Source organism: Alligator mississippiensis, chromosome 2, assembly GCF_030867095.1.
Source record: "Alligator mississippiensis isolate rAllMis1 chromosome 2, rAllMis1, whole genome shotgun sequence".
Lineage (NCBI taxonomy): Eukaryota > Metazoa > Chordata > Crocodylia > Alligatoridae > Alligator > Alligator mississippiensis.
In genome coordinates, this window is record NC_081825.1 from 168,193,335 (window position 1) to 168,300,420 (window position 107,086).

The window sequence follows — 107,086 nt, forward strand, 5'->3', positions numbered from 1 at the left end:
ATGGACACCCCCCTTCCAGCTCTGAAAAAAGCCAACCCACCACAAAGATAGTGCTAAAACTGTGCAGTAACGCCATAGCTGGTTTCTTTCCAGCTTTGATTTGAGGTAGGGCAGGGCCTTTAGAAAGCCCAAACGAGTCTTCCCCCAGCCACAACCAAGGGGCAGTGTGGCACCAAGTCGCTCTGTCTGTCTGTCCAGGAGGCTGGAAATCCTGCAATCCTCACCTACGCATAGTAGGAACAGTAAGGTACTGTGCTGCTTGTTGCTAGAGCTTCCAACTGCACCAGTCATGCCAACTTGGCTGTCTCCCAACTTTTAGGCTGTGGAGACTAACTCCCCAGAACCAGGATAGTCTGCTGATGGATGGCATGTGTTCATGGGTCAGGCTGTCTGCAAAAGCCTTGCATTTAAGAAGACAAGGTTCCGTGGGTGAATTTGATATCTTTTATTAGACCAACCCAAATGGTTGGAGAATAGTTATTAAGCAAGCTTTAGAACACACACCAACTGCTGAAACTTCCTTAGCCTGATGAAGGGTTTTTGAACCCGAAAGCTTGCTTAATAACTATTCTCCAACCATTTGGGTTGGTCTAATAAAAGATATCAAATTCACCCAAGGAACCTTGTCTGCCTATGTCCTTAGACCAACATGGCTACAACCTAAACCCTTGCATTTAAGAATGAGGACATGATTTGGAGTTGGATTCAGGTTATCAGCAAGCCTCACTTCTCCATACAGAGTCCATTCATCGTGAGGGGGCTGACTGGATCACGTGGCAGTCCTGAACACGTACTTGAAATGTCCCCTGTTGCGGCTAGGCTCCCAGTACCGTCAGAGCATTTTCGAGTTCTCTTCTGCGTCCTTCTGGGATAGCTGGTACATCTCTCCAGTATTTGCCTTTCCTTTTCCTTCAGTAACTCTGTGCTCCAATTCTCAACCCTGTCTGTGTTGGCAAGGACAGGTGGTTTAGGTTCCTAATTAGCATCCCCCTGGAAAAAAGAGTCTGGGATTGCTTCCTGGCTATGTTTTCCCATTGCACAGCTACACCTTCTCTCCTTCCTGGATGGGCACTTCATTCTCTTTTTTTTCCTGGTATGTTTGTTTCTGGCTCCACTTTTCTGAATGGTAACCAAGGTAAGTGATTCTCAGCCTGGGTCCCACAAGATGCTTTGGTGTAATGCAGTATTAATACTGTTGCATGTGCAAACACCTACACTTGTTTCACAGGATAAACCCAGATATTTCAAATAGAAATACATAGTGCCAAAAACACCCTGACCTCTTGAGGTCTTTCTGAGTTCTTTGCAACAGAATCACAGAAAATTAGGGTTAGAAGGGACCTCTGGAGATCATCTAATTTAGCTCTATCCTCTTTGGAACCCACCTTCAAGTAGTTGAAGGCTGCTGTTAAATCCCCCTCAGTCTTCTGTTCCAGAGATTAAATAAGCCCAGTTTCCCCAGCCTCTCCTCAGAAGTCATGTGCCCTAGCCCCCAAAGCATTTTTGTTGCTGGACTCTCTAAATTGCTTTTTTTTTTCCTGGACTACAGAACAATAAGATAGCATTTTCTGAGGAATACCTTGAGTCTAAAGAAGTTGAGAACCACTGCCATAGGTTACTGATACAGAGTTGGCCTTAGGGAATATGGCACTCTGGGCAAACTTGTATTTTGGTGTCCTTCCCACCAGTCAGAGGAAGGCAAGCAGGAACATTGGGCACAGTCCAACAGGGAGGTGGAGCAGCATGTTGCAACAGGCAGGTGGGCAGGCACTGATGCTGCTGTGCAGAGCAAGGTGGACAGACGAGCAGACACCCCAATTTGCACATGCCAGGCCTGGCTCCTCCTAAGCTGCGGCTAGAGGCAGTGGGGTGGGCTGGATGGGGCACTGCTCCTCCTGGCTAGGGTGGGGATTGGCTGGGGCAGGGTGGGCTGGGGAAGAACACTGCTCTGAACCTGGGGCTGTTCACATATGTGCATGTCTGGTGCCCCACTGACCACAACACCTTGGGTAGTTACCCATGTTGCCCACCCCTAAAGACAACTCTAGATACAAGATTTCCTTACGGTGTAGGTGCAAGGGCCTTGCTTGGGCTATCTGCCTGAATATAGTCACAAAGGAACAATGATTTGGAGATTCCACACACCACACAATTTCACTAGCAGTAACATAAGTTCCAGGTGTCATTACATGCAGAGAAAAAGTTTTCATGTTCTTGTCTTCTTGCTCTTCACTCTTCATTCTCAAGCTGGGCAACATAGGCCTTGTCTTGGTTATTTAGAGATCTCAGCAAACCTCATGTAAGAGCCATAATTCAGATTCCTTCTGGTCGCTGGTTGAATGTCTTGAATGTTATGTTGCTGTGCTGAACTGCAATACGCTGGGCTCCATCTAAGCATCTGTAATTACACCTCACTCCCTTTACCTTTCAGTGGCTATGCCTCCACATACTTTGATAAGGTGTTTCAAACTCCCAGCAAATGCTGATGTCCAGCTGGTGTGACATCTGAGAGTGCCCATTGCAACACTATCTTCAGAAGATTCAGTGAAGCTTCTCTGTCCTGGTCTCTAGGTGAGATATTTTGAGGTCTAGCTCAACTTCTACCCAGACTTCTTTATCAAACTGGACAGAAAAGACAGTAGTTCAGTTTCATTAATAGGTTACATGATTGACCTCAGCATGTTGCAAATGGTAAATTAAAAGAATGTAGCTAAATATTCAGGGACCATTTTTTAAACAGATGGAACTCAATTGAATTTTCTTGCAGTTAGTGCTTATGGTGTATGTCAACACCCAAAACAAATTGCAATTTGGTGTGCAAAATTATGTAAAGCAGGGTCCTGACAGTGGCCTCCTGCTCATTTCCTCATGGGCACACGACATCCCAGTGGGGAGGCTGAGAAACACATCATAGGGGTGCACAGCCTTTATTCACATGCCTACCTAACCCAGAGTAGGGTACTGTGTGCAGAAGTCCCCTAGATATGTGGCTAAATGGGCATTTGTTCCCCTTCCTGTGTCTTCTGTAAGTAATTTGCACAGCTAAAGCAACTAATAGAATGCCATCCTTCGGTCTAAATTTAAGGCACATATAAAGGCTCATCTCTGTGGTATTTAATAGGACACTCTAATCACATTCATAGAACTTTAACTGAACAATCAAGTAGGATGATTAAATCACGAAACAATTGTAAAAGACTAGAAAAGATTTCTTTCAAGTTGTCAAAATCAATTTTACAATGGATTATCACTGTAAATTCATTGGGATTTGGAAATTGCCAAATATGCAGAAAAGACAGCAATCAGCCATATTAAAATTACAGTATACAGCAGGCCTGCTTCTTTGGTTCTGACTACTGCAAATAGACTCCAGTTCTAAAATTTGGCATTTTGGAGTATCTCATCTACTTAATAGTGATATACTTAAACTGTACAACTTGTGTGTGGACAAGGCCTGAAGGAGCAGTACAGCTAATGAAAACGAAACATAAAGGGTATGCACTCAAGTTGCTTTTTTCATCATTTAAAGTACTTTATTGCTGTTATTTAACAAGAGTGCATGGCTTTACAGCGCTTTAAAAATGGGTACATCTCTTTAAATTAACCATTGTTAAATAAGGTATTAAATTTGAAGCATGAATGTCATGTGCTTCCTGAGGCTGGGGGTGCACGGCGACTGCCCACAGGCAGTGGCAGCGAGCAGAGAGCTCCCACAGGCGGCCTAAGCAGTGTCAGCGGCGAAGGGGAGTGCGGGGCAAGCGCCGACTGGCGATTGGCAACCACCCACAGGCGCCACCAGCAGCAGCCACTCTCAAGTGGTACAATCTCAGGGGGTGCACGTGCACCTGCATGCACCTCCTACGCATGACCAATGATTTGAAGCACTGTATTTTGCAGCACTTTGGCAACTTACAGTGCTTTAAATAATTTCTGTATGCTGATCAAATTTCTGACCAGTGGAGAAGCCCCAGGAGGCTGCAGAGCTCCCCGACACCTAGCCTGGAAAGTGCAGGGAGACTCGGAGGCCTCCCCCACTAAAACACTGCACTTCTGTCATGTCACTGTAACTTTATAGTGCTATAAAAATGCTCTAAATTATAGTGCTGTAAAGCCTGCACGAAGCACTTCTGTAGACACCCAAGTTCCACATCTAGCATTGTTGGATTTTAACAAAGCGTAAATACCAGGGCTGCATTCTCTACCTAGGACAGCTGCTAAGGGACACTGTTTACTTCTCACAAGACTTCAGTTACTCAAACCACAGCAAATAAAACTCGTATGCAATTGGAAGATAAAATCAAATGTTGCTATGGCAGACATGGTAATCCACTGTCCAGACTAGCAGCTAGGCAACCAGTCAATCGGAGAACTAACAGCTGGCAGTCAGTTCAGTCGTAAAACCTGCAGAAGCATCACAGTTATGTATTGGTGAAACCGACTGTCAAGGATGATGGAAAAATAATCAAGATTTACTTACAATACAGGAGTCATCCCAGATAACTATCAATGCAACAGAAAAAAAATAAAATCTCAATTCCTCAAAGAATGCCAAGGAAGTAAAAGAATCCAATTGAATAATTACACAACTATCAGATATGCCAGATACCCAAAGCTCTATTTGGCTGAAATCAGTCAGAACATAATCAGCTTGGAATGTCTCAGGTTAGCAGCTGCTGTCCCCTGGAAAAAAAGAAAAAGGCTTAATTCTTAGTGACCTGTTTTCACCAGTTAAATATGTAGAAGTGCAATTCCCATTGGAAATTAGTGGCACTTCATCTTTTAAATCCTTTTCGAGAAAGGTACTTGGGAATTTGCAGATTATACCAAATTATTCCAGAAGTCAAGTCCCAAGATGATGGAGAGGAGCTGCAGCAAGATCTCACCGATCTGAGTGAGTGGGCAAAAAAAAGGCAGATGAACTTCTATGTCAACAAGCGCAAGGTAATGGTAATTACAACAAGTGTAATGGTAATGCACCCAGGGAAAAATAACCTCAACTATATGTACACAATGCTGGGTTCAAACTAACTCTTGTGACTCAGGAAAGAGACCCTGGAGTCATTGTAGATCTTGAAAAACATCAGTTCAGTGTGCAGCAGCAATCAAAAAGCCAATAAAATGTTGGATATTGTTAAGAAGAAAATTGCAAACAAAACAGAACATCATCATGCCATTATACAAATCTATGGTGTGCCCACAATCTTGAATACTGTGTTCAGTTCCGGCCCTCACATCTCAAAAAGGAGGTAGCAGAATTTGAAAAGGTATAGAGAAAGGCAACCAAAATGATCAGGGGCCTGGAGCAGTTGCCTTACTAGGAGAGACAAAGACTAGGACTCCAGTTTGGAAAGAAGAATGCTGGGAGGGGGGAGGAAGGCAGGGAAGATGATAGGTGAAATTGTGAAGGGTGTGGATCAAATGAACAGGGAAATGTTGACCCAAGTCCTAGAATACTAGAACTACAGAGCACCTGCTGAAATTAGGAGGAGACCAGTTCAAAACTAATAAGAGGAGAAACTTTTTTTTTTTTTACATAACATAGTTAACTTGTAGAATTCATTACCACGGGCAGTAGTGGAGGCAGATAGCATAGCCAGATTTAAAAAAGGACTGGATACATTTATGAATGATAGGTCTATTAATAGGTATTGAACAGAATCCTTGCAGATGTTTCCTTTGGTATCTCTAACCCAATAAATGGCAGATGTCAGGAAGGGTACTGAATAGGGGACAGAAAATTCTAGAAATATCTGGTTCAATGGTTTCCCTAACATCCACTTCTTTCACTGTCAGAGACAGGTTACTGGGCTGCTAGATGGGCCATTGATCTGACACAGTATGGCCCTTATGTTCTTATTTTTGAAAAAAAATACTTTAAAAAATACAAATTAATGTATACTATTTCAATGCTTTATGTTGCCTTAGCGCAGGGCTATGCAACTGGTGCCACATACAGGCCCCTGGGCTCCCACCTAGCTGCTACAGCTGCTGGGATTCTGGGCTCCCACTTCCTGTCTCCAACTTGTAGGCAGTGCAACACAGTCAAGTGCCAGAGGTGCCTGTGGCTCAGTAAATCGGGGCAAGAGGTCCCACATCCAGGGGAGAAGGTGCTTGTACGGTAGTGGGAAGAAGGGCCCTGCATACACAATGGCGCAAGTAGGGTGGGAATGCAGCCCAGGGGCCTGTGGCCTCCACTGATGCAGCCTCAGGCTGCTTATAAGTTGGACAACCCTATAGAGGCAGCCCCCGCTTCACACAGTTTCACTTAGCGCTATTTTGCTATAGGTATGAATTTTAAATGAGTGCTTTTTCACTTAGTGCTGAGCCAGTTTCGTTATAGTGCTCAGCAAAGCAGCAGCAGCAGCAAGAAGCGGTGAATGGCAGCGAGTGGGCCACAGGGCGGGCATGAACTTGGGGCCTGCACTGGTGCCACAGGGCCAGGGCCAGCAGGGGCCCAGTGTGGGGCAGCAGGAGCAGGGGGGCCTGGGCTGGCATATGGTGCCAGAGCAGCTGGAAGGCAGGGGGGTTGGGGGAAGTGGCAGCAGGGAGAAGCATGAGTGCAGGGCCCTGTGGTACCAGAGCCAGCAGAAGGGGGCGTGGGCTGTCGTGGGGCTGGAGTGGCCGGCAGGCAGGCAGAGGGGTGGGGAGAGGTAGTGGCAATAGTGAGAAGCTATGGCAAGAAGCAGAAGTAACAAATTATTTCTGTTTACATTAAATCCTATGGGGAAATGGGTTTTGCTTAACGCTCGGTTTTCCTGGAACCAATTAAGAGCATTAAGCAGGAGTTGCCTATATTAAAGAATGGAGTTAGGACAGTTCCAAAAGAAGGGGAAGTGTAAGAACTACAATACAACATAGTTCTCAACTTCTAGCCACATTGGCAGGGGTAGGCAGTTATTTGGGATGGAAGGCCACTTAAGAAATTTTGGTGAGCTGTTGTGGGCTTGGGGGGCAGAGGGGGGAAAAAAGAGTGGGGTGCTAACCCAGCCTAACCAGGGAGGGCAACTGATCCCATCTGGCCCCAAACCCATCTGCCTACCCACTGCCAGGGGCACTGGATGAAGCCGAAAGGCAGAGTCTCAATGGAAACCAGCCCAGGACCCCCATAGGCAGGGCACACTTGGCTGGGTGGATAGAATAGGGCTGCAGGTAGGTGTAGGGTTTCCAACTCTGACTGAAGCTGCTCCAGGAGATTCCCCTTGCCCCTGCAACATGACATAATATAATATCGTATTAAAATCTCCTGGATTGCTTTCAGTATTCACCAGGAGATTGATGCTGATTCTGATAGACCCCCAGCCAATCAGGTTGGCAACCCTAGGTGGGTGGGCAGTGGCATTTGAAAGCAGAACAGGTAGACAGGGCCAAGACTGGAGGAGGGGTCCGGGGGGGGGTGGGGGGGTGGAACACAGTGACAGCATGGGGCCAGGGCCTGGGGCAGAGCCATGATCTACTCCCTGCACTTCTCTGTGATGGGTGCTGGCACCGTGCTCTCACCACCCCATAATCCCGGCCCTGGCCTGTCCATTCCACTCCCAAATGCCACTCTCCACCCACCGGCAGCCCCATTCCATCTACCTGGCTGAGCATGCCTTGCCCGTGTGGGTCCTAGGCCAGTCTCCACAAAGGCCCAGGGCCCCTGGGCCAGTGAAGGCTCGGTCTGTCTGGCGTCCTTGGCTGTGGGACAGATGGGGCGGTGGTGGCGGCTGCTGAAAGTCCAGTCCAGCAGCCATGCTGTTCCTGCCCTGCCATGCACTTGGAGGTGTTGGAGATGGCCACATGCACCACAGCCCAGGCAGCCTCCTGGGCCTAGGCTAGGCAGGGCCAAGGTACCTGCTGCAGGCCACATATAATCCCTTGGGCCAGATATGGCCTACAGGTTGTATTTTGCCCACCCCTGCAGTATGGCAGTGCAAATAATAATTTACTTATAGCTGTGTTAAATTTGTGAGCATGTCCAGCATGAACTAAACTTTCCAGAAGCCTAAACAAGGTAAGAGATGACCAAGTGCTCACACAAATAACACACTTACGCGGTCTTCCTACGTAACTTGGCTCCCAAATACTTATCAACTTATTACAGATACTGACCAAGTTCATTTGCAAAACTTTTTTTTTGAATATGCTTTAATGAAACGGGTCCATTTCAATGCCCATTTATATCTAGGAAAAGGATTTAATTCACATAATCTGCATCAAGGGACTGCTCTCCAATTTCAAAGGATTTCTTTCCCAGACAAAATGTGCCAGGTCCCCCCCTCCTTCCTTTTCTTTTTAATGATGCAGTAAGTCTGGCTTTCAAGATAAGATATCATTCTTGAGCATTTAGAAGATGGTAAATCTTGAGTGCTTAGGCTTCAACAGGATCTAAATTACTTCACTTCATTTAATCCCCCTGGATTGGTATCCCAATATGATCCTTAAAATGCACATGTGATTTGTTTTTAAATAAAGCTAATATGTTAAAGTATTGTTGGCAAGTCCTTTGATTTCTACCAAAAAAACAATTCAAATTTCACATCAAAACTTCAGATAAACACTATCCTTTAATTTGGTTACATCAACATGAAGATGGAACATTTACAAAGGGAATAAAATACTTGGCCTACTGTAGTTGCAGTTTTTCAGCAAGGCATTTATTTCTGGTGTGTTTTGTTTTGACCCTAATAGTAGGATTTGTTGAGAGATGTATCCAGATGCTGAAGTCTACAAATTAAATGCTAAAAGCTTACGTGCATATAGGTTCCTGCAACAGGAAGTTTTACTGAAGGGATTACAAAAGCACAGATGGATTAAAATAGCATTATGGTTTTAAGTAGCTCTCTTAAAAAGCATAGTTCTCATCAAAGCTGTTTAAACTGTTGCATATTAGGTTCCCTTGTAAAGCTTCACATAGCCATTATTTTAAAAGTTTATAGTCTTTAAGTGTATGCAAGAATTTAAATTCAGCACCTTTCTAAAAGGTAATGGAACCAAGGTGTGATTTGATCTTGAACAAAATGGGATTAAGTGAGCTTGTTTGAATGTAATTGCAGAATATATTAATATCCCTAAAAATCCAAAACCAACTCCCTAAACTATATATATCTCCCATTCATTAGCATAAAAGATCAGAAGTGATGTCCCTGATGGGCAGTCATGTAGTTACAACACAAAAGTTCATCAAAACACATCTCCCTATCTATGAATTAAGTGTAGGTGGCACCAGTCTCTACAAACCAGTACATCTTTTCTGAAAACCTAACATTTGAGATTAAGTTGGATTTTTAAATTATGGAAGCTGAGGCCTGCAGCAGGACCTATAAGGCAACATTTTTTTTACTAGATACTCAACACAATCTGAAGGCACCCAGCCAACTGTTTCATATAATACCCATATCAGATATTGCAATATGGGCTATATTTGCCATTTTTCTTTTTCAACATCTGAGATTCATTTTTCTTTTCTTGATTTTTTTTTTTTTTTTAGGTGACCCTAATCTGACCAAATATCTATTATTGGCTGAATAGTAGCGCCTAGAAGTCCCCTCCCAAGATTGCTACTCACTATTCATAAACTTAGAGTTGTTCCTATCTTAATGAGTTTACAATCCAAATAGAGGATTGGAGGAGTAAGTGTATAAGGGAAGGTGGTTTGGGGACTGGAGCACTTACCTGTAGAGGTGAAGACCACACAAGGCCAAGAGACATTTCTTTTATTGTGTGGATGGAAAGAAGAGGGTGGGTGGCTTCCATGGAGTTCCATATGTTACAAAAAGAAACTTCAATCCCAGATAGACAAATGCATTCAATTTGTGCATTAAGACAAGGATATGATTTATAACAAATTACATAAGGAAGCCTCTGTTACAAATCCTTCAAGCTGATCCAAAAATAGATGCTGAAACTTCAGTTCATGGACCAGTAATCTCTTTATCAAGCTGTACAGTGTTGGGCCCCAGTAATTTAGGTTCTTTCACCTGTTCTAAATTAATACTTCAGGTTATAAAATAAGGATATCAGGTTGTTTTATTGCTATTAAGTCTGCCTGTAATACAAAAATTCACAATTTAAGATGAGGCAATTACAAAATCTAATTTGTAGGTGGAATGTTCATATGTACACAATATACAGACGTAACCAAGTTCTATCTATAAGTAAAAAATAAGTTAAAACAAGTCTGGGAAGAAAAAAAAAAGACAATCATGGTCAAACATAGCTATTTATTTTTTCTTATAAACAGCATTCAGTTTCTTACTGAAAAAACCTAGAATTTAAATATTTTTTCCTCCCATCACATACAACAATCTGTATACATTATTTACATCTCTCAAATAAACATGTTGCAGATTCAGACATTCAACCTTCTCTTTTTAATCAAAAGCGGTTCCGATTTAAAATTAATATATCAATCAATAATGACTACAAACTGAAGCAATATTGGCACAGTTAGCTTACAGTACAGGTTCTCATCTGGCATTTCATATTTTACAACATTTTTTCCTCCAGCTGCTTTAAGATGTTTAAAGATGTGAATATGAAGGTTATAGTGTTGCTTTTGCAATATCTCTTTTGCCTCCAGCAACAAAGTTTTCCTCAAATCTCATTCACTTATTGCATTCTTTGTTGTCTCCATTGCACATCGAGGTATTGCTTCTAGTGGTCTTTAGCAACACAACTTAAGCACATAGGACATAGTAAAAAGAGCAAAGAATTAAGTGTTCCCTCCAAGACTTGTGTCCCAAAATGTCCTAGTTGCACATGTACAAAAATAATGAGTACAGTTTAGTGGCTATAAAAATTAATTTCCCCTAAAAATACATTAATCTATGAATAATTTAGGGAGCATATTCTAAAACAGAAACACATTTTTGAAATTCAGTTTTTCTGAAATCTTAAATTAAAAAGAAATTATGTTTTAGGAAAAGGAAGAAAATAAAAAGATGCTTTGTACTCAGAATGATCAATGTTAGTTATCTACTTAAAAGGATTAGACATCAACAAAACCTTTTATACAGTTTTAAAACCTCATCATTAATGGTTCCAGCAATGCAGTTTGGAAAAAAAACAAACAAAAACAAAACCTGTAACAACTGAAGTTACCAATCAAGAAAACAAGGTTCTAAATAACGGCAAGAGTTCTTTTCAGTGGAAGAAACAGGCAGTCCACATTCAAGCTGCAGCTTTAAAACAGTCCAAATGAAAACTGGTGTTTTACATACAGTAATATAGCACTCCAGGGGACAAGGGAAAAATAAACACCAGTATTGGCTGGGATAAAACATTCCAAAACAAAATGTTTTTCATTAAAATGATAAATGGTGATGCAGGGCAAGAGGGAAGATAAAGAAGAGAAAGGAGAAAACTGGATGGTGAGTAAAGTCAATAGCAGCAAATAGGTATCTTACCTGTGAAGTGAGAGGGAGTGCTCAGTTTCAAAATACTAAATAAAAACAGTGCCTTTGTTCTCTATCTTAAGGTAAATGAAAAAGTTCAAATTCTACATTGCATAGTAAGCAGTAAAAGAAACTTTGACACTTGCAGACAGGCTTTTTGTCCTTTTATAAATTGTTCTCTCTCCTCATCTATCATGTTAAGCATCAATTCAGCTACCAGCAACATCAGAATGTGGCACAATTTCTCTGTTTGCACAGTTAACTTGGATCCCTGACTCAAATATGAAAGATCTTTAAAGTTACAATTTCTGTGATCAGAATTTAACTACCAATGAATACTCCTTGGACCAAATTCACCGCTAGCGTAAGATACAGAACACAGCTGTCTTCAAAGTGTCACACCTGTTTATAAAGCTGTGAGTTTTGGCCTGTCTCATCTCAAGGTAGATGACTCCTGAAGTTACAACCCAAATCATTAAAATGGTCCAATATAGGCTGGTAGCTAAGATACAGAAAAACCTGTTAAGAGCCTTATTATTTTGCAAGGTCTTAGCCCACACTGGAGGCATGTGGGTAATACTTTTCTACTCCTAATATCAACAGGGTCTAAAGCTCCATTGTTTCAATATCAAAAGCAATGAAATACCAAAGGGAGCATCCCTTAACAAGCATGCTAGAATAGCATGCTTCCCCCCCGCCCTCCCCACCCCAAAAAAAGATACCCTTGTGCTAACAAGTTCACTAGATCTCAGTTCAGGTTAAAAAACAAGATGATTTTCACTTAGTATTCTGATGTGCCCATGCTCTATAAGTGTAAACACACTTGAGTTTCTGGTCCCAAGTCGTTTGCAAAAAACATTAAAAAATTAAAAGCTGCAACCATAACAGTGTAACAGTGTAAGGATACTCTATCTTATGCCCTGCATCAGTATGTTCAATGCTGTTATTTTCAAGTGTAGTAGAATTATTAAAGTGTATTCAAACAGCTTTCTGTCAGACAGTGATCTCCAGACTTTTATTACATATCTAGAAATTAGTGTAAAAAAATAAGTTTCTACCAAGTACCAAACATTCCAGAAAAATAAACTGCCTGTGTAAGACTAATACTCTACATATTACATTCTAAAATTTAAGAGTATCTGAATTGCAGATGTCCCTGAATTTTCACACACAGCTGTTTGGAAAAGATCACATTTCCAGAATGAGTGAACTCTAAAAATGAAAACTGCTGCTGCTTTGCTACTGTTGCAAATTGCTACTTTTGACATTTTAGATTATAGATTATATTTAAAACTTTCTAATCTATTTCTTTTTGGGTTCTATAAAGAACACATTTTACATGCAACACTCTTTAAAAAGTTCGATCATACCTGCAAGAAAATAGTTTGCCCCCCCCCCTTTTTATCTTTGTTTAAACACCTTTTGTACATAATGTCAAACCCATCCTTTCACTTTATATTGAAGGTGCTTTCTCTGCCTAACGCTTTTTAGATGATCTGCAGCACAGCACTGGGGTTAAGTCTAGTGGCTTCTAGAGATGCAAGATTTATGCTGTCAATGGTAAAAAAAAAAAAAAATGTCTCTAGCAAAAACTGAACACCCACATAGGTCTGTCAACCAGTACTGATTAGATTAAACCCAGCAAAGCAGTTTTCAGTTAAAATTAAAATTAACAATGCACATGCAGCTAGCTATTGACAGCTATATTATTTATGCCTTCAGTTAAAAGCTTGTCAGTATTTCTATTACTACCTCCCAATTTTCAGATCTAAAGTGTTCTTCAAATTAAAGCAAAAAGGCCCAGGATCCAAAACCAAATATTCTTCAATTAAAAATGGAACATTTTAGGAATAATCATGTGGATGTCTTTATGTGCTTCTTTAAGTCCAAATAAAAGTTCTAAAGAGCCATGGAGTCTATGGAGTTAATGATCCATGACCTAGAAAGGGCTCAAACTGTAGCAGATCTACAGATAAAAGTCCAGAGTTTCAAAACTCTAGCTATACAGTATCTGGATCAGCTAAATCAACCACTTTGCATGTTTTAAGACCCCTAAGGAACCCACACAAGCAATGAAGTAATACCAAGCAATATGTTATGCTGCTGTGCCTAGGTGAGTATTACCAGGTTTCCCAGGGTCTTGCCGGACATAATAAGTTCTACCCTTTTTATGGTATGAGGAAGATGGGAACTGGGATGCTGATGCCCCTCTTTCCCAAACACTTGAGTGGGAGGCAGGTGGATTGGCACTTGCCCACAGTGACATAGAACAAGCCCATTGTGGGCTGCAGTAACAGGGAGTAAGAGGACCCCACTAGGGATTCCAAGGGGGGCCACCCACATAATGTACAGCCCACACAGTATGCAACCCCAACCACACCAAACTTGGACAGCCCTGTTCTAATGCAACAGAAAAGCAGTTTTTCTCCCCCGCGTTTTTAAAAACATCTTACAGGCCTCGATAGATCATGAAAGGGAAAGAAATAGACACGCCCCCCCCCCCCCCTTCGTTCATATTTATGACCAGTCAGATACTGGGCTTTCATTAGACCTAGAAATTCATAAATCAGCCCAGATACACTCTAGGATTGTATATACCTTAGCAGGCCTTTGGATAAAGTGAAGGAACAATGACCAAATATAACAATATTATTAAAAGCTTCTGTTTTGTTTTGTGGTGTTTTTTTGTTTGGTTTTTGGGGGTTTGGGGGGCGGGGAGGTTGGCTAAAAACCACTCTGCCACATTAACAAAATCAGTGTTGAGAGGCACTATGAACATTGGTAACCTAAGCTTCTCTTGCCACTTTATAACATCTAACAGGAAACCTGGAGTTTTCCCATGATTGAAAAGCAATTAAGTATGTGACTTTTCTAGTGCATAGCTGGACTCTCAAAAGCCATCTTCAATTATAAGACCACATACTGGTAATCAGAGGAGGAAGATGTAGTTAATATCCACGTTTGCTGAATTAGAAACTTTTCACCCAGTTGGTGGACATTTATTTAGAACGAGAAAAAGAAAGATTTTGTTTTTAGACTCTGGATTTTACAAAGAAGAGCAATATTAAGTACAGGTCAGTCACATCATATGTGCATTTAACTTGCACAAATTCAACTATACATGGGGTGGAGGGGGGCAGGGCTTGAGCTTGCACGCGGCGCTGCCGCTTACCTGGAGGCCCATTATGGCGGTGACAGCCACTGCCTCCAAAACCTCCCGCTGTCGCCATGGAGCCATGCCTGGAGCTGTGTGGCCAACCGCTGAGCAGCAGCGGCAGCATGGTGGTGGCCAGGCGGCACGCAGCCATCCCTACCACCACCACGCACTGCTGCAGGCCGCACAGCTCTAAGCACAGAACCGCATGCAAACTCAAGCCCCGCCCCCCCTCCCACCCTATGTATAGTCACCAATTTTCGCCTTACGCGCTGACTTCAGCACCTAACCCCCGCGTAAGATGCGACTGACCTGTAGTGGAATTTTCCCATCTCAGTTTTGGAAAACACAGCCACAGTCTAAGAGTTTTATTATTTTTATATGCAAACTAAGGTGTCAGTTATAAGTTTTGCTGACTACTTTCATGTGTAATTGTGTCTTTTCCTAACCAAAGTCAAGACTGTATGTCAAAGAACTATGTAGAATATCTATATGATAACTTAAAGACATGTACTACTGGTGCCCTCCATCACAAACTAAACTCAGGCTCAGCTAAAGATCACCAAGAGTTCTCGTGTATGTGGGTCAATGTATGTCTTTGTACTAAAACTGTAATAAATTTGTGGTCTTGCAAATCTCAGGTTTCATCTGCTGCTACACCATGACCACTTTAAGGCAATTATATTAATGATACTGGGGAGGGCTGGGGGGAAGGGACAGATAGCAGTGCTTAAATATTTATTTGAACCCAAAGGCTAGTATAAATCTTGACAGAATGGAAGATGCACAAATTAAAAACAAAGAAAAGTTAAATTTTTGTGAGGAGGGGGAAACTCCAGAGTTTCACATAAATATGACAGAGATTTCCATGCAACACTCTGTTGACCATCATGGAAACCGGTGAGTCATGCAGTACTGGCTCTCCTTATTTCCACTTTGAGAGACATGAGGCCAGAGAGGGAGGGAAAGGCAATAGCAAGGGAGAAATAAAGCAGAGTGGGGCATGCAGGGGGAAAGAAAGGGAGATGCTGTGATTAAGATTTTTCAGAAAGACTAAAGACTGATAAAAGTACACCAATGCACTGCAACCATTACTTTCCCCATGTAAACAAGTGATGTAGTTTCCAGAAAGTAGTCATGCAATAATGAAAGGGAGGAAATGTGTGTGATTATAAATGGGACATAGTTCACAAGACATTTTTTCTATTAATGTATATGTTTTTCATTGTGAAAAACCCTGAGAACTTGAGGTCTACCATCAAGTTGTCTTTTTATTTTTAATTTTGTGTTTCATTACTCCAGTGGATTTCAGACAATACCTTTCTTAGTATTACCAAATTGTCATTTTTGATGGTGAAGAAGTGTATTTTCGTTTCTCACTGAAAATATTTGTGCAAACTCATGGCCCATCTGACAAATGCTATGAAGCTTTATAAAGGGAAGTGTTTAACCTTATAAAAATGACTGACCTGAATTGATATTTACAGTAACAGAATAAATATATACCTCAGAGAAGAAAAATAGTAGGATAGATAGCTGGTCTTCTGTCATCCTGGGTTCCCTATAGTTTTGAAACCTTTATCACTTCAGCTAGATTATTAGGACATGATCTACTTAGTTTTAAGTAGCTGCATATTCATCTCTTAAAATAAAAAAAGAATACTTTGTATTAAAAGCTGGAGATCACCTGTGTATGTTATGGCTTTTTTAGTTTAAGGATATAGATATATATAAATTCTAAAACAAGCATCAGTAAGTGTCCTGGGTATTAGTTCATATATTCTGTTTCCAGCAACGTTCAGTACGGTATGTGCTTTGCACCTCAGAAGTGAGTCTGCCAAGGCACTTAGAGAATGTAAGTCTTCTAGGGACTTCATGAGAATGGGCTACAATTGACACAACACAGACCTATCCACCAGCAGTGTCAATTTCCCCACCAAATAATATTTCCTTTATAAAACACTCAACATGTGTTAAAAATCCAAAATGAACAAAAAAAAAGCCATTTGCTGTGTGTCACTAAAAGACAAAAAGATTTCCCCCAATAAAAGCACAGAGAATGGATCTTGGCTGCCTGTAAGAACAGAACAAAGTTTGTTTTGTTTAAAATAAAAAAAAAAAGACCCCAAAACATATCACATGCTTGCTTAAAGAAACAAGTGGTTTACACAAATCCACCTCCTTTTATCTATCTTTAGAGGTGAGTTTTTCAATCAATTCTTGAAGTGGAGCAAGTTCTCTTCTGTCAATAAGGTTGAATTCCTAAAGGTTTAAAAAAAAACAAAAACAAAAAAACCCCCACAAATTTTACTTCCATTTTAATGTAGCATTAATAACATTTCACATATACTTCACACTTATAGTAGAAGCTTTATTTAGATAAAGCTACTCTGCAGTTTGAGGCCTTCAAATCTAGGCTTGCCTGTTAATGATTCTCAACTAACAAATTGAATCCATAAAGGTAAGGTAAAACACAGCCAACGTTTTACTTCTAGAGCATTAGTTCAGATCCAATCTAGGTCACCGTGACTAAATGTTATTACCATCCGAGTGCTGTTTACTAGCCTGTGTAAAAAGAATTGGTATCTGTACTCAAGTGCCTCATGGACAAGCACCCATATTACAAAATCTAGAATATTTTACTTCACAACCAAAAAGCATACTGATATTTTTTTCAGGGTTCAGGATTGTATTCTGCATAAAAATCTCACCCCGCTGCAACTCAAGACAAAGTTTTCCCCCCTAAAGAGGTTGTTCTTTCTTTCAATAGCATTTGAATAAATACATTATTTGCTGCCTGGTTTCAATTTCCCCTCTTCTACTGGCTACAAGTTAAGTTTTTATTTGATTAAAAAAACCCCAACCAAATAAAAAACATATAGTAATAACTTTTTGTAAGAATGGATAAGAATACCAATAAGGTATTTTAATATCAGTTGCTAAAAAGCTTAGAAGAACAAATTTTATAAATCACCATTTCTAATATATCCTTTCCTCAAAGTAGAAGGCAATCTTGACTCAGCTGACCATGTGCTAACTTACCTGAACAAAAAATATAAAGTGCTTGAAGGATGTGTTAAGATGTGCCTCTTCTTGCAGTTGGATCACAGGATCAAAGTGCTGGTGGTAAATGTGAGCATAGACTCTAAAGAGGCGCTTTAGAATGGTCTTTGCTACAGACATGAAGTTCTTTGGGAAAGGAACACCTAGAAATAACAAAACAGTGAACTTACATAGAAAATTTTCTGAGACAAAGATCACATCTTCATGGCTTCAGAAGCTATGATACATTAGTCTGACCTCCCTGCATATCATAGGTAATGAACTTTATTTAATGATTCCACATTAAGCATGTAACATCCAGCTGAGCCCAAATATATTTTAGACAGGCATCCATTCTCAATTTAAAGATGTCTAGTGATAATGACTCTCCCCTTCTCTTGGTGGGTTGTTCCATTGGTTAAGCTACCCTTATTATTAAAGAAAACAAAAGCACTTTATTTCTAGTCTAAATTTGTATAACTTCATCTTCCAGTTACTGGATTTTTTATGCTTTAGTCCAGCGGTTTTCAACCTTTTTTGGTTGGTGTATCCCTGGTGGCATGTCAAGAAACACGGAGAACCCTGGCCAGTCGACGAGCAGGGGAGGGAAGGCGGGGAGGAATCCCCTGCACACAGTGATGAAACCAGAAGCGCAGGTGACAAAACCAGAAGTGCCCCTGCTTCTCCGTGCCACTGCTGCACCTTCCCAAGTATGCCCAGGGATACAACCACAGCTTTAGTCTGCTCCGCTAAAGAACTCTCAACTCAGAAATCTTCTAATCATGGTCTGTAAGAGCATTTTTACATGTGCTCTGGGGGTGGGGAGGGGTGCTTTAATTAGAGCGGCTCCAAGAGCTGCTCTAGCTCTAATTAAAGTGCCTGAAGCGTCTCGTGTATCAGTGTCCCCATGCTTCAAAATAGTGGCAGAGACACTATCTAAAGCTTGTGGAACAAGCTTTAGATAAAGCTTGATCTTCCAAGGTCCCTTCCAGCCCTAATGTCTATGAAATCTATGAAAGCACCCCCCCCCCCCCCCCACTGCCATTTTGAAGCAGGGGGATGCTGATACACAAGACAGACACTGGCTGGAATGCGCCAATTAGCATGCTCCAGCAGACTCAATTAACCAAGTTTGCTCCAACTCACAGTAATTACAGCATGTCAGAGCAGCCTCCTAGCACATGTACAGGCACCCTGAGTGCCTACATGAGCATTTAACCATCTCTTGGACAAACTAAATAGATGAAGGTTCATTAGTCTCTCATTTCACAGCAGGCTCCCCAGACTTTCAATCATTTGGACAACTCTTTTCTCAACCTTACCAATTTGTGCAAATTTTTTTTGAAATACGGATACCAGAATTGGACTCAAGATGCAAGTAACAGACTCACTAACACCTAATACTGTGGTAATAAAACACGCCTATTTCAACTCAATATATTTCTAATTCAAGCAATGCAATATCACATTTGCTTTCTTAGCAACTCCATCATACTGGGAACTCAGGTTCAGTTGCTTATGTCACTATGATCCTTAAGGTCTTTCACAATTTTCAAAATACAATCTAGCATCCTATAAAAAAAAAAGAGAGATTATAAATGTGTCAGGATCCTGAAAAACAGAGTCACAGTTTCAGTTGAGGCCTCTGAGTCCTACCATAATATAAAATACCTAATAATCACTTGTACTAACGTTACTATGAATAATAAAAAAATGTTTCTCCTTCCTATTTACTGAACAGATACAATAATGAAAATTTCATATTGTAATCTAGTCTTATGTCTCCACCTGCTGGGGATAGTTGAGAAGAAAGTGTTCTTACACAAAAATACACAAGCCAGATTCATTGCGTAAGTCTGAAACAATGTACAAGCAAGTGCAAAAAGCTTTGTTCCGAACATATTGTCTGTTTCTCCATTGTTACAGGTTTATCACGTCTTTCTGAAACAACTCACAAAAACTCTGGCTTCTTTACTATATCCAGGAAGAGCACACACCAACTGCAGATGCTTCCTTAGCCTGTTGAAGGATATTTAAACCCGAAAGCCTGCTAAGAAGAACTTTCCCAACTATTTGAGTTGGTCTAATAAAAGATATCAGATTTACCCAAAGACCCTAGTCACAAAAACAAAGGCAACTAAGATATTTCCCTTCTGTTTCCACAACTGGCTTTCATATACAGTTGAGTGGGAGATACAAGCCTTTCCTGCAAATTTTGAGCTTCAGAACAAGCAGCATGCATTAGCCTTCTGGAAAGCAAAAATTTAAAGTTTATTCTTTTTACTTAAGCATAGCAAAACATACTAGTCAGGGCACATTTTAAATTTTTTTTTAAGCAGCTGAGTTGTGCCATGAATTTCAAGTAATTCCCTTAATCCACAAACACTGCCACTTTCTCTTGAAATCACCAAGTTCTACCTATAGTCATGCTCAAGCCACAAATCAGACTTTGGGAGTGCGCATCTTTTCTGAATAGTGACTATAGTCTTCCCAAAGACACCAAGATCACTGTTCCTTTTTTCTTTTTTGGTTAGGAAAAGTCCTCCCCCCCTTTTGAAATAAGAAAGCTTTAAAAAACAAAACCAAACCCAACAGTCACTTGTTAAACAAAAATGACCTTTTCTATATCCTAAATCATAGCAGGTTTTTGTTAACGATTTCTCAGTTGTGTATCATGTCTCATATTTGGCACCCAAATTATATCTAAACCCAATAAAAGCATCTTTCAGCACACTAGTAAGTTATTCCAACAGTCCTACTTTAACTAACAATTTTTTAAAAAATAAACTTATATCAGCCATTTACAACTGTTTGACTATTCAACTTTGGGAGGCAGAAGTAAGATTTGTTCCTTCTTATAAGTTCACATACCAACTAAAAAGCTTTACAACACTAGTGATATTAATATTTCTTTACAGCAGTTTGCCAGTTGTACTGTTTGCCTTTACCTATTTTAGATGGAAAAAGAGTTTCGTCATCCAGCTGATCCTGGACCCAAGTCATCAGGTAATCAATGTACTTTGGTGCAGAGCACTTGATTGGTTTCTTTATGTTTGTCCCATCTGCCCAGTGGTATTCATATCTGGACAGGAACAAAAAGGAAGGGTCTCTCTTAAAAACTGCAAAATCATTCATGTAAAAGCCTATAGGGATACTTAAAACCATACTAAACTAAGGAATTAATTTGGTTCTCATAATGCTTCCAGAGCTCTTATTCTGACAGAGTTCTATTTTCCAGGCATCTATTTTCCTCTCCATGCCCCTACTGTAACTGGCCTTTCTTGTAGTGTTTTTAAATAACTTGCATATATCATGCAAGGCCTATTCACATCCAGAACCAATCCAGCAAACAAAATCCATGCGTGCATTCCCTACAACAGTCGAAATGCTTACATAATTAAAAGGTAGCATAAGATTAGGTCTCTAAGCCTTACTGAGGTAGCAATTTCACTTACTGTAGTAAATTAACGTATTTTAAATACAACGATAAGGGGAAATACAAAAAATGTTACACAAATCCCTTGCATGTCAATAAAAATTAAGCCCCACAAATAACGTAGGTATCTAACTCCCCTTTAGGCCTCTAATTCCCATTGGAATCCATGTACATGCCTTTGCAGATATACGCCTAAATTCTTTACGTACATACCAACTGCAATGTTATCCGCAGCAAAGAGGCTTTCCTTCAATTCTATTTCTGTGAAACAAAAGTGTCTCCTCCCCTTCAGACTACCAAGTACAGTGTGAATAGTAAATACCAGTTAGAATCATCAGGGTGAGACTTTCCGTCCAATTCAAGTATGTTAGGTCCAACATATTTATGAAACTGCTTTACCCCGCAAGAGGTTTTTCAAATGTTATAGACAGAACCAATATGGCTATTCTCTACCTAATAATCCCAAATTAGAACTCATTTGAAATTCGGGAATATCATAATTAATATATCTATAGTAAAGCCTATTAGCAAGCTTCATTAAATTCCGTATTATGTACAAACATTAATTATTAAAAAACTAGAAATCCTCCCTACTCCCAAACACAGCATTTTGGCACATGGATCTGAAGGAATTCCATCATTTGGGAAAAATACATTTCAGTTAGTATTTAAAAGGAAAATGTTCAGGCTCCACGCTCCCCTTTAAAGAAGTGTACATGATTAGTGTGGTCTAGTGTACAAAGCACTGGGTTGAGGCTAGGGCGATCTGTATTCTATTCTTAGCTCAGGTCTGCTGCCAGCCTGCTATGCGAGTCTGGACAAATCACTTCCCCTGTTTGTAAAGGAAGTAATGATCTTTTCTTGGTATAATGCCAAGATCTACTGTGAAAAGTGCTCTATATAAAAACTTCATATTATTGTTATTAACATCTTAAGGCAAAGAGCACAAATGCATTATACAGCTGTACACCTTTATATGAAGGTTTTAGCCACATTTTTTAAAATCAAAATAATCAGAGGTCAAGAAAACACAACATACTTGAAAAGCTGAAAGAATAGTGAATATTTAGTCGGGAGAGCAAAAATTGGAGGCAGTAATAACAGTTTTCAAAGACAAAAAGAGGTGATAAACTGTTCTGCGTCCAGGGGACCAGGCAAGGAACAATGGGCTTCAATTGCAACAAGGGGAGGCCGCTTTTTAGGAAGCCCTTCCTAACTCTGAGGATTAAGCACTGGAACAGATTACCTAGAGAACTGTGGAATCTCCATCACTGGCAGCTTTTAAGTGCAGGTTAGACAAACACCTGTCTGGGATGGCTTAGACAGGGATGATCCTGCCTTGAACAGGGATTGGACTATATGACCTCCTGAGACCCCCTCTGTTCCATTTTTCTATGATTCTGTACACAGTTAGTTTTAAACCTCATGTCTACATAATGTATATCACAGAAGAGAGTACAAAAGCAAGTCACCCCTCTGCCCCCCATAATGGCAGAAGCAAGTCTTGAAGGATTTTAAAAAAGATAAGGTACTGGCTTTATTGATCTGTTTCAGGACAGTGTTCCATACATTCTGGTCCAAATAATTCTGTCATCATCTGTCCAGAACAGTCTCTAGGAGTAAAAAGGACTGCTGAGCTTTACAGTTGTAAAATCCTCCTGAAGAAACCAATGAACCATATAAAAAGGTAGTACCAATGATCTTCTAGATAAATGTTCGAAGCACACAGTTAGGTTAAAATCATATGCTTTTAGAAAACATCCTGGTTAGCCTGCATACTTGGTCTAAATTATTAAAACTGACAGAATTTGAAGTTTTAACAACCACATACAATCTCTCTGTTACACTCAGCTTTGATAACAAAAATAGCATACTTTGTTTCATTTTCCATTATTAGTAGAATAACAGAATGCCATGATGTTTGGATTGCCAAGTGCAGGGGAACATTTGTTAAAAAAATATTCACTTTGGAATTAAAATTATGAGAACATTTTCAAACACATTACAAAGAACTATGAAATGAAATATATTGAATGAATTGAATATATATGACGAAATATATTTTTACAAGAGGCCTACATTTTGGGCCAAATTTAAGTCAAGGATGGCCTGTTCCGAGGTGTTTTCCGTTAAATCAGTAACAGGTAAACCTTTTCACTACACAGTTTCAGAAGAGATATCAACTTGTGTTCTCACCAAGATTATAAATATAATAATTCTATAGAGATACCAAATCAAAGGATAGCTTATATAAAAACTATACCCAAATATCCTATGCACTATTAGTGAAATTCCTCCCATTATTATAGCAAAATTATAGCCAAGACAACCGAGTTGAGCTTGAGCAGAATTAACAGTTGACAATTACCAGGGATAGAATTTAGTTAAGGAATAGGATTACCAATCCGACTACCGTAAAAGCTGTCATGGGAACTTTAGGCATACATGCAGCAAGCAGCAGCTCTGCATTAAGACAATTATGTATGTAGACTCTCTATTAAGACTTTGCATTAAATTAGGGTTACCATATTTCCAGTTCCAAGAAAGAGGACATGTGTCGCAAGGGGGTGGAAGGAATATATGATTGTGGGGGCAGCGATACACCGGCACCCTGCACCTGCCCATTCTGTTGCACCTCCCTCCCAAGCCACAGCCGCCCCAGCCCTGCTGCTGTCCCTCACTCCCAACCCGCAGACCATTGGCCCTATTGATGCCCCTCACTCCCAACCCATAGTGTCCTGCCTCCCTGGCCCCTCCCCTGCTGTCCACCCAGAGATGCATGTGCAGCTGCCGCCAGCAACAAGTCGGGCCAGGGCTCGGCCGACCTCAGCGCAGCTGTTTGCAGCCTCCCTCCTGCAAGCAGCCCAGATTCCATAGAGGGTGGCAGAGGCCTGCCCAGAGTCCAGGCCAGCTGTGGCAGGCAGCTGGGACGCTGCAAGCCACTGCACCGAGGTCTGCAGAGCACCTACCCAGCTCGTTGCTGGCAGGGGAGGGGCCAGGGTTGCATTCCCTAGGCCCCTTCCCCACCCACGCACACTGAGGCGCACATGCAGCTGCCACTAGCCATGGAACAGGACTAGGGCTCTGAAACCCAGTGCAGCTATTTGCAGTCCGTCTGCTGCCTGCTGTGAGCCCAGGGTCCAGTAGCCAGCAGCGGCTGCATGTGCACCTCAGGGCATGCGATGAAGAAAGGGCTGGGGCAACACAACTCCAGCCCCTTCCCCACCATCCACCTGGATGTGTCCAAGCACCTGCTGCCAGCAATGAGGATCAGACCCCTCATAGCTCCCTCACTCCACCCTATTCCCCTCCCAGTCTGCCCCTGGCATGCCAAATCCAGGCATGAGTTCAGTTTGGGGTGTTTTTGGCACTCCGGCCAAAAACATTGCCAACCCCTGGTTCAGATGATGGTGTTTCATACACATTCATGGATTTTCAGGGCCTCTCAGATAGGTGAACAGAAAATCGCCCTTAGGCAGCCAAGTGAATCTGACCTGACTGCCTACACCTCTCCACCAAAGTCAGGCAGCTCCAGGAGTAGCCTGGAGCTGCTCAGAAAAGCTTCTGGAGAAAGCAGCCAGTGGTCCTGAGGAGCCCAGGCCTGCTGGGAGCTCATGTGGGAAGAGGAAAGAAGAGCTGCCTAGAACACTGGTTCTCAACGTTTTTAGACTCCTGGCACAGGTGTAAAAGGGCCAGCTCTTAGTTTCCACTCCTTTTTTTCGTCAAACTCCTGGAACAGAACAAAGCAATTCATGTCTTTCAAACAGACTCAGAAGGACCACAGTAGGTCAGAAGGTTTTTAACACCTGTGGATTCCTATCTGACATTTCTGGGTTCATCTTGTGAGTTGTGTTTGCACCCCCAACAGGGCTAGCACCTCACAGCACCCTGGAAAGGCTCTTGAGGCACCCAGGGTCCCCACGCTGCTGTATGCCTGCTTCAAACTTTTCTGGTGCAGCGCCCTTCTCTCACCCCTCGCAGCCCAGCCCAACTCAGTGGACACATGACTACTGATGTCCACAAGGTCCTGGCTGAGTGTGCAAGCCATAGCACCGGGCAAGAGCCACAGCAGCTGCCTGTTTCCCCACCGCAGCGGCAGCAATCCCAAACAAAAGAGAAAGAGAAGGCAAAGGTGCCACAGCGGTCACCACGACAATGCCCCAGTGAGTGGTAACCGTCCGCTGCCAGCCCCAGTGTCACAGCAGGGCCCCATTGTTGTGCTCCCTCCCCTCCCCCACCAAAGAGTTAGTGCAATCAGGAGGGTGGAACCCCGCTCTGTACAGCTGGGAGGGAGTGACAGGAAGGGGCTGGGGGCAGACTGAGCAAGCAGCTGTTATCTGCACCAGGTAGCAAAACCAAGCATCTCACCTGCAGCTGGCATGCATGGGGAGGGCAGGAATACAGAGACAGAGCATAATCCCGGGTATTTGCTGATATTTAAAAAAAAAAAAAAACACTTGGACAGAGATGGGAGAACCCAAAAAGAGGACATGTCTGGGAAAACCCAGACGTATGTAGAGGTGCACCAATACATCGGTCCCATATCAGATTGGCACTGATATAGGGAAAACTGATAGTATTGGAAATTGGCTTTTTTTGCTAGATGTGGCTGATAAATGCCTCATGCATGCGCACGGCTGCAGCATGCACATGGCCAGGAGCACAGCCCAGCAGCTTAGAAAGCAGTATCTGGCTGGTAAGTCTGTTGTGGGGGAAGGGTAGGGGGAGATTGAGGTCCCCGCGATGAGGGAGGGAGGGGGGAAGGAGCAGCTCAGCCAGGGCGGGGCAGGGCATGGGACGGAGCCACGAGAGGCTTGTCCGGGGGATGGCTCCCACTGCTGTACGTATCCCGAGGAGGCATGGGGGCATGTGCCCCTGGATCTGCATGCGGGGTGAGCTGTCGCTGCGGACTTGGGCCAGGGACTGTGCTGGACTCTTCCCAGTGGGGGACTGGGCTGGGCTGGGCTGCACTGGGAAGGGGACTATGGTGAATTTTAGGGTGGCTGCAGCCCCCACATAGCACCCTCCCAACGCTGCCACCACCTGCCCCAAGCACAGCCCAGCCCAGCCCCTCCCACCAAGAGGAGCCCACCCCACCCCATGTGCAGATCCAGGGGGGCACACCCCCTCCTGGGGTGCACACAGGGTGGGAGCCCCCCTCCCTCCCCCTGGACAATCCACTTGTGGCTCTGTCCCATGCCCTATCCTATCCTGGCTTAGCAGTGCCTGCCCCAGCCCCACTCCTTCCCTCATACCAGGGGCCTCAATCTGCCTCCCCCCATTCCTCTTCCCTCCCCCATGCCCCTTCCCCCACAATAGGATTACCAGCTGGATGCCACTCTCCCTGCTGCCCAGCTACATATCGGAATCAGATCAGTATCAGCCAATATAGGCCCTTAAAAATCAGCCATCAGTATCGGCCCAAAAAATCTCTATCAGTGCACCCCTAGATGTATGGTAACCCTAATTAAATCTCACTGGAAATTCTGTCTACCTACAAGTACCCCTAATATACCAAGGATTACCTCTGTACTTATTCAGAGGAAAGAGCCATCTACTGAATTGGAGCACCTGATCTTAAAGCAGGGTGGGGAAAATATGGCCCACAGGCTGGATCCGGTTTGCCAAGTGATTCTATCCAGCCCATGATGCGTCCCTTGGCCCTGTCCAGCCCAGACGCGGGGGGCAGCCTGGGCCATAGCATGTACAGCCAGTCCCACTGCCGCTGGGTGCAGAGGTGCCACCTGGCATGGAGTGCAACCCACCCTATACCCCACCGACATGGCTCTTGGGAATGCCAGGAGCTATATTCTGGGGAGGGTCCAGGTGGCAGGGCAGAGGTGACATGGCAGCTGGACCAGCAGGGGTGGTATGGCAGCTTCCTGGCAGTTCCCACAGTGACGGCTTGCTCTTGCCTTCACACTCCAGCTGCTGCTACCACTATCTCCACTGCCACCGCCAGACCTGGCTCGGCTGCTTGGGTACCCTAGCACATCCACCCCTCCTCACCAGGTGTGCAGGACAGAGTGAGCAGCTGGGGTCTCCATGGAAAACAGCCTGGGACCCCTGCAGGCAGGGTGTGCTTGGCCAAGCAAATGGGATGGGACCACAGGCAGGCAGGGAGTGGGATGGGTGAAACCAGTGCCCATTGCAGGGATGTGCAGTGAACGCAGCTCTGTCCTGGGGCCTGACTCTGTGCTATCACCACCTATCCCACTCTTGCCCATGGGGATCCCATGGAGCACTCTGCCCATGGGGATCCCATGGAGTCCCCATCCACATGCTTCTTCCAGCACTTCCGGCAGTCGGAGCCAGGAGGATGGGGGAAGATGGTATCAGTTGGCATCTTCCTAGCAAGGTCTTGAACAAGCAATGACCCTGCTTAGCTTGCATGATCTGACAGACTGTCAATAGAAAGTAACTATGAGAAACATCAAAAATCTACTCTCTGGTACAACATGCATCAGAAGGGAAGATTATCTTGACGTATCTTTAAGTACTTTAGTAATTCTCACATGCCTGGCTCACCATTTCATTTGTTACTTCTACAGATAAGCTGGGGAGAGACAGGGGAAAGCATTCCCCGCACGATTAAATTTAGTAATGAAAACAGTATTCTGGAACTAAAGCTTCTATAGAAGTTTCCCAAAAATAGAGGTGCACCATCTGGGCAGGTAGTGGAAAAGGCAAACTAAAAGCTGACAACATACTGACTCAAGTGCATAAACAAGTATCTACATCTCTGGCAACAGAGCAAACAAGCATATCATGCTATTACTACAAACTAAGGCTTTGTACAGCCATTCAGGTTCTCCTGGGAGAGTTGCTGCTCTCCCAGGAGAAGCCACAAGTATGCAGATGTTCAGGCTTTTTCTCCCAGAATAAAAGTGGCTGCTCCAGGAGAAAAATAATTTGGAAACAACCAGGGTTAAATCATTCCCTAGAGAGTTTCTCCTGGGAGAGAAAAGTGTCTGTACATGCTGGTTCTTTAAGAAAGAAGCATAATCCTCCAGTATCCACCCCCTCCCCCCTGCCCCAGGAGACACTGTTTCGCTCACTAGACTCTGTTGCTTCAGCAGGGAACAGAACACATCCCATCATAATCCCCGCATTGTGCTGGAGGGAAACATAGGCTGATCATGGATAGTCTGAGTCAGCCAGTCAGGGCTGCCCTATGCCCTGCTGCTGTCTGTTACCAGGCAGACAAAGTGCAACGAGATGTGTGCACAGGCCCCCCAACTGCACAGTATCAGCACTGCAAACTTTCCACTCTTTGCACGTCTGTACACATGGTTCCAAGTCCAGGAGAACAAACCTGGGAGATTTCTCTTATGTTATGTGAATATGTGTATGCAGCCTAAACCTTAACCATATAGCTAGATCAGGCTCATCTGAAAATATAATCTTCTCCATAAGGTTCAGGGATGGTATTATAACACAGACAAAACAATACTTAGTATGCAGAGTAAGAGATATACGTATAGTGACAAACCGGAGGATCAAACCATCCCAAATGACACTGTTTAATCCAGGGGCAGGCAATTATTTGGGCCCACGGGCCACATAGATAGCTCTGGGGAGCTGCCATGGGCCGGTCAGCACGCCCCAGAAGTCCGGAGTCGCAGGGAATTCTGGGCACAGGCTCTGGGTGGCTGCAGCAAAAAAGGCTCAGAAGTGGTTGCTTCCTCCCTGCCCCGCCCAGCAGCAGCTTCTGCCTAACTGCTGCTGCCACTGCTTAGTGTGGGTGGGTGAGTCTGGAGCAGGCACGGGGCGGGCCAGGGTTGGGGCTGTGTGCACAGGTTCAAACTGGTCCAGAGCTGGTCTGCTCCACCAAGCCAAGTCCAGAATGGGCACAGGGTCAGGGTAGCCAGAAGGAGCCAATGCCACCTGGACTGCCTAGAAAGTCCAACAGTGGAGCTCCCCCAGCCCCACTGTGCGCTCAGGGAACAACAGAACATACCAAGGGCTAGATGGAGCCTGGGCCAGATGGGACGGAGGGACCTGCCATGGGCCGGACAGAGTTCCTCCGTAGGCCAGATCTGGCCCACGGGCCGTATTTTACGCAGCCCTGGACTAATCTGTCTAAATCCTGGTGAATCCTACCAATTGGCTTTTGTATTCATGGATACCAGTAATCCTGCATAAATGGGAAAATGTACCTATATACCAAAGATAAGGCCAATTCCTCCTGTATGAAAATAGTTGGGGGGGGGGGGGGGGGAAGAGGGACATACACACTGTAGGACAAAACCACCACCTCATATTGAACAGATGCTTGGAAATTTAAATGTCAAATTTAAATCCAATGAAAGAATATTAAACGGACAGTTTAAAATTCTATGTTCATTTTTGGTGCTCTCACTTACCAAGGGACAGAAAACTAAGGAGAGGTTGAGAGGCAGGATGAAGGTTCAAGTTTGTTCACTTTTTCAGCTTAAGAGACTCACGGCCCACGAAGATCTACTTCTGCTTTATTTATTCTTGTCAGCAGCCAAGTTTAATTGTCATGGTACAAGGATAGCTGTACCTTTCACTGCTTTCAACTTCCTCAAGTGCAAATTTGTGCAATGGAGCTCTTAATGCAAGAAGCTGTATGGATGTATTTGATAGCCATGTTGGTCTGAGACAAAAAGAAATTTTAAAAACTCTAGAACTCTAAAGTATTCTACGCACTTGATTGCCTTCTCTAAATTTTAGGTAGGCACAGGTTATCCTGACGTTCCCATTTCTGTCAAGGGTTCGTAATTCTCTCCTTGTTTCCCAGCTTGTCCCTTCAAGGACTGTCTCCTTAGAGAGTGCAAGTCCTTTGTCTTCTCTACCTCTTGGACCTGGTTAAACTGGTTTAGCCAGCTCCACAGGGAGTCCTGGATAGATTTCAGAAGTAGCTGTTCTTGGCTCTGTTTTGCAAGAACTGGTAAATGGGAGACTATCTACCTTTCTGTCAAATGTGCAAGTAGCTCACACCTGAATACATGATTTTTAATTATTTAAAACAGAACAAAAACAACAAAGCAGCAGTCTGACCACTGATCAACCTCAGGGAAAAAAAAACTCAATGTATAGTGTTCACATAGTTTTTGTATTGATACGATTATCTTTTCAGGGTGCTTTAACCTTGGCCAAGTTTGCAGACAACACCAAATTATGGGGAAGCATGGTCACGCCTGAAGATAGGCTGCAGATACAGGTGAACCTAGGCAGGCTAGCAAGTTGGGCGGATCAGAATCAAATGAATTTCAACGTTCAGAAATTTAAAGTGTTCCACCTAGGGACAAACAACCCCCTAACACACCAACAGGCTTAGCAATGCCAAACTGACCAGCACCACGAATGAAATGGACCTGGGGGTAATAATAAACCACAGTATGAGTATGAGCCAGCAGTGCGATGCTGTAGCCAACTGGGCAAATAATACCCTGGTATACATCAATCAATGCGTCTCCAGCAAAACTAGGGAAGTAGTTCTTCCGCTGTACTCAACATTGGTGAGACCGCAGCTAGAGTACTGTGTCCAATAAGGGACGCCGCACTTCAACAAGGACATGGTAAAACTTGAGAGAGTCCAAAGAAGGGCCACCCATATGATTCATAGAAGTAAGGGTCGGAAGGGATCTCAGTAGGTCATCGAGTCTGACCCCCTGCCCTGGGCAGGAAAGAGCACTGGGGTCATATGACCCCAGCTAGGTAGCTTGTCCAGTCTCCTCTTGAAGACCCCCAAGGTAGGGGAGAGCACCACCTCCCTTGGAAGCCCATTCCAGACTCTGGCAACCGTTACTGATTAGAGACTTGCACAGCAAGCCATACAAGGAAAGGCTGAGGGACCTGGGACTCTTCAGCCTGCTGCTGCTGCTTGGTGCAGGGAAAAAAAACAGTCCCTCCCCCTCACCTCTGCTGGGCCTTCTTGCCCAGCTGCCCTGTGGCTCCACTCTGCTGCTGTCACTGCTGCCTCCAGGCCACCCAGTGGGGCAGCGGTAGCAGTGCAAAGGAGCCACAGGGCAGCCTGGGCATAGGCTCTGGGTGGCTGCACCAAGAAAGGCCTGGCAGTAGCGAAGAGGAGGGGCTGCTTCCCCCCCATGTGTAGCAGCAGCTTCTGCCCAGCCACCATCAGTGCTGCCACTGCTCAGCATGGGTGGGCAAGTCTGAAGTAGGCATGGGGTGGGCCAGGGTTGGGGCTAGGCGCACAAATTCAGGCTGGTCCAGAGCTCGTCTGTTCTGCCAGGCCAAGTCTGGAGTGGGTAAGAGGTGGGCCAGGGTCAGGGCTGTGCGCACAGGTCCCCAGTACCACGGGGCTGGGGCCAGTGGTGGTGCCAGCTGGAAGGAGCCACCACCTGGGCTGCCTAGAAAGGTAGTCCAACTGTGGAGCTGCCTGAGTCCTGCTGTATGCCAGGGGGCAGCAGGATGCACCACAGGCCACATGGCACCTAGGCCAGGCAGCACCAACAGACCCACTATGGGTCAGACAAAGTCCCCCCATGGGCCATATTTTGCCCACCCCATCTTAACCCCCTGCAGGCTGCATGACTAACTGCATGTCTTAGATTGCACCAACATACATCAACTATGAACTCATCTAGCTACCGTGTGCAGGGTCCCATATTGTCTTTCTAAACATCATAAACCCCATGTTAACCCTACAAAGCCATGTAAATAATATTTTTTAACAGTTTCTAATAAAATTTATTTATTAAGACACACACACACACACACACGCTCTAGGGCTGAGGCAGCACAGGTGCTAAGGTGCACATTTGGCAGCTCAGAAGTTGCAAGCTGAAGGCTATAGCAGAAGCGTTCACAGCACAGCCTGCCAGATTCCAATGAGTCTGCAAATTCTGCTAAATACCTTGTCACAAAGACAGGAAAAGGGAAAAGGAAGAGATGGGCTATCAGAAAAGTAAAGAAAAAACTTAGCAATTCACCTATGACCAACAGGAACATGCACTGGGTCTCATTCTCACAGTCAGCAGCAGCACAACACTTAATCTGTTTAACATTCACTCATATGTACCATCCTGATCTACTTGTTTCATATACAACACTGGCTTTAGGTGGGTCCTGTACATTTAATTTGGCTTTCTTTCCTGCATCATCTAGTCCCAGCCCTGTGGCTAGGGCAGGGGTGGGCAAAATACGGCCTGTAAGGCCATTCTATCTGGTCCGGAGGGCCCCTAAAAAATTTAGAAAATTAATATTCATTTTTGACAGGAACCAAGGGCAGTAGGACCCAGGTGAAGCCTGGTGGGCTCCCACAACAGCAGGGCCCACCTGGCCCCACCCACCCAGCTGGAAGCCCCAGCAGGGGCTTCTGGCCTGGGACCACATGGCTGCTCCATGCTGGAACCTCAGGTAAGGGGGTGGGGGGGGGGAGGGCTGGGAGGACCCCAGGCAGGGAAGGAGCCCAGGGAAATGTGGCCAGAGGAAAAGCCGAGTGTGGGGTGGGGAAAGCAGCCCCTCGCCTGCCCCTTGCTGCAGCTGCTTGCAGCCCACGTGGAGCTGCTTGTGCCTGCTCCAGACAGCCCCGCATGGGCTGAGAGCACCTGCAGCAGGGAGCACCGGCCATGAGGCAGGCGAGGGGCTGCTTTTCCCTGCACTCAGCACCAGCTTCTTCCCTGCTGGTGAGCAGGGGTTTGGCGCTGTGCGCTGCCCCCCACCTGTACCGCGGGGCTGGGGGGGCACTGGGAGTGAGTGGGTGGGGAGCCAATGGGAGCATGGGGCCTGCATCAGTGTCCCGGGACCAGTGCCGGCAGGGCCCAAAGGAGGGTGGCAGGAGTGCGGGGTCCCAGCCAGCAGGCACTCTATGGAGCTGGGCCAGCTCCCCCCTCTCCCTGCTGGTGCAGCCCAGCCCGGCTCCACAGACCACTGCCAGCCTGCGCACTGCTTTGGGCCCCACCAGTGCTGGCCCTGGGACATTGGGACATTGGTCCCAAGATGGTGACCAGGGAGCAGGGCACCTGTCAAGGGGCGAGGCTACCCATGCGGCCCTCGACAGCCTGCCAGAACTGGGTAAGTGGCCCTCCGCCCATAATAATTGCCCACCCCTGGGCTAGGGCGAACACTCATCCCTAACTGGATGGGACAGTCCCAGAATGGGATCATCAAGTCCCAGTCCTGGGCTGCATGACTCTGGGACACTTTGTCCTGGATTCACAGCATTGTGCATGGATCTGGGTTTCCCTCTGCAGGCTGGCAGCATTCCAGCCTGGAAAGGACTGCGTGGGGCTGCCAGGAGCAAGATGCAGGGTCGCCATGTGCACGTGCACACCCAAACACACGCACAAGGGTGGGAAAGAGCCAGGCAGTATAGAGAGTACCTGCCTGCAGGTAAGTTTATGGGGTTGGGGGGGGAGGGAGAGGCAAAAAATCAAGGCCCCCATAGTGAAGAAGGGAGTGGGACAGGGACTTGGGGTGCTCCCCAGCCAGAGTGGTGCATGGGGCCCCAGGGCTGGGGCGAGGGGCAAGACCAAGCCATGGACAGCTTGTCCAGGGGGTGCGTGGGAAGGAGACTCCCCACATCCACAATTCAAAAAGGATGTGGAAAAGCTTGAGAGAGTGCAGAGGAGAGCCAAACACATGACCAAAGGTCAGGAAAGCAGACCTTATGAAGAGAGGCTGCGAGCTATGGGGCTCTTCAGCCTGGAAAAGCACAGGCCCAGGGGTGAGCTGGTGGCCACCTATAAGTTTATCAGGGGTGCTCACCAGGATCTGGGGGAACGTCTATTCACCAGAGCACCCCAAGGGATAACAAGATCGAATGGTCACGAACTCCTCCATGACCATTTCAGGCTGGACATAACGAAGAACTTCTTTACTGTCTGAGCCCCCACAGTTTGGAATAGACTGCCGCCGGAGGTGGTTCAACCACCTACTTTGAATGTGTTCAAGAGCCATTTGGATGTTTATCTTGCTGGGATCCTATGATCCCTGCTGAATTCCTGCCCCTGGGGCAGGGGGTTGGACTCGATGATCTTCTGAGGTCCCTTCCAGCCCTAATGTCTATGAAATCTATATCCCCAGGGAGGGGGCATACTGAGTGCACATGCCCCCCAGATTTGTATGGGGTCGGGGTGGATGAGGGCTGTCTGCTGTGGGCCTGGGGCTCCCTGCTCTGCTGTCCTCTTCCCTGGAGCCCTGCACCAACAGCGACATGCCCCATGCCCGCACAGCAGCTGCCAGGGCGGTGGGAGCATGGAGTTGTGCCTCCCATGGCTGCCAGGCAGGCAGGGAGGCACACAGGCGGTGTGCAGCTCCTGGGGGAATGGCAGCAAGATGGGAAGCCCTGAGCCTGCAACCTGCATCCGCCCCTGCCCCACTCAGCTCTGCTCTGGCCATGTCGCTGCAGGGGTGGGGCACAGCATGTGTCCAGCCTTTGCATTTTAAAGAGGTGTTCATCCTACCTGTCACAGTTCAAGGCTTAATGCCAGCATCAAAAACATTTTCTGGCAGGGGGGCCAGAATGACCCAGCTCAGTTCCAGAGAGTTTCTAGGACCCAACCACTGCCATCTCTGGATCCAGCCCATGGATCACAGGTTGCCACCCCTGACATAGTGCATTTCACAGATCTTTTAAAGAGATCCCTTTGCCCGTCCCATTTTTACACTTAATTTAGTGCCAGATATCTTCCTATACATCATTACAATCCTTTTTGATGGAAACAAAATTGCTTTGGGCACTTTTCTACATCTTAATCATGAATTTAAGACCTTTAAGTGCATATATCCTGGTTGCAGGTATATAGTAGGGCAGAACAATAGTTTCTTGTTCATACTTAACCATATACATTACCACTATGTCTATGCTGCATATGGAAGCAAGTTATAGAGAGGCAAATTACACACATGCAAGCACGCACACAAACTTTATGAAGTATTTCTGTATAATGCCATACACTTTACAGTATACTTTGACCATTCACTGGCTTGCAGCAAAAAGCTGAAGAAACCGTTACATTTCAAGCAGTCCAGGAGTTTGCACTGTTGACTTCAGACATTTTTAAGAACAAAATTAAACAAAAGAAGACATGTATGGCAGGGGAGGGAAAGGTAGATTAACAAGTAAAGCTATTTTCTTTAGGCTCTATAAAAACATGGCCTAAAAGGAAAAGTTTATTAGTAATTCATGTATTTTCCACTCTGGAAGACATTAAACAGCTTGAGATTTGATAAAAGTATTAAATGACAGGAATCAAGGGTGTAAATTTCAGCAACTGAGAGTAGGGATTTTTATGCACACAGTTATAAAAATATTTCATTACAGTTTCAATATCTACTTAGGACATTTAAGAAAGAAGCTCTCAATTTCTCTAACAATGCAATTATGGACTAAGAGTTATCCACCTGTATCAGAAAGACATGCTCCCAGTGTAGTCTCCAACAAAAAAGAAAAACACATTTTATATTGAAGACCAAAGGGAACTTTTCATTCCCCCTACATAAAGTTTTAGGCCCTCTTTACCTTATAACAAGCAAAGCATATTTCCTTCAGCTTCATAAGGTTTTTTATATTAAAGGAATTGATCAGTGTGTAAAATTTTCAAAAAGCGATTGATATCAAAAGTTGCACTCTCAGTGATGTGTAACAAGTATTCTTACTTTGGGCCAGCAGACATGACTGGGCAGCTTTCTTCTGTACAGAAATCTGTAATGGTTCCATAAAGCATGTTGATCTGATTGAAGAAGTCCACAGCTGTAAAGTATTTAAACAATTAATTAGCAGTTTGGCAGCAATTTAATAACACTGCAAGCTTCATGCATTTTCAGTTATGAAATACAGGATGCTGAGCAGGGTTATGGGACGAGACATCCTAACCTCATTGTTATCAAGACAATGTGGGGCACAAACAAAACATCCACCATGTGTTGAGTTTCTTGCACACTCCCAGCTATTCTAAGCCACTGACATTTCAAATATAGCAGAAAAAAGTCACAACTCCAGGAAAGTTCTTATTTACTCATCCAACTCTTTAATGGAGATATTTACATTTTCAAAGCTGCACTCATTCTGTTGAAGATAGATGTTTAAAATCAGCAGCTAAAGCTTTTCAGTTTAAACTCCAAAGTGTGATGAACTGTTTAGCTATTAGTTGACCCTGAAGTCCCTAAATAACTTATATAAAAATGATCATGCTTTCCAAAAATAAATGCCATACAAAGAACTCCAAGGCATTACATGTGAAAATTATATTAAAATACTATGCCATATAATTAGCTTTGTTTTTCTGGTTTCTATCAAGAACTTTCAGTTAGACCATAAAGTATGTTCCCCTAAAACAAACCAGGCTCTTTGGTTTATTTATTTATTTGTTTTTCCAGTGGTGTCCTGTGACATGCTCTGGGAGAAATAAGATATTCAATTTATCCTAGATGTGACTTTTAAATAGGAGTCACAAGTTAGGCTTCTAAGAAGGTAACAAAATGTTCAGAGTTGCTAAGCTCTAAGCAGTTCTTACTGCAGGCAGTAACTTATGAAGCCAATGGACACTAAATGCACACTGCCTTTTAAAAATCAGGAATCTGTGTTTGGTATCCTAACTCCAAGCTAATCAATTTCTTCCTTTACCTATGGAAAAAAAAAAAAATGTATACAAATCAGCTTCCTTTTTCTTTGAACTGACTGATCTTGATTGCCCTGGATACTCCCCAGGGTGCTCCAACATCACTCAAAGGAACATTGAGGAGTACTAGGACACGCAGGCCAAATTAAAGATAAAGCTTTAATGACAAAATACATGTTAGAGAGCAGATCTTAAACTAGTGGCAACTGAATTCTTCCAGCAGTGATAACAGTTCCTGGGATAAAAAGAACATTTTCTGCTACTGGGTGAGCCCAGCCCAAAATGGTACAAATCCACAAGAGCAGAAGCTTTTTTAAATCTGTGGAAATGTATTATTCGTGATACCTGCTAGAATAATTCCATTCGAGTATGAAGCCCTCTTAACAGTAACAGTGCTAGCATAGCCAGCATTAGCAGTTCAAGCCTTTCCACAAACAGGCCTTGGCCCTCAGCTGAGGGAATCATACATACAGTGACAGTGAGTTTAATCTCAACATTCAGCTTGTGCCATGGCACTTGTATTGTGGAGACCAGCCAGGGTGCCAGTAGTGCCACCTGTTATGACAGGTACTGATAGAAACCATCTTTCAAAAGTAATCTTCAATGTCTTGCTGCAGTTTCCTGAACCTAGAATTGCTCTGCAGTGCTGAACAGAAGTTTCTAGCTCTCCTGGCTGCCCAGCGAGCCTTGACAAATGAACAGATGCAAAGTTTGCCACGTTTCAGTGTGTTTGCAGACTCAACAACAGTGATGAGAGACTTATGACCTTCCACTGTCTATTTTAATTGGGTGATGCCTCTGATTCAATGCCATTGTCATTAACCATTTCCCTATGGAAATGGAACCCATATATTCAACTATTGCCCTCATTCACTGAGGGGGGACAGACAAATGAGGCCCTTTAGTGCCATGTGTTATCTGAATGAAAATTCAAATAAGAACCAGGCTCTTCACTCTGGATGTGCAAGTGGCTGAATATTCTCCTAACTAATCTCTGAAGCATTCAGATAGCCATGTTTGTACTATCAGCCCTAGTTATAAAGGCAACATTTTTAGAGTTGTCAGTTATAAAATGCTACATTCCTACAAGTCCTACCAGTAGGATACTGCTAAGCTCACATATAATATTAAGTTCCCAGGTCCAGCATCATGACACAAATGATACAAAACTGAGGCTGAGACAAGGCAGTGCAAAACCCTCCACAGCTCAACAGCAAACATCAACAGTCTTCACTTATTCTAAAGGTTGTTCCTTTTGAGCAGCTGTGCAATAGAAAAGGTGTTGGCATACCCAGAATTTAAGGATTGCTAAAATATTGCCTCGCAGAGTGATGGAAGTTTGGGAGGAGGGGGTTGATAAAAGAGGAAGGAGAGATCCCTTAGGCTCCATAAACGACATGGCAACTTAATGACCTACAAACTCTTGCTACTTATTTTTAACGCATCCTATTTTTCAGCAGATGCTGTACTTTGGCTGCAAACTGCCGCTGTATAACTAACAAGCACCAAAAAAGGAAGCAACTCGAAAATAAATAAATAAATAAATAAAAACCCTGATGGATCACATGCTTAGGTGCATATTATCTTTCACAATAGGCAGGCTCCCTTTGGAAACACAACAATAACAATTGGTGAGACATGCTGAGGAAAAGCAGTCACAGAAAGGGAAGACTTGCTGGGAAAACAAAGCATCTTTTAATATCAAAAAGCTTGTGCAGCTCTTGTAGCTTACAGCCATTTTTGAGCTTTCTAGTTTTGAGAGCCCTGAAGTTTTCCAACCCCACTCCCAAAAAGCCACAAACAGCAATGCCTGTTTAAAAGCAGATGCATCTGAAACCACATGGGCTTTGTGAAGGTAACTGTCATTGCTTGGGCCTACATTCTGAGTATCAAGAGGCCATGAAACAAATTCCCAACCTCCAAAACTACCAATGTGTGACAAGTAAACAAAATGTTATTCCATTTCTTCTTTGGCACTGTCACTTCCCCTTTTTGGTGCTTGTTTTTAAAAAACAAGCAATTTCTCCAGTTGAAGATGTGCACTGCCTGCCAAATAAAGGAAGAGGGTGGACAAATGTAACAATTATGCTGGTATCAAATGACACTGGCATAAGCCATTATGATGTAGGTCTTATATATGCATGTTCAAATACAGTAAAACATGTTGTTACATTAACTCCCTTTCATTCAGGGTTAAAGATACAATACAGTGATTTGTTTCACTTGTACAGTAGAACCTGGATACTTCAAAGTGTTAAATTCCTAATCTCCCTGCAAAACATCTGGGGGAACACAGGGCCACAACAGACAACTGAGCAGGACTGCTGAGCTGCTTCAGGTGTTTGCTGTGGCTTTTAATTTCAAAGGGTACTGCTTCTCTTACCAGCAACGCGGGACCACTCTAGCTGAGTGGAAAAACAGCACCCTACAAAAGAAAAGCTGCAAATTGAGCAGCTTGTCCTTAATTCAGCAACCTGCTGTGAGCCAAGCAGGATGCCAGCCACTCAGATACAAATGATCCAGGACCTACTACACCACTACAAGAACATGATATTTTTTATTGGATGAAATATATAGCTGGGAGAGATGACACAAACTTTAAGGCACCAAAAAGTACAGCCAAAAGACACAGAAACAAGGTTCTTGGGTTCTATTCCCAGATGTATAACTGTGACTTTTGACAATATTTGCATAATATCTGTACCAGTTTGCTATCTTTATTACCTATGAAAATGCGAACACCATGTTCCCATGAGAGCTTTCACAACTGCTGTATACATAGGACTTCCCCAATCCTTTACGAGTGTTTTATGAAAACATGTATTTTGTGGGATCGTCAACAAATTTGGAAGGTGAAAGCTGTATAAAAATAGCAACTGACCTGTGCAACTAAAGACCAAATATATCTAGATGAAGAAAGGAGGCTAGATATCTGTATAGATAACAAGAACATCCACAATGTCATTAGAAGAGCTTCAGTGCATTAGACAAAGAGCCCAGACACTTATAAATAAAAAAGAAAAATCCTCTGGTAAAAGCTTATTCCACACTTCTCTAATTTGGGCAGTCCCCATTTTCCTCTAGCTTGTTGTAAAATGCGACATCAGACAGGATGTACCAGTGGTCACAGTTGGCACGGCAGTTCCTGGCTTCCTCATCTTCCTTTGTTTGGGTCCCTCAAGCTAAGATGAACTCACTCCCTACTCTGCATTCAGAACAAGGAGAATTTACAGTACTATTATGATAGGCAAAAACAGCAATTAAAAAAAAAAAAAATCAGAATTCCAATGTAGGAGACAGATTCAGTCATCAACCACTGGCAGCCTGTTGTGTGAAAGCTCTGGGGACCAAGAGGGGTGGCACAAAGAAGGCAGTTGATACATTTGGGTGTCTCTGTTTTGCCCAGACTGGCTCAGAAGAGACAGACAAACAGGAGAAACAGAAAGGAGGAAGTTAGAATAATCAAATCAAAAAGTTACCAAAGCATAGGCTAACAGCTCAGCAGTGGGAACAAGAGAGTAATATTGGAAATGCTGTAAAGAAACACCTGCACATTTCTTAGGGGAAGACGGAAAGCTTTTCCACATATCTGTTTGCAATTTTAACATCTGTTTTAGACTTGGCCCTAACTACTCATCCAAACAAAGATTTAAACTCACCACAGAAATACACCCCTGGGAAATTATACAATTATGCACCCATGCAATTTTGCACATAACATATATGACCATGCAAAATTGCATAATTTTGCATAATTTAACCTAGGTGGGCTCTGTGCCATGTGGAGGCACTGAGCACAGTGGCACATGACTAGACAGCTATTAAGTGGGAAGAAGAGCTCCTGCCTGCAGGGGGGGAGGGTCTGGGGCTGCACGTGGGGGGTGGGGTGGGCATGGGCCTCCCACCACATGCACCCCTTCCTTTCCCCCCCCTCCCCTTCCCCAAGGTGCACAGCCCCTGCTGCCAATGGTGGCGACAGCAGCAGCAAGCCTTTGGGGTGCTCATGGCCATGGCACGCAGAGCCCCCCGATGGCCCACAGCTCCGGCTGAGTCCTGGATGGCCCACTAGTGCATGCCTTTAACCCAAACCAGGCTGGCTCTGTGCACATGAGGCTCATGGCACAGCAGGTAGGAGCCATATGCCATTGGGCCGGGCTGGCCAGCTCTGTGCCTCCACATGGGTCTTCTAGCATTCCAGCAGGAAGCCACATGTGGAGGCACGGAGACAGCCTGGCCTGATGGCACATAATTTTGTGCCTCCATGTGTGGCTTCCCGCTGGAATGCTGGAAGCCCCACAGAGGCATTAAGCCCACCCGGCCCAATGGCACACAGCTCCTGCCTGCAGTGCCACAAACCACATATGCTGGCTCAAAGCCAGCTTGGTCTGACCCGATCTGCCGTCCCTGGGACTCAGCGAGTAATTTTGAATTTTTCTTTGCATAATCCCCTGGGGTATAATAGAAAGATATAACCATGCTGTTGAGTAAAACAGGTTTAGCTGGAATCTAAGGGTACCTATACATGAGCAGGGGGGCTGCTCCGACGTGCTGGAATTCCAGCTCATTGGAGTAGACTCAATTTATCAAGTCTGCTGGAACGTGGCAATTACTGTGCTCCAGCCACCTCCCACATCTCGTGCATCAACCTTCCTGCACTTCAAAATGGCAGCAAGAGCACTTTATCTAAAACTTGTCAAATGAGCTTTAGATAAAAGTGCCCCCGCTGCCATTTTAAAGTGCAGGGACACTGATACACAAGATGCTCAGGGTGCTTTAATTAGAGCAGCTCTCAGAGCCACTCTAATTAAAGCACCGCTCCCAGAGCATGTGTACAAACACCCCAAAGGACTGAAGTCACACTAAGGTGGCACCTTACCGGCTATTTGCTAAATACAGCACTGGCATTTCCCCTTCAGAGCTCACATAGTTTATGAACAAATACTTTGGTTTTAACCACAAAAAGCAGTGATTTGTTTGGGGAAAACTTCTATTTTCAACATACATAGCAGGGAGTTATTTATTTTGAGACATTTAGTTGCTGTGAATTCTCTAAATTATACCATCTTTTGCTCTTTTAATTGCAGTACAACACATGGTTGTGCATGAAGAAAAACCCAACATGCAGGTGTCCTTGTTCATGACTAGGCCACATTTGCTGTCCACCTCCCACAGGAAAAGATCAAGTGACTTACTGTTAACTGCAACCCATTCATTTAAGTCTTCCCCCTCTGGCAGCATGACGGCCATCCGGAGATTACCACTTCCAAGCGTGGCTTCTGCATGTTTTAGTAGCTCATACTGGTGAGACCCCTCTGGAATGTTTTTCTTTGGTTTAAATGTTTTAGAAGAGCGACTACCACTGTGAAATAGAGGGAGAAAAAGTTTTAGAGAACTTAACAGAAACTGAAGGAAGGCTAGAGAACTCATAAATTAGCATAGCACTAAGTGATTAACACTTCTCTTCCCACCAAATTTTTATTTAGATTAAGAAGGATGTTTACAAAAATCAGAGATATAAATTACAGACATCTTGACTTGTTGGTTTCTATTAAACAATTAGTTGGAACTCAAAATGCATTCTCCTCTCATAGTATTATACTACCAGCTGGACAGCAGGGAATATAACACATACTCCCACTCACTGCACAGTAAACTGGGTCAATCAACAGGAAAAAAAAAAAAAAAATGATTTACTGGAATCAGGAGGACTACATTTCAGAGACAGGAGAGTGGCACAATAAAATTATCTCCCACCTCCCCAAGTAACCAATGAGACAGGTTAGGTTGTAGCTGACAAGAGACAAAGAAGAAAAGATAAACCCATCACTTTTAAACTGCTGTCTTTCAAGAGGGATGAAATTGTACTACTTTAGCAAAAATAAAATCTGAATGTAGGCAGCCAACAGTGCTTTCCACTCAGTTTTTTTGATAGTGTAAAAGGTTACTATTAATTCCCTGAAAGTAAGCAGCTGCTTTTTCATAAAGATATAGTCCTCTGGGTCCTCAGACAATTAAAACAATGTACTGGTCATATTAGCACATTGTCAGCCCATTTCAATCTAAATCTTACATAAAAAGATGCATCTCACACAGGTTTAGCTGGAATCTAAATGTACGGCAACTCCAAATGTACGTTAGAAATGTCCAGTTTGGGTTAATATTGTTTTTAATATATACATAAGCATAGTGTTGTTGGTGAAGTGTTATAGTTATGGTAGACCTGATCCTTCCATTCCAAATCCCTATTTTCAAGGGCTTCTTCTTTGATTTCCCTCTGGATTTTGTATCTTCTTTGAGCCTACAAGTTACATTTGATGAAAATATTCATACGAGTTGTTTGAAAGGAATTATAGGTAGAAAATGTTGGGCACTTTTTTCCTGTTTCTACTTTACACTAAATTCAAGTCCAAATTAAATAGACATTTCTGTTTGGATAATTAAAAATAGTTTTTAAACATGCTGAACTGGGTATGTATATGCTGCTGAATAAACAGGACCTTATGAAAAAAAACTTGAAGCAAACTAAGAAAATGTGCTTAAGTTTTAATAGTAAAAAGATAACATATTACATTTCCAAATTATCTAAAACATGTATTGGATGTAAGGCTTCAGGTATCTGCAGAAGTAGGTTTCATTGAATGAGCCAGTATATGGAGCCTAAAATGAGTGAGTCAACTGCTAATAGATCTGTTGAAATTGGAAGATCAAAATGTAAGTGAGCGCTGGAGAGAGGGAGTTGTTAAATGAAGTAGTCAAGGAATTTTAAGAGACAAACAGGCCACCTCCTCTTGACATCACGTGTCATTTTTGCAGTGTTTCATTTTTAAAAGATTTCTAATGGTATAAAACAGTCATGTATGGATGCAGGTATGCATGTTCCAGGAGACACAACAATGGAATTGCACTATGAACATGGGGATGAACTTGGACACTCTGGCTATTTGTATACGTGCTCACCATTTTCTAAACCAGGAGTTCTTTGAAAGGTCATAGGGGGTACGCAGGGGCGGGCAGGGACAGAGTGCCACTGCCTCACAGGAACAGGGCCAGGGCAGGGCAAGAGCAGCGGTGCCCTTCCACAGTCCGCACAGGTGCCGTGCTGCCGCTGCTCGCCACCCCCTTGCCCCCAGCTCATTGTCTGGCTGCTCGCCACCCCTCCCCCCTGCCACCATCCAGCCATGCGCCACCCCTGCCAGGGTACACTTATTAAAAAGGGAGTTGCCAGGGGTACATTTAGTAAAAAAAAGTTGAAAACCCTTGTTCTAGACCATATTAACCAACTTCCATCACACACTCCAAATCAAATTTCAAGGGTTAATAAATAAGCATTGACCATCAGCCCCTTAACCGACCTAATTTGCAGCCTGTGTGTGGGTTGATGTGCACTTGTGGTTGGAAGCAATCAGGAGGCAACAATAAGCTTGTTTAAGCACTGCTACATTGTTGCGGATCTACTGTTCCAGAAGCCATAACGGGTGCAATTGACTCCAGTGTTAATGACCATCTCAGCCAACGTGTAGTCTGGGGTAGAGAGGGGGAGGGCCCAAGGGGGCTAGTTCCCTTCTTCACAGACCAGAACCTGTATGCTTGGGTGGGACTGGGAGCAGTCAGGATACTGATACTTAGTCACTGTAAGGTGTTGTTGGTACATTTGACTTTATGAAGGTGTTATCTTTGTGCCTCATAGCCTTTATTATGTTGCAAAAAACCAACTGAGTTTCCCTTTCCAGGACTGATATTTGTAATGCTTATCTGCCAGTTCCTAAGGACTGTTTTTCCTAAAAGCAACACCATATATACATGTTAATTAATACAGTTTAAATTACCTAGTTCAGAGGGCCCTAGTCTGCACTGACTTTAATCCTCATTCAATTGGGATTAGTTAATTCAGACAGAAGCCAATTTTAATTTGGACTACAGATGTCCATGTGTATATAGTGACGGCTGTAGTCCAAATTAAACCTAGAAAAACATAGTATCCATCAACAGCCTGTTTGACTATATTGTAAAGAAGTGTTTCTATTGACTTGATTTTTCCCATCACAGCCCTCTACAACCCAAAGCAGAAGAGAAACGCACACACACAGCACACTTGAGATTACACACTTGTTAAAACTAGGATTTTTAACAATAAGATGAGAAGATCTTGTACATCAAGAGTGCAACAAAGAGAATTATATTTCTAAAATGTTTCACAAGAGAAAACTTAATGTTATGTACCAAGCCTATGATAAAACTGCCTATTGAGTCATCAAGTCTCAACTAAAACTAAACAAGGGCTGGAGACAAAGAAAATTACTAAAATTGGAAATTACTCATCAGTTTCTTAAATTCTGTTGAATGTAAAACAACACCTTCAAGGAAAGGGGGGCAACCCCTTGGATATCTGAACATTAACTTAATACCATGTCTTGAGCTTCTAAGCCGTAAAAGGGTGGTGATCTCCAATTCCTTTCTTTTTTTTGTAAAGCTACAGCTTTCTTCCTTAAAATAGCAAGTGTCAACCTTTTATAAAGGTTTAGGTTGTAGCCGTGTTGGTCTAAGGATATAGGCAGACAAGGTTCCTTGGGTGAATTTGATATCTTTTATTAGACCAACCCAAATGGTTGGAGAATAGTTATTAAGCAAGCTTTCGAGTTCAAAAACCCTTCGTCAGGCTAAGGAAGCTTCAGCAGTTGGTGCGTGCTCTTCCTGGATGGAATGAAAATCCTCAAAAAATTGCAACCCATATTAGAAAAAGACCCTATTCTTAAAAAGATCTTCCCAGAGCCACCCATCCTAGCCTTCAGACAAGCACCAAACCTCGCCAACCTCATCACCAGAAGCAAACTTCCTCAACCCCAGAACACACCAAAAGGATCCAGACCGTGCCATGACAAGAAATTTAAAACCTGCCCCCACATCTCCACCACCTCCACTATTACTACACCCCACAACAGAGCCATCAGCATCCCAGGATCTTACAGCTGCACCTCCAGGAATGTAGTATACCTCATCCAGTGCACCAAATGCCCTGATGGAAGATATGCAGGAGAGACCAGACAACAACTGCGCACCAGAATGAATGCACACCGGAAATCCATCAAAGACAGAAACACCCAATTACCGGCGGGGGCACATTTCTCACAGGAGGGCCACTCTCTCTCCAATCGCTCAGTCCTGATCCTCAAGGGAAACTTACACAACACTTCCCAGAGACGAGCCTATGAGCTCCATTTCATCAACCTGCTGGATACTAGAGATCAGGGACTAAACATAGACATTGGATTTTTGATACATTACAATCTGCCTGGCAACTGACTCCCCAGCCCAGCCCAGCCCCTGGCTTCTTTACTTTTCATTCCATCCAGGAAGAGCACACAGCAACTGCTGCAGCGTCCTTAGCCTGACGAAGGGTTTTTGAACCCGAAAGCTTGCTTAATAACTATTCTCCAACCATTTGGGTTGTTCTAATAAAAGATATCAAATTCACCCAAGGAACCTTGTCAACCTTTTATAAAGGACCATAAACATTTCTCATCATCCCCAACTTTGGCCAGTAGAGGCAGCTTAGGAAAAAAAAAATAGAGGGGTGTGTAGGGTGTCCTTTTCTTTACTGTTTTATGATGTATGAATAAGTCGTAAAGCAAATTTTATTTTCTTTCCTATAGTTGTATTTTCTTCTAATAATCATTCAGATTTCTCCACATTGCCTATTCAAGTTCTAAGCTTGACGTATCTGTTAAACATTTCCCTTTCTTCTTGTGGTTACACTTGGTGGAATACTGTTTTAAATTAATTTCCCTACAATCCTTAAGTTTACCAAACTAATTATGAGATTCTCAAAACCCTAAATTTCTCCTGATACATGTTAGACTCCATGTGAAGTCTTCACCCCCCAAAATGCTGGTATCCATTACTATCCACATTTGCTGAAGACCTACTAAGGAGATTCTATTTAAACCTTCATCAGGATAATAAAGTGAAATACCAAAGAAGAGGGGGAAGGGTCTTGTTTTCACAACATTTTCTGTAGATGAACATTATCCATGAAATCATGCTCATGTAGAAAAGAAACATGGTGGCCCATTCAAGAAGCTTGCAAAATGAATAGATTTTAAAGTATCCTAGGAGAAGGAGAGTTATTCAGGTCAGCACTAGACTTTTCCTTTACAGAACATGTTAGGCTATAGAGGAACTGTTCGGGAAGTAAGCATGCACTCCACTAAAGCTCAAAGACCAAATAAGGAACATCCAAAGCCAAGTTTGTAATTCATTTCACTTTTGCTGTCTAATATATGTATATTTATGGGCAACTGCACCATCCACTACAAGCAGGATCTTCCTAGCTTGCAAGTGGACTTTGCTTCAATACAAAAAGGAGTCTTTTATAAGGAACAAGAAAAATTTGCAGGATTTGTAAATAATTCTCTTCCAGGAATAGTGGAGAGTTGTGGATAGGAACATGTAGATGGGAAGTGAAAAATAGAAAGTGACCCCAAACATAAAGACTAGGGCTACATCTAGAGGAGTACAGCCATACAGCATACAGCACTGTGGACACGACTGTGATGCCACATACCATACGTCTGGTTGTTCTCCACACTGCAAAGGGAGCAGCATGGGGGGTTTATTTGACCCCTGGACATTCAAGGGTCAAAAACCCACAGGAAAAAAGGTGGAGCAGCAAATGTAAGGGCAGTGTGTGCCGCTCAAAACTGGAGCCTGGCCAGCCAGAGTTGCACCCCAGCTGCCAGCCAGGCTCTGCGTGGCAAGATCGCCACGGCAGCAGCCCCAGGAGGTACCCAGGACCCCAGGTAAGGCTGCTGGGGCCACCCCAGTGCTGGCCCTGGCCTCTACCCCACACAGGGTAACCTGCCATGTGCCAGAGGATGCGTGACACAGTTGTTCCCTGGGAACAAGTAGCAGCAGCACAAGGTGCACCACTGCTAATTGTCCCTGAGGAACCAAATGTCCATGCACGTGTGGACATGGACTAGGTTAGGGGAAGGCAATTATTTCGGCTGGAGGGCTGCTTACCCAGTTTTGGCAGGCTGTCAAGGGCCGCATGGGTAGCCCCGCATCTTGACAGGTACCCCGCCCCCTGGTCACCATCTTGGGACCAATGTCCCAGGGCCAGCACTGGTGGGGCCCAAAGCAGGGCACAGGCTAGCAGGAGTCTGTGGAACCGGACTGGGCTGCACCAGCAGGGAGAGGGGGGAGCTGGCCTGGCTCCACAGATTCCCTACCAGCTGGGAACCTACACTCCTGCCACCCTGCTCTAGGCCCTGCCAGCACTGGCCCCAGGACACCAGTGCGGGCCCCGTGCTCCCACTGGCTCCCCACCCACTCACTCCCAGTGTCCCCCAGTACAGGCAGGGGGCAGTGCACAGCCCCGACCCCCTGCTGGCCAGCAGAGAAGAAGCTGGTGCTGAGTGCAGGGAAAAGCAGCCCCTTGCCCGCCCCATGGCCAGCACTCCCTGCTGCAGGCACTCACAGCCCAGGCAGAGCTGTCTGGACCAGGCACAGGCAGCCCCACATGGGCTGCAAGTGGCTACAGCATGGTGTACTGGCCATGGGGTGAGCGAGGGGCCGTATTTCCCTGCACTCAGCACCAGCTTGGTGCCCAGGCTGGCAGCAGGGCCAGGTTACAAGTCGGCTCCAGGCTTGCTCGTCGGCAGCAGCAGCTGTGGCCCCCCAGCATGCTGCACCGGGCAGTGTGGTCTGCTGCTGCCTGCCTGGAGTTCATGCACTGGGTAGCCCAGAGACAGCAGTGGCAAACACTGCCCAGTGCGGCAAGTGGGGGGGGCCCGCAGCTGCTGTCGCCACGTGCAGCCCCGACTGGTGAGCCCAGAGCCAGTGCGGAGCCCAGGCTGGCAGTGGGGCCAGGTCGCAAGGTGGTGCTGAGCGTGGGGTGGGGAAAAGAGGCCCCCCTGCCCACCCTGTGCCCAGTGCCCTGTGCTGCAGCCACTCACAGCCTGCCTGGGGCTGCCTGTGCCTGCTCCAGACAGCCCTGCATGGACTGCGAGTGGCTGCAATGTGGGGTGCCAGCCACGGGGCGGGCAAGGGGCTGCTTTCCTCCATGCCAGGAAGGAACCTGGGGAAAAACTGCCCCTCCCCTGCCCCGTGATCAGCACTCCCTGCTGCAGCCACTTGCAGCCCGCGGGGCTGTTCGGAGCAGGCACAGACGGCCCCATGCAGGCTGCGAGCAGCTGCAGAGTGGGGCACCGGCTACAGGCCAGGCAAGAGGCCACTTTCTCCACCACCCACACTCAGCTCTTCCCTGAGCCACTTTTCCCCGGGCTCCTTCCCTCCCCAGGGTCCTCCCCTGCCCTTCCCCCCCCCCGCCCTCTTCCCCTTACTTGCGGCTCCAGCACGGGGCAGCCATGTGGTCCCAGGCCAGAAGCCCCCACTGGGGTTTCCAGCTGGGAGGATGGGGCTGAGCGGGCCCTGCTGTTGTGGGAGTCCACCAGGCTTCCCCTGGGTCTTACTGCCCTTGGTTCCTGTCAAAAATGACAGGAACCAAGGGCAGATGAATATTAATTTTCTAAATTTTTTAGGGGACCCATGGGCCAGATAGAATGGCATCGGAGGCTGTATTTTGCCCACTGCTGGCCTAGGTGATCATCCAGGTCCTTGTGACAACCAAAGAGACTGTTGAGGTACACAGACCTGGGTTAAGAGGATACAAATGGAGAACTAATGAAGGAACCCAGACCCATATGGCCACCTTGATTTGAGGAATCTGGTGTTCTAAGAAAGTAAGGAAGTAGGGAAGAAAGAGGGGGAGGTTGTACAGGACAACAAAGATTAGAAACAGTCAGCATGGATTAATCAAGGGCAAGCCATGCCTGACCAACCTGACTGCCTTTTACGATGAGATGACTGGCTCTGTGGATGCAGGGAGAGCAACAGATGTGATGTGCCTTGATTTTAGCAAGGCTTTTGATACATTCTCCCATGGCATTCTCCTAGGCAAGCTAAGGAAATACAGGCTGGACGAATGGACTGTAAGGTGGATAGAAAACTCAGAGGGTAGTAATCAATGTCCCGATGTCTACTTGGCAACTAGTATCAGAGGGAGAGTGCCTGAGGGGTCAGTCCTGGGGCCAGCTTCATTCAAGATCTTCATTGGCAACCTGGAGGATAGGATGGAATGCATCCTGAACAAGTTTGCGGATGACCTCAATATATTGGAATTTTGGACCAATAGAAATCTCATGAGGTTCAACAAGGACAAGTGCAAAGTCCTGCACTTAGGGCAGAACAAGCCCATACATCAGTACAGGCTGGGGGCTGACCGGCTAAGCAGCAGCTCTGCAAAAGAGGATCTGGGGGTTACAGTGAACAGTAAGCTGAATATAAGCCAACAGTGTGCTCTTGTTGCCAAGAAAGCTAATGGCATACTGGGCTGCATTGGTAGGTGTGTTGCCAGCAGGTCAAGGTAAGTGATTATGTCTTTCTATTTGACACCGGTGAGTGTCACATCTGAAGCACTGTGCCCAGTTTTAGGCCTCCTCTACAGAAAGGACATAGTCATATTAGAAAGAGTCCAGTAGAAGGCAATGAAAATGGTTCAGGGGCAGGGGCACATGACTTCTGAGATGAGGTGGAGGGAACTGGGGTTATTTAGTCTGCAGAAGAGAAGACTGAGGGGGGATATAGCTTCAGCTACCTGAAGGGTGGTTAAAGAGGATGGAACTAGACAGTTCTCGGTGGTGGCAGACAACAGAACAAGGAGCAATGGTCTCAAATTGTACCAAGGGAGGAAAAACCTTGCTCACTAGGGCAGTAACGCAAAAATCTAGAACTCTTGGTTCCAAAATGATACCTTTTATTAGACCAACTGAGACATTGCAAAAAAATATCTTTTTCTGCAAGCTTTCAGGCTCAGTAGGTCAGTAAAGCATTGGAACAGGCTACCAAGAGAAGCTGTGGAATCTCTATCCTTAGAGGTTTTTAAGACCAGGGTAGACAAAGCCTTGACTCGGATGATCTAGTTGGAGAGGGTCCTGCTTTGAACAGAGGGTTAGACTAGATGACCACCTGAGGTCCCTTCCAACCCTAATTTTCTATGATTCTATGATGTGTGCACGCAGGATCTATTCCTTCTGCACCAGCAGCAACAGAAGCTTGTTAAGTGTGGGGAACAGTATGTTTTAGAGAGGTTAGGCTAACATGAAGGGGTACTTTCAAATTTCACCAGGTTTTTGATGCGTTTGAGGTGACAGCTGGCTGCTGCTGCAGTTAAGAGCTACCAAACGGGAGCAAAAACAGGTGGTGCCAATGTTCTGCTGCAAATCATTTCTAAAAATGCATTTTATATAGTAACTACATGTGCCCCCTCCCCATATCTCTACGTAAATGGTACAAGAATCAAATCTTAAAACTAAGCGTTTTTCCTCTAGTAGGAGAAAACACTATTGCTAAAGGAATCTCCTTGCAATCAATACTTTAGGTCACCTCATAGTTACCATTCAAGGTGAATTTGAACAGAATAGCAAAGGAAGTGGTTCCTAACAAACCCATTAATGAAGCGCTTAGGGAAGCAGATGAGGAAACTGGTATTCTCCATAATTACTCAGTTCATGCAAATGAGTCATCTCACCAACAAGGGGAGGTGGCAAGCAAAAAACCCAAAATATTCCTGGCAGGATATGCTAAAAAGGACAAAATAATGCAACAGCCACAGGTGCTAGTGTAACATGGGATGGATGAGCAGGGCACATGCCCCCAGCATCACCTAAGGGAAGGGATGCCAGAAGGGAGAGGGCACCTCATCCTATTGTCCGCCGCTCCACTTGCACTGTCCAGCTGCAGGAAGCAGCCACTGCAGGCAACCTGTGTCATGGAGCATGTGGTGTTTTGGTTCATATTTGGGGGAGCGGCAGTGGCATTTGTTGTTGCTGGGAGGGGTGGGGGACCAGCCTCATTTTTTGCTGCTGAAATCTGCATTTCCTTGGTCTTGACAAGGGCTTCAGTACTAAAAAAAAAATGGGGTGAAAACCTCCCCACCTCCAGCAGCAAACTCCACTGCCATTCTAAAAAACTACAGTTCCTAGAGTACGTACCTTGCATTCACAACACTGTCCAACTGCTGCTGTTCCTGCCTGTTGCAAGTCAGAATACATGGATCAAGGGGGAGGGGTGTAGCACAGTTGGGGGAAAAAAGTGCGAGAGGACTGCCCCAGGCATATTTTCTCCATGTTATACCTCTGGCCACAGCAGTGAATCCAAAATACAAAAGTGTTGTCAGCATTTACAAACAAAGTAAAAATGCATGTTGTTAAGGGAGTCAGTGACTAAACATTTCATCTCTCAATCACTGAGGGTGCATTGTCACGGTATCCTAATCTCAGTATATCTCACTACAAAAAGGGAAGCCCAGTCCTATCATTTCAAACATAAAAGTAACCAAACAAATCTTTCAGGTATTTTCACACATCAGAAAAAGTAGAAAAAAAAGGAAAGGCAAAATGCCCTTCCTCTTTTCTCCCTCCTCCACCCACTCTTGTTCATTTTTTTCTTCCAGCAACCAACATTTTGCTAATATATACATGATTAATATTGAAAAACATAGTAACTCCTGTGATTAATCTTGTGCTGTACCTCGAGACAGGATATACAACCTCCTTATACACTCAATGCAACAGATGGATCTCTGTGTGGGATGCAAACAACTTCAGAATAAAGGAAGAGAGTGGGTCTTTTCAAGCAGATTTTAAAGCAAAGAAGCCAACAATCCAACCAGTACATATGATTCTCCAGTGCCCCACCATCCTTGTGTTGGAGACAGGAACACATGAAGAAAGAAAAAGCTAAATATTGGATAACTAATAGGACAGATGAACACCATCAGAAAGCAAGTTTAAAAGGAGAAGTGGTGAGGCTTCCAAGACAAGGAACGTACTGGTGTAGACATAGCATGGCTGTGACCACGAACCTTTAGTGATTGAGGTGGTGGGAAGAGAGGGAGAATGAAGAAAGGGGGAATCTTGAATCAAGAATCAAAACCATACCTACCTCAGACAGACTGAGCTTGTTAAAACTACAAGGTTCAGTAGACTCAGATGTGTGGAAGTGTTTCAACCAAGTACTGAACAAACAGAACTAAAGGCTACAGAAGGACGCATTTGATAATTCAGGAAGCAACACTTAGGCCGTGTCTAGACAAGCACGGCCGTGTGGTATGTGGCACCACAGACACGTCTGCAGTGCCACATACCACATGTTCAGGTGTTCTTCACTGCAAAGGAGCAGCACAGGCCTCCCCCCACCCCCTTTTTTTTTTGGGGGGGGGGTGGCAAATGGGGGGGTGTTACACCTGGATATCCAGATGTCAAAAAAACCTGCAGAAAAAAAAGAAGTGGAGCAGCATACGTGGGGGCAGCGTGTGCCACTCAAAACTGGAGTGCTGGCCAGGCTCCGAGAGGCAGGATCACTGCTGCTACAGCCCTGGAAGGTGCCCAGGACCCCAGGTAAGGCTGCTGAGACCAGCACTAGGCTGGCCCCAGCCTCCCCTACCCACTCAGGGTAACTTGTGCCACACCAAAAGGCATGTGGCACAGGTGTTCCTCAGAGGCAACTAGCAGTGGCGCAAGGTGTCCTGCTGCTAGTTGTCCCCAGGGAACCAAACATCCATGCTCATGTGGATGAGGCCTTTGAGCCCGTAACTTACTATAGCAAAGTTTTTTGGGGGGGAGGGGGGGGGATCAAAAAAGTTACCATGTTGCTGGATTTTTGTACGCAAACAAGGCAAGTGGGACACTGGACCACACTTGTAGACACATGCACAGATTAATGAATCATCCTGTAGCAAAACCACAATTTACAGAGATGAAGAATTATTCCAATCCTTTTTCATTTTTGATGCTCATGGAACAACAGTGAATGGAACAGTTTAATAAAAAATTATAGCAGGTCACTGAGACTACCCTAGCAGCATGCATCTGACCTGTACACTGCATCTATAATTCAGTATTCCTGGGTCAAACACCCTCACCCCAACAATCGCCTCCAGCCCACCCAATTCCGCTAATTTGTTCCCTACAAGCATGTTTCCTTGAGCGGTCTAGCCTGGTTGTGAACATCACTAGACATGGTTCTCGTTTCCTCATCCATGCAAAAGTTCTCTGCATGTTTATCATCAAGCATCCTATTCTTAAATAAATCTCACTCTCAGATAAGCCCCCCATACAAATGTTTATCATGCTAAGCAATTCCTCTTCCTCCTTGAAGTTAAACAATCTCCAAATACACTGTAAACATCCTCTACGCAAAACTTTTCTTGCTCTTCTATATAATGTGCCTCAGCACCAAAGAGCAGGAAGCAACTAAGCACTCATTTTGCTCCATTTCTTTTTAACTGAATATTGCTTTGCATGAAATGAAATTAGAAACTCTTAGTGCATCAAATTAGTTTCCTCAAATTCTCAGTCAAACAGCCAAGTATGTTCAAAATGTTCTATTTGGTGGTCACTGAAATGACATTTGTCATCATTGTTCTAGCCACATCTTATATTTTATTCCTATATAAACTTGCAAATAAAGTCAGTTATTTCTGTACTCTGGCTGTCTTCATGGTTTAAAACAGCTCCTCAGTGAGCAACTATGTAAAATCTGCCTTTCCTAAATTCAGGTGTCCATGTGTAACAAAATATAAGTGGAAGGAATTTTTCATACAACTGGAATAGGAAAGGGTAGGAAAGATTCCTTTTATCTTAAAAATTAAACAAATAGATAACTGTCTGAAAGCCACAATAAATATGAAGCAAGGAATGAGAAACCTTCAAGTGTCAAAATTTGTCACAGTTAACTTATTTTCTTCTTCAGAACCTACCTACATCCTTGAAATTGCAAGAATTTTTAAAAACAGTTAATTTGACTCCCACTGCAAATGCTTCTAGAAATACATATTTCTATTTCTGCTGACAAATACAGGCACATAAGCACAAGATGCAGCTTTATCTAGCACTAAGATGAGAAATGTGTCTAAAGCAACTGACTCATTCAGTTTCGTTTAACAGAGTCACCAGGCATCCACAGCCCACAGCCAGACTAGCATCTTCCCACTGTCAGTACCATAAAGTGGGTGAGGCTTTAAGAGAAGCATTACAGCATTCCTGTGGTCAAGAGCACTGACAACTTCCTCCAAAGCGGCAATTCCAACTAGTCATCTGCTGATGAGGAAGCCCCATGTGGTAGTGCCCACATCCTTTTCCTTCTTTAAAGGGGTACAATTCTACACATCTGAGAAAGGGTCCTTGGTAAACTTCAAATTAACCTTGAAAACAGTCCTACCTAGAACTTCAACTGTTAGGCTTAGTCAGCGAAAAGGCCAAAACAATTAGATTTTGTGATTCAAAGTTCAGTTAGTCACCCATTCCTTGCTTGCTGTAGGACAGAGCTATTCAACTTTCAGAATAACTGATCCTTCTATTCAGTTGCTTTTTAGGATATAGTGTATAATTATGTATAAGGCATAATTATACTTTGTTGTCATGCCCCTTTTCCGTGGCTCAGCCAGCACTGTGCACCGTGCTAGGGAGTACACTATCTTCTTGGGATGTATGCCTGCCACAACTTAATGATATTAAGGTAGAATTCTATCCCAGGGAAGGAAACCAGTTCTGTTGTCAGGGCTCTCTTTTACTAGTCCAAAAATAAATCAGCTATGGCCTGGAGCAAGATCTCACAGATCTATAGTGGTAGGGCACAGGGCTCCTACAACCCTACCACAAGCCTTCTAGATGATTAAGGGCTCCTGCTGTTAAGGTTTCACAGACAAGAGCTAAATACAGTACCTTCCTGGTTGACTTCCAGGAATTCCCTGCAGTCTGTCAGTCACAAAAATAAAGAAATAAGGGCAGGTGTGCCCCTCACTCCCTGCCTCTCTCCGGCATAGGGTTCCTCCCTTCACCATTTCCCTGCATCCTTTTAGGTACTCCTCCACACATTACCAGCCTATCAGCATCGGTTCCCAGCCTATCAGCATCGGTTTCTCTGCTGTGGCTCATCCATCCTGTATTAAGATGAATTACCTGTGGTGAGCTGAGGTCAGGTATTTCTTCTCCTGAGGGCATGAACTGCTCAGGGTGTCCTGTCCCAGCTTCAGTGGTCCCAAATAGGGCCTTTCCCTCTAGGGAACTCTGTTTCCCAGGAGGACCTTTTAAAGGGCTGGACCACAGCTGTGCTGGTCACTGTGCTGCCCCAAGTGTCCCGGCCACCTGTTCCTTTGCTTCTGGGCTTACTCACACTCCCACATGCGGGAACTTGCAAGATAAGAGGAGTATCCCCTTCATGCCCCTGGGCTTTCTGGGAGTGCTAAGCTGGGAGTGGCTCTCCAGCTGCCCTGCTCCAGCCACCACTGCAGCTTGTCCCATCGCTAGCAAGACAGCTTGTCTCCCAGACACTGAGGGGAAGGGAGCAAGTGGGGATTTCCTCCCCCCGACTCCTGCTCTCCTACATACATGATAATTAGGTGCACAATTGTTCCCTTAGGTGAAAAGTCTGTAAGAATATCTTGATGGCATCCGTTCATCAGCAAGTGACAGTGGATACTGCAACTATTCTACTGACTGATGGTACATTTTCTCTTGTGGCTGTAAAAACTGATGTTAGACTCACAGGTCCTGCCACAGTGGTTACAGTTTCATAGATTGTAGAGTTGGAAGGGACCACAAAGGATCATCATGTCTGACCCTCTGCCCCTGGCAGGAAAGAGGACCAAGGTGAAACAACCCCAGCCAGGTGTCTATCAAGCCTCCTCTTGAAGACCTCCCAAGTTAGGTGATAGTACCACCTCTCTTGGAAGCCCATTCCAGATTCTGGCCACCCTTACTGTAAAAAAATGTCTTCCTAATGTTCAATTTGAATCTAGTCTCCACTAGTTTGCACCCATTATTCCTAGTTACTCCTAGGGGTGCTCTGGTAAATAGCACATCTCCAATTCCCTGTTGTCCTCCCTTGATGAACTTATAGGCGGCTACAAAGTCTCCTCTCAGACATCTCTTGTGAAAGCTGAAGAGATCCAGATCCCTCAACCTCCCCTCGTAGGGTCTTTCACAGAGGCCACTAATCATGAGAGTGGCCCTCCTCTGAACCCTCTCCAGATTCTCCATGTCCCTCTTGAAGTGCAGCACCCAAAACTGGACACAGTACTCCAACTGCGGCCTGACAAATGGCACATAGAGAGGGAACATCACCTCCCATGATCTGTTGGTCATGCATCTGCTAATGCACAAGGTGCGACTGGCCTTGTTGATGGCTTTGTTACACTGCCAGCTCATGTTCATCTTGGAGTCAGCTATGACTCCAAGATCCCCCTCAGCTGCTGAGGTGGTCATCCCCCAACTTATAGGTGTGCTGGGGATTCCTTCTCCCTAGGTGGAGTACCTTGCATTTATCTTTGTTGAACTGCATCCTATTTCATTCTGCCCATTGATCCAACCTGTCCAGATCAGCCTGTATCTGCTCCCTGCCCTCTGGTGTGTTAACTTTGCCCCATAACTTGGTATCATCTGTGAACTTGGAGAGGGTGCTCTCCGCACCCTCGTCCAAATTGCTGATGAAGATATTAAATAACACCAGTCCAAGAACCAAACCCAGCGGGACCCCACTGCCCACCTCCCTCCAGGCAGAGAACAACCCATCCACCACCTCTCCCTGGGTGCGGTCCCTAAGTCAGTTGGCCACCCACCTGACTGTGTAAGCATCCACTCCACAGCCTGCTAGCTTCCCTATAAGAATAGGATGCAAAACTGTGTCAAAGGCCTTCTTGAAGTCCAGGTAGATGACATCAGCCTCAACTCCTGTGTCAAGACAGTGTGTGACCTAGTTATAAAAGGCTATAAGGTTTGTCAGGCAGGATCTACCTGTGACGAACCCGTGCTGGTTTCCTTTCAGCATCATTTCCCCTGCTGGGCCTTCACGAGTGTGCTCTTTGATGATTTTTTCCAGTATTTTCCCAAGGATAGAGGTAAGACTGACTGGCCTAAAGTTACCCAGCTCATCCCTTCGCCCCTTCTTAAAAATGGGTACCACATTGGCTCTTTTCCAGGCCTCAGGGACCTGGCCAGAGCACCATGAGTACTCAAACAGCCATGCCAGCAGCTCAGCTATGACACTGGTCAATTCCTTCAGTACCCGTGGATGGAGGTCACCCAGGCTGGCTGACTTGTACCCATCCAGTCCCTCCAAGTGCTCCTTAACTAAGTCAGCACTAAACTTTGGTGGTCTGGTGCCTTTTGGATATCTATCTACGTTCAAGGGGGGTGGAATTGTCTTGGTCAGTACTTAGGAATACTGAAGCAAAGAACGCATTGAAGAGCTCCACCTTTTTCCTATACATGGTGCTAGAGGCAACTGTATTGACAGGCTGTTTCCTTTGGTCACATTTTTGTCATAATTTGAGTAACTTTTTCTCGTCAGGATCTTAGACTCCATGTTTGAGAAGGGAGCACTACTTTGTCCTATCTCCTGCTAAAATCTGCCAAAGGTTTGGATAAATTCCAAAAATCTTCGTGTCCTGCTTGCAGACATCTTTGAAGTGCAATTTCAGGCATCCTATTCTTCTCTCCCCACCTGCAATTTGCCCATACAGGATGTCCTTCGGGATGCATCCATCTTCCATCCTGCAGAGATGGCCAAGTCAGTGTAGGCGCTGCTGTTGGAGTAGTGCAGTGATGATTGGCAGGCTGGCTTTGGTGATGACCTGTGTTGGTGACTGTCTTGCCACTTGCTGTCAAAGATATGTTATAAGCAGTGCAAGTGGAAGGTGTTCAGCTTCTTTTCTTGATATGCATATGGTGACCATGTCTTACTGCTATACATAAAGACACTGAGGGCACAGGCTTTGTACACAAGCAGCTTAGTTTTGATTGTGAATTTTGTATTGTTCCAGACTCATTTGGAGAGCTTACTGAAAGTGGTAGCAACCTTTCCAATGGGCATATTTAGCTCTTCATCTAGTGATAGATTGCCACTCACTGTGGATTCAAGGTAGAAAAACTTGTTCACAGCCTCAAGAGGTTTGTTGTCAAGGCTGATAGTTCATGACTAACAAACACCCTATCCTAGGACCAGTCTTTTTAATGCTGATGGTCAGGGCAAACATCCTGCAAGCATGGGAGAGGCAATTCCTGAATATCTGTAGTTGGCCTTCATCATGTGCAGCATCATCAGCAAAAAGGAGCTCTCTAATATAATAAGTATGTGCCTCACTTTTGTCTTGGCCTTTAGCCATGATAGATTGTGAAGTTTGCCATCTGATCTTGTGTGAAGGTATACATCTTCCTCCAAGCCATTAAAAGCATAATGCAGCAGCATAGAGAAGATCCCAAAGAATGTGGGTGCCAGAACACAACCCTGCTTCACTCCACCGCTTAATCGCAAGCCTGTCAGAGGTTGAGCTATCGAACTGAACTGTGGCCTGCACGTTTTCATAGATGCAGCATATCATACTGAGTAATGTTGGAGGGCATCCAATCTTTACCTTGAACAAACCTGTTCTGCTGACAGTGTTGAAGGCCTTTGTCTGGTTGACAGTGCTACATGCAGTGGCTTATTTTGTTCTCTGTATTTTTCTTGCAGCTGTTGTAAGGAGAATATCATGTCCACTGTTAACCCCCCTGCTCCGAATCCACACTGTGATTCTGAGTAGACACGGTCAGCAAGTTATTGCAAGCTTTTCAGGATGACTCCAGCAAAAGCCTTGCATGTGATGCTGAGGAGAGAGATGCCCCTATAGTAGTTGCAGTCATCCCTATCTCCTTCATTCTTGCAGAGTGATGATATTAGCATCACACATGTCCTGGAGTACTTGACCTTCCTTCCAGCAGCACACTAGGAGTTGATGAAGATGTGGTAGCAGGCTAGCCTTCCTGCACTTGAGAACCTCAGCTGGAATGCCTTCCTCCCCTGGTGCTGTTCCATTTGCTAGAGAATCTATGTCCTGGCTAAGTTCTTCAGCTGTAGGTTCTTTGTCTAGTTGTGCCAGTACACTTAGAGTTGGAAGTTGATCCACTGCCTCTTCTGAAATGTCTGTTTCATGGGAGTAAAGCTCTAAGTAATGTTCAACCCAGCGTGCCATCTGCTTGTTCTTATCTGTGATTTTTACTTTGCCATCTTGAGACTTAAGGGGGGTGATGTTACTGACCGTTGGGCTAAGGGCTTTCTTCAGGGCATCATACATAACTTGCAGGTTTCCTGTGTCCGAGGCAAACTGTATCACTTTATATAGGGTCAGTCCAGTACTGGTTTATGCAGTATCTGCCTATTTTCTGCACCACTGCCCTGGCACGCTTCAGCTTAGCCTTGGAACTTTCTGTTGGATTCCGGTTGTTTCAGATAGGCTGTGTTCTTGACCTCAAGACGTGGTAGCATCTCTTTTGAGTTTGCCTCAAACCAATCCTTATTTGAGGATTTCTTTTTCCCAAATACTTCTGTGGCTGTTTCCTGGATGACTGCTCTTAGTCTTCTACAAGTTCCTTCAGCATTTGCAGTTGTTGCTTTCATAGGCATAGCTAGCTCAAAGGTCCATTGAAAGTCAAGGCATTTGCTCTGGACTTTGTGCTGCGTACATTAATTCTTGGCTGACTCACGTTTGGCTCTACTCAGATTCTTTGGTATCACTTTCATTTTGCTGACAATAAAGGAGTGGTCTGTGTCACAATTTGCACTAAGTGCGGGTATGTAGCACAATGAGCAAGTCTTTCCTCCTGGCGATCATGAGGTCTAACCGATGCCAGTGGCCAGATCATGGGTGTCTCCATGATGCTTTTTGATGCTCTTTGCCCACAAAGTAGGTATTAGTGATACACAGTGGGAAAATCATAAGTGTAAAAATCCACTGACTTGATGAGTGTACTCCATCTCTTCAAAGTCTTTCAGACTACATGCAGACTTGGGAAGAGGACACTGAAATAACTATACATCAGTTTAGGCCCATATCATTTTTGGAAGGTTTTCTTTAAAACTTTGTGGGATTAATTTTTATTTAAAGTGTAAAGCTTTCATGCTGCAGGTTCCAATTCTGTCCTAGAAGCCAGGAAAATACTTCCAAAGAGCCATCTTCTACTAATGGATTAGGAATTTGACACTTTTCCTCAGTGTACTTCTGGTCACATATGATTAGATGTGGAAAGGAAGTCATTTCCACCATCTTTTCAGCTATGCAAAGAAAGAGAAACTTTAATAAGGCTATCTGCAGGACTCGGGAAGAACCTCATTACAGGCAGTCCTCAGACTTACAACACAATTGGTTCCTGGAAACGTTTTAAGTCGAAATGTTGTAACTCAGAACCAATTTTCTCATAAGAAACAATGTTATAAATGGTGGATTGGTTCCTGAACCAAGGCCTGATACCCTATTTTCAGCAAAAATACCCCAGAATTTTGTACTCGATCAATTATAGATGAGTAATATAGCTACATTAATGAATTTATATTGAAAATAGCAATCATATTGATTTGGAAGGGCTTCTTTGAGGTGAATTTGCTGGACTTTTTAAAGGGCTCTTGGTTTAGTCTTCTCAGGAGTCTTGGCTGCAGGTTTTTCTGGAGTCTTCTCTGGTTTCTTAAAGAAAGTGCCCAAGGAAGTTTGGACAGATGTTCTCCAGGGAGATGGGTGACACAGCAAACTTGCTCACTGGTGTGGCATCACATGGGATCAAGCACTGTAAAGTTGAAACTGACGTCAGAAAGTTGAAACAGGGCGTCAGTCATAAGTGCGAAAGTTTGCAACTCAAAATGTTGGAAGTCGAGGACTGCCTGTACTACAACAGCTCAATTAAAGCAAGCTAAGAACCTTTCTAAACAACCACTTGGAAGAGCTTGAGTGTCTGCATATGCATAACTCAAATTCACAGAACTTTTACCTGGGGGTTTGCAGTTTGGTTTTAAATACTGGGGACACCTGTTTTTCATCTTCAAAAGGACTTTACTAACATCAACTGTCCTGGAAGCATTCCATTTAAGTATTATTACCCCCATTTTATAGATGGAGAAACAGAGGTAGAAAAATTAAGTGTCCAAAGCACCCAAGGAGTAAATTAATGCTAACAAAGCAAGATTTAGAGATCCCAGTTTACTGTTCCTTCTCCCCACACCTAGTCTTTCCCCAGTGTGGGTTTTTTGTTTTTTTTTTTAGCAAGACTGCATAAATTTAAGCCCAGCCTGCCTAATTTTATAGTCTAAAATGCTTAATTATCTCAAACTTAGTTCTGCCCTTCTAGTGTGTTTTGCATCATTTTTTTAAAAAGACCATTTCCCAGGAACCCACCTGTTAGCAGCGGAAAATGTTTTCATTTCTGACCAAAAATACCATTTTTAAACCAAATAAATAGCTCTGGCATCTGAATGTGTTCTTTCAATGGCAATGGAGGCATTTTTTCAGAACAGAAGGAAAGAAACATGGTCAAACTTATATGAAAAATTTAACGCATACATTTCTATTTATGATACTGAACAGTCGCAACAGTTCTGCTCTGAAGAGGAAAGGTGGGAAAACCAGGTGCTTCCATCTTCCATGTAGCCCATTTAGCCCATTATAAAGACATTTTATTCAGATCCTTAAGACAAAACAAATCTACCATATTTACTTTAATGCAAGATGAGGATTTTCACCTACAACTGGCATGGGGATAAAAGCCCCTTGTCTTATATTCATAAACTAGCAAGCCCCCCAGTTAAATACATTGGCAATCATTAAACTGCTGCTAGAAGCAGCATTTGTTCAATCATGGAAACCAACTATGAAGTTCATTAAATGCAGTCTATACTGAGCCTTCTCACAATCAGGCCTAGAGGTATTGCAATTCCAGGCTGCCACTTAGATAGGCCAGAGGCAGGCACCCGCACCCTCCCCTGGTGCCAAAAATGCTGATAGGACCCTTTTTTGATGTGGCCCTTGAAGAAATGGGTGACTGTTTCTTCCGCAGGGAACTGGCACTGGGCCTGGAGGTACTGAAACACCAGGCCGGCACTAGGAGGGCCGGCACTAGGAGCCCTGACACCCTTTCCTTGGTGCCAAAAATGCTACATTTGATCTTAGTCCAAAAGGCAAGATACTGAGAGCCTTTTTTTTTTTTTTTTTTAATTATTAAAAACACATTTATCACCCTACACTTACAAAACTACACATATTAAGCATCTTAGTTTTACCAACACATACCTGTGTTTCATATCAATTTGTACACTTCCTTTTACAAAAAGGAAGCTGGTAGTATATCTAGCAATAGTATAGCAATGGTAGTATATCTAGTAATAGTGGGGGGCCTAAAACTGAACACAATAGTCCAGATGTAGCCTGCAGTACATTATAAAACCCCAGTGTCCCAATCTAGATCACTGACAGGAGGTGCAGCACCCCATCTGGGCTCCACTTGTTTGCTTGTAACACTACTCGTGCCCTGCAAGACCACATCCAGATACTGTGTTTACCCCATACTTTCTCTACCAACATTACCCTTTAGACATACTTTTCCATCCATGTGTCTCAAGTAAATGCATGTATATTCAAACCATAATCACTGTCTCTTGACTTTTCCCCTACGAACTTTTTCTCTCAGTTCTACCCTCCCACATTTTTCTGCATATTCCAGAAGTTCTCATACCCTTCTTAATCCCAGTAAGTCAATTCCCAAGTCTTTTGGTTCGAGAAAGCAATCAGGCTGGTGAGATTCTCTGACTGCACCTCCAAGATTTCAAATAATACCTTTTCTAGGAAACCATATCTGTTCATCATCGATCCCGTCTGCCTCCTGTCACATTATAGTTGTCTTTATCTGCAACCTCTGCTCTTCTCTAGCTTCTCTCAGTGCCTTATCCATGTTTTTCCACCATGCCACTTCCGGTGGACTAGCCTGCCGTCATGCTCCCACCATCCTCTACTTCTCACCTGACATATGTTCTCTTGCTGTTCCTGGGCTATCACCTTCTTTATTCCCCGTCTTTGTCCACCTTCCATGTCTCCAGCTCTTCATTTCTGCTCTTCAACTCTTTTTTTCCACCTTATACTTACTAGCCATCACTGTCACTGTTTTGAGCTTCAAGTCTCCCTCCTCCACTCCTTACACCGCAACGCTGTCGATCCCTTTCTCTACCTTTAAGGCACAGATCAGGCTTTCAATGCTGATGGGAACTTACCACCAGAATAGGTTAGTACAACCCATCTGAATAAGATATACTACCAACTGTGATCAGTTTCTCTCAGTTTTCAAGTCATGGTGAACCACTACAAATATATTTTGACTTCCTATTCAGTTCCACAGCTGGGCAGTGCCTTCTTTTCCACTGCCAATAATTCCTGTATTTTCATGAGCCTTAAGTATCTGGCAACCATTACCAAAATTCTATGCAGCTGAAAAACCAGCACTATTGTCCCCCTCTCAACCTGTCACATGCAATTAGTGTGGCCCTGCCCTCTTTGGGGTGGAGACAGACCAGGCAGCCCTGTGCACCATCTACATATACATGTTTGACTTGTGACCAGAACACCTGGTTTCAGTTGCCAGTGGGGACTAATAAGCATGTGGATCCTTTGTGCAGGGTGGGTGGCTGGGGAGGGGAGGTCAGTACCTGGAATACACAAACATACTGAGCATCACTGGGCTGTGGAGTCACCACAGCCTGAAATGCTGTTGATTCTTCTAGGGCCCAGCACAATGAACTATATAATAAGTGTAATGGGGCCTCAACCCCATTACTAGAAGGGGGGTGGGGGTAGGGCAACCCAGGCACCCCAGCCCCTTACCGGGGCTTTACTGTCCCTCACCTCTCCTCCCCTTACCTCAGGATCTCTGGCCAGGGGCTGTGGGAGCATTGCTCATGGGACAGCTAGTTTCCTTTCCCAGCACTCAGCACACCTAAACAGCCAGGAGCCAGGGTGCCAGGCAACAGTGATGGAGTCAGCAGGCCAGGAGGTCAGGTTACCAGAGAGAATAAGGAAGAAGGGAAGAAGAGCAGCAGGCAGCCAGAAAGAGAGCCAGAGATGCTGTGGTTGTCCCCAGGTGAACCCCTTGAGGAAGAAGAGGGAATCAGAGGAGCAGCTGCCTCAGGACAATAGAGTAAATCTGCAGATAAGTTTTTCTTTTGTTTACATTTCTTTTGGGCTCTGCACAAGCCTCATTAGCAGCCCAGGCAGGGCTTCCAGCACAAGTCAGGGCTTTGAGTTCCAGTAAAGCAGGGAGCATTCAGGAGAAGGGTGCTTGAGGCCAGTATGGCTTCCCTGCTACATTTCAAGGGCAGCTCAGGTTCCCATACTGTGAACCTAGAGCAGGACCCTGGTCAGCTAGAGCAGCAGTGGCCAGTGGCAGAAGTGCCTGGCCAGATACAGTTCAGAAAACATGCCAGCCTTGCAGGTTTGCCCCAGGGTGGTTTACAGCAAGTCATTAGCCTTTTGACTTTGGACTAATATCATGCACAGTTTGCACTATATATAAGTAGCACAGTACGTATGGGTATAAAAGCTGTTCATGAAGGACAGGAAGAGGAGAAGAGTTGCTCTTTATGTAACAGAGCTGCATGATTGTTCAGAGCTCCAGTACGAGTCTCTCGCTTAGGGTCAGAGGGGAGAGCACCAAGGGTGATGTTGTGGTGGGTGTCTACTATAGATCACCATATCAGAATGACCTGGATGAGGCTTTCTTCAAACAGCTAGTGCAAATTCCCCAATCACTTGCCCTTGTTCTTATGGGGGACTTCAATCACCCTGATATTTGCTGGGAGAGCAATATAGCCATGCACAGGCAACCCAGAAAGTTTTGGGGAGTACTTGGGACAACTTCCTGGTGCAAGTGTTGAAGAAACAGTCTCTTCTTGACCTGCTGCTGACAAACAGGAAAGAACTGGTTGGGAATGTAGTAGTGGATGACAACTTGGGCAACAGCAACCACAAGATGATTCAGTTCAAGATCCTGAAGAAAGGAAGGAAGAGAGCACCAGAGTACAAACCCTGAACTTCAGAAAAACAAACTTCGACTCACTCAGGGAACGGATGGGCAGGATCCCCTAGGAGGCCCGTCTGAGGGGGAAAGGAGTCCAGGAAAGCTAGCTGTACTTGATAGATCCCTTCCAGCCACTGTGGTGATGAAAAGGGTGTTCCCCAGCCTATAGGTATGTTGCAGGTTCCTTCTCCCTAGATGCAGCACCCAGCACTTGTCTGCATTGAATTCCATTCTATTCTTATCTACCCACCTCTGTAACCTGTCTAGATCTAGTTGGATTCTGTCCCATCCCTCCAGTGTGCCCACTTCTCCCCACATCTTTGTGTCATCAGTGAAGTTGGACAGTGTGCTTTCCACACGCACCTCCAAGTCGCTGATAAAGATGTTGAATAGCACAGACCTGAGGCCCGAGCCCAGGGGAACTCCACTGCCCATATCCCTCCAGGTCGAAAACTGGTTAATGGCATACTGAGCTACATTAGTAGGAGCATTACCAGCAGATCGAAGGAAATTATTATTTCCCTCTACTCAGCATTGGTGAGGCCACATCTGAAATACTGTATCCGCTTTTGGGCCCCTCACTGCAGAAGGTATGTGGACATATTAGAGAGACTCCAGCAGAGGGCAATGAAAATGGTTAGGGGGCTGGGGTACATGACTTCTGAGGAAAGGCTGAAGGAACTGGGTTTATTTAGTCTGCAGAAGAGAAGTCTGAGGGGGATTTAATAGCAACCTTCAACTACCTGAGGGGTGGTTCCAAAGAGGATGGAGCTAGAGATTCTTCTTAGTGGTGGCAGATGACAGAACAAGGAGCAATGGTCTCCAGTTGCAGCAAGGGAAATTTTGGTTGGATATTAGGAGGAAATTTCTCACTAGGAGGGTAGTAAAACACTTGAACAGGCTACCCAGAGAGGTCTTGGACTGTTCATCCTTGGAGGTTTTCAAGACCTAGCTAGACAAAGGCTTGGATGGGATGATCTAGTTGGGGACGGTCCTGCTTTGAGCCATATGACCATTTAATGCAATTCTGACTTTTGAAGACCCTACACACAGCAAAGGAAATCATAGTTGGAATTGTGGGACATTATATTACCTCATATCATCCACTGTAGAACACAGCCAACCAGATTCCCAGTGAAGCCTAACAATTGTTAAAGTAGTTTAACTAGGCCTGTCAATTAATCATAGTTAATGCACACAATTAACACATTAATCGTTGCTCACGTTAATTTTTTTAACACGTTAATCATGCATGTGGTTTTGGAGGCCGCGCCCAGGCTCTGCTCCACCAGTCACCACTGCCTCCAGGCCGCCCCACAGGGCAGTGATGACAGCACACAGGACTGCAAGCTGGGCACAGGCAGCTGCTGGGGCAGGGAGGGGTGGGGGGGGGGGGGAACGACGACGACAACGATGGCCATATGCACAGATGAGACACAGACACGCAGCCACGGCCTGCCAGGAACACAGCACAGCAGCATGTGGAGCTGCACCCAGTGGGCAAGTCTGTGAAGGGGAAAGACCCATGGGAATGGAGGTAACCAGTCGAGGCCCCCAAGGTGAGGGCAGGAGTGGGGCAGGGGAAGATCATGGGGAGGAGCCATGGGCAGCTCATCTAGGGGTGCAGGGGGGGCCCTCACCACTGTGCACACCCTGGGGGAAGCATGGGGGCATGTGCCCCCAGATTTGTGTGCGGGATGGAGGCGGGCTTCCACCATGGGCTGGGGCTCTTCCCCCCACTGCCTTTGTCCCAGGAGCCATGCACTGGCTGCGCCACATCCCTTGCCCACCCAATGGTGGGAGACAGCATGGTGTCACGCGGCTCCTGGGGCAATGGCAGCGGGGCACAAGAGTCCAGCATGGAGCAGCAGCCCACTTCCACCCTGCTCACAAATCTGGGGGTCACGTGCCCCCATGCTTCCCCCAGGGTGTGCACAGCAGTAGGAGTGCCCCCCCTCCCCCGCTCCATCCCACAACCTGCCGTAGTCCCAGGGCTGCATTCAGCCCAGGCCTTGCTCCACTCCCTCCCTCACCATGGGGCCTTGATCCCCACCCCACCCCAGCACTTACCTGCTGGGCAGTGTCTTTGTCTCACTCCCAAGTCACAGCCCCCACAGCCCTGCTGCTGCCCCTCTCTCTCCTGATCCACAGTACCCTGGCAGGATGGTGGATATGTGGGAACCCCTTTCCCCAGGCTCCAAACCCCCCACACGCTACCACAGCCCCCTACACCTTCACAAATTCCCCTCCCCTCACACACCCCAACCATATAGAGTACCTGCATAATTTGCATAACTGGGTTTTTCTGTACATAATTTTGCATTTTTAGCTGTGTGATTAAAGTTGCAATTAATTATGACTAATTTTTTTTAATTATGCAACTAATCATGGTTTAATTTTTTTAATAGTTTGACAACCCTAAGTTTAACTTTATCAAGCTTTCCCTGCAGTAGGACTATCAGCAGCAGTGAAGAAGGGGATGTGAAAAAATAGTTTGCAAAATGATTAAAAAAGGAGCAGCTCAGACTGAAAAGACAGCGATAGCCATTAGACTTAGTGCCTGACTGGCTTGCTTAGATCAGCTGGACAGACAGAAATGAAGGGAAAGTTTGTTGCATTTCCTTTAAGATTCTTCTACCCATTCTGTCTCATGGCCTCCTCCGCAAAACAACTGAAACATTACTGACCTAATAGCTGTTTTTAAATGGTCCCATATATTCCATCTTTATACATTTAAGAGAATAGATTACTATTCATTTCATATCAGCTCATAAGCAATGAAGGTCTTGCATTTGACAGTTTGTCTAGCTTTGTTCCAACCAGGCAATTGGTCCAATAAAAGAGATCATTCCAAGAAATTCCATGCCTCTCGCATAATTCCTGGACCATAATGACTACAGTATCACTTTAACACTACCATTTTCACTTCATAAGCTTTTACTACTTGGCAGCAACATATTATGCTGCAGTATTAAAATGCATCCATCAATTTCCTATTAGCCTATTTGCAAAGATAGTTGGCTACAGGGTAGTTTCAATAAACTTCAGAAAAACATTTCCAGGGGCAGACTTAGCAAACACAGTACAGCAAAGCATATCACCTGTTTCCTTGTGTCTTGTCAGCAGAGATTAAGGACAGACAAAAGATAAGCCAATCACAACATAGACACAGAGTAGGCAGAATGCACACTTACATTAGCAGTCATGGTATCCAGCAGAGAACAGGAACCCATAAGTGGATCTTGCAGCATATAGGTTACACTTTTCCGAAGATTTTAGCTCTGCCTAACCCAGGCAGGCATAGTTTATGCAAAACACCATCACCCATAATACATGGATCTGTAGTGCAAAACCCTTAAACATTTGGTAGTCTAAATTTATTTCCACATATCTTATAGGAAAGTAGGGAAGAAGGAAGGGGAAAAATAAAATTGTAGCAGGACATGGGGATTGGCCTGCCACTCTAAGAGAGCAAGCAGATAGAGGCTGCTTGCATGTAGCAGGGGAGAGCTAATGAGGGACTCACCTGACCCCAGGAGGGCTCAGGCTGGACCTATGTAAGCCCAGACCCTGCACTGGTCAGGGAGTCTCTCCCCAGCAACCACAAAGTGAGGAGCTGCTCCTGGCTATGGGGATCATGCAGGGACCTAGATTTAGCCAAACATCGCTGGGTTTTAAGGCAACAGGCCTTTGTTTCTGTTAAACTCCTAATAGGTTTGAGGTGTCTGCAAGAGGGTGGAGATGCTTCTTGCTTATTTAAGTGGCACTCGCTCAAGGCCTATTTAGAGAACTGTTGACCCAGGAGTCCTCAGACTGCGACTAGGGCCTAGTAGGGGTCCAGGAGCCTAGGAAAAGGCTGAGACCTGGACCAGAGGATGCACGTGACCAGGAAAGGGCCGAGCCAGGCCAGAGGATCCACATGCCCAGAGTGGGTTAAGCCAGACTAGAGGGTCCAAGAGTCTGGAGGGAGACCATGCAAGGGACCAGGGGGTCCGAGGGCCTAAGGGAGCAGAGCATTGGTGACGTGTAGGGGGTGCACGCAGGTGCATGCGCACCCCCCAAGATTGGCAGTTTGCCCCCTACAAAAAGCGCCGCTGATACTGCTAGTGGCACCTGCAGGTGGTTACTGCTCACCACCCCTGTCACCGACACTGCTGGCTGCGTCTGCAAGCGGTCCCCAATCACTGCTGATCGCCAGCAACATCTGTAGGTGGTCGCCAACCACTGGTCGGTGCTTGCCACCCCCACTGCTGACAGCGCCGCAACTGCCTGCAGGAGCTCGCTGTACCCCCCAGCCTACAGAGACATGAGGCATTCATGGAGCCAAGCATATAAATAGTTAACATCAGAGAGAGAGACAGAACATCTGCAAGGCTTGAGGTGTGGTATGAGGAGGAAAAGGAGCCAAGCAATTTGCCCTTAAGGCTACAAGTGCCCTACAGGGGCCTAGTCAGGCCGAAGGTTGGATTGCAGCTAGTGGGGCCTGAGGAGAGACCCACTGGGAAAGTATTAGGATTAAGGCTCACTGTAAGGCCTGTGGGCAGCCTCTCTTAATCAATCTTAATATTAAGAACAAGGCGTGGCTGACAAGCAATCTAGAGGGGGCGACATTAGAGTCCAAGCTGGACAGGAGCTGCAAGGCTGCCCCTGGGGCTGTATTACGGCTGCCCCTGGGGCATGAACCTGTCACAAAGGTAACAGAACAACAGTCACCAAATATCTGAACTGTGCTGAACAGAAAGTATTCTGGGCAGAAGTAAACAATTAGTTGTACAAACCATCTAAAAAGCATCCAAGGCAAAAAGGAAAAAAAGTTTAACTGAGACGCACACTACCTACAGGAGCCAATTTCTTACAGTACCTGCTTTATTTCCCAGAGGACAAAAAACAATACCTTTTCAGTGTAGCAAAATCATCTTCTGCCTATTCTACATTATTCTCTATGAAGATTCTTTTGTTACAATTCAGTTCAAGTTCCTACTAACGATAATATTAAATTTTATCAACAGAAAGTTTCTCCAAATTTCTCTCAGTTACAGCAAGAACATGCAGATATACCCCTAGACATAGCACTATAGGCCGCGTTGCACTGGATCTAGTACGTGTTAAAATTCAGGGGTGCGATTTTGGGACCAATACCAACAGCCAATTTTTAAGGAGGCATATCAGCCAATACTGATCCAATTTCCAATACCAGCTCAGCAGCTTGAAGAATAGTGTCCAGCTAATAAGTCTGTTGTGGTGGAAGAAGCGTGAGGGGGCAGATCAAGGCCCCTGTGGTGAGGGAGGAGTGGGGCTGGGGCAGGCACTGCCCAACTGGGGCGGGGGGGCAGCTTCCACTGTTGCATGCACCCTGGAAGGACATTGCAGGGGTCGTGTACCCCCAGATCTGCATGGGACAAGGGGGAGCCAGACTATGCTTGGGGCAGGCATCAGTGGTGCTGGGAAGGGGGGGACTGCAGCCACCCCAAAAATCATAGAAGGACCAGAAGGGACCTGTAAGATCATTAAATCTGGTCCTTTGCCATGGGCAGGAAGTGATTGGGCTCAACTGAGCTCAACGAGGTGCCTGTCCAGCCTCCTCTTGAACACCTGCAGGGATGGCAACTACACCACCTTTACTGAAAGTGTGTTCCAGATTCTAGATACCCTTACAGAGAAAAAGTTTTTCCTTATGTCCAGCCTAAATTTTTCCCCAAATAGCTTGTGTCCACTGGACCTCATCCTCCCAAGATGAACCCTTCTGAAGAGTTTCTCCCCTAGATCTTGGTGTTCACCCCCGATATACTTGTAGGTGGCTATCAAGCCATCTCTCAGTCTTCCCTTATGTAGGCTGAAAAAACCCAATTCCCAGAGTCTCTCTTCATACGGCCTATCCCCCAGGTCCTTGATCATGCGGGTGGCCCTTCTCTGTACCCTTTCTCTGTACCCTTTCAAGCTTATCCACATCCTTTTTGAAGTGTGGTGCTAAGAACTGGACATAGTATTCCAGCTGTGGTCTTACCAACATCAAGTAGAAGGGGAGGAGCACCTCTCTGGATCTACTGGCAACACAATCAGCTGATGCACATCTATTTGCCCTGTTGGCAACTTCATTGCACTGTTGGCTCATATTCATCCTCTGTCACCCCCAAGGTCCTCTCAGATGCGGTATCAGCCAGTGGATCACCACCCATCATGTAGGTGTGGTGAAGGTTCTTCCTACCCAGATGAAGGACCCAGCATTTATCCCTATTGAACCTCATATGATTGCTTTCAGCCCATAGGACCAGACTGTCAAGGTCATCCTGGATCCTGGCCCTGTCCTCAGATGTGCCCATGTTTCCCCAAGGCTTGGTGTCATCCGCAAACTTAATCACTACACTTTCCACTCCCTCATCCAGGTCATTGATAACAATGTCAAAGGAGTACAAGCCCAAGCACTGATCCCTGGGAGACACCACTAGAGACAGCCTTCCAGGATGAGGCCATCCCATTGATTACAACTTGCTGGAATCGGCCTCTGAGCCAGGTGCTGACCCATCTCACTGTTAACTGGTCAAGGCCAATACCCTCCAACTTAATTGATACTGTATCACATGAGATCCTCTCAAAGGCCTTGCTGAAGTCTAGGTAGATGACATCAACCTCATGTCCCATGTCCAGCTGGTTAGTTACCTGGTTGTAAAAAGACACCAAATCTGTTAGGTATGACCTCCACCTGACAAAGTCATGTTGGTTGTTTCTCAGTGCCCCACCTGTTACAAGTTTGTGGTTGATAGCTTCCTTGACAATTTTTTCAAAGATTTTTCCTAGGATCAAAGTCAGACTGACTAGTCTTACCCTTTTCCCTTTCTTAAAGATGGGTACCACATTAGCCAGAGGCACTACTATGAGTTCAGCCAGTTCTTTTAGGACTCTTGGATGCAGGTCATTTGGCCCAGCTGACTTGAAAAAGTCCAGATGGTTTAAGAATATCTTCACCTGTTTGGGACTAATTTTATGTGGACTGCTGTCATCTCTGTAGTCTCTGGGCCTCTGGACAGGTGATGAGTTCCCATCTGGTTTCAAGAATACTGATGAGAAGCAAGTATTTAGGAGCTCAGCCTTTTCGCAGGGATCAACTGTGGGCTTCCCCTTCATATTCAGTAGGGGTCCCACAGTGGAGCTTGATTTCTTCTTGCTCACAATGTAGAGTAAAAGCTCTGTTATCCGGTATCCCCCAGGAACGGGGGGGATGCCGGATGACAAAATATGTTGGTTAATTGAGCGTCCCCAGCCGCCGCTTCTCATGTCTGTCTGGGGCATCCCTCCGCCCCTCCCGCAGGGCAGGGAGGCAGGTCCCACACACCTCCACACAGCCTGTTATGCCCCCAGGCCATGGGGGCTTGGCAGCACAGACTGCTTTGCCCTGAGCAATGGGGGCTCCGAGAAACCGGAAGTGCCATGGTGGGTACTTCCGGTTTCACTTTATCTTACAAGCCAGCATGCTGGTTAGTGGAGCATGCCGGCCTGTAAGTTACCAGATAACAGAACTTTTACTGTACCTAAAAAGACAACAAAAAGTCCTTCTAATTTCAGATGCCATCTTGATCTCCATTCATGCCTTGGCTTTCTTCGTCTCATACCTGCAGACCCTGGCCATATCAGTGTACTCCTTTCTGGATGTTGAGCTGTTTTTCCACTGCATGTACAATTCTTTTTTCTTTCTGAGAAGTTCCCTAATGTCCCTGCTGAGCCAAGCAGGTCTCTTGGCCCCTTTCCCTCTTTTTGACTGTGGGGATGGCCTCTTTCTGAGCAGTGAGAATTGCATCCTTAAGGAAGCGCCACCGTTCCTGAACTCCCAGATCGTCCAGTCACTGGTTGTGAAGGGCCTTTCTAACTATACTCCTGAGTTTACCAAAGTCCGCCCTTCTGAAGTCTAGAAATTCTGTTCTGCTGGCAGAATTCCCAGCCTTTCGGTGGATAGTATATCTGATCAAATCATGATCACTGTCACCCACAGTACCTTCAATCTTCAGGTCACCTACCATGTCTTCGCCTTTGGTCAACACCAAGTCCAGAGTGGCATTCCCCCTAGTCCATCCTTCCACTGTCCGAGTCAAGAACAGGTTGTCTATAGCTGCCAAGAAGTTGGTTGACCTCTTGGAGTTGGCTGAATGGTCCTCCCAACAGATGTCAGGGTAGCTGAAGTCACCCATGACAATCAAGTCTTTAATGCTGGCTGTTTCAGCCAGTTCTCTGTAGAATGCCTGGTCGCTCTCCTCTTCTTGGTAAGGAGGCCTATAATAAACTCTTTCCATCAGGTCCCCTTCACCCGAGCCCCCTTGTATCTTGACCCAGAGGGTCTCAAGGGACTTCCCTGTGCAATCAAACATGACCTGCAGGGAGGGATACTGCTCTTTCACAAAGAGGGTCACCCCTCTACCTTTCTTTCCAACCTGAGTCTTCCTATGAAGCCTGCAGCCTTCAATATCCGCTGTCCAGCCATATGCATCATCCCACCAGGTCTCTGTCAACTCAATGAGGTCAAAATCTGCCTCTGCCAGGAGTGCCAGTTTGTCCTGTTTATTTCCCATGCTTCTGGCATTCCCATAAAAACAGCTGAGTGCAGCCCTCGACAGCTTCAGTTTCTGTCACTCTTGAAGTGTCTCAGGTTGTTGGTACCCATCGAATACGCTCTCCTGGGTCATCTTAGCCAAAGGATTTATGCCCAGCAGTGGAATCTACCCCCAGTTCCTCAGGCTTGTCTAGTTTAAAGCCTTCCTCAGCAATTCTGCAATACTCATACAGAAGACCTTCTTCCCTCTGCCCATGAGGTAGATACCATCTCTTGCATGCAGACCAGCACCATTGAATTGTATACCAAGGTCGAAGAATCCAAAACCAGCGTGGTGACACCATCTCCAAAGCCTTCGGCTGACTTCCTCAATGCATTCTTCCCTCCAGTGACCATGGCTTCTAACTGGGAGAATTGAGAAGACCACTTGTGCACCTAGTTCCTTGAGCTTCACCCCCACCGTCTTGTAAATCACTCATGATTCTCCCAGGGTTGTTTTTCATCGTGTTGTTGGTGCCCACATGGACAAGGAGCATGGGGTACTGGTCTGTAGGGCAGACCAGCTTCAGGATCCTCACTATTACATCTCAGATCCTGGCTCCTGGAAAGCAAAAGACCTCTTGAGCAAAGATGTCTGGATGGCAGATGGTGCCTTCTGTTCCTTGTAGCAGGGGGTCTCCCACAACAACCTCCCTTCATTGCTTCTTCATTGGGAGGGGCTGTTCCCATCTTGTTCTCGGTGCGGAGGATGCAGATGCCTCATCCATCGGTGGTATCAGGGCTGCGTAGTTGCTATGTAGGGCTATTGGTGGAGCCACTGACACATGTCGTAGCTTTGGGCCTGATGTGACCAATTTCCACTCTCCATCTTTGGGGGCATCCTGCTGGAGCTTGCTCTTCTGCTTGGTCTCCATGGCATCCTTCTCCAGGTGCAGGGCCTGGCAGTAAGCATCTACATTCTCCTCGTGTTCCTTGATTCACCGTATCCCCCGCCCAACCCCTCCTCCTAACACCGCCGCCACCTGCCTCGAGCACAGCATGGCCCAGCCCCCCTCCCCAACCCCACCAGGAAGAGCCCAGTGCAGCCCCGGCCAGAGCCCCAGCCCACAGCTGCAGCCCACCCCACCCCCACACAGATCTGGAGGCACATGCACCCCGTGCCCTTCTGGGGCATGTGCAGCAGCAGGAGCCGCCCCCCGCCATGCCTCCTGGACAAGCCATGGCTCCATCCCACCCAATTCCCACAAGAGCCTTGACCTGCCCCTCCTCCCCCATATCCCTTCCCTCCCCTTCCACAACAGACTTACCAGCTGCATACAGCTCTCCAAGCTGCCAGGCTGTGCTACTCACTGCCCACACTGTGCTGCAGCTGTGCACATGCATGGCCCTTTTATTGGCCAAATTACCAGTCACATCAGGCCAATTTCCAATACAGTCAATTTTCTTTATATCGGTGCTGATCCAATAATCAGACCAATGCATCGGTGCACCTCTAGTTAAATTCATTCAGTGTTAAACTTAGAAAATGTTCTGAACAGTTGCATGGCAATGTTTACTACAGTCTCCAAGATGCATAGCTTGCTGATTGTTAGTCCCAGCCCTGACACAGCACTGGAATCTTGAACTCGTATTATCTCCATGGAGCAGTTCAACAACACCTGAATGTGTGTTACTTAAAACAATCTGGAAATACTCCTCCTACAAGAAGTCCTACCTCTGCTACAAGTTACACTCAGCATGTTTTACTGCTTGAACACATGGATGCTCACTTTTTAAATGCAGTTAACACATCCTAAATGTAACATGCAGCAGAGCCCTACATCTCTCCTCATTTTTAGTCTATAAACATTTAACAAATAGAATTTCCTAATCTCCCTTATTTTCAAATTTACACATTTTTCATTTACCCTTTCCTTATAAATCAGTATCCTTAGATCAGAGCTTCCCAAACTTTTCTTCAGCATCACCCCATTTCCTCAGCATGTCCTCTCACTCCCAACCCAGATCCCCATTTATCATGATCCCATCTGCTGATGTTTTGACCACATTTGGGGTCACAACCCACAGTTTGGGAACTACTGCTTTAGATTCTTCTCTGAACTCCCTCACATTTATAGCTACCTTTCTTGTAACTCAGTGATCAAAAGGGAATGCACTACTGCATATTAACCTTCCTGGCTGCCTCTAACATCTGACACCTCCAGGGACAAAGACAGCCTAATCTGTACATCACGGTAACACTCTCACAAAAGGACTCTCAGACCCAGGGGAATACACTTCCAGCTTCTATCTCCCCTGTGCAAAATGAAGTTTATTTTCTACCTAAGAGGACTTTTACTATCTTTGATTTCTCCTCAGCCTGAAGAAGGATGCATGTGCCCAAAAGCTTGCAAAGAAAGGGTTATTTTTTTGCTACTGTTTAGTTGCTCTAATAAAAATCATTGCCTCTGATCCAACAGCTTTCTGTATACACTATTATTGCACACACACACACAGAAAAAAAAACAAGCATGGGAGAAGCTGATACCATTTAGTCGACCATGCAAAAAGCCTTTAAAAAAGTCCCTCACAACAAACTATCAAGGAAACTTTTCCACTAAGGTTCCTATCTCGCTAGTTCCTTTGCATTATTTCTTCATTAAACTAGCCCCAGTGTAGGAGGATACATAAACAAGTGTCAAATAATTTTTTTCCTATCAATGACACTTCAGTAGTTCACTGGACACTGTCTCTTAACTCGAGGCTTTGCTGTTTGTCATTTTTCTCTTACAGTCTTTCTGACAGCTTTATAAGTGGCCTGAAAAGAAGTCTCTCTCAGTTACACTGTGTAATATTTCCAACTCTTTTGGTACAGTAGTTCAAACATATCTATGTAGTAGTCCCCTCCTACACTAATTATGACAAGAGGCAAAGCAAAGCAAATCATACCAGTGTAGCATACTTAATTATAAACTTTCACTCTTTTTTGTACATGGTTTCATTATTTCTTAGCTATCTAGTGTCTGTTCTTTTCTGCCTTGGAACTATTTTATTACAAATAAAAATGATATTTGCTGTAAGGTAAACTGCCAGGACTGCCCTCCACAATAAGAGGAAAAAGAGGGGAAAAAACCCAGATAATTAGAACTTTTCTTGCTTTAAGAATTTTAACACATGCACATCTATCCCCAGTTTCGCAAAGAGAACTATCAGTAGTCAAGTAAATACATGTTAGACAATTCACTATGCTCAGATTATCTAAGTATGAATTTATCTACTCTTTAAAATCAGGACTATTGACTAGAGATGTAAATAACCATTTATTAATAGAGATGCATTGATACATTGGTCCATATCACGTCGGCACCAACAAAAGGAAAACTGACATTAAATCAGCAATCGGCTTTTTTTGGCTGATGTGTAACTGATGTTTTATAATAAACCATTCTTTATTATCGATCCTAGGAACTACAGACCAGCCAGTGTCCCTTTCTATCCCTGGCAAGGAATAATAAAAAATAAACTCTGCAGTTACATGGACAAATATGATATACTGAGGAAGACCATTATAAACAGCCCTATGCCAGAGGTTCAGCGAGTTGTAATTAATGCACGTTCAAAACAGGCTCCAGAGATGATCCTAGGAACTACAAACCAGCCAGTGTCACTTCTATCCCTGGCAAGGTGGTAGAATCAATAATAAAGAATAAACTCTGCAGTTACATGGACAAATATGATATACTGGGGAAGAGAGTCAGCATGGGTTTTGTGAAGGGAAATCCTGTCATCAATCTGGTGGAGTTCTTTGAAGGTGTTAGGAAGCATGGGAACAAGAGGGATCCAGCTTACACATTTAGATTTTTTATTTTTATTTTTTAATAAAGTCCCTCACTAAAGGCCCTTTAAAAACAAAAAAAAAAACCCTACTTGGCCTGAATTGGAACAAAAGGTTCTTTTGTTGATCAAAAGCTGCCTAAAAAGAAAGGAAACAGAGGATAGTATGAAATGGTCACTTTTTAGGGGGCCCTCCTGGGATCTGTGTTGGACCCAATTTGCTCAACATTTTCATAAATGACATGGAAAAGGGAGCACACATTGAAAACTCCAAGTTATACTAAATTATTCCTGGTAGTCAAATACCAAGTCGATGGTGAGGAATGATAATGATAGAAAAATCCCACAAAGCTAAGTGAGTGGGCAAAAAAGTGGCAGATAAGCCTCAATGTCAACAAGTTCAAGGTAATGCACATGGGGAAAATAAACTCGTCTTAAACAGTACTGGTCTCTGAACTACCCATTAAGACTCAAGAAAGATCTTGGAGTTATTATAGATAGTTCTCTGAAACCATCCATTCAACAAGCAGCAGCAACCAAAAGAGCTAATAAAATGTTGAGCATCATCAAGAAGGGAATGGAAAACATGCTTGTACCACAATATAAACCAATGGGGCACCCACATCTTGAATACTTTGTACAGTTCTGGGCTTCAAATCTGAAGAAGGATGTGGTGGAATTAGAAAAGATACAAAGAAGGGCAACCAAAATGACCAGAGGCATGGAGCAGCTGCTGTATCACAAGAGACTGAAAAGATAAGGGCTCTTCAGTTTGAACAGGAGAAGGCTGAGAGGAGATATAATTGAGGTCCATACAAAACACAAAGGGTGTAGATAATGAATAACAGTTCCATATTCACCATAAATGCCAGAATAAAAGAACTACAGGATATCCACTGAAATGAACAGGAAAAAAGGTTTAAAACAAGCAAAGTTACTTTTTTCAACATAGTGCATTGGTAACTTGTGGAACTTATCACAAGAAGTCACAGAGGCAGCCAAAATAACCAGGTTCTGATTGTAAAAGATAATAAAAGCTTTAATTTTAACATACTATTTATTATCTATTTAACAATAAAATTGCAGTATTAAAATAAGATAACAATAAAAAGAGAAGAACAAAGACATAAGTAAAAATTAGAGGTGCACGGATACAGCCGTCTGATATCAGATCGGCACCGATATAAAGAAAATTGTTCGTATTGGAAATCGGCTAGATGTGGCCGATAATTTGGCTGATAAATACTGGTGTGTGCGCACAGATGCAGTGCAGCACGTAGGCAGCAAGGAGCACAGCCTGGCAGCTTGGAGAGCTGCATGCAGCTGGTAAGTCTGGTGTGTTGGAAGGGGGAGGGAAGGAAGGAGGGAAGGGGCGTGGAGGCGCAGATCAAGGCTGCCGCTGTGAGTGCGAAGTGGCACTGGATCCTTGGCAGGGACTGGGGCAAGCACTGCCCAGCTAGGGCAGGGTGGGCATGGGACAGAGCCGTGGCTCATCCAGGGGGTGAGCAGAAGGGAGGGAGACAGAGGGGGACGGGCAGCTCCTGTTGCTACGTGCCGCTTGTCCGGGAGCTGCTGGTCTGGAGTTCGCTCACTCATCCGGTGGCTCACGCCACTGCTCCTGGGAGGGCATGGAGGGGGACATGTGCCCCTGGATCTGCAGGCCAGGAAGAGCACTGTGCAGCCCTGGCCCCAGCCCCGCACAGAGCCAGAGGCACATGCCCCCCACCTTCCCATGGCCTCCTGGACAAGCAGTGGGAGCAGCAACAGGAGCCACCAGATGAGCAGGCGAGTGCTGGACCAGTGGCTCACGGCCAAGTGGCGCACAGCGGCAGAAGCCCCACCCCGGTCCAAGCCGTGGCTCCATCCCACACCAGCCATGCCCCGGATGGGCAGCACTTGCCCCAGCTCCACTCTTCCCTCACTGCGGAGGCCTTGATCTGCCCCTCCTACACCTCTTCCCTCCCCTTCCACCACACCAGACCTACCAGCTACACGCAGCTCTACAAGCTGCCAGGCTGGTATTTGAAATCAGATCGGTATCAGTTGATATGCCTCCTTAAAAATTGGTTATCAGTATTGGCCCCAAAAATCTATCTGTGCACCCCAAGTAAAAATACTAACAAACAATAAAAGATGGATAATAATAAGTGATGATAAAAAAAAATAATGTTCTGGTTATAGAAGATAAAAACTTTAAAAGATTATGTATTTTAAAAAGAAGTTTATCAGAAGCAGGAAGCCAGAGACAGAATCAGTAGGACCATAAGATGACCAACATGTACAAAGTCACACTCAGGGATGGTAAGGCCATAGCAGAAAAAACAAATTAATTCTTTGTTTTGGTTTTTACCCCAGAAGACACTGGGAGTTGAGTTTTAAGAGTTGGACCATGTGGAAGTCCCAACAGAAGAAGTTTTAGAAGCTGACTTGGCCGATAATGCTGCTGATCAATGCCACGTACATGCACACAGCTGCAGCAATCATGCAGCCAGCCCAGCAGCTTGGAGAGCAGTGTCCAGTTGGTAAGTCTGTTGGGGTGAAGGGCCAGAGGGGAGGGATGGCGAATGGGAGGGCAGATCAAGGCCCCCATGGTGAGGAATGAAGTGGGACTGAGGCAAGGGCAGTCACTGCCAGGCCAGGGTGGCATGTGGGACAGAGCTGCAAGCAGATCATCTGGGGGGTGTGGCTCCCACCACTACATGCACACCTGGGGAAGACACAGGGGACATGTGCCTCCTGAATCTGTCTGTGGGGCGAGGGCAGGCTGGGGCTGTACCAGGCTCTTTCTGGCATGGGTGGGGCTGGCCCCCCCACCATAGCTTCCCCTCCCAGCACCACCAATGCCCACCCTGAGCACAGCTCTAGCCCAGTCCCCACACTGAGAAGAGCCCAGCACAGCTCCCAGCCACAGTGCCCTCACCTTGTGCACAAATCTGGGAGGCACATTCCCTATGCCTGCCCTGGGGATCCATGCAGCAGTGGGAGCCGCCCCCCTGGATGAGCTGCTAGCGGCTGTCCCATGCCCTGCTCTACCTGGGCAGGGCCTGCTGCCAGCCTCAGCCCCTCCCCCCTCACCATGGGGACCTCAATCTGCCCCTCCCCATGCCCCTTCCCCCTCCCCACCTCTTCCCCCAATAGACTTAACAGCCAGACACTGCTCTCCAAGCTGCCGGGCTGAATATCAGCATTCAAACTGGTATCGGTCTATATGGCTCATTAATACCTCAAATCAGCCACTGGTATCAACCCAAAAAAAACTTTATTGGTGCACCCCTAAAGGAGGCAAAAGTCGGGTTGGGTCCTGCAAGGATCTGTACTGGTTCCAGTTTTATTTAACATTTTCTTTGATGCTAGACTTTAGGAAAGCTGATTTCAACGAACTCAGGCGATTAGTCAAGAACGTACTGCAGAGTAGGAGTTTTGAAGAGATGGGAGCCCAGGAAGGCTGGCTGTGCCTGAAGGAAATGATCCTTCGGGCACAGAGGGAGACGATCCCGATGCGAAGAAAAAGAGGGAAAGGGGCCAAGAGGCTTCCTTGGCTGACCAGAGAAATCCAGGACAGTCTGTGGACTAAAAGGGGAGCATATAAAAAGTGGAAACGGGGAGAGATTACCAAAGAGGAGTATACCTCCTCTGCTCACACTTGTAGGGAGGCAGTTAGACAGGCCAAAGCTACCATGAAGCTGAGAATGGCATCCCAAGTAAAGGATAACAAAAAATTGTTTTTTAGATATATAGGGAGTAAAAGGCCAGCCCAGGGTGGAATAGAACCCCTACTAAGTGGGCAGAAGCACCTGGTGACGGACAGGGGGGACAAGGCTGAACTCCTCAACGAGTTCTTTGCCTCAGTGTTCCTAAGTGAGGGGCAGGACAAGGCTCTCACTGGGATTGTAGAGAGGCAGCAGCAAGGCACCAGACTGCCATGCGTAGACCCTGAGATGGTGCAGAGTCACTTGGAAGAACTGGATGCCTTTAAGTCGGCAGGCCCGGATGAGCTCCATCCAAGGGTGCTGAAGGCACTGGCTGACGTCATTGCACAGCCACTGGCGGGAATATTTGAACGCTCGTGGCACACGGGCCAGGTCCTGGAGGACTGGAAAAGGGCCAGTGTGGTCCCCACTTTCAAGAAGGGGAGGAAGGAGGACCCAAGCAACTATAGGCCAGTCCGTCTCACCTCCATCCTAGGCAAAGTCTTCGAAAAAATTATCAAGGCTCACATTTGCGAGAGCCTGGCAGGACAAATTATGCTGAGGGGGAACCAGCACGGGTTCATAGCAGGTAGATCATGTCTGACCAATCTAGTCTCTTTTTATGACCAGGTTACAAAACGCCTGGACACAGGAGTAGGGGTTGAGGTCGTATACTTAGACTTCAGGAAGGCCTTCGATAAGGTATCCCACACCATACTAGTAAACAAGTTAAGAGGCTGTGACTAGGATGACTACACAGTCCGGTGGGTGGCGAATTGGCTAGAGGGTCGCACCCAGACAGTCGTAGTGGATGGGTCAGTATTGACTTGGAAGGGTGTGGGCAGTGGGGTCCCGCAGGGCTCGGTCCTTGGACCAATACTCTTCAATATCTTCATCAGCGACTTGGACGAGGGAGTGAAGTGTACTCTGTCCAAGTTTGCGGATGACACAAAACTGTGGGGAGAAGTGGACACGCCGGAGGGCAGGGAACAACTACAAGCAGACCTGGACAGGTTGGACATGTGGGAGGAAAACAACAGAATGCAATTCAACAAAGAGAAATGCAAAGTGCTGCACCTAGGGAGGAAAAATGTCCAGCATACCTACTGCCTAGGGAATGACCTGCTTGGTGGAACGGAAGCGGAAAGGGATCTTGGAGTCCTAGCAGACTCCAAGATGAACACAAGTCAGCAGTGTGACGAAGCTATCAGAAAAGCTAATGGCACTTCATCGTGCATCAGCAGATGCATGACGAACAGATCCAAGGAGGTGATACTTCCCCTCTATCGGGCGCTGGTCAGACAGCAGTTGGAATACTGCGTGCAGTTTTGGGCGCCACACTTCAAGAGGGATGCAGATAACCTGGAGAGGGTCCAGAGAAGGGCTACTCATACAGTTAAGGGCTTGCAGGCCAAGCCCTATGATGAGAGACTGGGGCACCTGGACCTCTTCAGCCTCCACAAGAGAAGGTTGAGAGGCGACCTTGTGGCTGCCTATAAGTTCATCACAGGGACACAGAAGGGAATTGGTGAGGTTTTATTCACCAAGGCGCCCCCGGGGGTTGCAAGAAATAATGGCCACAAGCTAGCAGAGAGCAGATTTAGACTAGACATTAGGAAGAACTTCTTCACAGTTAGAGTGGCCAAGGTCTGGAATGGGCTCCCAGGGGAGGTGGTGCTCTCCCCTACCCTGGGGGTCTTCAAGAGGAGGTTAGATAGGCATCTAGCTGGGGTCATCTGAACCCAGCACTCTTTCCTGCCTATGCAGGGGGTCAGACTCGATGATCTATTGAGGTCCCTTCCGACCCTAGCATCTATGAATCTATGACTTAGAAATGGGGGTTCACAGTGAAATCTTCAAGTTTGCAGATTATGCTAAATTATTCCAGGTAATCAACTCCCAAAGTGACAGAGAGGAGGCAGAAAGATTTTACCAGTCTGAACAGGCAAAAAGACAGACAGACAAACTTCAGTGTCGACAAGTGCAAGGTAATGCCCCTAGGGAAAATAACCTCAACTATACATACATAAAGCCGAGTTCTGAACTAGCTGTTACAACTCAGGAGAAAGAACGTGTAGTTTTTAGAGAACTATTTACAAATATGTCAGTTCAATATGCAGCAGTGACCAGAAAAATCTAATAAAACGTTGGGCATCATTAACAAGGAAACTGAAAACTAAATGGAGACCATCATGCATTCTCAATGCACTCAGGCGATTAGTCAAGGAAGCACTGCAGAGTAGGAGTTTTGAAAGGATGGGAGCCCAAGAAGGGTGGCTGTGCCTAAAGGAAATGATCCTTCGGGCACAAAGCAAGACGATCCCCAAGCGAGGCAAAAAAGGGAAAGGGGCCAGAAGGCTTCCATGGCTGACCAGAGAAATCCAGGGCAGCCTAAGGGCCAAAAGGGGAGCACATAAAAAGTGGAAACAGGGTGAGATCACTAAAGATGAATATACCTCCTCTGCTCGTGCTTGTAGGGAGGCAGTTAGGCGGGCCAAAGCTACCATGGAGCTGAGGATGGCAACCCAAGTAAAAGACAACAAGAAATTGTTTTTTAGATATATTGGGAGTAAAAGGAAGGCCCAGGGAGGAATAGGACCACTGCTAAATGGGCAGAAACAATTGGTGACGGACAGGGGGGACAAGGCTGAACTCCTCAACGAGTTCTTTGCCTCAGTGTTCCTAAGTGAGGGGCACAACAAGTCTCTCACTGGGGTTGTAGAGAGGCAGCAGCAAGGCACCAGACTTCCATACGTAGATCCTGAGGTGGTGCAGACTCACTTGGAAGAAATGGATGCCTTTAAGTCGGCAGGCCCGGATGGGCTCCATCCGAGGGTGCTGAAGGCACTGGCCGACATCACTGCAGAGCCACTGGCGGGAATATTCGAACGCTCGTGGCGCGCGGGCCAAGTCCCGGAGGACTGGAAAAGGGCTAACGTGGTCCCCATTTTCAAAAAGGGGAGGAAGGAGGACCCGGGCAACTATAGGCCAGTCACAGTCTCACCTCCATCCTTGGCAAAGTCTTTGAAAAAATTATCAAGGCTCACATTTGTGAGAGCCCGGCAGGGCAGATTATGCTGAGGGGAAACCAGCACGGGTTTGTGGCGGGCAGATCGTGCCTGACCAACCTAGTCTCTTTCTATGACCAGGTTACGAAACGCCTGGACACAGGAGGAGGGGTGGATGTCATATACTTAGACTTCAGGAAGGCCTTCGATACGGTATCCCACCCCATACTGGTGAACAAGTTAAGAGGCTGTGACGTGGATGACTGCACAGTCCGGTGGGTGGCGAATTGGCTAGAGGGTCGCACCCAAAGAGTCGTGGTAGATGGGTCGGTCTCGACCTGGAAGGGTGTGGGCAGTGGGGTCCCGCAGGGCTCGGTCCTTGGACCGATACTCTTTAATGTCTTCATCAGCGACTTGGACAAGGGAGTCAAATGTACTCTGTCCAAGTTTGCAGATGACACAAAGCTATGGGGAGAAGTGGACACGCCGGAGGGCAGGGAACAGCTGCAGGCAGACCTGGATAGGTTGGACAAGTGGGCAGAAAACAACAGGATGCAGTTCAACAAGGAGAAATGCAAAGTGCTGCACCTAGGGAGGAAAAATGTCCAGCACACCTACAGCCTAGGGAATGACCTGCTGGGTGGCACAGAGGTGGAAAGGGATCTCGGAGTCCTAGTGGACTCCAAGATGAACATGAGCCGGCAGTGTGACGAAGCCATCAGAAAAGCCAATGGTACTTTATCGTGCATCAGCAGATGCATGACGAATAGGTCCAAGGAGGTGATACTTCCCCTCTATAGGGCGCTGGTCAGACCGCAGTTGGAGTACTGCGTGCAATTCTGGGCGCCACACTTCAAAAAGGATGCGGATAACCTGGAGAGGGTCCGGAGAAGGGCAACTCGTATGGTCAAGGGCCTGCAGACCAAGCCCTACGAGGAGAGACTAGAGAAACTGGACCTTTTCAGCCTCCGCAAGAGAAGGTTGAGAGGCGACCTTGTGGCTGCCTATAAGTTCATCACGGGGGCACAGAAGGGAATTGGTGAGGTTTTATTCACCAAGGCGCCCCCGGGGGTTACAAGAAACAATGGCCACAAGCTAGCAGAGAGCAGGTTTAGATTGGACATTAGGAAGAACTTCTTCACAGTTCAAGTGGCCAAGGTCTGGAACAGGCTCCCAAGGGAGGTGGTGCTCTCCCCTACCCTGGGGGTCTTCAAGAGGAGGTTAGATGAGAATCTAGCTGGGGTCATCTAGACCCAGCACTCTTTCCTGCTTATGCAGGGGGTCGGACTCGATGATCTATTGAGGTCCCTTCCGACCCTAACATCTATGAATCTATCCCGTTACACAATTCCATGGTGCACCTATATCTTCTATACTCTGTGCCATTCTGGTCTCTGCATCTCAAAAAGGATGTAATAGAATAGGAAAAGGTAGAGAAGGGCAACCAAAATGACCAGGTGTATGGAGCAGCTGCCATGACAAGAGATACTGAAAATGCTAAGACTTTTCAGTTTAGAAAGAAGGAAGTTGAGTGGGGATATGATAGAGGCCTATAAAGTCATGAAGGGTGTGGACCAAGCAGATAGGGAACTGTTATTCACCATGACCCATAATACTAGACCAAGGGGGCACCCACTGGACTCACCTATATAACTAACAAAAGGAAGCAGTACTCTCCCCCTCCACCCCCCACACACAAACTGTAATTAACTTGTATAGTTAACTGCCACAGGAGGTGGTAGAGACAGATAGTACAGCCAGGTCCAAAAAAGGGACTAGACTAGTTAATGGATGACAGATCTATTAATAACTGTTGAACAGAAGGGCTGGAGATGTTTCCTCTGGCATCACTAAACCAAAAACAGTGGATGCCAGGGAAAGTAATGAACAGGAGAGAGATCACTCTAGAGATATCCAGTTCAATGATCTCCTTCTAAAGCATCCACTTCTGACACTGCCAGAGACAGGATACTGGGTAGATGGACCATAGCTCTGACCCAGTATGGTAAGATTCACGCGTGTACTTGAACACTGTATTGTTTTTACTGGACACTAATCTACCGTGCTTTCCCCTTTATGGAAAGGGAACAGAATGCAATTATAACAGACCATGACAAAAGGTCTAGGTGTCAGTGAGAAGTGGGTCATCTTGCTCTATGAATCCTGAGGCCATTATGTGTGCAGTTCTTCCCAGTGGCAGACTGAAATTAGCTGTCAATAAATTACAGCCCTGTGACAAAACAGTACATTTATCATGTTATATTAAGGTGCCAATAACATGCACAGTGCCATACCAAACCTGAAGGAAAACAGCCTCATCGGTGCTAATGTACAATACAAGTATCAGAGAATACAGTTCTATCAAAAGGGGTTACAGGGCAGGGCAATTATTTTAGCTGGAAGGCCACTTAATGAGTTCTGGTGTCCTCTCAACAGCCACATCTCCTTCTCTTCCCCTCCCACCCTGGAGACAGAGTGAGGATGGGGGTTGGGGCATGCTACTTCTCTTACCTCCCCCCAAAGCTGTAGCATACTCTGATCCTCTCTCCCTCCCTCTCCTCCCCACTGCCCAGAGCTATAGCATGCTCCAATCTCCATCCACAACCTGGAACCTACCAGCCCAATCTGCAGTTTATGCCACCACCCATCCAGCACAGCAAAAGCAGGCCCAAATGGACACTGGCATCAGCTGCGTGTGCGGGCCGGGCGCGAGGCGCGGCCCATCTTTGCGCACACGGGCTGTGGCCAGCAGCCCGGGCACGCGGGGTCGGAGAAGACCGGAGGCAAGCTAGAATTAGTTACGGACGCGTAGTGGTTGATTTAAAGATTGTTTACTTACACCAAAGGTGGTCGTGGTATAGGCTGGACAGTTTTCCAGGCATAGCTCCGCTTAAATCCTCATTTGAGGATTACAACAAATTCGCTCTCTCCAACGGAGTTGTTGAAGCTCCGTGGGTTCGTTTCAAATTCGCTCTCTCCAACGGAGTTGTTGAAGCTCCATGGGTTCGTTTCTTTTGTTCCAGGAAGGGATACGTCTAGGAATTTATCGGCGATGGGGAGAGGCCAGAGACTGTTCAGGCCTCTGTTGCCTTTTAAGAAATACGTTGGGTCCGTAAGGATCCACAGCGCTTAGAGATCTTCACACAGCGTGAAGTCTCCTCCTCCTGGTGTTCGCGGAGTTCTCCAACTTGGGCGGAAACCACTCAAGCTCTTTATACGGCTAGCAAGCCAATCGCTAGCTGCCATGTATGCATAATTTCACGTGAACCAATAATGTGGTTCGAATTTTAATACAAATGGCGGGAACTCTTTGCACCGAGCATTTCTTAGATGCAAAAAGAAATGCACCATGCAAAGAAAGCTACAAATTGGTGGGAAATTCTCCGTTGCACCGGGGTTCTCTTCTGCAGCAGAAAACTTTACCGTGCAAAGAAGCTGCAATTTAGCGGGAAAATAGTTTAGCAGTGCCGAAGCACACACAAAACAAAAACCACAACTTTGGGTTGTGACACTGCGAATGCGCCCGAAAGTTTCCAAGTCAGGGATAGGGATCAGGGCATCTGCCCAGGGCCACAGCAGTGGCATCAGCACCGGGCAGAAGCAGTCGCACCCACTTACCTGGTGCAGTGGAAATAGCCCCACGCACCAGCCCGGCACCATGTGGTGGCTGGACCCAGCCACTCATGGGCTAGAATAGATTCTATGAGTTGGTGGCCTCCCCACTGGACACCAGGTATAATCAACTGGTGAGCTACATCCAGTCCACAGGACATATTTTGCCCACCCCTGGGTTACATGACAGATGAGCAGAGAAATAAAGTTTAAGAGTAAAACAGGTCTTGGCTGTTTATTTCTTCTGAGTTTATCATTTAAAAACTTACAGACATCAAGAGGTCTTGAAGTCAGTTCTAAAAAGAGTCAGCTGGAGGGAGGCTGCCTGGCACCAGAAACTGGGAAAGAATCCCAGGCAAAAGTACGGCAAAGATGACAGTAGCAAGAGAGAGTTGCATGGATGAAAATGGGGAGCGAGATACAGGTGGGGTTGGGTATTTGACCAGTCAAAAAAATTCTTGGTCAACTGACCAGTCAAATATTGTCAAATAATGGTTAAATACTATAATCATTCATTTATTAGAACACTGAAGACAGACTTAATTTTTAGTAGGTTAGATATTTATGTCAATTAAAAAGCAAACAAACAAGTTTGTTAGCTGTCATTATAAAACAGTTACATTACGTTATAAGAAAACTGAACGCATTTCTATAATTATCAATGTTAGGTAAACATAAGTGTAAAATCAAGACTAAAGAGTTTTTTTCCTTGGTTTCTATCCTGAAATCCCAGGATCAACCTGAACAGTTACAAAAAAAACCACAGAAATAACACACAGAGCAACTGTAAAAAACATTAGTTGTTAAAATGCAGTTATGGTAAGGCAGCAGCCCCCCTTTTCAAGCATTTTGTTGCTTGCATTTGAAGATGCCTGCAGTTACAGCAAATGACTAGTAGAAATGTATCTACACGGGGGTGGGCAAAATGCAGCCCACCAGGCCATTCTATCCAGCCCATGGGGCTGCTAAAAAAATGTAGAAAATTAATATTTATCTGACCTTCATGCGGCCCTCAATGGCTTGCCAAAAACCAGCCCTCCACCCAAAATAATTGCCTGCCCCTGATCTATGCTGCCGATTTGGTTGGTTCCTCCTTTAGCACAAAGTAGCTCCTGCAATGCCACATGGCTTAATGGCACGGAGAAGAAGAATGGCAGGACACGAACTCAAGAGAGAGGAGCAGGGAAGGGGGTGCTTACTCCTAAATGGAACATGCATATCCTGACTCCTGCAGGATGACAGCCATGGCACATAATCCTCCTGCCCTTGATAGCAAGTGACACTATAATTAATAAATGAGACAGGCTAGCACCTACACAAGGACATTTTTTATTTTATTCTTGACATTCGCTTTGAGAAGGCATCAAGAAGGAAAGAAGGTAAAGGGTCAGATCTGGTGAGCAGGGTCTAGAGCTATGTGCCAAGGTCAAACCTGGCATGCTAGGTCTGCCTGAGAGCCAACCCCAGGCACTGTCCCAATTCAGCACACAGTTAGGGAGTGGGCCTCCCCATGGGTCTGGAAATTTGGCAGTGGAGTGGGGAGGAGAGGGAGTGGTAGCAGCCTCCATTCACATAGATCTGGGCTGCCACTGCTCCATACAAACACCCTCCTCCCACTGTCAAATTTCCAGACCCACGGGGAGATTTTTTCATTGTATATAATTTTGTCACCCCCTAATTTTCCCCAGCTCATTTTGTGGGAAAAGGTGCAAAATATATGCAAGAAAATGTGGTACTTGACAAATTATTTTTATTTTTTGTAACTGCCAACTAATACAGGGCAGTCAATTGACAATGACTGGCCAATTGACTGGCTTGCCAAACCTATTAGTTATCACTTTCATTTCTGGGTCTTGAATGGATAGTTCTGCAAAAATCTAAAAACATTACTACTGCATTTAGCAATACAACACTTTAAATAATCCTTGGAGGTAAAATATTTAAGAGCAGAGGTTGGCAGAAAGTTATCTAACAGCAGAAATAGTGAGACCAAGTGTGGATTAATTTATTAAATATAACAAAGGGAAGCCACCAGAATGTGCTTATGAACCAAGTCTTTGACTGCAAAAGGAATCCTTAATGCTTAGTAAAAGAACATCTTGGTGGCTATTAAAATATTACTTGCTCTTTTTGTTTAAATTGAATAGTTAGGCTCACAGTAAGGTCAGAGTTCAGGTTATCCTAAGCATTTATTTGCAACTTACTCACTTTTGCTACTGAAGGTAGCAAATTCCTAGACAACAGAAGATTGTATCCCCAGGATACAAATAATGATCTCTGGAGGGATACTGCAAAACTCAGGGGGAAAAAAGAGATGCAATAAAAAGACAAGGAAAATAACTGAGGAGGTGGTAAACACAACTAAAATAGCCTGTATCATAGGAGGCATATAATAATAATAATAATGAAAGGAATGCATTAATGCCAAGGAGCAGTTGTGGACAGCAATAAAGGGGGACAGACAGACAAACTAGAAGGTAAATAAGTAAAACAGAAATGTCTTCACACAAAACATTTAATGGAAGTTTGGAGCCACATGCAGTTTAAGAGACAGCTAAATTATTTTGGTATGGGAGGGGAAGGAATATTTGTGAAGTTATATTGATGGTGATGTAGGTGAACATATTTTAGATCAAAAGGATCTTAGTGGGCCTTTTTCTTGTTCAGAAAAATAGAGAGAGGTTGAAAAGGGATCAGGGACAGAACAGACTTCTGAGTCATCAAGAACTAACTACTAAACATTTCAGAATAGTTCCAAAAAGAAAAATTCATTTTAAAATAAATATCCTAGTTATCAAAGCATGGAGTTGTTTGTCAATGCATTTGATTTTATAGAATGAAAAATTATTAAGTGCTGAGTCAATTTGTACATTTTAGACAGAAAGGACAACCTCTAATTTAACAAACATTTAGCTACAAGTGCTACAGTACATGGCCCAGAATGCGTTTCTCAGCCCTCTTCTGCGAGCAGTACTTTATCAGCTATTGAAAATACAATTTCTCACAGTGCTGACAGAGCATGTGAAAGTGGAACTGTGAAACTGGAAAAAATGTAAAAGACCCTGTATTACTAAATATGCAATTATATTCACATGAGCAGAATGCTACTAGCACCACTATCATGAAGGTGTTCTGAACATCCTCCACAGTAGCAGTATGACCTGTTGGCTGAACTAATAATGGAAATGTAGCACTGGGAAGAGACTGCAGTGCTATTTTGTTTGCAAACACAAGAAATTTGAGGAAAGAAAATTAAGGTAGACTTTTTTTTTTTTTTTTAGGAAAGTGGAAGTACAGAATTAAAATAGAGTTTCACTAAATAGTGACTGAAGCTTCCATTCAAGTGCCTCTCTAGATCTTCATCCGGTAAGTAATGTCTTTATCTGTGATACCCTACACCTAAAGCAATGATTTTCAACCAGGGTGCTGTACATAATGCAGTTAGGTATGCAAACACCTACGCGTGATTCACAAGGTAAACCTAGAAATTTAAAATAGGAATCCAGAGTCAGAAGCATTTCTGACCGGTTGTGATCTTTCCGAGTTCTTTGCAACAGAATTCCTTTATTATTTTTCTAGAGTTAAAAACCAAGTGAAAACAAAGAGCTGTCATTTCCCAAAGAATGCCTAGAGTCTAACAAGGTTAAAAAAAACACTGTCCTAGAGTATCTACACAGATTTAGTGCACAGGAAACACCTGATATACTAGCAGGGGGAGCACTGCTGGGCCCCTCTTGAGAAAGCAAATGTAGCCAAACACTTATGCCATAATACAAACAAAAAAAAAACAAACCAAATCATATGAAATGCAGCTCCTGTAAAAAAGTAAAGCAAAGGGATCTTTCTTGCAATCAGTGGGGGCACATCTACATGTTCCTTAGTGTGCCATAATTGACACTACTGCCCATTAGTGCAGACTGACTTTTTTTAGTGACGTTAACTTGCATTAAACTAAATCTACTCTGCATGAGCATGGGTTTTGCTTGCTGCACTAATGTGCAGTAGAATTAGTCTTCTGTGCATTAAGCATCTCATGTAGATGCACCCAGTTACATTTAAACTGGTCCATATGCACAGTGACTGACACAAAGCTTTAGGCAATTCAGACATAATCCCAGAAAGTAGCTATAAATAATTTCTTCATGAAAAGATGAACCAGACAAGAAGACTTGCTCAGGAAGGATTCCCACTACTGTCAAAAAGAAAAACTGGGAAGGGACATAAGAATTTTCTCATACGCATGGTTCTTAGATTCTACCCCCTTCTTCCCACCCCACCCCCATACCTTTTGATAGCTCAGCTTCTGATGAACCCCCTATGGGCACGTCCATACATGCAAGTATGCGTGCTTGCAGCTGCTCAAAAAGAAGTGGTGCAAATTTGAGATGGGCTTTTTACCTCAGCACACATGCCTGGACATGCACTTTGTTGAGGAGCAAATTGTGCCACTTGGGGCAAAATAACCCTGCCTAGCTCCTCCCGGATCTGCAGCCCCGGGGGAACTAGAGCCCTGGGCCAGCACCTGTGCTGTCCCCAGAAGTGTAAAAAGCTGCCCTGTCCTGGCCCAATTAATACAAGAGGCTGTCCTGTCAAGTAGCTCAGAGCTAATCACTCTCAGGAGCTTCTGAGGCGCAGCCAGTTGGTACCTGCAGACACTACCCCTTGTGCCAGCTGGACTGCTGAAGCAGCCCTGAGAGTTCTCTGCACCCTTTACCCACTGCAGCAGTCTGGCAGTGGGGGCTGCTGCCTGGCTGTGACCTGCTGCCACCTGCCAGACCCGGATGAGGCATCTGCCCCTCTGGGCCAGCTGCCAGCGGTCTGTGGCTAGAGTTGGCCTTTGTGTGGCACTACTGCCATACGTGTCCCCTGCCCAGCCATCTGGGCAGTTATCACCCAGAAGATGTTGCGGGTGTAGTGGCCTGCTTTGAACTGTCAAAGCATGTCCTCCTGGCCCCAACTGGCCAGGAGGTCAGCCACCTCCAGCTGGGTCCAAGGTGCCAGTTCTGAGCAGGCAGTGTCCTGCCACTTGCCTCCCTAGCAGGAATTCTGGTGTTCCCTATTTGAACACTGAAAAATCCCTGACAAAAATATCCCAAAGTCACTCTGTAAAATACCCCAAAATCCATGTTCCTTCACAATTAAAACAAAATACCGAGAGAGAGAGAGACAGAGACAAAGAGAGAGAGATCAGTTGGGAATGTTTTATAGATATATCTACAGTGTTAAAGCAATTTGGAAGACTACTAGTGTCTCTATAATCATAAAGTGAATTCTAAATATGTTTTATGAATTCATTAATACATGAAGATATGTTTTGCTGCCCACACAGGGACTACAGCCCCCCACCAACAGGGACTATAGCCCCCGCGCCCGCAGGGCCCATGTGCCCCACCCCCGCTTGTTCCCCAAGCCCCCTGGATTGCTGCCCCACCTGACCCCTTCCCCTGCTGGCTCCTGCAGCCACCCCCCCCCGATGACTGCCCCCCCAGCCCAAACCCCGCCCCCCCCGCTCCCCCAGACTCCCCAATGGCTGCCCCACCCAGCCCCAGCCCCCAAGGGCTGCCCCCCCAGCACTTAAAAAAAATAAAAAGCCTCTACTCACCGCAGCAGCAGGGGCTGTGGGGGCCCCAGGACCTCCTGGCAGAGACCCCCCCAGGCAGCACAGGGCAGCAGGGCCCAGGCTGGGGCTGCTGGGGCTGTCACCCGGCCCCACACTGTGGGGGGGGGGCCCTCAAGTGACCCTGATGGCAGCTGTAATGCTGGTAAGTGCCGTGGGGGGGGTTGGGTTCCCCCCCTCCCTCAGGATGCTGGGGTGGGGGGATGGAGCCAGGCAGGGAAGGGATCAGGGGGGCTCAGAGGGCAGGCAGGGCAAGGATCCCCCCCTTATGGTCCTCTCCCCCCTCCTCCAGCCCCCTGACCCTTTAACTGCCCTTAGAGTCTGGGCCCAGTTTCCCGCTGGCACGCTGCCTGCCCTGCATGGGCAGGCAGTGTGCTTCAGCACCAGGACAAGGGCTAACCATAGAGACGCTCTGGCAGCCAGAGCATCTCTGTGGAGGACCCAGCCTCCAGTTGCCTCAGGGTACAGTCCGGGACCGTGTCCTGCCCCGCTTTTTTCCCCTCTATGCGGTTTTTTGACCCCTGGATATCCAGGGGTCTAATTTTGCCCCTGTGGGGAACATTTTTTCATTCCTGCACATGCCTCTTGCAGCGTCTCAAAGGGGTTTGAGATGCTGCAAAAGGCACATGCGGACTTGTCTGGATGCTCCCCGTGCTCCTGAGAAGCAGAGGACAATGTTCAGGCTGCCTGGAAATATGTACAAGCAGCCCTTCTCAAGCGGTCATGAAATAAGTTACTTTAGAGCCCTGCTAGCCAGTTTTTTTACTGACACAAAATTGCTACAAGGAGCAGAAAATAGAAGAGTCTCATGCCAAAAAAAAAAAAGTCATTCCACAGGATGTCTCCAGAGAGCTATGTTGGAAAAACAACCAAAAAACAACACCCCCGCCCCCGCAAAGAACCACTATGAAAATGCAAAGCAAAATACTGAATTCCTCAATCCCACCAAATTTAAACTTAATGGAAAGAAAATAAAAGAGGTTTTGTTGGAGTGATGAAGTAATACTCAGCCATTGCCAGAAAGGGATTTTACAGCAACTGAGACAATGTAACTGATGACTTCCTTCTCTTTATAGTAAAGTTGCAGTTTATTTAGTTACTTATATTTTTTTGGTTTAAAGAACAAGGTCACTGCAGTCTAGCTTTACTAGGAAATTGCTTAATTAACACATAGACATGGTAAGGCATATGCCACCTTTCAGCTATTCTGTAGATCAAAAATGTATTAATATATCTTTAGCATCATAGCATCTTCCACTGTGAACTGCAGCAAAGACAGTCTCAGTAATGAAAACAGTTTCCTAGTTCCTTAGTTTTTAAAAATTAAAATAAAATGGCTATATTCTCCTCATTTTCTTTTTTTATTTACTGAAGAGTCATATTGGGCACTGTGCTCACATGTGAAATATTAATGGAGACCATAATAGTCCACTGGCCAGGAACCACAAAAAGATTTAAAAGTATAAGTGAAAGGATCACAGAGATTTGAGAACACAGGTAAAGCAGAATAACATATCCACTTTTGACACACAACATGTATGTCATACATATAACATATAACATACTACAACATATCCACTTACAACAGGCAGAAACCAAATTCCAATTGACAACCAGAATCAAGGACAATAAAAAGTCCTTCTTTAGATATGTAAGAAGTCAAATAAAAAATAAGGGAAGTATAGGGCCCCTGATGAACAAAGTGGGACAGCTGATAACCGACACCCAGGAGAAAACAGAACTCCTGAATGAATACTTTGCATCTGTATTCCACCTGTCCAAGGGTGTCAGCCTGCTTGACAGGATGCAAGATGATCAAGGTGGAGGATCACTCTCCCATAGTCAGCAAAGATCTTGTGGGGGGACACCTAGAGAGACTGGATATCTACAAGTCAGCAGGACCGAATGAAGTACACCCAAGAGCTCTAAAAGAATTGGCCGACATCATCGTGTGACTTATGGCACAGCTATTTAAGGACTCCTGGCACTTGGGAGAGGTCCCAGAAGACTGGGAGAGGGCCAGTGTGGTGTCTATCTTCAAGAAAGACAGAAAGGAGGACCCAGGGAATTACAGGCCAATCAAGTCTGACTTTAATCCCTGGTAAAATCCTGGGGGAAAAAAGTATCAAAGAATCCATTATTGATAGGCTAGCAGAGGGCAGTATTCTAAAGGACAGCCAACATGGCTTTATTATGGGCAGGTCATGCCTGACCAACCTCATTTCTTTCTACGATCACATAACTCGCCACCTGGATAAGGGAAATGAGGTTGATGTTATATACTTGGACTTCAAAAAGGCCTCTGACTTAAGTCTCCAATGATGAACTCATGGTAAAATTGGGAAAGTGGGGCTGACCTGGATAGGCTTGAGAGGTGGACGGATCATGACCTGATGATGTTTAACACAGAGAAATGTAAAGTGCTCCATCTGGGAAGGAATAATCTGCAACACACTTACAGGTTTGGTAGTGCTATGCTTGCCAGCACCACAACTGAAAGAGACCTGGGGATCATGATAGACCACAGAATGAACATAAGCCACCAATCCACTGGTGCAGCTGGCAGAGCAAATCAAACAATGGCATACATCTACCAATGCATCTCAAGCAAGACTAAGGATGTCATCCTCCCGCTCTACTCGGCCTTGGTGAGACCGTAGCTGGAATACTGTGTCCAATTCTGGGTGCCGCACTTCAGGAAGGATGTTGGAGAAGTGCTTGAGAGAGTCCAAAGGAGGCCATGTGTATGATTAGAAGTCTAGAGCGCAGGTCATACAAAGAGAGGCTGAAAGACATGGGACTGTTCAGCCTGGATAAAAGACGACTTAGAGGGGACTTGGTGACAGCCTATAAGTATATTAGGGGCATACATCAAGGCCTGGGAAAGCATCTGTTCACCAAGGCACCCCAGGGGAAGACAAGCAACAATGGAGACACACTGATTGATGATTACTTCAAATTGGACATAAGAAAAAACTTCTTTACCATTTGAGTGCTGAAGGTCTGGAACAGGCTCCCCCCAGAGGTGGTACAGTCACCTACCCTGGAAATCTTTAAACAACATCTTGATGCCCACCTTTCTGGGGTCATCTGATCCCAGCAGTCTTTCCTGTTCAAGTGCAGGGGGGCTGGGCCAGATGATTTTGTGAGGTCTCTTCCAGCCCCTAACATCTATGAATCTATGACACTGTACCATTAACATGCTCATGAAGCTTAAAACCACCATTTAATTTGTACCCATCCCCAATACCTCATTCCTATTGAAAAGAACAAAACACTGTACCTCTTTCAAAAGGTTTAAATTATAAGCTGCAGTGGTGTCTTGCTGCTACAATCCCATATTAGATGGTACTATTCTAAGTACTCAGAATTACTAAAACCATGAAAGATATGAAGGACAACTGGCAGGCATCCCTAAACTGAAGAACTGCTACCATCTCTTCCTCCTCCTACCTACTTTGGGGAAGGGCCAAGGCCCAGCCAAGGCACCGTCTTAGCCACCTGAACTTTGGGATAAGGACCCAGCTGGCCAGTAGGCCTCCCAGGACAAGTACCACCTACATGAGAGAGTGGAAAGAGGTATTTAGGTGTGAATAGGGGTTGGGAAGTGCAGTTGAGATAGGCCAGACAGTTTACTCTCCTGGGCAATAAGCAGAGAAGTAGGAGTGGGGGCAATGGAGTTTTAAAGTTCTGGGGTGTCTGTTGTTGCTTCTTGTCCTCTGGGTTATTGTCTTTTCTGCATGCTGCCCTGAGCCTTATTGCATAATAATTATTTTGAAATTATTATTTAGAAAAGTTATTATAAGCAGGATCAAATACAGACAATGCTGCACATATAAATCTTTCTTTTTGAAACCAGTCACAGCTTTTCTGTTCTCATTTAGCAGAAAAATATTTCAGAAAATAGTATATAGGCTCACTTAAGACAACAAAGATGGAATTAGAAATGAAGGAAAGAACAGCTGGAGCATAAAAGCACTCTTTCAGAAAGTAATTAAGATAGGGGATCTATAATGGTAGAAAGTTTATAAAAAGTTTCTACACTGAACAAATACATTTCTTTGTTAAGATTTGAATTTTTTTAAAATTAGTACTTCTTTATCCACAAGGTGAAAGTAAATATGAACACTCCAAGCCGCTTTATTCAGTCCTTCATTTGTGCCTCAGAAAATGGAATTTTAGATGCAAAATTCTTTCAAACAGCTTGAAACTTCAAATTTGCTGCAAGATGACAAGTATCAGGCCATAATTCTGCTATTCCCAAGGTGCAAATACTTCACATTGCACCTGATCACTGAAGTCATTATTCTGCCCACCCTGGCTTCCACATCCCACCAACAGTAACTTGAAGGAGAAGGAGCCCAGCTATGGTAGGCCTAAATTAATTTGCAGGAAAGACCATATAGTTGTTTACAAGACCACAGTTCCCTCTATCAAGAGGCATTTCAATTTTTATTTCTGTTTTGTGAAAGGGGGAAGATATAGACACTGGGAAGAAGGAAAATTCACAGCATCAGCACAAGTGTAAAACTGGAAAAAGTTTCCTAAAAAACTATTCTGATATCCCAAGGGATTAAAGGGGGGAGGAGGGGAGTAAAGAAAGGGTAAGGGTATATCAAGCATCTTAAAAAGGCATCAAGTGAGTCCAAGATTTGCAAAATAAACTATATAAAAAAATGGGACAAGTAGGAACATGAAGGCTTTATTTGGATTTTAATGACATGTTCATCTCTGTGGTTTCCAAAAGCTTTTGAGAAGTGGAATATCAAGAGACAGAAAATGGAAAAAAAAAGTAGCTGCCAGCCTTAAGGCAAATCCTCTGACTGAATATACTTGAGAGCAGGAGCTGAACACAGAAGCATTAAGTGATTTAGTGACATACCTGAAGTTACATAGCTTAAACAGTGTTAAACATAGGCTTCAGGTAAGAGGGTATATGTCAAGAACCCATATCCAATGACTTCCGTAACAAGAAAAAGCAACTTCCTGTGAAATTAGGAGTCACTGTTGGTTCCACAGGATACAGTCTTCTCCAAAGAGTCCACACAGCTCCTTTCCTTTACTTAGGACCCAGTAAAGGCTTTGCTGCACTGGGACTTGAAAAATCCACTTGTATGTAGGGAGTAAACAGCTTTTCCAGCTAAGCGCTCTCTGTTTCTACAGGATCTATGATTTCATCAGTTTCACTTCTCTTGAAAAAGGATGTTTCTAGCCTTTCTGGTTGCAAAGAAACCCTCTGAAACATGAATAGAGTGTAATCAATACAGTTCTGTCCTTTGGATTCTGCACAGGCTGAACAGATGGTCAGTTTTCACAACTGTTATTTGGCACTCTATGAACAGCCATGAAACTGATCAGCGCTGGATCAATTTCATTTAGCTACAAGGTAGAAAACCTATAAGATGCACCAGTGGAACAGACACCTGCCCTCAAAAATTTAAGTTGAATTTTATGCATCTCAAAGGCTCCCGCCCTCCCCCATTTCCTTCCCTTCTCTCCACTAGCAGTCTCGGATATTGGGGAGAGGCTTCAAATTTAACCAGATGCACAACAGGAAATTATAATTGTATAAAGGAACAATCTTTTAAAAGATATAAAACATCCTAGGAAGAAAGCCAAGCACCCAACCTCTTTGCTATCAGCTTGGGAGAGGCTTGGTTTTGTTCCTGGATAACAAGATCTATACAAATTCTAGATTGCAGGATGAGCACTTTGGGTAAAAGGAGCAAGTTATGTTTTTCAAGCTCTGGTATGCTCCTACCTTACCAAGGTAAGCTGCAGGAAAGTGGGGAAGCATGGAAAAAGGGAATGATCCTCTGAATTTGCAGTGATATCTTCCACTCTCTTCCTGCTCTCCCCCAACTCAAGGACCTTTTAATTGCAGAAAGAACTAAATACAGCATCCCCTGGAGCTGGTCAAACAGAAATGTTTGTGGAAAAAGTAAGTCTCCCTGACCTGTTAGGAAGGATCATTTATTAAATAATATTGCTATATGGCCAGGCTAAAATCCAGAAATGCTTTATATGCTAATGTAAAATATCTGTTAATAAAGATAAAATTAAGCATTTTATAATGCTCTGAGCCAAAATATACAAATGGTCTGTAAGCAAACATCTTTCACTTTTATTCTAACAGTTTGTGAACGCCTACACTTACATTTTCAAAGACTGAAAATCCAAAGCTCAGTTTGGAAGTGCCTGACAGTCTCCTGTGGGAGTCCTTGATAAAGAAGAGACAAATAGTATGTATTTCCAACTTTAAGTAGACAAGACAAGGAGTACTTCCACAACACTTGGACACCCTGCAACAAATGCTGTCTTACGATATTTCCTTCAGGCCAAAAAATATGGTCCAATTTAGAAACCGTTTTTAAGAAATAAATATTGCAAGGACTTGATTAACAATAGACTGACGACTTCTGGCAACCTTAAAAAAGTGAAATCAAGAGATTGAGCAGCCTGAGGAGTCACAAGGGTCATGGTGATTGTCAAACTAGACACTGATCTCAAGTATACCCATTCTGTAATTTACCCACCATGAAGTGTGTTTATGATTTTCATAATTATGTTTTTTTAATGGCAAAAGCTACTGATGGGAAGAAGAAGAGAGAGAAGCACATTACCACCTTTGTGAACTTCCTTTGTTATAAGGCAATCCCAAATGTAAAAGTTTTAAAGAAAAATCATTATACATCAGAAAGAAACAAAGGAAGATTATAAAATCCTCTTCTCTTAGTTTTCTCCTTGGTTTTCAGCAATTTTTATACCAATATTTACTAGCAGACTAGTAACATTTACAAGAGCATTTTGCACTGGTAAAATGTATACGGCTCATTCATTTTCACACCCAATTACCAATCCCTACAGGTCTTTGTCTTCAGAAATTCACTGTTGTCCATTTTCACTGTGTCCAATATTTTTTACTGTAAAAAAATACTGGAACTGCATATAAAGTCAATGGTCCAGTAATGTAATGAACTTACATGGTGTTAATGAAACATCTGCTAACTAGCAGGGGAAAAGCAGAGCTCTGAACAAAATGTAGAGTTTATTTTAAGAGTTAACTTTTTTGATACAGCCTCTTTACTAGGGAAGTTTTAGTAGTTCAGGACAACATAAGCATGTTGCCATATGGTACGCCTACCAGAGCTATCTTTAAATGTCTTCCTTAGAGATGAAGGCTATGTTTTCTGTAACTGCTGTAATTTCCCTTTAAAGGGACACTGTCAAACTAAGTTTCTAGAATAGAAATTTGTTTTCTAATCCAATGTTTGAGAAAACTACTTTTTAAAATATCTTGAATCTTTCTTTTAAAAAAAGAAAGATAAAGCAACTCACACAAAATAAAAATCAAGTGTTTTGCTACCCTGTCAGTGTTTTGAGTCTCTTTGGCAGGGTAAAAAATGCTTATACAAAGAAAACAGTGAAACTAAATATATACAAAGTCACTATAAAACAAAGCAGTGGACCAATTTTTCTTTTCTTCTTAATTCAGTAACTTCTCTCAAGACAGTAATTTTAGACATTATATATAAACAGCAACAGACAGAATTTTCCCAAAATAAATGTGATTTCAAACTTGAAGATGTTCCTTGATTTCTTTCTTTGTACGTTGATAAGAATCAACCCAATACATTTTCTCCTGACAGCTAACTATCCCCTAACAATAAAATGGAAAAACCCTGTCCCTGATCAATAAAAACTAAAGATACTCTGAATTTCTCTGAGATCTTTGGCTTCCTGAATAATTAAGTCCTGTACGAATATCAGTGTTGGATTACTGGAAAAAACAGTCAGCAAGGGAAAAAATGTGGCTTCTGATACTGTGCTTCAGTGGCAAACTTGAGAATTACAGAAAAGTTTCTGAAGATACAACCTGTACTCATACGTAAGGTTGGTGCAACACCATATGGTACGGTTACTAAAAGCATTCATAACAAAACCACTTCAGATGAATACAGAAAAAAAACCCCACAAAACACATAACCAGTTGGAGAAAGACAACACAGGTACGACTGGAGTGCAGAGTGGGGGGAAAAACACCACAAAAACCTACACCTTTGCTCCTGAACAGTGATCAATTTTCTTTATAAAGTTGTATCTGTACAAAAGTGCATTTGCTTTGTGGCATAAAATGCAACACTGGGCTACTGAATACATAAAAATGTTCATGTTATATAACAGTTTGCATATCTTTACAGATAACCAAGATAATAAATAGTTAACAAGCAAGCAAACAAAAATGTAAATTTTGAGTAAAACAAACACTAACCTTTTAAGGTAATATTTAAGAGGAAAAAAAGGAAAAAAATATTTGCCAAATAATTGTTTCTAGATCGTACAATCTGAAAGATAACCCTCAAAATGTTAATAAGTTGGGTCTGCAGACTCAGTAGGTAGCACAACTCCAATAGCTTAGCCAAGCCCATATGAATGGGTATCAAGATCACAGATGCAGCAGGACAAGACAAAACACTCGAAGCTAGGGAAAAATAGCAGAATAGCAGAGACATGCTTTAGCTGACCCCAAAAGCCAGAAGGCTCTGGAAAAAGAAATGAAACCATAAACTAATTTTTCCCTCGCAGCAGCTAGAAGAGGGTGGAGCATCATGTTTTTCAGAAAGCAATTGGCCAAATGCTGAGATTTATGAAGTTCTAACGCTCAAACCAGAATTCAAGGACAACATCCTGATAAAAATCCTGTCACCCTCACATCTACCAGCAAACAAGGAGTATAGTGTAGCTAGGCATTGCTTTGGATCAGTGGTTCTCAGCCTTTTTTGTACCAGGATCCATTTGTAAACATTGATAGCCAGTCCTAGCCCAGTGCCCCTCACTCCCGACCCATTGCCCCTAGACTCGTAGTGCGTGGGGCACGAGGGAGTCCCAAGCAGCCCCTCGCAGGCTGGAACTCTGCCAGCCTGCAAGGGAAAAGCTGCGGTTCCCCACATTTTGCTCCTTTAAAGGAGAATCCATTTTTAAAGTTTGTTGATCCATTTTTTGAGTTTGCTCACAACCCTTTCATGTATTGTTGTGGCCTATTTTGGGATCATGACCTGCAGGTTGAGAAATGCTGTTATAACACTGATATCATTGGAGGCTTAAACATATGCTTAAATTTAAGCACAAATGAGTCTTGTTGGATCAAGCCCCATGTGGAGTTTAACTATATGGGGGTGGCTTTTTCAGCTGCCATTTTCCCCATTTTTCCCTGGAGGGTACCCTCTGATTAGTCACTAGGTCACTGAACCCATTTACATTAATTGTCTTAAGTACCTTGTCTCCACTCCCAAGGGGAGGGAACAAAGTTCATTTAGTTCCACTCGGGTCCACAAAGCTAAATAGCAAAACCATAAGTCTTGTGATCTGTCATTATTTCCTATGGAAGCTTTGTATATATTTCCAGTAAACAACAGCCTTCTTATTAGCAACATCCATCCAGCCTGAATCCTCTTACCCCCTTGGCTTTATTGTAGTATATACATCTCCTGCATACAGAGTATCCGAGCCCAGACTTCAGTTTTAATTCCTAATGTTTACTACAGCAAAATAAGCTACGTTCACACACACCAGCCTCTATGCCTCATATTAAAAACCCATAGAGGAAAGAAAACACGGTGTTGGTTCCAGTCGAGGAGAGGAGAAAAGGGTCTCATTGTCTGGTACCTACACATTGCCGTTCCACAAACTGGCTCATAAATGCATCATCCGTACAGCCCCCCAACTACACCGCATTTCCTCACAAAGCAGGTACCCGTCCCTCCGATTCGGAGCAGGCTTGGCAGAAACACCATTTGAGAAGCTCTCCCTCTCCTCTCCATTAACAGGGGCAAGGGTTTGTTCTCTGTCACCTTGAAGGCCCCGCGCATTCGAGGGATTTTTTATTGTTTTTTTTAGCAGCGCACTGTCAAGCTCAAGGAGCAAAGTGTGGCCGCGCGCTTCCCCAGGGCGCAGACGGCCGGTGCCGTGCCCTCCCCGTGCCCCGAGACGCATGCGGACGGCTGGGGTCGTGGGCCCCGAGGAGTCACAAACTTCCCCTTGCAGAGACCCAGCTTTCCTGTGCTGGGCTTGGGGGAAGCCCGGCCATGGGGAGGCGAGCACGGGCCGCGGCGAAGCTGCACAGAGGCGTCGGCGGCCCGCTCTGCCCGCGGCCGGGACCGGGGCCGGCTCGGCGCCCGGACACAAAGCGGGGCCGCGGCCGCATTGTCCGAGTCGGGCTCCTCACAGGCGGCCCCAGCGCCGCGGGCTGGCGGGGCGACTGCCCGGCACTACGGCTGTCCGAGGCCCACGCCTCAGGGGGCGGGCGGCGGACAGAGGCTGCAGCAGGACCGCACGGCAGCCCAGGGCCGGCCGCGACCATTTCCTGCCGGCTGGAGAGGAGGGGAGGGACAGGCCGGGGCTGCCCCCTGCGGGGTGGGCGCTACTCACAATAAGAAGCTCATGGCGATGGCGGCAGAGCGGGCCCGGCGGCTCCCAGCGGCGGCGCAGGGCGGCGTGTGGGGGCGCCGCGGGGGCGGGGCGGGGCGGGGCGCGGACACCGGCCGCCCGGGGCCGCCTCCAGCCCCGCCCCGCCCCGCCCCCACGTTGCCCGGCACCCGCTCCACACGGGCCCGGGCCGGGCACCGCCGCTGCTCTTCCGCAACGTGCCGCCGCCGGCCCTGCTCGCTTCTCACCTACTCCAGACACCTGCCATCTCCAGCCCCGAGCCTTTCCCAAGCCCTGAACGTCCCCGTCCTTGACTGATGCCATCTTGGCCGAGATCTGCCCAAAACACCGCGGGTCTCTCCACTAGCACTGCTTCCTTCCTCACCCGCCCAGCACCCGCACCCCAAAGCCTTCATTAGCCCCATGGGCTGCTGCTAGGGGCGGCGCATGCTCCCCCCCACGTTGGGCTGTCCCCCAACGCCAACACCGGCTTCTGTGGGTGCTCACGGTCCCCAACGCTGACACCAGTTTCTGCGGGTGCCCCCCCAGACTCGGGGCACCAGTCACCTCTCCCACCTAAAGCCCCATCTACTTTTTTTTCCGAGAAAAAGACCTCACTGCCTTCTTCTTGCCATCTCTGAACTGCGGCCAGTCCTCCCCAGCTCCGATGCCTGTAGCACCACCTGCCAGTGGGAAAGTCTAGTCACCTGGGCAGTAGATTGGGATCCTGAACACCTCAGTTTGGTTCTCAGCGCAGTCACAAGGTTTCCATTTATCCTTAGGCAAGTCACTGAATCCCTGTCTCCCAGCCTCTCCTCTGCTACGTGGATAGGGCTTGTCATCTCTGTATTTCACAGAAGTGGGATTCTGAAGCTAAGGTCCACGAATCAGAATCACAGAGAAGCAGGGCTGGAGGAGACCTCCAGGGATCAGCACGACCAACCCCTGCCTGAGGCAGGACCATTCCTATCTAAACCATCTGATGTAAATCCATTGGACAGCCTGTCCAAAACTGCACAGTCAACCCTGACAATACGAGACATAACATCCTAACCTGCCACAGGTAAAGCAGGAGGGCCGAGGCAGCCAAGGTCCTGCTTCTGTAAAGGTTAATATACACTCAAGAGATCCCAGGAAGAGGGTTGTGCCCCCTGCTACAGAGAAAAGCAACACTGCCCCCCCAGCCCACACCAAACTGACCCTGGAAAATTCCTTCCTGACCCCAAATATAGTGATTGCTCTGATCCTGAGCAATGGTGCAAAACTCTCCAGCCAGGATCCTCCAGGTTTAAGTCCCACCAGGAGCACTGGCACACCACAGTCAAAATCCCCAGCCTTGGCTGCAGCCAACACTCAGTACCCCTGAAGAAGGCTTAAAAAACCCTGACCGGGTGGGGGGCAAAATTCCCTCCCAGCCCCATGCAGCAACCAGCAAAATGATTGTGAGGCAACGGGACACTGTGGGGACAAGTGAGGATTCTTTACAACAAATGGACTTATTAACTTATTTTGAGGCCCCATTTCCCACTCCGCACTTTCCACAAGACATCCAAACACTTTCCCATTCAAACTCTTTACCATCTTCCCATAGGCCTTTCTTAAAACTCAGAGTCCCTTTAAACCTCAGTGCTACCTCAAACACCAAATCCTTCTCAAAATATCCTATCTCCAACAGCAAGGTCTCCCAATGCCCACTTCTCCTAACACCTCAGTTCAGATCGTGTGGACTGAGAACATTATCATAGGAAGTTCAGATAAGCCTCTGAAATTATCCCATGTCGGCTTGTTTAGACCCCAAGTGTAGGCCCCTTTGCTAGGCAACCTTCCTGTTTAATAGAGCAATGCACTAGAGCTGCTGGGTACATTTACACTTACGAGCAGTTGCAGGACAATCATGAAAAATACATAATGTTATACTGTAGCCTAGCTGTGCTCCCTCACTCCCAAAGGGAATTTAATAACACATTGATATCCTGGGAGCTAAGTTTGCAGGACATAGGAATGCATTATTTTTCCTCTATAGCACCAGGTACTTCAGAAATATTTATGATGCCTCATAGATTCCTTTATGAGATAAGTAAATAATATTATCTCCATTTTGCTGGTAGGGAAGCTATAGCACAGAAAGGTTGAGGTACTTGTTCAAAGGAATTCTGTGCATTTCTGCTCTACTACATTTATGATACTGTCTCCTTTTCTACATAAAGACATCAAAATGGCTTTAAAAAAATTAACCAAGCCAGCAAACCCAGGTTAGCAGGCAATCTTGAACCAAATCAGCAAAAGCCAGGAGCCAGTTAGGACCACACCTCTGAATTAAAGATAAGGGAGTTACAACATACTTCAGTTTGTGCAAACTGATTCCTGCCTTGAGGCTCTGGGCAAACTGCCAATACTGCCTTTACCTGACCCATGCCTTAATGATTTTTCCCCTAAAGAAGCACGGAGGGGGAGTGTGTTCCCCTATTTACAGGGGGTTTATGCGCACACACATGAGTATGTATGTATGTACATATGCATGTTTGTGTGCATGCGCACACATACGTGCGTGCGCGCGCACACACACACACACACACACACCCCTTTTCAAGTAATAAATGCAATCATAGTATTTGATTGCAAGAGGAACTAGATTGAATCATGGTTTCTTTAAAGAGAGCCACTCCTTTGAGATGCTAGATGGGAACTGAGGGTGCATAAAATATCTCAAGAGGTGCCCAGTAGCTCAAAAAATATAGATCAAAGCACTGAAGAATAGCATCAAGTTACATTTTGGATCTCTATGAAATATGTCTTGGGTCTCTCTCCCTTCTATAACAATTTGTCTAACTCAGGAATGAGGCTCCCATTGTCTTGTGGGTTTCTCACTCAGTTGCTGCATCTGTTCTAGTGTAAGCCAAAAA

The 107,086-nt window shown here is 45.3% G+C and overlaps 1 protein-coding gene across 1 annotated transcript; it reads right to left on the bottom strand.

Moving 5' to 3' along the window:
• Window positions 1-10,182: 10,182 nt before the first annotated feature.
• Window positions 10,183-104,271, bottom strand: MOB1B (MOB kinase activator 1B). The gene is made up of 6 exons (XM_014607382.3): window positions 104,187-104,271; window positions 41,751-41,917; window positions 35,597-35,690; window positions 20,520-20,653; window positions 17,572-17,735; window positions 10,183-16,791 (listed from the first exon to the last, which is right to left on the bottom strand). The coding sequence occupies exons 1-6, from the start codon at window positions 104,198-104,200 to the stop codon at window positions 16,714-16,716; spliced, it is 651 nt and encodes a 216-aa protein (XP_014462868.1). The 5' UTR covers window positions 104,201-104,271; the 3' UTR covers window positions 10,183-16,713.
• Between the last annotated feature and the right edge of the window lie 2,815 nt (window positions 104,272-107,086).

What these genes read in the sequence shown, in the direction of transcription:
- MOB1B (XM_014607382.3), bottom strand. An exon ending in GTCATGTCTGCTGGCCCAAA is followed by an intron (nt 20,654 to 35,596) that starts GTAAGAATACTT and finishes GTTCCTGTCCAG; the next exon opens with ATATGAATACCACTGGGCAG. An exon ending in TCTTTTTCCATCTAAAATAG is followed by an intron (nt 17,736 to 20,519) that starts GTAAAGGCAAAC and finishes TGTTATTTCTAG; the next exon opens with GTGTTCCTTTCCCAAAGAAC.